The following is a 144179-nucleotide window of genomic DNA, read 5'->3' on the forward strand; positions in this document are numbered from 1 at the left end:
TGGCATGCAGATGCAGTCAATTCTAATATGTGAATTGGAGAGAAAAAATTCATCCAGGGGAATCAAGACAAAAGAACCAAAACCATAAATTGTGCAGGGAAAGAATTATTGTGAAAGAACAAAAAGACAGTAAGAAAAGAGTTAAAGTGAATGAGAAACAGGAGGAAACATACAAGAAAGGCAGCTTTCATGGTTGTGAGCTTCTCAATGACTGCTTTGAGCATTTATGTGAAAGTCTGCTCTTTGGATGGTCCATACAAGTTGGGTACCTTATCCGATACACTATACTTCTTTAGCCTCTTTCTATAGCAGAGTAACTGTAACTGTCTAAACTAAATGATAAAAGTAATGTTAAAAGCAATGTAACAGAGATAACAATCAAGAGAAATTGATGAGATTTGGGGCTTTTTGCAAGTACTCTTTAGAATAACAATTCTGCTTGGCCCTTTCTCACAATCTATGAAAAACTCCAGAAAGCACAATGCTGAGATTTTGGAAGTGATCTAAAATAAGAACCTGTTAAATGCCATAAGAATAAAGCTGCAAAAGTTTTAGTCTTTATTCTTTGACAGATTTAATTCCTCAGTGGCAGTTACCCTATACTTCTTCTGCTTCTAAGCAGGTCCGCTAATTGCGATGATGTGAGAGTTTAACGCACTAATCATTGTCCACTATAAATGCTAATCTACTGACCTTAAGCAGCTTGAACTGGAGATATTTATAGTCTGGCCCTGCCTGAAGTCTTGGATGTTGAATGGAAAAGCAGTAAGTGCTTCCTTCAATTGTTCATTTCTGACTGTCAGCTTGGACACTTGGCATTCTGTCAACATCTGGGAGCAGCTAGACTATTTTGTCTTGCATGCACTACTGTTGATAGAGCATTTAAACTTACATTAGTAACAATGGTCTGATGACATTACTGTGCTGCATGACCTACGATCCAAGGTCAGTTTCCAATTTTAAAGCATTAAGACAGAGGCAAGTGCAGGGCAGTACCACTTTGAGCAGTTCTAGAGATGTTAATGGTCTCTGAAAGACCAAACAACAGATGGGAAGAAACATCTAAAGTATTTATCTTCAGAGCAGGCCTAAGGCAAGTAATTGTTCTTCTTCAGAAGACACTAGAGTGGTTTTCAACGCTTGGACTGGTTCACTGCAAAATCTTTTTTTTTTTTCTTTTTTTTTTTTTCTTTTATAAGATTTAATTTAAGAACCCAAAAGCAGTCTTAGAGGACACATATTCTTCCCTGCTACCATCTCCTTTACAGAAAGCTTGATTTTCTTGCTAGGCTTAAAATTCAGTTTTCAAACAAAAGTGTGCACAAAAATAGGGATTATTAAAATATTGTTTTCTTTTAATGTGGATATTTAAATTAAGAAGCACAGACCAAAAAGAAATAGAAGCAGAGTTCAGGGCAGGCTGTCAGAACTGTATTTTACTTAATGTGCTGAGCAAGCACCACACCCCTGAAAGTTTACTACTGTCTTTTAGAAGGTCCCTCAGGTATACAGAGTGAAGTTCTCCCTTTTATTATATCCAGGTTGGCATACTTGGAAAAAGAAGTCTTCTGCACAAAGTCGTTGGGGTTTCTAAATGTACCAAACCCCAGCCCCCTTTTATCAACCATATCCTTTGTTCTAGCAACCTACCTGTAAAGTACACTCAGTGTGAATGTCAACAAAATATTGTGGGTATTTCAATTACATACAACACACTCTTCCTGTTTACATATACAGCATTTATCTTTTGGCAGTCTCACTGAGAGTTCAGTAAAGCACACCTACATTTGTTTAACGGGGAGAGCAGAAGCATCCCTTGTTAACTAGACCTCTTTTGCCTTTTATGAATTCACCTGCTCTCCAAAACCATCGTCATCATCTTGCAATCCTTCTTCCTCACTCACACATAATATTTCCTTTAGAAAGTGAAACACTTTACATCAAAAATGTTATTAAAAGAAGTTAAAAATGTATTATAAATTTGGAAGCAAGAATCTCTAACCATGCCTTTTCCCCATTGCTTGAAAGAAACAATTTATGGGTTTGTACTCAATACGACATATCTCTGTACTCTTTGCCTATGATGCAACGTTCACTACTGATCAAAACTTGTGTTTTATATATATAGCACCAAGTTACACTGAGATTCTTCTAAACTGCCAAAACAATACCTCAAAATCAATAAGAACTATGCCATTATAAATATTCAATTTCTTAGAATAAAGTTATTGATTTCTTATCTCAAGAACTTTTCATCCAGATATGATGCAAGCAGCCTTCAGTTCAAGATTTACCTCTTTAAAGTTGCTATGGAAATGCAGATCATATGCTACATATACTTAATAGGAAACGTAGGTCACTTAAAAGTTGGAGTGTTTTTTTGAATCAAACAAATGAGCTTTTCAACAAGTAGCTGCAGTCTTTAAATGCTAAATTAGATTGAAGAATATCTGAAATTACTATGAACTAAAGTATTGATTACAAAGAAAAGGAACTTTCAAATTACAAGGATTCCCCAAATATAAAATAGGGAACATCAATTAAAATGCTTCTGTCTCTAATTATTTGTCCAATTAGCTCTTCAGTCTCTCCTTCATCCCTCTAACATTACAGAGTTTTAGGCTTATTTTTGTAATGTGTTAAATCATCTGTTCATAGCAATTTGCAGTATCTCTCTAGGGAAGGAATTGCATTCTGTGGGTAAGCTGTGAAACCATGTCTGAATTCTCTGTCTTCAGAGCCTGTCATTGTCTCATACATGAATGTTAACAATCGTTTCAAACATAAAAACTTCAGTTAGCAGTACATGGAAGCATCTCTGTTTACATCTGTATCATTGCGAAAATATGTGTCTTCTGCATACCTTTTGTACTTCTAATACAATAAACAAATATACTTGCCCGCCTCCACTCAGACTGTCTTCTCCTCTGTCCCCAGCAATATTATTGCCAGGTTTTGCTTTGTAAAAAGTTTACATCTAAGCTGGTTATCTAGTTATCTTTTAAAGTCCATTCACAAAATAGGCATATCTGGAAGACAATTCATGTCATCTGAAAATAGACATAAATCAGGTAGCTTCTGCTCTAAAAGTGTCTCTCTTTGATAATTAAAAAGAGAGCTGCAGTGATAGCTTAGATGTACCCTCACCAAGTTTGGGAATAGCATCAACCTGAGTGGTGTGGCTGATACTCTCGAGCAATGGGGTGCTATCCAGAGGGACCCTGACAGGCTTGAGAGGTGGGCCTGTTCAACATGGCACAAGGTCCTTCACCTCCATCAGGGCCATCCCAAACATGAACACAGGCTGGATAACGAATGGATTGAGAACTGCCCTGTGGAGAAGGACTTGGGAGTGTTAATGGATGCAAAACTGGAGACAGCAATGTGCTCTTACATATTGGAGTATTGTGTTCATTTAGCTCTGGGGTCCCCAGCATAAGAAAGACATGGACCTGCTCAAGCGGGTCCAGAGTATGCCACAAAGGTCATCAGAGGGATGGTACACTTGCCATACAAGGACTCGCTGAGAGAGATGAGGGTGTTCAGCCTGGAGAAGGGAAGGCTCCAGAAAGGCCTTATAGTGGCCTTCTAGTACCTAATGAGGGCCTATACAAAATATGTGAATGGACTTTTAACAAGGACAGTGACAGAACGAGGAGTAGTGCTTTTAAACTGAAAGAGGATACGTTTAGATTGATGTTAGGAAGAAATTCTTTACTGTGATGATGATGAGACACATCTTATGAGTTTGCTAAATACTGTGTCTTTGGACTGTATAATCCACTACTGAATGGTAAAAAAAAACTCTTTTTTTTTTTTTTTACCAATATTTCTTTCATGTAAGAAGTGGTGTTTCAAACATTACACAGATGGCTACACAATTATAGAGAAATGTGATTATAGGGTGGAAAAAAAACCACACAGTTCTCAATTCATAGGTGACTGTTTGTGAATCACTGAAATAATTGGATACTAAAACTCTGGCATAGGCAGATTCATAAGTAGTAGCTGATTCCTGCATTCTCTTGAAAAGCATCACTATTACCCCCTAGAGCAAGGATGATTGTTGTGGACGTATGTTCTGAAGGTAGGACAGGAAACAACTCTAACTGTTGGCTGTAATCCAGACAAAAAGGAATGAAATCAATTAGCCAGTGCTTCAAAGAGACCATGTATCACAAAAATCCCAGAGATGACGTTGTAAAACATAAGCTAGGCAATAGTCATGACGTCTTCAGGCTTTTCAGCAAACAATGGTGCTCAAGATTTATTCTTCTCTCTTTGCCTTTCTGATCCCACTTCTTGTGGGACATTTACATTTATTCTCATGGAGTACTGAGACACTTGCATTGTTGACATTCTCGCTCTTCTAGAGCTCATAAAGTCTACATACTGGAGCCTTTCTAAAGGAAAACATTGTGCCCTGGTAAGATTCTGCTACCTGCTTTCTTTGTTTCCACAGCATAAGAACAGAACTATTTCGTGTAGTTAGTGGAGTTGGAGGACTGACTTGTAATCCATTTTGGTTTTATAGAAGCAGCAACATTTATTCATTTTTCTCTTTTTCTCTGTAGTTTAAGCCTTGAAAATAGTTCAAACTGTGACTCCTAATCAGTTATATAAGCCAACTTTATTCATACTATGACTTCACTGTAACCACTGAAAATGCATTGGTAATGAATCCTTGACTTTCCACACAAACTGTTGTAACTCAAGTCAGAGCATACAAGTGGGACAAAAATACTGCAATTCTGAAAGCCCCTCTTGTGCAGTGAAAAGATGAAATATTAGTCATCTTGATATCTGAGAGAAGTGTACTGATTACTTAACTAACAGAGAGCAATCTATAAAGTGAGAGCTGCGAGGGTGATGCCAGGCTCTGGTTTGAACACATTCCTTGTTTCAGCTTCTCTTGTCGGGTTATTTGTGCAGGTTTGCTCACTAAGAAGGGAGTAACACAGAACTGAGAACTCTGGGGCATCCTAGGCTTATATTAAAACAGGTGTTTTTATAGTACCAAAGTGAAGGAGTGCAAGAGCATTGATTTAATCAGGGCATGATCTATGCTGCGTAGCAAAGACCTCTTTATTTCCATTTGGGACATCCAGGCTAGAGAATTCAAGACATATGTGTTTTTGATTGACGTCTCTGGGTCAGTATTTAGTTGGGTTCTGTTACATGGAACATTCCACTCTCAGATGACAAATACTGCAAAATTTTTGCTGGACCTGGTAATTCTTACCTAACCAGCGTAACCTCCTTTCCTCCCTTGAAGGCAGGGAAAACCATCTGAATGCTTCATTCACAGTACTACATATCCAAAGCAGCAGGTCACAACCAAGGTATTCGAGGATCATCTTATTTCACCCAAAGCTTTTGAATACATTAATCGCTCTTTCAATAATTACGTTTCCTTGTCAAGCCTATTGGATTCAGATAAAAGTCTTAGAAACACTCCTTCTTAAATTACCATCAAATCATAGAATGGTAGGGGTTGGAAGGGACCTTTAGAGATCATCCAGTCTGACCTCCCTGCAGAAGGAGGTTCACCTAGATCAGGTCACATAGGAATGTGTCCAGGTGGGTCTTGAAGACCTCCAAGGAAGGAGACTCCACAACCCTTCTGGGCAGCCTGTGCCACTGCTCCCTCACCCTCACAGTGAAATAGTTTTTTCTTATATTTAAATGGAACTTTTTGTGTTCCAGCTTCATCCCATTACCCCTTGTCCTGTTGCTAGATACCATCAAAAAAAAGGGATGGCCCAACCTCCTGATATCCACCATTTAGGTATTTGTAAATGTTAATAAGATCTCCTCTCAGTCTCCTCTTCTACAGACTAAACAGCTCCAGTTCCCGCAGCCTTTCCTCGTATGAAAGATGTTCCAGTCTCTTGATCATCTTGGTGGCTCTGCGCTGGACTCTTTCCAGAAGTTCTCTGTCCCTCTTCAGCTGAGGAGCCCAGAACTGGACACAGGACTCCAGATGAGGCCTCACCAGGGCAGAGTAGAGAGGGAGAAGAATCTTCCTTGACCTGCTGGCCACACTCTTCTTGATGTATCCCAGGATGCCATTGGCCTTCTTGGCCACGAGGGCACATTGCTGGCTCATGGTTAGTTTATTATCAATCAGGACTCCCAGGTCTCTCTCTGCAGAGCTGCTCTTCAGCAGTTCGACCCCCAGCCTGTACTGGTGCATGTGGCTGTTCCCTCCCAGATACAGGACTCTGCACTTGTACTTGTTGAACCTCATGAGGTTCCTCTCTGCCCAACTCTCAAGCCAGTTGAGATCCCGCTGAATGGCAGCACAATCTTCTGAGGAATCAGCCAGTCCTTCCAGTTTGGTGTCATCAGTGAACTTGCTGAGGGTACACTCTGTCCCCTCATCCAGGTTGTTGATGAAGATGTTGAACAAGACTGGCCCCAGAACCAATCCCTGTGGAACTCCACTGGCCACAGGCCTCCAACTCGACTCTGTGCCACTGATCACCACCCTCTGGGCTCTGTCATTCAGCCAGTTGTCGATCCACCTCACTGCCCATTCATCCAAGCCACACTGCCTGAGCTTTCTGATCAGGATGTTATGGGAGACAATGTCCAAAGCCTTGATGAAGTCAAGGAAGATGACATCCACTGCTCTCCCCTCATCTAGCCAGCTGGTTTTGCACTCATATAAGGATATCAGGTTGTTCAAACAGGGTTTCCCCTTGGTGAAGCCACGTTGACTCCCCCTGATAACCATCTTTTCTTTCATATGTTCAGTGATAACATTCAGGATGAGTTGTTCCATCACCTTTCCAGGGATGGAGGTGAGGCTGACCAGCCTGTAGTTTCCTGGGTCGTCCTTCCTGCCCTTTTTGAAGACTGGCATGACATTGGCCTTTCTCCAGTCCTCGGGCACCTTGTGTGTCCTCCATAATTGTCATAAATGATGGAGAGAGGCTTAGCAATCACATCAGCCAGCTCGCTCAGCACTCTAGGATGCATCCCATCAGGACTCATTGACTTATGAGCCTTAAGCTTGGCCAACAAGTCTTTAACCTCTTCCTCTTCCACCCAGGGCAAGTCCTCCGCTGTCCTGGCCATCCTGTTATCCTTGCTGGACTGGGCTTCCCGAGGGCCAGCCTTGGCTGTAAAGACTGAAGCAAAGAAGGCATTCAGTACTTCAGCCTTCTCTGCATCCTCAGACAGTAGGGCACCCTCTGTGTTCAGCAGTGGGCCCACATTACCTCTGGCCATCCTGCTGCTGATGTAGTTGAAAAATGCCTTATTACTGTCTTTAATTTCCCTGGCTAAATTTAATTCTAGAAGGGCTCTAGCCTTCCTAGTTGCACCCCTGCATGCCCTGGCAATGTTCCTATACTCTTCCCAAGAAGCCAGCCCCTGTTTCCACCTCTCATAGATGGCTACTTTCTGCCTGAGTTGTCCCAGCAGATCCTTGCTCAGCCATGGAGGCCTCCTACCTTCTTTTCCTCCTTTCTTGCGCATTGGGTCACATTGATCCTGGGCTTGGAGGAAGTGGTGCTTGAAGATTGACCAGCTCTCTTTGGCACTTCTGTCTTCTAGAATCATATCCCATGAGATCCATCCAAGTATGTCTGTGAAGAGGCCAAAGTCGTCTCGCCTGAAATCCAGGGTCACGGTCCTGCTTTGTGTTCTCCCCCTTTCACACAGAATCTTGAACTCTACCATCTCATGGTCACTGCAGCCGAGGTTGCCTCCAACCTTCACATCCCCAACCAGGCCCTCTCTATTCATCAGTACCAGGTCGAGCAGCTCCTCGTTGGTTCCTTGATCACCTGTGACATGAAGTTGTTGCCAACAATCTGTAGGAACCTCCTGGACTGCGTGTGCTTGGCTGTGTGGCTGTCCCAGCAAATATCAGGGTGGTTGAAGTCCCCCATGAGGACCAGGGACTGTGATCGTGAGGCAGCTCTCAGCTGTTGGTAGAAGGCCTCATCCACATCCTCCTCCTGATCAGGTGGCCTGTAGCAAACTCCTACAACAATATCACCTGCCTTGCCCTGGCCATTAATTTTTACCCATAAGCACTCTACCCACTCCTCATCCCCACCCAGGCACAGTTCAGTACACATTAATTGCTCCCTCACATAGAGAGCAACTCCACCTCCACGCCTTGTCAGTCTGTCTGTCCTGAACAATACATAACCCTCCATGGCTGTGCTCCAGTCATGGCAGCTGTCCCACCACATCTCTGTGACCGCAATGAGGTCGTAGCCCCGCATCCACACCCACATCTCCAGTTCCTCCTGCTTATTCCCCAGGCTGCGTGCATTGGTGTAGAGGCAGCGCAGGGGCTTACTCAAACACACAGGTTTCCCTGGGCGGGTGTAGGAGATTCCTTCCCAGTTTGGCTCTTTCTCAGGGTGTTCAGCCTTCTGTATCTCAGCCCAGTGTGCAGATGAAGGGCACTTATCATTGCATTCCCTGTCCTGCCCTGTTTCCCAGCTAAAGGGGACAGCTTGTTCTATTTTGCTTCTCCTCCCACCTCCTAAGTCACTTAGTTTAAAGATCTCTTTAATAAATTTGCTAGTCTACTCCCAAATAATCCAGTGCCCTTATGGGAGAGATGAATCCCATCCCATCCTATCAAGCTGTAGTCCCCAAGGAAGGATCCATTGTCAAAGAACTCAAAGCATTCCCGTTGGCACCAACATCTCAGCCAGGAGTTCACTTGGCTGATTTTTCCATTGCAGATTCCCCTTTTATCTCTAGTGAACAGGATAGAGGAGAAAATAATCAGAGCCCCTCTACCTTTTACCTGCTCTCTCAAGGTTTTAAAAACCATCTGGATCCTGGAGATGTCATGCCTTGTGACATCAGTCATACCAACATGGAGCACAAGTAAGGGGTAGTAGCCTGCAATTAGAATAAACTACTGTTAATTTTCAGGCTTCTGGAGCCATATACTTACATTAACGTCTTAACATCATTCTTCCACTAACAACCACTGGGAAGAGGTCATAACATCTGTGAACTTCATTACTAATCTATGTCAAGGGTGCAAATAATTCTTCTCAGGACACCAAACAGATACAGAGAGGATAGCCTCTGAACCTGTGCACAACAATACAAACAATTGGACACAATATGATTTCAATGCTGTCTGATTATAGTTATTATTGGTCATTCAAGAGTACAGAAGGAACAATCAGTGCCCAAAATGTCACATATATTTGTGATAATACTGTGAAACACAGATAGGTGGGTAAGAAATTGTGCACTTTTTTTTCTAACAGAGGTTTAGAGCTAATGGCACATCACTGGAAAAGGATTTAATTGCTTCAGCTATTTCTGCAGAGCTAGAAGAGCTGTTTGTTCTTTAAAACTCATTAATATAATTTGCTATGAAACTGGTTGCCTTGTGCTGACTGCACTGATAATTTGAATCTCTGAAGATATTTTTACCTTAATAATATCTCTAATAAAGAGTACAATGGAGGTTCCCCAGTTCCATTAAGTATTTCTGTTAATTGTCACCCATCCCATCTGTCTGGAATGTTCTGTCCTCTGTTAAGCAACCCTGCTCCATAAAAGAAGAGAAATTTGAAAGGTGAGCAGACAATCTGGAAAAACTAGATAGTCACTGATTCTGAAGGCTTATAGTCTTAAGAGCCAAAGAAGTTTCTTTAAACGGTTTACACAAGTTTGCATTAGCTGCACGTACATGAAAAGGAAACAAAGATAACAGCTAAAAGTTTCTAAAGGTTATAATACTTAAAAGAATCTGCAGTGAATTAAAAATAGAAGCAAATATTAGTCACTCAGGTAGAAATGGAACTATAGCACAGAAATAAAAAACTGAGTAAGAATTTTGCAACATATATATCTATTAGTCCATCCAAGCAATTGTAATGAATTCTCACTATGCACAATCTCTATCTGAGCAGACCATAATTTATGTTTATGTAATGTAAGCAAAATCAAATGGATTCAAATATCAGTATGCATACATCACATTAAGTTATCTGAAATAAGACTGTGCTTGCTGTAGTGCTTAATTTATGACAGTCTTGCTGATACAGTACTCCGAGGGACAGCTCACCAACAGAGATCATAAGGCACCCTCATTAATTTTGTGAAGAACAGATGATGCTTTCCTCTTGGCTGTGCTTTGCCTCCTGGGAGCTGGCGATGTGGCCATGCTAACACTTGCACAGCTTAGTAGCTGATAGTCTGTTGCAAACATGCAAGAGACAGAATATGAGCAATTAAGCCTCGCTCTTCTGTTGATTACAGTTTTGAATAAAAAATCCAAGCTAGCTGTATACCTAAGGCATGTTTCTTATCCTGCTACGCATGCAGAAAGAGATGTGTGTATGTGTGTGCCTCATGCCACACAAGAAACAGGAAGGTATTGAAAATCCAGTCTTGGCACTTCTGGCCTACTATGACATCAATATCCGGACTGTATATAAGTAGAGCAGTTGCATAAGAAGCTCCAGCATCTGTGAAACTGTGCTAGGTTATTCTGTGCAGCTTGCTGCCCTAGCTAAAAAAGTAGATCTTTTGCTAGATCTACTGGCCAAAGGCCTGCATCTTGTCCACAGGCATTTTTCTGATAGTCCTTAGTTGTAAAATGGCTTCTGCTGCAAAACATAAATAAAAATTAATCGTCAAAGAATGAAGCTCGCTGAAAGTTAATTTTGTCTATCTTAAAGATCTGTTTATTATCCAGACTAGCCAGCGTCCAGTGAATGTGGCTTTAACTACTGGCAAAGCTGAAATTTAAGGAGATTTGGAGCTTGAAAAGAACCGATCTGTGCTATCTTTTTCTAACCCATGGAGCAATTCACAGAAACTTACTAGCTTACAGCTGCTAGTAAACCATGATTACACAATTCATGATTGCCTTGTCCTGCACTTTTCAAATATGGAATGAAAATGGACAAGGCAAGAAATATATGCAAAACAGGAGGATTAAGAACAGACTTCACTCAACATGAAAGGGAACTATGTAAGTATCTTGGTAACAGATAGGCTAGTGCTTAGCAATAATCTTATTAAAAATATGCTGTCAGAAACAACTCTCATTAGGAAGAACAAATTTCAAAAGGTGCTTGTTAGCAAGGCACTATGGAAATAACACAGACCTCTTTTTCCTGTTGAGAGTGGTGACAAAAAACCTGCAGTGCTTTAATAAACACCTGTTGAGTACCAGAGTACTGGTACGGTGTCCAATTAAGCTTTGTGTTCTTCTATAAAGGTCTTTGTAGTATACCTCACCTGTCAATCATCTATCAAGAAAGAAAACTGAAATTGTAAACTTATGAAACTGGAGATGGACGATTTGGAACGGTAAATTTATCAGGATTGAACTTGGATAATCTATGTTTTGCTTAAAACAAAAATTCAGCTATTTAATTTGTAAGCAACTGTGTTTGGAAGAACACCACCACCTAACTGCCAGGAATAGTCCTGCATTATTTTATTGGTTTGTGTGAAGTAAAATGACATGGCTTCAGTAACTCAAAAAAGAAGATGAGGGTTTTTGACATTTTTGTGTCCCAGTTCTTTCCTGGTTAGATGCTTCCATCTTCTGTTGCGTGGAACTTAATGCCTATGTCTTGTGTACCTTCTTACCTTCAAGAGCTGCCAAGATTTTTCCTAGTCAATGGAGGAATTAATTTGGTAATGAGATAACATAATGACAGATTTTTTGTTTGTTTGTTTCCTTTATGTCTCACACTTACATGGCGATGCTGTTTCACCTTTTTTAAAATTAAGCAATGGTTTAATGTTCATGTGATTATTTAGCATCTACTGATGTCCGCTCCTTGAATTCACCCATCTTTGCCAGATGACCTGAAGCACAGGAGCTCAGATTACATTTAAAATGAGGACTCTGACACCTATGTTTATGGCTTAATTTCTGCCTGAACCACACAGCTCCTGAGTAATTGTGGATGACTGCCTACATCTTCTGCAAAATTTTGAATCTCCATTTGTCAAGTTGGCTTATATATTTGTCTTACACAAGCGTTGTGAGGATAATAACAAAATTTCACATAAAATCATTGACAGAGCATCATAAGTAATTTTATAAACATCCAAATTCTTCCCGTGTGAAATCTGGGTGAACACTAAGTACATTTTTGTATGTTTATGTTACATACTTAAAGAAACTTGTTTTCATAATGCCTTATGATTTCTTTTTTGTTTGATTATATTAACCCTTGGTTTTTCAATGTGCTTTTATTACCTACGTGCTGAACAGAGGGATTTACTTCCACTGCACATTCTGCAAGGACCTAGAATATGCAGCCCCATCCCCTGGAATTAGGTGTTTGTTTCTTTTAATTCTCTGACTCAAGTTCCTCTTCCTAATATTTTTATTGTATTTTTAGCACTTCATTTCACTTTAGTAGGCAAGGGATCAGGGGATTTTATTATGCCTTGCATGCCTTTGTGTGGTTGAAACATTGGCCAAGTGAGTTCTATGAAAAATACTTCTAAAAAGTAGGTTGTATAAAAAAACCCATATGGATCAAATTCTTTGGGATCTACTGCAATGAGTTTTTGCACTTATTTCACAAAATGACTTTCAGAAGGAGAAGACCTTTACCACTTTGCCTAGTAGCAACAAAGAGATTCTAAAAGAGAAATTTAACTTTCTGTTGTGGTTTAACCTCAGACAGTAACTAAGCATTCCACAGCTGCTTGCTCACTATTCTCCCTCCTTTGGGATGGGTAGCAGAATTGAGAAGAAAACAAAGTAAAACTCGTGGGTTACGATAAGAACAGTTTAATCAGTAAAAGGAACCAAAATATAGTAGTAGTAATAAAAATAATCACAGTAGTAGTAATGAAAATGAATATAACAAAAAGAGAGAGTAACAACACCCAAAACAGACGAGTTCTGCCCAGCACAGCTGCTCATCCTCCCCTGACTGATGCAAGAGCAGTAAACCACTCCTCCCTGCCAATTGCCCATGGTTTATATACTGGGCATGACATTCCATGGTATGGAATAGCCCTTTGGCTAGCTTGGGTCAGTTGTCCTGGCCATGCTCCCTCCCAGCTTCTCCTGCACTTGGTTAATGGCAAAATCTAAGAAAGTGAAAAATCCTTAACTCCAGACAAGCACTACTGAGCAATAAAACATTGGTGTGTTATTAATATTATTTTCATGCTAAATCCAAAACACAGCTGTGTACCAGCTACCAGGGAGAAAATTAACTCTGTCACCACTGAAACCAGAACACTGGCTCAGAATTTGGAGACAAGATTTACAGAACAAACTCAGGAGACAATGGTGCTGTAGTTCCTTCTGACTAAATTCTCCAGTATGAGTCGGTGAATGCTACTGCAGGTTCAGTTCTTACTGGCTTTAGATCTCAGTTTTGTGCAGCACAGTAAGTCATCTTATTAAAAGAGTTATGACAGCATGGAGGCTATGTTGTGTCATGGCACTGCTGGAAGAAATTTCTATCTCTGGCTCTGGATTTCTACCTCTGTCTCTGGATTTCTACCTTGATCTCTGTTGCAAAGACCCCAGCAGACATGGTATCCTAAGAGGCTGAAGTCTGGAGCTCTGCTATGCATCTTCATCTCCTGACAATGGAAAGCAGACAAACCCCTTTTCTTTACAGATGATCTAGTGCTGTTGCTCCTTTACTCTCTGTCTGTAAAATGGATTTAAGTTCCTCAGAGGAAAATATGAGGCAGAACTTGAGAGTTAATCTACAGATGGCCAGATAATGGGATTGAAACATCACTGTGGAAGAATGAAGATTTTGAGAGCAAATGGGCACTTTTAGTTTGTCTGTACCCAGATAAAGTAGCAAGAACATATGACTGAAATCAGGGTGTGAAGTGATTGGGAATAATGCTAAGACTGCGTGTTAAAGAAAACAGTAATTGCAGCCAACATGAAATGTTGCAAAAAATTAATGGAAAACTTGTTCTGCTGTGAGGCTTAACACAGTAGTGAGCTTCAAATTGCCACAATATCCTTTATAAGGAATTTATTTAGTATCTAGATAGCCATAAAAGGGTTTTACACCATGTTTTGCTGAGTAGTACAGTTTATCTGATTTAAATTTTCAAAAAGTGTGTGAAATTTTGTATATTCTGATGAAGAAAGCTGAGTTATGGTTTTCACAAGTCTTCTGTCCCGATAACTCTAACAATGCTTAACTAGTCAGAAGTTCTGAAAAACAAGCATCTTGAATCAGCAACTTAGCATATAAACTGTATCAAATTAGTTCTTCATTTGAAGATCAAGTAAGAGATTTTTATTTTTTGCCCTGTTTCCTTCTTCGTCTGCTTAAAAAAAAAAAAAAAAAAGAAGAGATCATGACTGGGAAACAGAGAGAATAAAGAAGAATCTTGGTCTTCTAAATTCTTTGCAATGATGTTTTCAGATAGGTAAATAAAAGCCTTTCTTGGGATGATCTTTACCACACTATCAGTGTTTACAAGGTCACAATAAAGCTCTTTGGTGCTGAAAAATGCAATTCTTTCAGTGACAGATGTGTTATTTCCTATGTATTATTCCACATTGCACTTGTACAACAGATTTAAGTTAGGAAATATTTTTGCCCTTAAATCATCAGATAATGCAAACAAACATTGTGAGAAGCTGCATGCTGTTCTCAATTTGCAGAATCAACTATGGGTTATGTAAGAATTTCAGCAATTCACAAAGTCATAAAAGTGTGCACAAAAGATAGGATTAGGGTCATACCTACAAAAAGAAGTGCTTAGCCTACTACATTAATTCACATTACAATGGGATTTGGAGTTGAAATGTATGTATAGACACACTTAATAGACACACAGACCTCATAAATACATACAAATACTTCTAAATGAGATGTGATACATTATAGGCAAACTGTTGGGGCCTGGGCTATAATGAATGTTATGGAGTCAGTCAGAAACGAAGAAAGTCTGCAGTTTGTCTTTGAATTGCCTTCTACAGCAAAAAAGGACAGAAAGGAATGCCTATGTGATAGCAAGTTTGAGTAAGGGGAAAACCGAAACAGCAGATTGTAACAGAAACAAGGTCAAAGCAAGAAGACAGGACAGGACATTAAAGTAAGCATTGTTAGAAGACTGAATAGAGCATTCAATTTAGCATTATATGATTGATTGTACTTGACTAATAAATTGTAACTAACAATAATATAAAGTTAACTAAAAGTAAGGTAAGCATAACCATAGTGTGAGAGAAAACTAACTGAAGGCCAAACAGATGGGGTGATATTTTAGACACAATAAGGCTGATGTTTTAAGCACAATAAGGATGGTGTTTTTACACAATGAGGTTGGTGTTTAAGTTGTTACAAAAATGAAACTTTGAGGCCTTATGCATAGCGCATGATGCTTAGTATTAACTTTTTGCCATGAATTGTAGCACGTACACAGCATTTGGAAAAGGTATATAAGTGATGATTACGTGACAATAAATTCGAGCTGATGCACATCATATTGGTGTCTGGTCACTCCTGTTTTGCGCAACAAAGAAGAGGAAGAACCCCTGCTCAAAGAAAAAGGAACCCTGAAGGCAAACATAATTTGTTATTGTTCACTACAGTTTATTAAAAACAGAAGTCGTCTCACCAGAGCTGACTTCAAAGCATTATTCAAATAGATTGCTTTGGAGTTAGATTGCCCCAGGAGAAGAAATCACAAACAACATGATTTACTGAAGAGCACAGGCTAAATTAAGTTGTCTTCGGCTGACAAGTGTCACCATCTAACTTAAAGTAATTTTATGTCCATTGATGCTGGCACACATAAGTTGTGTGCTGGCACACATAAGTTGTATACTGGCACATGTAAGAGAATACCATCCACTCCTAGGGATACAGATATTTTAGTAAAGAAAGAAAAGAGAGTGTGTGAGAACAAGAAAGAGTGTTAGTTTCAGTTGTGAGAATTCAAATACACAGAGGTGGTGATATAAAGCAAGTCAGAGCATCAAACTACTATTTAGGCTCATTCATAGGCAGACAGCATACTAGTAATTTTCAAACAACTTGCAGTGGGAGCTATAGGGGCACAATACCCTTGAAAATGAGGTCTTGTATCTCCAGCTTGTCACCCAGAAAGTGAATTTGGTGGATGTCTCTATGCTCACATTGTCTCTTACTCATTCTTCGGTTCCTATAAAATTTATGTAAAATTTGTAGCTGACAGGGATGTGTTCTTTCAAAACAGCCAGCAAATGCCAGATCCTGAATTGTAAACATTCAATTCCAGTTATTCAGTGACACAGAAATAAATTCTTCATTTTATGTAAATATTTAAAATCATCATAGTTTTCACAAATCTACTTTCTATCTCTCCCTGTTTTTGCAGATCATAGACCCTTTACCCAAGTACTAGGTACAACGGGAATTTTCTCTCAAAAGGACAATGGCTAGCCCATGAAACTCCCACTCCTTGCCTTGAATCTCCATATGGTCTAATCTTTTCACTAAAGTTGATGAAGTGCTACTGAAAATCGATTCAGAAGAGACTCTGACATTCCAGTCCATATCAGAAAGCAGGTGTTCCTGTATTACGGTGCTGGGCGCATGGGGGATTGCTCCTCCTAACACACGTACCCTGAGAGACAAAAGAACATCCCTTGTATACACTTCAGAAAATAAACTCCCCGCCTATTACTGCTTATCTCTTCCATATGAAACACAAGTTGATGTTTAGCATGCTTTGGGTGCAGAGTGGAGGAACAGTGTCATACATGTTTTGTATGTTCTCCTTTTAGCTCATTATCATACTAAGGGTGTTGGGTGTTAATCGTATTTTTAACATCTCAGTTAATGAAGGAAAGGTCTCACTCTGGACACTGTGGTGTTGCTGAAACCATCTTGAAATTGTTTATCTGCTCTGGTCCACGATTTATAGCCAAAATCTGACTGTCTTTCTGCTGTAAGGCTCCCTCCCTCAGCTACTTCTTGAGCTGATCTTGCTGTCTCCCATCCGAGAGTGTCTGCAATGAAAGATAAGCAGCACTGGTCCTTCTGACACTTTAAAACCTTGTCTTGCAATTTTCTCACCATTTATTACTCAACTTAAAAGTCCAAATCATGCTTGTAAATGAGATCTATAGAGGTCTTAAATCTTTGAAGTCTGGTATGATATAAGCAAAGAAGAATAAAATTTACACTTTCTCTATCTTGGTAACAGAAGTGTGTCTTGTGGACTTGGAACTAGGCCAGAAAGCTTCCTAATGTGCCCAGGACATGGCTGTTACAATCTGCGGGGAGCAGAGAGATTGCCATTCTCTTGGTTTGCCATTCTTCATGATCTTCATGATGAACAACTCTGGTAATGCTTTCAAAAGCACCAATGTGACTTGCGTTCAGGATCCCTTCCCTCCTTGCAAAGTGTTTCCAAGAACTGCATTTAATCAGTAAAGCTCAGTGACGTGGAGGCACTCCTATACCTCTGATACTCAGGTATGTGGTGTAGTTGCCTCCCCTGTATCTCAGAGCTGAGATGACTCGTGGGCCTGAAGAGCATGGCAGTGCAGCTTGGCTAGGTGAGCCAAGCCTGTGTGATACATCTGGGCCAGTCCACACAGTCTAGAAACAGCTTTAGGCTCTTATGAAAACATTGTCATCCTGACTAACTAGCTTGTGTTTGGTGTGATGGAAGTACAAAGCAAACATAGTAAGCCTGCTTTGAACCAGCTGGTAAATGCTTTGTGGCAGTCAGCATCTTGGTTGTGCTAATTTGTGGCACACATATGCAGCAACTCGTCCAGCCTACAGAGAAAGATCATTATGTTTGTCTCACATTGCTCACGTTGTTTAGCCTTTTGCTGGCAGTGCCTCGTAACTGTTAACTGCTGCGCTGCTAGCATTCAACAACATTCGAGTGGTACATGACTTTTGACTGGGTTCTAGGGTTTTATCTCAAAGATGGCAGACACACCAGCAGGTTAGGACAAGCAAGCTTTAGATTTGATTTTCTACATGCCACTGACATCGTGATGAAAAAAGTAAAAAACATTTGTCCATGGGTCCGAACTGGCCAGGGTCTACTATTTGCACTCCAAAGCAAACAATGCCTGAAAACGTCGACATAGCTACCATCATTTCTTCAGGGATCTGGACCAGGCTGATCCTCCCTCTGCTATGCTTTCGCCCCTTTTGCTCATTACCTCCCCGCCAATTTCCCCCCTGCAGCCTCCTTTCTGCGGATGATGTCCTGCGGTGACAGGCAAACCCCTCCTTGACGGGGATGCCGCTGCGGCGAGGCCGCGGAACGCCGCGCCTGTGGCCCAGGCTGGCGCGAGGGGCGCGGGAGCGGCCACCTGGGGCCGCCCGCACGGGGCGGGAGAGGCGCCCGGTGGTGGCGAGACGCCGGCGGAGCGGCCGGCAGGAACAGCTGCTAGGCCTGAGGGACAAGCAGGCGCACAGGACGCAGACTCCCCGCGCCGGCGGCGGCGCTGCGGCTCCGTCTGCGGCGGCTGTCGGGTGCCCGCCGGGCCGGCCGCACCTGGAGCGGGCGGGGGTGGGGGCGGGGGCGACGGACGGCCCCGCTCGGTCGCTGGAAGGCGGTGCGTCCCGCCCTGACGTCACGGCGCGCTCGCACCGCTGCTGTTGTCTGACAGCCTCCGCGGGCGCGCGGGTGCGGGAAGCGCCAGGGGGCAGGCGGCGGGACCGTCGGCTGGACTCCACTCGGCTCGGCTCGGCTCCGCTCGGCTCGGCTCCGTTCGGCTCGGCTCCGCCCGGCCGCGCCGCCCTCGCCATGTCGGTGGCCGGGCTCAAGAAGCAGTTCCATAAAGCGACCCAGGTACACGCCTGACCCCAGCGCGGCCAAGGCTGTGCTTGGGGCACACGCGCAGATGCGTGGCGCCCGCTGCGGGATAGAGTCCTGGGCTCGGCCGCGTAGTGCTGGGCTGTGTCCGGCGGCGCACGGTCGCATGTGCACGGGCGTGTTCTGTGCACGAGTGTGCGCGGCCGTGCGAGGTGAACGGCTTTGCACGGGTATCGTGCGCGGGCGCGCGCCATGTGTCAGTGCGCACGGGAGTGCGTGAGTATGCGCGGGTGTCCGTGGCTCACGGGCGTGCGTGGTACTCGAGTGGTCCCCAGGTCTGCATGGACGCGCAAGAGTGTGCGTGGTGGTGGCGAATGTGCGCGGCTGTGAGTGGGTCCGCACAGGTGTCCGCGGCTTTCCACGGGCGCGCGGGGCCGGCGGTTGCTGTCCGGCCGCCCCCCCCCCCTCCCCCGTCGCTGCGACAAGCTGGCCAGGGCTCCGGGGTGCGGGAGCGGGGGCTTCTGGTCAGGGGAGGGGGGCCGCTGGGACAAATACCCGCGGTGGGCTTCGGATCTTCTTAACCGAGCTCTGTGCATCATTTTTTCGTGGGTGTTTCCTTTCCCTGACTTTGTAAATCCACAATAAACGTGAGCTTCTGTTTGTTTGTCTGTTTGTTTTCTGGCTCCAGAGTACATTAGAGTCCTGAGATTTGGTCTTGTTGCCTTAGGCATGGTGTGATACCACAAGGAAGTCAGGGGGGATGTTTCACGATTCTTTGAGTTGTTTCATAACACAAAATCTCTGTTGTAGTCTGTGAAGGCACAATCTCTGAATCAGGTGGGAATAAATCTAAAATGGTTTCATAGAAGTCAGAGGATTTAGAGATTTCAGATCAAGACCAGTGTGTTGTGCCTTTTGTTTTAAACTAAACACAAAATCCCACGTTATTTTCTACTGATTGTTATTGGAGGTACCTTCAGGTAAATCTTGGTCACTGTAAGTAGTCTGTAGATGCAGGCATGCAAGATACAGCAGCCCTGAAGCTTTTCAGCACCTGTGTTTTTACCTTTCTCATCCATCTTATCTTTTTCTTCTCATCTCCTGTTGCGCTGTGGGGAAGTGCAAAGAAATGTGAAAGAATGATCGCTAATACAAGCATTAATGCAAATCGTGGGTTTTGTTGCCTTGCAGTTACACCAATGCCTGTAATGAGTGAATGCAGTGGAATAAGTCAAATCCCACTTTGGCCTGTGCAGGCATCAAATGACATTGTGTCTCACCTTTCATACCACATTGTGCTGCATTACTGGTAAAATAAGCTTCACACAGAACCTGCCGTACTCACGACAGCTGCAGTAAGGAGCAGTTCAGGGTGCCTGCGCCCATCCTGCAGTACCCAGCTGCTGCAGCTACTTTTGTTGTTTCTCCTCCTGCCTACAGTGCTATCAGAAACCCAGGAAATACCATCACTGCACAAAGTTGTGATACAGAGAACAAGAATCACAGTGTCTATCATGTACATTTAAGAAGCAGGCAAGCTGAATTTCGCTTCTTAATGATACAAATCTCAGTTCTCCATTGCTGTAAGCTAGTGAGTATGCCTTTGCAGCAGCAGAGGTAAACATCCTTTTGAAGGGAGTATTGGTGTGAAAGTTCTGTATGTGCTGTTTCTGTCCTTCAAATGCCGCTTCCATACTGATTGTTGGCACTGTTGCCTTTGAGAGGAATGGAAGAGTTTTAGCTGCCTGGAACCAAAAGACTACATTTCCTATGTGAGGTTTAGTAGCCTCACATCAGGTGACCTAAGGAATTTTGGATCTAGCCTTGACTTTCATAGGTTGTTTATTTGGAGGCCATGAAAACACATCAGTATATGAGGATGACTCACAAGTATGTCTGCTGTCTTGTTTTTAGTGTGCGTGAGAAATCCAGAATTTACTGGTGCTGACCTTACGCTAGGGAATAATCCTTTTAACTAAGGGTTAATCTTCAGCTGAAATCTGGGCTGGCATTGCTGGAATGAATGAAGCTTCCCAGATAGGACCAAACTTTTGAAAATTTCAAAAATTCTGAATTATTCCTTTGACTCTTTTTCACATGAGAGCTTGGGTATGATGTGCTGTCATAAGAGAGTCCTAAATCATAGCAGGAACAGTTTTAAGTTATTTCTCAGATTGCTATGTTCTTTAACCCTGCTTAGAATTCTGAAGTCTCTGGTTTCATTTCTTTCTGTCTTTAATGCTATAATTGCTGTTATAACAGTAGTTGATGATTATGAGCATACAGTGTTATGAATACAAAATACGGTTCCCGTTGAAAGTATAAAGATTTGTGGCACAATTTCAATGTTATGCCAAAGGTTTTGTTCAGAACAAGTCTGCTTTCCACAGCACAAAATTATGTGACTTCTATGTCCGGATTGTTTTGTGTAGCATAAGAATTTTGTTTCCATTCATCATTTTTTTTTGATGTGTAAAATATCAGTCACTTGCCTGAAATACCGACATTCTGGGTTTTTTTTGTTTTTTTTTTTACTGTAAGATGGACAGAAATACTTAGTGCTTTTCAAACTCCATGCAGCAACTGCAACAGCAGTGTGCCATTGAAAAGTAGGAGGAAACTTTGCTCTTTCAGGAGAGCATGGAGTGTTCATCTTTATGCCTTTCAGAGAACCAGTTTTAGTACTGTGCACCATCATAGAGTTTAGAAGTATTCCTGAGTTTGCCAAAGGAGGGTGATCTGTAAATTGTGACATTTGCGCAGAATTGCACAGTGTTAGATTGACAAGTTGGTGCAGATTGGGTTACCCACAGAGCATCTAAGAAAGAGAAGTAACCCCATTTGAATGTTAACTGTGCCACTACAAATCTGTCAGATACCCTGCAGTATTTTTGCAGAAACGGGCAACTAAGTGCTGTGCCACCAAATGGTCCCTTTTTTATTTAGGCCTGCAAACTCCTCTGTTATTAGTGCTATGTCAGTGTGACTGAGAGACTATGGCTTCCTGCTGTTTTATGTATGGTTTTAAACCCAGTGGAATTATTTTGGGTGATACAGATTTGACAGTCTGGGGCATTTGAACAAAGTTGTTTTAAAATAGCATGAGCTTTTGTTTCCACATGGCTGCATTCATTGCATAATATGGCTCTTGTGAGGCACAGTCAAAACTAAGCTTTCAGAAAGTAATAATTTCATAGAAAAAGAAACAAACAAAAATACTGGGAATGGCCACATCTGAAGTTCCCCTGGAAACCGCTGAATAAATGTGACTGACATTTAAATATCAATCCAAATGTAGTAGTTCAAACCAAAGACCTGTAATACGATTCATTTTGTGCAACTGTATTCTGCTTTTCTGATACAACGGGATTTAATTTGTCTTAAAACCAAGACAGAAATGACCAGTTCATATAGTTTTATGGAAAAACAGGTTTATTACTGAAAGAAACAGTTGAAGAAACCACTTGCACTCATAGTTCTCAGTAGCTTCTTACATACCCTGGCTTTTAGGTGGACAGTACCATGCTTCCCTCTTTAACGAGGCAGTTGGTGATGTGCACAGGAAGAGGATGATCCTAGTGTTTAATAAAAATCAAATGAGATTCCTACTTGCTATACTATTACCCACATAGCACAAAATCCTGTGGGCATCATAGGGATTCAGCAGTGATTCAAAACTGTATGCATATGTTCGTTCATATTGTAGTTTAACCCTAGCTAGCAGCTAAGCACCATGCAGCCACTCACTGACTCCTCCCATGGGATCAGAAAAGTAAGCATAACTCATGGGGTGACATGAGAATAGTTTACTAACAAAAATGAAATAAGATATAATAATAAAATATATAATAATGGTAATGGAAAAGAATCTTAACAGAAAAAAGGAATTAGAACATAGGGGGGGAAAAAAAAGCCCAAATTGAAGACTCATGTGATGCCCAATGCAGTGGCTTACCACCCTCTCAGAAGCCCTAGCAGTGATCTGCCCCAGCCTGCCAACTACCCCAAGTTTGTATACTGGGCATGATATCCTGTGGAATATGGAATAGCCCTTTGGCTAGTTCAGGTCAGATGTCCTGTTCTTTCCAACTTCTTGTGCACTCCCAGCTTCCTCGCTGTTAGGGCAGGCTGAGAAGCAGAAAGAGCCATGGTGCTGTGTAAGCACTGCTGAGCTCAACATCCTGTTTTCAGCACAAATCCAAAACATAGCCCTGTAGCAATAACTGGGAAAAAAACTAACTGTATCCCAGCTGAAAGTAGGACAGGTCATTTGTGAAAAAGAGAGCACATTATGATTGAGGCAGAATTTTAAAAAGTAGATAATTTGTTTTGAAAGTGTGCTGACGAGTTTATTCTTACTAGCATGGATCCAGCAAACCTTCTGAGTGTTTGCATCTCCATAAACTTGTGAGCAGTTCCACTGAAATCAGTGGGAATATGGGCCTGATGGAAAGTAATCACCTTGTCCAATGATTTTTATATTGCTTTTCCTCCAATTGAATGTTTTTTAAATTCATTAGTCAGGAGTGTGTAAAATATATTTCACTGGAGTGGGTGAAGCAGTCCTCCTTTATAAACAACAAGTTTTCTAAACTCTCAAACTGCAACTAGAAAATTGTTACCATTCCTTTTATACTGATAATGTGGGCAGTGATGTGTTGATACCAATATTTTCCTAGATGCCCATCAAACCCCATATTAATAGTATGTTCCTGACTGTCCCACTGTGTTGAGAGGGACCTGTGTGTGTTTGGCACCTGGGCTTTTCCAGTGAAAGCACCTCACCTGTCTTTTCCATCCGCCTGTGATTGAAACTGGACTCAAACTGCGTCTGCCTATCACCTTCCATGTCTCTTAGTCTTAGTTGCCAAGTGACAGTCAGTTCCCATGTATGTAAAGGTATGCTTTTGAGCTGTTTTGGGAGGCTGGACGATGCTGTATTTTTCCTGGTATGGCTGCTGTGCTGTCTATTCCTTATGTTAGACTGAAAGAGCTCCCCCATCCTGTGGTGTGGAAACTTACGAGCAAGTGGAGGAAAGAGCCATTTGCAAGATGGTCTGACTCTGAGGATAGTGCCCAAACTGGCTGTTAGAAGCCTCTTTTCAGAAGCCATGTCCCACTGGCAGGTTTCTCTCAGTGCAGAATGGTAATTTCTAACATAAAGGAAAGGGAGAAATTTTTGACCTGAGAATAAAGACTATTTTTAGAAAAAGTATTTATTTAGCCATGAAGGGGTTTATTTCCACGACAGGTAGGGAAATTCCTTCTGTTTGTGCACTCTAGCTTGATTGCCAGATACAGTATTCACATCTGGCATTATTCCCATGTGTCCTTTTATTGATATTACATAATTGAAAGGAGGAAAAATTGACCTTAATCTAAATTGCCCTTTAGTTGAATACTGTTAACTCTTCTAAATTGTTGATGGCTTAAACAGTCAGCTTCAGTTTCTAATGCTATTTCTAAGTCTAATTAAAAGAACTGATGCTTTGTGTACAACAAAAATAATGGTTTGTTTTTTGGGGAGAATTTCTAAAGCATCTGTCACTGTGGTATCTTTTCACACAGTATATGCAGTTTCCATTTGTAGGTATGTATGTACGTATATATAAACCTGAGCAGTAATTGGCGCACATCTGCAATTTTTTCTCCCAGTGTTGGCAAAGAACAGGGAATCATAGAATTGTTGTTGGAAATGACTCTTAAGATCATCTAGTCTAGCCACTAACCTAACACTGCCAAGCCCACCACTAAATCATGTCCCTGAGTACTTAATCTATGCATCTTTTAAATATATCCAGGGATGGTGACTCTACCACCTCCCTGGGCAGCTGTTCCAGTATTTAACAACCCTCTCAGTAAAAAAGTTCCTCATATCTAACCTAAACCTCCTGTGGTGCAACTTGAACCCATTTCTGTCTTCACTTGTTTCTTAGGAGAAGAGTTTCGTGTAGTAGAGAGTGATAAGGTCTCCCCTCAGCCTCCTTTTCCCCAGAATAAACAGCCCCTTTTCCCTCAGTTGCTCCTCATAAGACTTGTTCTCAGCTTACTTCACCAGCTTCACGTACATGCTGAGTACAGGGACATTATCACTTCCCTGGTCCTGCTGGTCACAATATTTCTGATACAAACGAGGATACCATTGGACTTCTTGGCTACCTGGGCGCACTGATGACTCATAGTCATCTGGCTGTTGATCAGCACCCCAGGGTCCTTTTCTGCTGGGCAACTTTCCAGCCACACATCCTCAAGCCTGTAGCACTGCATGAGGTTGTTGTAGCCAAAGGGCAGGACCTGGCACTTGGCCTTGTTAAACCTCATACAGCTGGTCTCAGGCAATTGATCCAGCCTGTCCAGGTCTCTCTGAAGACTCCTCCTGGCTTCAAGCAGATCTACGTACCCACCCAGCTTGGTGTCATCATCAATTTTGCTGAGGGTGCACTCAATCCCCTCATCCAGGTCAATGTTAAACAGAACAGATGTTAAACAGAAGAGTCCCCAGCATGGACCCCCGGGGAACACCACTGGTTTGCTGTGAACTGGATTTAACTTCATTCTCCACCACTCTCTGGGTGGAGAGACAGCCAGCCATCCAGTTTTCCACACAACAAAAAGTGCATTTTTCCAAGCCACGGCCAGCCAATTTATCCAGGAAGATGCTGTGGGAGACTGTGTTGAAGGCTTCACTAAAGTCCAGGTAAATAACATCCACGGCTTTCCCTCATCCACTGAGACACCTTGTCACAGATGGAGATCAGGTCAGTCAAAGAGGACTTGCCTTTCATAAACACGTGTTAACTGGGCCTGAACCTTTGATTGTCCTGTATGTGCCTCACAGTGGCACTCAGAGTGATCTGCTCTGTAACCTTCTCCAGCACTGAGGTCAGGCTGACAGGCCTGTAGCTCCCAGGATCCTCCTTCTGACCCTTCTCGTAGATGAGTTGCTCTTAAACTTGGAGAAGAGGAGACTCAGGGGTGATCTCATTTATGTTTACAAATACATAAAGGATGAAGCCAGGCTCTTCTCAGTGATGTCCAGTGATAGGACAAAGGGCAGTGGATATAAGCTAGAACATAAGAGATTGCAAAGAAACATTAAGGAAAAAACTTCTCACTGTGAGGGTGTCAGAGCACTGGAACAGGCTGCCCAGATGGGTTGTGGAGTCTCCTTCTGTGAAGACATTCAAAACCCACTTAGATGAGTTCCTGTGTGACCTACCTTAGATGATCCTGCTCTGGCAGGGGGATTGGGCTTGGTGATCTTTCGAGGTCCCTCCCAACGCTTAAGATTCTGTGATTTATCACCCTCCAGGCCACAGGGACCTCCCCAGTGAGCCAGGACTGTTGGTAGATGGAGAGTGGCTCAGTGAGCACTTCTGCCATCTCCCTCAGCACCCTTAGGTGGATCCCATCTGGTCCCATGGACTTGTATGTGTCAAGATGGAGCAGCAGATCACACATAATTTCCTCTCTGAATAAGAGGACTTCATTCTTTTACCTGTCCTTGTCTTCTGACTTAGGGGGTCAGGTGCCCAGAGAACAGCTGATTTTACCATTGAAGACTGAGGGAAAGAATGTATTATGTACCTTAGCTTTTTTCTTATCCTTTGTCACTAAGCTTCCTGCTGCATCCATTAAAGAACGGAGGTTCTTCTTAGCCCCTCTTTTACTGCTGATGTATGTATAGAAATGTTTTTGTATTGTCTTTTATATCAGTGACAAGTTAAAATTCTAGTTGGGCTTTAGCCCTTCTAATTTTCTCCCTACATAACCTCACAACATCCTTGTAGTCTTCAAGAGTTGCCTGTCATTTCTTCCAGAGGTCACAAGCTCTCTTTTTTTCTCCTAAGCTCCAACATAAGATCCCTTTTCAGATAGAATGGTCTTCTGCCCCTCTGGCTCATCTTCTTTCACACGGGCACATCTTGATCCTGTGCCTTTAAGATTTACTTCTTGAGGAATGTGCAGCCTTCTTGGACTCTTTTGCCCTTCAAGACTGCCTCCCAAGGGACTTGTGAAACAATTTCCTGAAAAGGTTAAAGTCTTCCCTCTGAAAGTCTAATGTAGCAGTGCTGCTGACTTGTCACCTTGCCTCTCTGAGAAGCAAGTATTGAAACACTTTTTGATTTCTGTGCCCAAGACAGCCTCCAGCCATTACATCTCCCACAAGTCCTTTGGTTACAAACACTAGATCTGTCAAGGTACTGTTCCTAACTGGATCCCTGATCAGCGGCATGTGAACGTTGTCTTTCACATACGCCAGGACTCTCTGCTCTATTGTTTTTCCAGCAGACATCTGGTAAGTTGAAGTCCCTGATGAGAGCGAGGGCCAGCTATCTTGAGACTATTCCCAGCTGCCTAAAGAATACCTCATCTACCTCATCTTCCTGGCTGAGCAGTCTATTGCAGACTACTACTGTGACATTCCCCTTGTTGTAATTATCCATAGACACTTGACTCTGTCCTCACCATCATTGACCTCTAAATGGTAGAGACATCCCCTAATATACGTGGCTGCCCCTCCATGTCTCCTCCCTTGCCTATCCCTTCTGCAGAGTCTGCAGCCATCCACTGCAGCACTCCGGTCGTGTGACCCATCCCACTGTGTTTACATAATAGTGACAATGTCACACTTCCCTTGGTGCACAATGGCTGCCAGCTCCTCCTGTTTGTTGTCCCTGCTGCATGCATTGGTGTAGATACACTTCAGGTGGGCTACTGGTCTTGACATATTTTTGGGGGAAGAAGTCCTCACCACTACATGACCATTTTCAGGGGTTTCTGTGGCTTCCAACACATTAACCTTTGCCTCTCTGTTGCTGCAAGGGCTTCCATGTCCTGTCTCTGCTGAGACATAAGACCAAAGGATGTCAGTAGCAAACCATCTCTCAGACATTGGTGTACTGGCCAGGCTTAAATCTGTCAAGCCTGGTTTTGCTCATTTTCCCTTTTAAATTAGTTTAAAGCTGTCCCAAGGTGTCTTGCAAACTATTGTGCCAGCATTCTGGCACAAGATATTTTTTGACACTGTGCTCAAAAGACAGCTTGCATCAGATTTCTGGTTTATATCTTGACGCTTTTCTTTTCTGAAAGTATAACACAGCAAGGAAGAACTGCCTGCTCTTGGTCATTCATGCAGAACAGCATCTTTAAAATTTAAATGTACCCTTGTGGCTAGCATACTTTCATAAAAGTACTGAAGCGGCATGAACAGATTTAACTGAAGCAGATTTTGCAGACGTTACTGTGTAGTGGACTCTGTAGTTTTATGCTATCAAATGCAAACTTAAGGGATGCCTTACAAAGGATATCTTATGGAGGCTAGAGGGTCGAGGAGCTTGAACACTGACTGTCATGACCTAGTGTCAGTTAAGTCTTTACTTTCAAAAGCTAAAGAAGAGGGAAGGAGTTGAAAATCTGCTTTGCAGACTACAAGGAGCTGTTGACATTCTGTCAGTACATCTGAAGAGAAATTTTGAATGGACAGCATTTAGTGATGGGCACCCTGATGAAATAGCTCTGTGATTCTCTTCCAGAGAAAGTCTGTGGTACCCTCAGGGTTAACAGTCTTTACTTGTGAAACTAAAAGTCTTGTTTTGTGCTGCTTTCTGGCAACTTCTGTGACTCTAGTCCTTATTCTCACTTGGTGGTCCCTGATGGAAAATGATGGTGTTGATCCGCTCTTAAATACATGTACGTATGAAGATGAAAGGAAACTGAGCTAGAACATGGCATTATTGTGATGATCTTTGCCACTGCAGAATTATGTAGCCTTCATTGCTTTTCTAATTCTGCACTTAATCTTGGAGACAAATAGTAGCTTTTTTTAAAACCTGAGGTTATAGCACAGGTCACAGGAATCTGTCCTCTCTGACCTACAAACAGTAGGAATTAAAATAACCTTTTTTTTTTTTTTTCTCCTGAAGTGGAGAAGAAAGATGGAAAACTTTTTACTGTGCTAATGTTTTTTTCACAAACTTTTCCCTTATGGAGGATTTATAGACCTGCATGGGAGGAAACAAAAACAAGAAGTGGCCATTTATATTTCAGTTTATTTCCATTTGTCTGGGGACGGAAACCACTATGGCAGACCTGGACAGAAAGATTCAGGGATGTGTAGTTGTAATTGAGTTAATACTGATGATGGCCCCTGCGAGGCCATATTTATATATCTAAGTAGTGTTTTAAAATATTTCCTGATGGGTAGACTGAAATTGGGCTGAAGGAATTGTTCCAGCATCATGTGGGTCACACTAAGGGGCAGCAGTTTGCTCTCACCTTCTTTTGCAATCTCCATTCCTGCACCAAAGAAGGGATGTTATTTGATCCCAGCAAAGGTCCTGCTGAGGCAGCAGCAGTGTTACCTTGCCAGTGGCAGCTTTTAAAGGTGGCTTGGTGTGATGCCAGAGGATCTCCTGAAAGAACAAGAAATTCAGCTGCTGGTTCAGCTAACAGGCTTGTCACCAGGGAAGGGCTGGTGAAGTGAATCTATGTCTGTTTCAAAATAGATAGGTGCCACTAGCTGGGTGCATTGTCAGCAAAACAACAGTTATCATATTGATGTAATTTCCATTGAGCTATGTTTTTGGTAATATGTTCCTTGGATTTATTGTCACTCTGTCAAATGGGAAGACTATGCTGAGTCCTTTGTAAGCAAAAGTTCTAAAATAGCAAATATGTGGCTTTGCCCCCTCTTCCCGTACTCTAATGGCAGAAAGCACATTACTCTGAAAATGTTTACACCCTCCTTATCTTTTTGTGGACTTCAGAAATGTTGATTTTTTTTTTGTTTTGATAATTTGTGTTATTTATCAGTTTCTTTTTCTTACCTAAATTCCAGTTCTTAGTGGCTTCAAAAGTCTTTAAATATGAAAACAATTTATCTGAACATTTTGAAATAGGGATTGTTTTTACTTTTTTGTTAAATTCAGTTAATTTTGTGCAATAACACTGAGAACATGATTTATTTTAAATTTTAAAGTATCCTTGGGGACTGGACATCACTACTATTCCACTTCTGTGGTAAGGACTGCCACCACAATAAAATAAGGTGATAACAAAAGATGTTCCAAAACAGATGACGGTTGAGTTGTTTTTACTTCTCTTTTTTTTTTTTTCTTTCTGTAGAAAGAAAATTCTCTTGAAAGTTACTCTTGATTTCATCTTTTATGACTTTCAGTAGACTACCAGGGCTTGCTCTTTTAAGCAACACTAGCCAAATAGATATTTTTCCTGATTTCTTTTCCAGTCTGTACAGTTACCAGCCTTCAAAGTATATGCCAAAGCTTCCTTTTCTGGCAAAATCTATCTAGATACAGCAAACCAGTTAATAATTCATATGATATAAATGTCAAAAATAGTGTTTGTCTTTCCAGATGAGTCACTCAGAGATTGTCTGTCTTGGAAAGTTGCAGCATCATAATGTAAGGACTGAAGTGCTGCAATTTTACGAGTCCCCAATGGATGGATTTTTTTCTGCCAGTAGAAGAACCGTTTTTCAACTTGTCCTGTCTTAGGTATAGACAGGTATAATGTGAGTTTCTGGAGGAGAGGAAGATTTAGTTGCTCAAAGCAGAGGCAAGCTTAGATAAATAATGTAGATGTTTAACTGTTTTAATTAAGAAAATGACATTTTCTTGTATTGATTCTGTCTGGTTTGTTTCACCTGTGGAAACTGCTACAAAAAAAGAGCATGTGACAGCAGAAGTTAAGCTTTGTGTGGTAGGAATGGGATTCTCTTACTAAAGTAAGAGCCACAAATATCTGGTATCAAAAAGATCCATAACTTCTTGGAATTTTTTTTGCAGTACTGTAGCTGGAAATATATTTTTAAGTCAGGGTGATTTGGGACCCATTATTCTCACAGGCACACATTGCTTCTCAAAGGTCTGAGATGGCGTGTTTCAGAATGGCAGCATTTTGATGTCCAAAAAAACAGTAACACTTGAAATAGACTGTAGAGCTTTTGATGTTCTCTGGAGAATATTTTGACTTTTATTTAACTTTAAAGATGGGTGGTAGTATGGTACCCATAGAGGCAGTAGAAATGGCAGGTGTTAGCAAATGCAGCCAGCACTTCCTATTTCCTGTTTCATTAGCTTGCTGTTTTCAAGACCCTCAGTTCCTGATCGGGACAGCATGATACAGTGTATTGTTCCAGACTAGTGGAAAAGACGAGCAGTGTCCCCAGAACAGAGGTTAAAGAGTTCAGCGTGGATTTAATGATGTCTGTCAGTATAGGTGGAATCAAATACCACTAAGGAGGCAAAAAGCCAACATTGTTTCTAAGATGACAACTCCATCTGTTGCAAATTTCCTGTCTCCTGAAGAGGAAGAATAAGGAAAAGGAAATACTCCTCCACTGCTCTGATTTGAGGATAGTCTTTTAATGCAAACTAGTGGACAGTCACTAGAAAATAAGTTCGCCCTGGCTCAGGTGTTTGTTCTTTCCTGGAGAGAGTTTGTTGTCCTGAGCAGGCTGTCACAGTCTTTATGGAAAGTTGCACGTGGGAAGTTTCACCAGCTCTGACTGCCAAAGGTTCTGCTAGGTTTTGATCAGCCTGCTCAACTGTCTGCTTCAAATTAATCTTGTTCAGACAGTTTGGTGAAGTTCAAACTGTTCTGGGGAGAAGCTGAGCTTTGTGTTTGCATGTTCCTGTGTCTCTGTGCAATGCCGTGATGTCCGCACTGAGGACTGAAGTGCCGTGAGTCACTGAAAATACTTGGCTAGGTTGCAAAGGCACAATGCATTAACAGATGTACTAGCTATACAGATGTATGGCTTTTTTTGTTATTAAAGACGATTTTCCTAGGTCATCTTGCTTCTCCATATCCCCAGTGTAGTAGGAAGACTGTTACTTTAATTTGAGAAAGAATTGGTTCAGACTCATAAATTGAGAATTTCAGTACATCTTTATAGAGAAGAAGCTATCCTTCTCCTCTGTGCTGCTTAGTGTAAGTGACTAAAGTATATATCCTCCTTCTCCATATCACTCTTCATCTCTGGACATATGTGTCTTTGTGGTGTAGAAAACTTCAGCTCCAAGAGCTGGGAATTCAACTGCTGTTTTTCTTGGTGCATGTCCTGAGTGTACTGGCCAAGAAAGCAGTCAAGCATGCATGTGTTGGATTTCTGACTGGGGCCTACTGGTACCACTACAGAATCCATTTTAATAATAAAATCAATTTCTGAGATGAAATTGGAATGTGGATGGACTTAAATTTGAAAATATCTGCCAAACTATAGTGATGTCCAAGAGCCAGCCTTACTCTTATTGCTGTTGCTGTAATTTTGGCTCTGGTAGGGTAATTGCCAATTTACTCCTCTCCTCTTGAGAACAAGACCACTTCCCAAATCAAACATAAAAAACAGCTATATGGGATTTCTAGCAGCTTTAATAAAAAGCAGGCTGTCTTCCTAAGCAGACTTGTAAGGTTCTCTAGAGACATGCAGACATGATGCTGTTCTGTCTTGTTTACTTGCGTTCAGTAAAGGACTTTTTCTTCCTCTTCTTGCACAGCATATTGGAACAAGAGAGATTTGAAAATTTAATGAAGCTGCAATAAACCAAACCATTGTAGTTCCATATTTTTCTCTTTTGTCTTTGTGGATTAACTACACTTGTGTCCAGAGAAACTTCTTGATCTATAAGAACTTAAACAGATTCATTGCCATAGACTTTTTTTCCCTCCCCAATTTCCTCCTGATATTCCCTTAAATCTTCGTAAAATATTATTACTGAGAATTGTATTTTCTTTAAATGCTATGGTTTTTTTCTTGCAATAAAGTTTTGAAGGCAAATTAAGCAGCTGGTGGAGAAGCCATGTCAAATGAGCTTTTTGTTAAAAATGAAGAGCAGATCAGGAGTTTGAGTAACAAACCTGTGGGTGACCGAGCCAGAGGCAGAACCTGATTGAATCTCTGGGCTTTTGAGAGCATATGAAGGGGCAGATAGCAGATAGCAGTGAGCCATCAAGTGGGGACAGTGGGATCATGTGTTGACTTACATGCTGTGTTTTAGGCATTTTATTATCACTATACTGAGGACTTAATAGAAGAGCATGTGAAGAATATTGTGACTCTTAATCTTTTTTTTGTCCTCTGGAGAGCATGCAAGTAGTTATGGTATAGGAGAGCACAGCATGGCTATATTGTCATGAGAAGTCAGCAATCGGTTGCATTGTTCATTTTCTGGCTTAAAGGCTCCAGTTTTGCTTTTGGGAGAGACTGGATTTGTGGCTATAGATTTAAGACGTGCAATGTTTAAACTTAATGGTGTGAATAAGAATGGATGAGTTCATGCTACCTTGCTGCCTCTTAGTATTCTCAGGTGAGAGCTGAGACTGCTTTGAAGTGTTGTTGCCCCATTTTTGCTTGCATGGGCTTACCTTGGAGCTTATCTTCAGTACAATGAAGAGTGAACTAAATAGCCATTTCTCACTGCCCTATGCCAAGCTATGGAGAAGCCTTGAGGGAAAGACAGAAACTCAATCACTGTGCTATCCTAGATAAACCTGCTTCCCTGACAAAAAAGTCCAGGGATGAGTGGGATGGGAAAAAAAATACCAGAGCATAGTTAGAGCAACTGACACAACCCTGTACCAACAAAGAAAACTGCAGTGCTCTTTCCTGCAGACATTTATCTTCCCACATCTCTGCTGCAAATTGATCAGGAGGGAGTAAAAAGCAACTTTTGCATCTTTTCTGTGGCACCCTTTGACATCAAAACCCAGTAGGGTTTCTGGGCCTAGTTTGCTCTGCACCGTCTCGGTGTCACCAAGGAACTGGAACTGTGACTTTGATTGTGACTCCTTGGCTCTGCTGAAATTCTGTGTTTGATTTGGAAGCTGGAAAGATTGGAGGTTTTTCCAGTTCCCTATTCCTAAAGAGAAACGGTGCCATCATTAACAACAACTCTTAAGTTATAAGACAGTATAGCATGGCTCTGAATTTTAAACATCGTATTTAAACATAATATTTAAAAGGCACAAAATAGTTCACAAAACCAGAAAGGGTTCTTGTAGTATCAAAAGGTCTTGCAAGCAATGCATAACCAAGACTTTCAAGAATTTTCTCAGAATTGTGTCTCCTGCTGAGACTTGTTGCAAATGAACAATGGAGATAGCCTGATTGTTGATAGAAGACATTAAGTAACATGTGCTGTGTCCCTTTACTCAGTATCAAGAAAACATTCTACAGATTAAATTCTGCTAATTTGGGGGTTTTAGCTTATTCATTTTATTTCAGTTTTTCAGAGATGATTTTTAACTTTTTTTTTAAAATCAAGTGCTTTGGCAGATATGGTCCCAAACATTAAGAAAACAGTACATAATCAAGTTGTTTTGAAAATTAATAATGCTGTATCTTTTTTCTTTTTTTCTGAATTCTGAAATTTTAATTTTTAAAAGTGTAAAAGCTGATGTTTTCTTATAACCATGTGATTATGAGACTTAAGAGATTTAAGGGGAAAATGGCACATAGCAGATGACAGATGACAGCCATTGCAAAGACCTGACAATGATTTCTCAGAGCCTTTTTGCAATTTACCTCCTTTGAGAGCTGTTCCAGTTTCAAATGTGTGCCAGATCTTTGATGGCTGCACAGTTGTGCCCATCCTTGCTTTCTTTCAGATTGAGATGGTGCAGCAGTGTGACCTGAACTTCCAAGGCTGTAGCTGTTGGAAAGTCATAGAGTGCAAAAGGCATGGGTCTGTAGAGCAAAAGAATCAACACAAAGGATGCAGTGTTGCCCAGGGGAGGTTTATGATTTATAGTTTGATTCTGGACTAACTCTGGTCTGAGCCTGTGGACTGAATGCTTGCTAGTGGTTGAACCACATCAAGTGAGCACTTGGAGGGAAATTTCTGCCTCAGTTTCATTAAAGAAGAATTCAGTTCACATGCTACAATGTTGCTCTCCAATCTAAATCTTAGTCAATTAAGTGAGGATGACCAGGAGAGAGACATTAAAAAAAATTATCTCCTGATCTGCATTGAAACGATAATGCACTTGGAATCTGGAAAAATGTACTTCATAGTTGCGCAGCACTTATCTTTTCAACTTATTTGCACTACTTAAAATACTTTCACAAGCCACATGCTTATGAAAACCACAGGAAATAATCCTAATCTAGGATAGTTTTTCTATGCCATGTGAATATTTGAAGTTTTATTTTCACATAGCTTTGAAAAGCTCTCCATTTAGCTGATGGGCTGACTTTTAATTTTAGTAAATTGCTTGGCTACTGCTAACTTCCTTTGCAGGCAGAGGGTGCAGGTAGATGAAAGAAGAAAAGTAACATCAATGGAAAAAGAAAACATCTAGATTTATAGATGGAGAGGGCTGTATTGTAAGAAACACTGTAATAGTGAACAGATGTGTCAGAGCAGGTTTCTTTACCTTGAACACATTTTAGAGAACTAGGTTGTACCCTCTGAGATGCAGACCTACATGGGCACTGTTACGGAACCATGAAATAATAACAGACCATTGTCTCCTGAAGAGTGCCGTATGATCTCTGTCACTCTGGGTAACACTACTGTCTTGCCATGGAGGAGTATCATCTTCAGCAGATCTGAGGTACTAGGTGCCACACTACAGCACTGATTGTTCACATCTCTAGGTTTGGATCATGCAAACCCAGGAGACTGGTGAGGAACTACTTTTGATTCTGTGAGCTCTCATATTGCCATGGCTGACTTAAGAAATAAACAATCCTTAAACACTTCTTTTCTGTGCACCCAAATAAAAACAGAGCAATAGATATTCGTAGTACCTGAGGGATCCTCACTGTCAGTGCAAGCTTTGTTGTGAATTCCTCTCCCTGTTTTGGATCGCGTTTTGTCTCACAAATATGCCAAAGCTATGACATTTAAAAACTATTGAGGAAACTCTGTGAATTCTTGATCTTTTGATATGCCAAGAAGGATGACTATCATAAATGTGGCCCTGAGGGCAAATGTCTGTTTATGCTGGTTTTTATTGCTGTTACATATCAGTTTCTTGCTGATGGGAGCCATTGCTTTCCTGCAAACAAAGCCCAGTGTATAGACTGGAATAAAAACTTCCACTTCTACGGGCGAGTATAGGAAGTCCCTGGACTCTGCATCCCTCTGAAGATTCAAGAGTGTGATGTCTGCTGGCCTCTAGAGACATAATCTCTCCAGACATTTCCAGTTGGTGCATTTGTCAGAGCTGCATGGCATGAATTTTTACTAGCTTTCCATCCTTTGTTTGCGCTGCAGCTAATTTGTTGTGTGTGGTAAGAGAAAGATGAAGATATCCTGTATGTTGATGTTCATTTTAAGTGCTTATATTTAATTTTGTTGAAGAATGGAAGATTTAGATGAAAAGAGTTTATTTGGAGGGTTAAATTTTGTGCACTGAGAGTAAGATGATCATAATTAATTATCTTTTTAGAATTCGGACTATCTGGCTACAATTTCCCAAAGTCATCACCAAAGCTTTACAAATTGTAGTAAACACTCATCATGAATGATACTTTACTCCATCAAGGAATTTATAGTTTTGTTAAAGTGATGAGATGAGTATATGATGAGAACCATTCTCTCTTTAAACAGATCGGTGTACTTCTTGTTTAATCTGAGGTTTTAATGAACACATGAAGGTTAAAGGCTTTTTCACAAGGACACTTTCTGAATTTGCTATTTTGGTGTGGACTTTCTTAACTTGCTAGACATATATGAGGAGCAGACTTGACCTTGGGACGTACAAATGGGACATGGGAAGTTTGAAAGCAGAGAAGAAGAGCAGTTTAGCATTTCTTCTATTATATCTGTGCAAAAGCTACCTGTCAACTAGCATGCAAAAGTGTGTTCTCAGTGAAAGATTGGAAGATGCTTTGGAGCAGTTCCAGGTGTGTCTGTCAGTTTTGGGTCTTGGAGGCAGCTGTGGTAGTCAGGCTGATGTTTACATGATTTGCTACAGTGAAAGGAGGAAGCAGTTCTTCGATATGTAACCCTCCTTCTTTGATATATATCTTGCTCTGTGCTATCAGGAGAATTGTGACCACTCACGGAAATTAAGTTGTGGGAAGACTCTGTGACATTTCTTTTCTATCTCTGTCAGTCATAGAAGTTCAAGTACAGAAGTGTCATGGCTAGTACGTGAGCGAAACAATACCAATCAATGCCATTTTGACCATTATACCTACCCACAACCCGATCTTTGAAATGTAGTTATGGATTTAGAAAAGGTCTGAAAGACCATTGGATACAGAGCAGTTTGAACAAGCTTAATGTGATGTGTTTTACCATGCAGTTTTTGTGAGTATGTTGGATTTTGTTTGTGAATTCTGTTACCAATTTGAAGAAAGAAAGATGTTTTTTAATGTCATAACTTATTCTAATGCATGCAAGATCTAGATGTTACCCTAGAAAATAATTTTGAGAACAAAAGGAAAAGCTGAATTCAGGAGAATAATTGTTACTTTGTCTTCTTTTTTAACGTACTCTCAACATTCAACCTTTCAAAAGTTAAAAGACAAACATTTTTCTAAACCAAATACATTTTTTACACTGCCCCAAAAAGATTAAAAAGAAACACTTCTACTGCCAGTTCCCTAAACAGTGTTAGAGCCATGTTATTGTTCTTAACCTGTTGCCTTTCATACCTGTGCTCCTTAGAGACAGATCTATGAAGTTTTAATTTTGTGGGTTTTTTAGTTTCATTGAGATATGAGAACAGAATGGTATGGTTATGCCAATAAGTACATCGGTAGTTAATATTTTCCATGGATCAGTTAGATATCTTGTGTTTGGTTTAGACTGGATTTGTTATTCATGATACTGACTTCCAGAGTTCAGCATGTGCGGAAGCCTGAACATACTGATGAGTGGGGTGAGGAAAATATTAAGAATGCTCTAATTCTTTTCTGTATGTGATGGGAAGTTTGTGTTCCTGTAATAACATTGTAGTCTATAGGATTAACTGCAGCAAATACACAATTTTACTAAGTATCTCATTATATGTCTCTCTGTTTCTGTAATGTTGTTGTGATCTCTGCAGTCTTGTTTAGTAAGGTACCTGTGGATGTCAAAATTTTCAAGGCCATATTGATCTTTCAAGTTTTCAGAAAGCCCTTTTTGTTGCAGACTGCATTTGTGTAAAGTGGATAGACATTTTTGTTTCTTTAAATCTTTTATAAGTCCATTGTCAGCCCTATGGCATTCTAGACTATCAGGGTACAGAAAGGGTGCTTATCCGTATTTATGCAAATGGTCTTCATGAGAGCTCTGTCCCTTCTGTTTACTTAGGTTTTCTGAGACTATTCAGATTTTCTGTACATAAGAATTGATGGCATCACTAAGCAGCATCACAAAGTGATCTTGGTTCTTTAATATGGCTATCATTTGCAAAGAATTGTCCAAACAGCAGACCTCAACTTGAGTAACCTGTGTTGTATTTTTTAAATGCATTGTTCAAGGAAGCTGCACACAACAGAGGTTCAGGAGGACGTGTGTCTAGGTAACAATACAGATATTGCTTTGCCCTCAGACTGTTACAGCTCATGATGCAGATAACTAAAACAATAGGGCTATCTCAGCAGCTATCTCAGTATATCCTTCATATATACCCCATCCTCTGCTGATGTACTTGCTGCTGTGAGGACAAAAGCAGATGAAACCAGAGTGTGACAGACACTTCCTTTATATACCTTGCCAGACACTTCCTTTAAACACCTTCTCAGACACTTCCTTTATGCAACACTAAATTAGAATGCACAGCTTTACAGTTCGATTGCTTGACTGACATCATGAGAAGAAACTGTGCCACTGAGACTAACCCAGCCTTGCCTATTTTCAGATACCGGGAGAGCTTGCTGCTTTTAGTGTGGTGGTGTATGTACGATTACTGTTCCTCTGTTCTGGTCGTAGTCTGTTCTCAGGAACTATGAAGCACTTTGGAGCCATATAAATGCATTACTTGCTTTGTTACGCTACAAATGTATTTGTTTTTATAGCACTTCTTCTGCCCACATAACCCTCATCTTCCCTGCTAATTTCAGCTCTGCATGATCTGTGGAAATGCCTGTGAGTCACTTTCTGCTTCTCTGCATTTGGAAGTGAATTTAAAATTCTTGAATCCAATTAGAGTCTCCCTGTAGACATACAAGCCTTTTTCATTTCATGTTCCTCTGCTTTCCTTGTCCTTGTGGAACTAGCAGTGAAATTACTGCAGTACATCTCCTATTCACAGATCCGTGTATGATAACATTTCAAGCACTCCCATCCATGAGGATGTGCACATTATATTCATACAAAGGACATATGTACTTTATGTATGTGTGTCTCATGTCAGCATAGGAAATACTTAGAAATATATATCTGATCTCTTGCAGCCTACACTACCTTTTTTGGCAGACTTTAGAATGAAATGGTAGGTCAGAGAGTGACAAGCTTCTGACCTTCTGCTAGCATCTGACCAGTGCAAAATACCTAAAAATGGTCCGTCCATTGTATAAATGTCCACTGTACACACAAAACAGCAAAATGTGGGTACTAGCAGCAAAGAGAATAGCAAACTTTTTTTGAGCAGTCTTAAGCAGAACATTATTTGGGTACAAATTAAGGGATGAAAGTGGCTTCTGAATATTTGATGTTGCATATCCAAGTTGAAAATTATGGTAGTGTAATGAGACAAGCAGTACTGTTTTGATATATAGCATGGTCAGCTGTGAACATTTAAAAATCGTGAGGTTTTGCATTATGATACTGAGAGGCTGTATTTAAAGCATGAGGTTAAAAAAAACCACAATGAACTTGTGGACTAGTTTTGTACTGTTCCTGATTTGAAGCTTTGGGTGTTCATGTTTCCAAACCTTCCAACAATGCAGGAGCCAAATGGTTGCTTTGAAAGTCCGTGAAATAGAAATTTTCAAGTAATCATTTGCCTCCAAATCTGGAGCTTTTAGGAAAATACTGAATAAAAATGCAAGGTTTCAATGTAATTAAAACTCAAATTTCAAACTCAATAACATGAAATCCCTTATACAGTAAGTATAGTATGTATAGCCTTTTCTTTTCATTGTTGGTGTCAAGATAATGCCCTTCCCAACAAAGAACCTCAGCCTCTTGTCTAAGGTGAATGTGTGAGGCCTTTCACCACCTTGGTTGCTCTTCTGTGCGCATACACTTAACAGATTGAGATCCTTCTTATATTGAGGGGCCCAAAACTGCAGACAGTACTCAAGATGGGACCACCCCCATGCAATGTAGAGTGGAATGGACACCTCGCTAGACCATCCAGTGATGCTGTACTTGGTGCACCTCAAGACACGATTGGCTTTTTTGGCTGCTAGGGCACCCTACAGACTCATATTCAACTTACCATCAACCCAGACCTCCACCTCTGTACATCTCTTTCTGCAAGGCTACTCTCCAGCCTCTCATTCCCTCATCTATATGTATAACCATCTCGGGTGTAGAATCTGTTACTTACTCTTGTTAAAGTTTGTATGGTTGGTGATTGCTCAGCTCTCTAGACTACCCAGATCTCTCTGTAAGAGAGAGAGTGCTCCTCCTAATTCAGTATAATTGGCAAACTTACCTAATGTACGTTTGATTCCTGCATCCAGATCATTTATAAAAAGATAAAAGAGCTCTGGCCCTGAAATTGAGCCCTGGGGAAACCCAGTGGTGACTGGCTGCCAGCCTGATGTGACCCCTATTTACTATAACTCTCTGGGCCCAAGCTGGGTGTTCACCCAGCAATTAACAGATTTCTCTACCTGTGTGCTGGACATTTTATCCAAAATGATACCGTGGATGATGGATGCTTTGCTTAAGTACTAACCTCCTCTCCATTGCACAATATGATTTTAGCTATTTATGCTAAATACAGCAGAGTATGACACTTCTTTAGAAAGAAGGAACTGGCAAAAAATTATTCTTGAGTCCCCAATAAAGAATTTAATCTCTTCCAGTTCTACTTTGAGAATGTTTTCCTTTATATAAAATTGCAGAGATGACTCACCTGCACTGAGTGATATCTTGATCCCAGTGGAATAGTTTTATAAGAACAGCAAGATGGCAACTCAGTTCTTCTGCAGTGAGTAGATATATTCAGTTTCAGATAAATTTCACACAATGAGCTCTGCTTGTCAAAGAATCTGCCTATAGGATGTCATTCTGTGGCAAGGGGAAGGGAAGGCTATAGCTAAATGAGAATCACTGTACCAATTTGGAAGTATTGGTATATGACTCTGGCAAATACCTGTATTAACAGTCCTTTTGTGGTTAAAGCCCCTGCAAAGCCCATACGTGTAAGCCAAACTTGGGAATAAAAAATTGCTTTGCTGCTTTTGTGCAAGTGACTTCTTTTGGCAGAGGTCTGGAGGTCAATTGTGAAGTCACTTCCCAGACAACACTTAGATGGTTGTGTCAGGGCAAGTATGTAGTGTAGATCTGTGTGAAGTGATGGATGTGAAGAAAGAAGGACAGGAGGATGGTCATGGAGTGGCACTCATAGTGGTCGAAGAGTCTGAAGCAAACATGAGTTCTAACTAGCTTGGGATATATACCTGACTGCAGATGACTTCTTAGGGGTATGGTGTCTATGGACATCTTGGAGATCAACCCAGATCTCCAGGTACACAGAGGATGCCTGATCTTCAAGCAGTACACAAATGACAAAAATGTTGTACTTCCTGAAACATTCAATTATACTTTCAAATTTTTCATCTGGGCTCAAGCTTTATATTTAAGGTTAGGAAGATAGATTTTCATACTTTGAAGTAAACAGAAGTTTTTATTTATACATAACGTAGCAAACATTTTTTAATAGGTAGTTTCTGTAGTTTAATTCATTCCAACTACAGAACATGTATGGAAATTTTCAAGTCCTTAAAATGCTAATATTTCTTACTACTTTATTGTAATATAGAAATTATTTTCTGTGGGTTTTTTTGGAAAGAAAATAGATTATTTTTCTACTTAAAGTTCTGCATAGTGATGTTCTTTGAATGTGAAATCTTAAATAAGTGCTGCTTCTTGAGCTGCTTCTGATGTGCAGAAGAATATTGAAAACACACTTTAGAAGTTTGGTGAGGGCGTAAAATAATATATCCAATGATGATGCCAGCTATTGTGGTGGCATTGGGAACAGCTGCCTGTGAATCTGAGGTAAGAGGTAGATCAAACTGAGAGGATTATGGCATCTTCTTTCACTGGTAAGCTATAATGGAACAATAGTTAAAGCCCAGTTCGGCTTGTGATATGTTTAAAGCACAAATGTGTGCTTGTGAGTAAGTATTCTCTGTAAGACTAAATTAAATAGAAGTAGGTACATGTGGCTTCGTATCATGCAAGATAATCCTGTCTTACTGATTTTCCTACCTGATCCTCACTGTTAAGTTCCAAATCCAGTGTTTCTTCTTTCTGCCAGTGAGGCCACTAGCTGATTTGTCATGAGGTTCTTGCTGATAAGTAATCGCATAATACAGGAATAATGATTCTGAACAAAAATGTTCAAAAATATTAAAAAACTACACATTTTCACAAATTTTTCTCAGGTATTGGTGGACTGCAACAGTTATCTTTGGGATGTAGAGGATGTAGACTAAAAGTCCTTATAGGCATTTGATTGGGACACCAAAGTTTCAGTTTGTGTTTGCAAGCATTTTTTAAGCCAGGATTTTATTGATTGTCTCCTTTTCTTTCTTAAGAAGCTTCAAGTTCTTACAGTATAAGAGATTATCTAGAAGTGAAAGGCTCTGAAAGCAAAAAAGGCATCCGGTGACAGGGCAAACTACAGCCTAGCTGTGAACAAGTAAGGTATAGCATTGTAAGAAGGAAACTTGGTGAGAAATTCTGTCCCTTCTTTCATAATAGCACAGAGGACCATGTCCTCTGGGCCTTTCCCTGAAGCCCTGTTACTGTCTCAATCATGTCAGTTTCCATTGCTAAGGGTTGTGATAGTGGAATAACTGTTGGGGAAAAAAAGGAGAAGACTTTGGTGGTATATCATTCTGGAAAACACCATGTTCAGGAGATAAAAACAGGTTGAAGGTGAACACAACTGTGAGAATTAGTGGGTTAGATTAGTAGATGCAGCCTTACTGGCATTTTAAATGAAATAAGACTCTTGTCCTTCTTCTCAGGATGTCCTGTAGAAGCTCTCTAGTTGTATAGAGACAGTAACTGGGGATTCAGTTTACTAAAAAAGGGATATTGAGTAAGTATTTTTAAATTAAAAATGCCCTTTTCATAGAAACAGATTAAAAAAACCCTCTTCAAAATTTAAGTTTCCATTGTAAGCTGTCTAAAAGGGAGAAACGCAAACACTCAAACCACAAATGCAGGGGTTAAAAAAACCCACATTTTTAAGATTGATCTGAGGAAAAAGGCTGATGTCCTTCCAGATGGGAATGCAGTCTTTATAGGAAGTTCTGACATACCACAATAATTCACTTCATGATCACACAAGCAACTTGAGGAGGCAGTGGTAAACAATTAGTTAAGAAATGAGTCATGTGTGGTAATACTTTTGACTATATGGTCCAAATTACGCCAACAACAATTGGTCTTTCAGCCTTGTTTTGTGCGATAAGAGCGTCTTTGTGACGTGATACTGGCTAAAGTTCTGACATCTCAGGCTCTGACACATTCAGTGATGCACATTATCAAAATATCTCCGCACAGCTAAATCGTGGTAGCTGTTGTATTGCATGATTTTAGTCTGCAGCAAGCACAAATTCAACTTCTGTAAATATTTTTAAACTGCTCTTGAGCACTAACCTCTGCAGAATGCATCCTTGTCAAACGGATTGATCATCGTTCAAGGCCTTTAAGCATACCATCTTCTATCTGCTTTTCTTTTCCCCCAGACTATGTGGAGGCCTATGAAGGGAATCTGAAAAAAAAAGTGTATCTGTATGGAAGAGTGAAGATAGTTGTGTTTTATAGGAATAGTGTATCTCATTGAGACCAAAAGGGAAATGATTTGCAGAGTATTTTGGAAGTTCAATAGCATCAATAAAATAAAAACTTTGTAATTTAACTGTATGTAGGAAAGTCCATTTGACTTTTTGGTCATGTTCAAAATACCCAAATCTCAGTGCTCATGCTTGAGGTTTAGGTACTTACTGTGCCAAATAGGTGGATTGTCAGTCAGCTAAGGGTTAAATGAGTTCTGATTTGTGCAGTCCACAGGTAGGAAAAGGAAGGAAGTTTACCCCATTTCTCAAGGGAGTTTCCAAATGAGACACTAAAAATAATGATGCTGATTTGTTTGGTTTGTGGATGAGACTACGTAAACCTATTTATTTTTAAGCCTTGGCAGTTTGGGAATCACAGAACAAGATGCTCAGCTGAAAAGCCAAAACTGACCTGAAATTTGCATCAGAATGTTAATGGTGCCTGTCTGTGGGACGTCACAAGGTCACACTTCTTCTAGGCTTCCTCAAAACAGTGCTGGTTTGAAAACTGTTTTCCGCTGTTCATTCCTTTGCACACACTTGTGCAGAGATTAGTGACATTGGAACAGTGATGCCTGTTTTGGCTGGGAACACTTTAAGTCTATGGTTCCCAGCATAGACTGTGCCATCTATGTGTTGGTGTTCCAAAGCATGTTACTGTCCAGTGACCTCTCCTTAAAAGGAAGCTGCACTTATTTTCAGCTCTTGCTTTTCTTTTACTCCTGCCTAAGAAAAAAGCTCTCTGTGGAGAAGCACGACTGTAGTCGACTTCTGCCTTTCTTCTAGTAGTACACTATTTAGTTTATGTCTTTTTTACATTCAGGTATATTTTAAATGTCCACTAGAAGAGGATGACTGAAGGAAATCTTGTATTTCTGTCTTCCATCTTTTATTTGAACTTTTCTGATACTAAGCTTGAAGGGGTGTTGAAAAAAATACTAATTTGCAGGAGCTAACAACACATGCTGAGTGAAGAAAAGAAATTAAGACTTTTTGAGAAGTCCATTTTGTCATATTCATATTACAATAAGCTGGTGGAAGATAAATCTCATACCGTTGATGTACCTGGTTTGTTTGTGTATAAAGACACAAGCATACAGAAAAACAGAGCAATCGCAGAATTATCAACATTGCTTTCCGCTAAAACCATATAATAATACCATTGTTGAAATAAGCTGGTCATGGCAATAGTATATAATAGTGTTATTCTCATTTAAGACTAATAGTGGTGAAGTCCAATGAAGTGTAGTAGGAACTTGAAGTCCTTCTGTCAATGAGGTGTTTACTGTTGGGTTCTTGAATCCTTTTATGGTACCTTTGGTAGAGCTCATTTTCACTTTTTAATGGAATTTTAGAAATTTCTCTTAAACAGGTACAACAAAAGAAGAATAAAACAAGAACTTAGCTAATTTGTACCGTTAAACTGGTGGAAAGTAGTCACCATTTCCAGCAGCAGTTAAAAAGGTGCCTACTGGATTAACAAAATTATCTCTATTTGGAATGATGACAAGCACTTGTTTCAGTGGAGAAATCCAGAGCTTCAGCCAAATACTTGGGGGTTTAATTTTTATTAAATTTTACTTTTGCAGGCTGAAAAGGGAAGAAAAATGGAAACCAAATTTGCCTAATTGTTTATCCTCATTTTTTTCTTGTCTGGAAGGCAACCACGGGGAGATGTGGAAACTGGGAATAGCATTGTCAAAATCAGACCAAAAGCCTGGTGGAGTTCTGCTAACAGGAGTAAGGATTAGCTATTAGCATCACCTCTCACTTGGAAGGAGGTGAAATTCTGATGTAACAGAAAAGGGAAAAATTTGTTCTGAGTGCTTGTGTTATATACCATCCCTCTTCACTTGTTTACTAGTAACAGACTGCTGCCAGTAGCTCAACAGTAACTGAGTTCAGAACAGCCTGTTTTGTGCTTTGCCACTTTGTGGCAGCTGACTTACAGGTGCACTGGAAGCAGTGATGCTTTGGACACCTAACCTGTGATTTCTACTGGGACATTTAAGGTAAGTTGAGTAATCTTAGTCATAAGAGTGCCCTTGTCATTCTAGGTCCTGATAAATCTCATTGGCAGAGATAAGTTGTCATTTAGGCTTATAAAAAATTCATAACAAGGAGTCTTACACTGCTGAAGTGAATTTTAGACTGCTGATGGGTTGAAGTGGTAGAAGACAGTATTGAGAATTTTGCATTTGTGGAAGTCCCGTACTCATACATACTGTGCAAGGTTCCAAATGTGTTTTTCAGATGGACTCTTGTAAGGTATGGTGTCTAAGGGCAAATCAGAGTCCAAGTCTGGACTGCAATTATGAAAGACTTTGAACTCACAGTCTGTAAAGTCTTTGTTCAAGATGTTAGCAGTAGGTCTGCTGTCATTACAATATATTCTTAGAACAAAGTAATCATGGATCATCAGTTGCTATCTTACTTGTCACCAAAGCCAGGAAATGGAAAAGACTGTCACTGTCTTGTAGGCTTGGATCCTTTCTGTAATTAAAGTAGGGAGGAAGGTTACGGTTGTCTTTAGTGATGAGGACATCAATCTTAGACTGAGTGTGAGATGCTTAGAGATGAAGTGATTTTTATTTAATTAACCAACTTCCTCAGGCACCTAATGCCATGGTTTGTCTATATTGTAACTTGAGAGCCCGGTTGCACAGACACAGTGTGCGAACCTGAATCTCCAACTAGTAGCCAGGAAATGGCTTAGGGAAAAGGTTCTTTAACTTGCATTTCATTACATTAAAAAATATGTCCTGATATTCTGTGAATTTTGTGTGCTGACTAGAGGAGTAGCTAGCACTTTCAGTAGTGATAGAAATTGAGACTGCCTGAGGGGAACAGTGACAGTGTCAGTGTAAGTGTATTGTTCAATATTATTTTCCATTTAAAACTCACACTCTTGCAAAGGAATAAAAAGTTAATAACTTTGCTGTTTGGACATGGCAATTTTAGGATACAGAAAACACAGCTACAGTTTCGTATGCTTGCCTCTCTTTGCACCACTGACTATAAGTGAATGCACTTTACATGCAAGACGACATTTTGAAATTAAAAGTTCACTTTTTCAGTGTAAAGTAATCAATTTTTATGTGCATATGGATAGAGAAAGACTTGTTACAGTCTCAGCCTGAGACCTTGGCTCTGGCTCCTGCTTAAATGGTGATTGCTATTGTGGCTGATTGTTGAGTGCTAAATGAGGAACATCCGTGACTAAAACTGCAGGATGGTCTAGGTTAATCTCGGATCTGGAGGCTCCCTGGTTGGGGCTATGGCTAGTTTTACATGCTGCAAAGATAGAGGGTAGGAATGGGCCATCATTAGTGGATCAGACCTGAATCATTCAATCCATCACTTCTTTTCTTGGGTAGTTGGCTCAAACAGGGATAAAACTCAGGATAATGACAGCAGAAAAAAATCTCTGTTGTGTTTCTAAGAGACACGAGTAATTCAATTCCTCATGGGCTGTACTTAGAACATGATTTTCCTGTTGAAAGTTTGTCACTTTCCTCATCTCCAGATAGCCAAATGTGGTTTTGAGACTGTGTCAGTAGCACTAATTAACATATTCTCACCTGCTGGGACTGAGATCAACTATGCTGAACTCTTTTAAACTTGTTCTTCAAAGAACCACATTGTTTATTAGCATCAAACTGTTTTTAGGATAGAGAGCAGCATGTCAGCACATGAGTTTCAGCAGCTGTTAAGACAATGTTAAAGAAATCATCTTTGATACTTGCGACACCTATGCCTATATGCAGCTTACCTGTCTTACTGTGTGTTGCAGTCTGAACACCTTGTTTGCCTGTGTTGTTGTTCCAGTACCTGTTTTAACGTGTTGCAGCCATGGACAGAGGGCTGATTGTTTGGGGCAGTGCTACAGCCCCCATAGAGAATGCTGCCCTGTGGGAGCTGTTGGGGTCAGGCCCAGAGCCCCAGATGTGCATTGGGGCACTGCTTAGTGACTACAGTGCAGCATCGAATCTGGCCCCCGCTTAACACATTTCAGTCACCATCAATTATAAGCACTGAGAGATAAGAGACAAGGGAGCTGCTCTTTAGTCAATGTCTGGCCTTTTCCAGTTGATTTAAGGGTATTACAGTGCTTACGTAACACCAGTATCACCATGTCTCAGGAGGCACAGGCAGCAGATCCTGTGCCAGAGTTCACCAGATCAGAGAAATTATGGCTTGTGAGGCCTTGTCAGACAGTCCTGCCCCCTACCATCCTGGGCTGATTTATTGCCAGCTCATGAAGTGTTAGAAGCTACTTTTATTCTCCCAGTTTGGCTAATAGGAGAGTAGGATCACATTTAGTACTGGGGCATGATAAGCTGTAAATGGCTTATCCATAGGTTGCATAACATCCCACGCATGCAGACTGGGGGCTCACTTGAGCTTAAACTGGTTGTGCTGGACTTGTGCTGTGGCACTCTTGTCACAGCCTGTATTTATCTATTGATTTCAAAATGGCCTTTCCATTTCATATGACCTTTTTTAAAGGATGCCAAGGACAACTCTTAAGAAGCCAAAGCGTCTAGAATTTTTTTGGTTTTATATGATTGTTTAGGTACAGTGCTGCATGTATGAAAAGTGAATAGGTGATATTGTGAAGTAGTCATTGTCAATGTTTGCCATGTCAGAACTTTCACATAGCTTGTTGAGATCCGGATTTTGCCTGAAATGTCTCCAAATCTGTTTGCCTAAATAGAAAATATTGGTAATTTCTCTGACAATTTAAAAATATTTAAGATATTAGATATTATTATTTAAGATATTTAAATATTTGTTACCAAAAGCTGATGTGATACTCCAGTAGTAATGGCTCTCAAATTCTTGGATGTCTGACAGGTTGTTTAATAATTGCTCTTAAAATTTAACTCTGAAAGGATTTGTAAGTTATTTTCTTTGCATTTTATGAGCACTGCTGTTTGACGTTTTAAAAGTCCTTTTAGTAGTAGTGCACTAAGATAAGGTAGTGCTGCAGGTATTTGTGTACTTTGTGTCCCTTCTGCAGTTCATGTATTTTATTTCCTTTATTAAGCATTGATTTTTCAGGCAACTTCAGTATTTCTTTAAAGTGTTCAAAGGCTGCTTACAAGACTTTTGCTCTTAATTAAAACAATGAGAGCAACAGAAATTGACTGATCCTTAGTGGGGGATATTGTTACACTGATTGGATGATGTTTAAAGATATTTTTCCTGCAAGAGCCTCATCTGTAGAAACTTTCAATATATTTATTTCTCTATATATTTCTCTCTCTAATTTAGTATATACCTCCTTATGATCATAAATCTACTGACGAAATACTGTGTTTCTGAAGTATGCTCCTCTTACTGCAGCATTTTATGACATAAGACTAGTGTATTGACAATACAGTGCAAGGAACTGTGTTTGAGCTTGTCAGCCTTGACAATGTCATTTTAAATCTGTGGGCTTTTGCCATTCCCTTGAGTCATTCATCCTGATTCCCAATCAACTAGAAAATGGTTCTTCAGAGACAATTTGTGAAAGATCATAGAATCTGTGAATATACTCCTGTAATACAACTGGTTAACCAGTAGTCAGTAAGTTACCTGTGTACAGCAAAAGTTACTTTCTTCCAGGAGAAAGTCATAAGCAAGGATAGAGCTGTGGCACTCCTGTAACTACTTATAGATGGTGAATGGTGTTGAGAAAGCTTTCAGATCTTGTAATAATTCTTTTCATCATATTTTGACATGATTTTTTTATGGCTGTAATACTGATGTGCGTTAGGAAAGCACAATATTTAAATGGGTGTGGATTACTTGTCTTTGATAGCTTACCTGTGAACTGTCACTGATGTGAATTGAACTTCTTATTTATGTCATGAGTAGACGTGCTTCTGTGTGAAAGACTTCCCTCTGTGTTGAAGAGCTTTGGTTATTCAGGTGCTGTTACATCTATTGTGTTTCCAGGGAAATATGACCTGATCTAGGTGGACCTGCTTCAGCAGGGGGTTGGACTAGATGATCTGTAAAGATTCCTTCTGACTCCTACCATTCTATGATTCTATGAAATGCCACTAGAACTTAAACCAGGAAAAATAAGGTTTTAGGGTAAAAAGTCATTATCATATCATAATTTTAACGATTCTCAGATTCAGACCCAGAAACCAGTTAATACTGGAAAGATTCAATTTCTGAATATACGGAAACTTTGCAAGTCACAATTGCTCTGAAGTGATATTCTAACCTGTCTTGAATGGACTTATGGCACTCTGATTCTTAAGACAGGGACTTATTAATTGATGCTTTGAATGCAAGTCATCAACGAGAAAGTACAGAGTTACATGGTTTATAGATGATATTTCAAAATAACTATCACTACTGCATGAAGAAATAAAAGATAGGTGTATGTAGTAAAGATATGAAAACTCTTTAAGAAGCAGCTCAAGTTGTTACAGAAAGTTCTGTCCATATAGAAAAAAGTGCCATCATTTTGGCTTTGAAGGAAATTCTACAAGGCATGATTCGGGTTTCAGTCAAAAATATATTAAGGTACAGGTACCCCATTTCTCTATGGAACTGGTGCTTTAGCTGTGGAATAGTTTACTCAGTCACTCCAAAATTGGCTAAAATTTTATGCATGAAAGTGAATCAAAATGCAATAAAAAAGTTGGATACTCTTGCAACAGTATTGGTCATTTTTGTCTCTGCCTTGTCAAGAGTTTCAGAGGAGTTACATGTGACAGGATGAGCCCTACACCCTAAAATACATCCTTGGTAAATTGAAACATCCAATGAAGTTATGTGTAAGGCACATGAGAGATGCTGGGAGTCAAATGTGAGTAACTGATGAACAGAGTTCACTGAAAGCTGTATTTGTTTCAACAGAATCAGGAATCACATTTACTGTAAGCAGATGGAAAACCAAAACCAAAACTACATCATTAACATCAGAAATTGGAAAGTGATTATTTTGTACTAAAATCTAGATAGAAATTTTTATTTCAAGCCTATATAGAGTCATATCATACCCTTCAAATAAAATTTCTCCCAAATGTCCTAAGGAAAATATGGTAGAGATCTTTTAGTGCGTTTGTGCAAGTCAATGTATAACCAATACAGATTTCAGACTAGAAAGAAGAAAGAAATTGAAATTGAGACAGATGGAAAATTAAAGTACATAAAGACAGAGGTGTTACACTCAACCACAGGTAACCCGGATATTTCCTACTGTAATTAATTTATGAGCTAAATATGGAAAAAGTACACTATTATCTATAACAATAGTCCTTTTCCAGAGTCTTTTGTCCCCTTGCAAAGATTTCAGGCAGAAAACGGCAAATCAGTTACTGAGTTGAATATAGGAGATGTATGCAAAATGTTACCAAAAGAGCTGAAAATGTCAAATTCCTGTGCTTTTAGTTTCTCTAATTTATACTAATCTGGAGTCTTAGGAATGGTAGTTACTTTTGAGACAGATTTGTCATTGTTCAGAAATTTTCTTTTTTTCCCCTGCAAAATAGTAGCCTTTTAGAAATATTTTCTTAATGTCCTAAATAGAAGAAAGCTGGACATAGAAACTGGGTTCAGTAATAGCAGCAGTGGTAGCTTTCACCAGCCTAACAGTGGTTATCTTTTTGAGTGAATGAGTAATCCGCAACCTAAATTGAACCCAGCTGTCTTAGCTTGTTATTCAACTGACGCAGCTTCTGGAATAAGCGTGTGTTCAGAAGAAGCTTCCTGGGGATTATCTGTGCCAGTGAATAGGAAATTGTCAAACTCCAATGTGTGCCTAATGGCACTGGAAAAATTCATTTGCAGTCTGATGATCTGGGCCACATACATGAAGTTGAATCAACTGCCTCCTAATTTGGACATGTTATGATTATGTCACTAGTCTTAAGACCATTTCTTTACATGTCATCTTAATAGGTTTTTTATCTTTTTTTTAAATAGGAAATAAGTAAAGCAGATGAAATTTGACAGAAGTATTAGTCATTATTTCTCAACCTTTAGCAAAGTACATGCAAAGCTCTGCTTGAAAAATTGATGCTTAATTCTAAATAAAAGGAAGGATAAATTTTGAAATCTGTGTGGCTAGCTAAATCTCTGCAAAGCTGACATCTTAAAGATGCCATTAGCTCTCTGGCCTTCTGTGTAAACTTGTATGAAAATGGAAGCATACCAGTAATATACAGTCCAAAGGATTTATGTGATTTATTTTTAAATTAAAGCATGTATTTTGGGAAACACAGGGAAGTACATGTCTTTGGAATATTTTTCTATGCTTTTTAGACTCAAAAAGGTATAAACGCTATTTTCAGTCTTCCATTTGGAAGTCTGAGAGACCTACAGTATGTATACTCAAAATATTTCTCCACCTAGCAAAAGAGGTCTGTGCAATCTATTTCCTTTTCACTGGCTTTTGTAGTCTTCCTAAGGTCTTGCATGTTAATTTCCTGAAAGAATTTCTCCCAGTGGTCTATCTCCTTTCTAGATTTCTCAATGAGGCTTCATTTTAAAATTACATTTTATAACATTTTATGAATCTTATGTCAGTCCCTTGTCAGTTAGTGATAAAGTCTTACTCTTCCATTCTCATGTTTAATTTCCATCTTGTGTATGAATCAGGACCCTAAGATGATGTTTCCCTGTATAATTTTATTGGATTCTGAGTCGATTTTCATCTTAGTTAAAACTATAACTGAAGCAGAATTTAGATGACCAATAGAGTCTTGATATTTCACACTAACACAGTCCTCTGTTTTCTACTGTGATAGTAGTTGGCATTCTTGACTTGTTAAGAGTACATAATGATCACAGAGCTTGGTATGTGTCTCTTATTCAGGCACAAACAACTGCACCCAAGAAAGACTTGATGAATTTATTATTTTTTCAACATTTAGACAGGAATTGCAGTTTTGGGGGTTTTGGTGGTGTTCACTGGAAATTAATTCACAGACCACGGAAAACTCCTCTTCACTGGAGCTGTTTCATGGGAGTAAACAAGCAGAGTTAAAATGTTTTCAATAACAGTCCATATTTTCTTTATTTTTCATAACAATAAAACTTTCAGGTAAACTTCAGTTCAATGAGAATTGTCATCTCTTCAAGTAAAATATTAGCTTCTTTTATTAATTTTTAACACATCTGATTAGGAACATTTTCCTCTTCTTAAGAGGTGTATTTCAGATGTATTTTTCCCTTTATGGGCTGAGCTGTCAAAATGGAGTACAGATGTGTGAAAAGGGGTATAGTCTGGTCTGCTATGAGTTATTTTGATTATAAATCCTTCCAGAGATGGGTTGATTGTAGGAGGTTCTTGGATTGTAATTCTGAAAGACACCGTAGTACCTTCTCTGAATCATGTTTTTTTTACCTAGCAAAGGGTGGAATGTGAGTAAAAGTAATGTGTTTTAATTATATTTTATTTGATGTCACTAGGATAATTTTAAGATGATCATCAGACATTAAAACTCAGTTCATTCAGATGTCTACTTGTTCTGTTGAATGCAAAGGAGACAAAAATGATACCTTGCAAGTTAATCTGAATGTTACTTCTTAATGTAGTCCCTTGAGTTAAAGTACCAATGCAATGTTTGAATTTCTGGTTGTAGAGTAAATCTTGAGGCCTTTAATCAGTCTTTATCCAAGAAACAAATCCATTGGCTTCTTCGAGACCTTGCCTGACTAGCAACTGAGCAAACCCATGAACATAGATTTCATTTGAGAGTGCGTAGGTCTGAGTTTAAATCAGCTGGTGAAATGATGGAGACACCACCTTTGTGACATAATATTTTACCTATATTTTCTTTTTCGTGCTACTGATTTGTTTCTGAACATAAGTAGACAAGCAAGTAATGTTTCTGTCAGCTGTGCTTTCCTTCAGTGTAATAGCTGCTAAAATATGTCATGTAGATATCTTTTAGTGGCTGCTTTCCTATTATTTCTGCGCTCATCTGCACACAATTAAGCCTTTTTTTGATGAACAGGGACAGAGACTAAAAAAGAGACTCACTAGGCCATTGTTTTCCATGGTGGTTTTAGTTTTACGAGTAGCAGTCACAAAGGCAGTATGTATCAGTGTCTCCATGCTTAGGTCAGCTGTGTTCCGGTACTTGAAAATGTGTTTGATTGTTGGAGCTTGGGTGTTCTGAAGGAATGTAGTCTTGGGTATAGGATTATTTAATGTGTGTGCCAGAAGCTACCTGTCTCTCTTGATTTTTATAGACATAGATAACAAAGAAACCCATATGATGAGAAAAAACAGCATTTTAATAATCAGAATCTATTATGGCATGCTGCTGACTTATGTCCAAGCGCAAACCAATTAATCTGACTCTACCCTGAGTTTTCCCACTTGAAAAATTAGTGGGATATCAAAAAACCATAGGCACAAGACAAGCTAATCAAATTCCTCATTATATAATGCAATGTGGTGGTACTGTGAAACCACCAAAATATATGCAGTAAAGGCTATCTGTTAAGTAAGTAAGTTTAATTGTTTGCCTGTGAAGCCATGAACGCCCATGCTGAGCTTCCTCGTAGCTCCTGTGAACTATAAAGGAACCTTTTTGGTTTTTTATACAGAATTTTAAAGTTTAGTGATTTTTTTCAAGAGTCTATAAAGGCATGCCCTTTTCTACAGGCTTTTTGTTCAAACGTGATTCATAGTTGAAAAGCAAGGCAGAAGTACACATTTTTATTGCAGTGGTGTGACATTCACAGATACATAGCATCATAGTGTCATATTCTGATAGCCGTTTCTAGGTTTCTCTAATTTCTGGACATACTGCCATCTAAGGACTTGGCCAAATGTTTATTTTGAATTAAGGGCACAGGAGAACAAGTTTAAAACATTACAGTTACTCCAGAACAGATCTCTGTGCTCTAGAATAAGAAACATTCTGCCGTTGCTACTCTATTAGTTGGTATTAATTGGTATTAAAGTGGCTTACCATATTTTAAAGTGACACCAGAGGATCCATCATTCGTTATATAATGATTAATGGGTTTTTCTGTGGACTAAAACAAAGTGCATTTTTGAGACACTTGAAGTTTTACCAAGCAAAATAAAAAAGAGATATTGGTGAAAATTAGACGGAGTTTATTGCTTAGCTAATTGAAATATTTCAACAAAGGCAAAGTTAACTTAGTAAAATGCTGGAACCCACAGTAAATCACTGTCTCACTACAAACTATCAAATTTTCTTGTTAGCTGCTAAATTAAGCAGACCACAGCAGGTAGCTGAGGTGCATATAGGTCTGCAGTCATGTGTTCTTAATAAGTCATTGTGATTATGCTTACTTTTGTGTTACCTAAAATAAGTATCTCATCTCTTACCTAAAATATCATTGCTATATATGACATTCGTCTGCCTATTATACCATTTCTTCAATCTGAATTTCTTGCTAGAAGATACGTTATTGTGGCCTCTTAGCAGTGGATCTTCTTTAATTGTTATAATTGTCATTTCAGGAGGTAAATGCTTCTAACCCTTCCTCAGATAGTAAAAGTTGTGCTTCTGAACTACTTACAGGAGCACAACATATGCTTAAGCATCAAGTCTGAATAAAAACATAGGATTTCTTAGAAGTACAATAGTTACACAGTGCTTTATAATGTAAATCCAACGTGACATGAAATAGTAGGTACACTGGCAGAGCATGAGGTTCTGATATTAAGGACTAAGAGCATAGAAAAGTGAGTCTTAATCAGTAGGCTGATTTCCCCTCTGATTTTTCCTGATCTGTTTGGATGCAGTTTGCATGGGTCTTGGACAACTGTCATCACTGCTTTTGGGTGAAATCAAGCGACTTTTGCTCTTCCAAACAGAAGTCAGCCACTGCTTTCTGTCAGTTGACTTTAAGTACTACTGCAGACTAGTCTTATTTTCTTTGACTGAAGAGCATTGTGTGCAGGTATTGATGGCAATCCGAATCATTAATGAAACAGCAGTCTGGTTTTTTTCATTTGGGGCACACCAGGGAAAATAGATTATTGACTAGATTACTCCTGCATAGGTTTACTGTTCGCATAGTCTAAGGGAGGATCTTGAAATTCTCTGTACAAAATTACTTCTTCACTAAGTTTTGAAAGGGTGCTATATTTCAATATTAGGAGATGCTTAATGCGCAATTGTCTAGTTTTACTTCAGAAGGTAGATGAATTGCCTGTTACGGTTTGTTTCTTTGACATCCTAAATACAATGGTTATTTACTTGACAATGACAAGCTTCAAACTTGAGAAATAAAAATCAGGTAGGTTCTTTTCTCCAGTACAAATGGTAATATTTTGCAGGCTGTGTGTCTTTACAGCTGTACCTGAATGCAATTTAGCTGAAATATGCCCCTGAAATTCCAGACCTGAAATCCTGAAAAATCCTATTCAGCATACCCCTCGTCCAGAACAGTTTGCTTACATTTGGGAAGAACTGGGGTTAAAAAACTTGATGTTCATCTGTTTGAAATAGTCAATGCTTCATGCCTTCCATGCAGAGATTTGATCTCATATTCACTTTGGGATGGTCGTCTCTTTGTAGTAACACTTCCTGTACTGAGCCCTATACCACTCATTCAGAAAATGAGAGAATTTATCTTGAGGCTTCCAAAATTCGACATCTGCATCTCGTATTTTTCTTAGCAGTTTATCAGTTGCCAAAATGGGGGTGTTACACTTTATTCCTGAAGCAGATCTAACAAATGAACGAGTGATCTTTTGAGTGAATGGGAATATAGCTGAGAGATGTGATGCTCGCGTACCTGTTTTGACTGTATCAGATTTGGAAGATTTCTGTCCAGGGACTGAGGGGAGGGCAAGGAGTCAACATTTATAACATCTCTTGCTTAAATTATTTTACCTCCCTATCATTTTCATCATACCAAATTGTAATTTAATGCTAACCAAGACTCTCCAGAGAATTTTAAATGTTGGCATTGTAATGAAGACCTAGCAGATGCTGTAGAATTGTACAGTTACTGAAAGTGTATTTCATTACTGCCTTCTCTTAACCATTCTCTGAGGGCTTGAAAAGCTGCTAATGGGTCAGAACCCGAGCTGTGGATGGAAAGTGAAAGACAGAAAGAAGAACAAGACTGAAAATTGAGCTCGGTCTAGTGCTTGTATGTGAGCTCGCTTTGGTGCCTGGAGCTTTAAGTAGGCTTCAGATGAGTAGTTTGGTGCATTTTCCTTTTCAGCAAAATGTCACGAGCAATTCATTCCATGGGACACCAGGGTTTGCTGGCATTTGTAAGCACAAAGCAAGTTTTAACAGTAAGTACAGTAAGAAAATGAGGAAATAAAAAGGAAGTCTAATATTTTGTGTTCCTCACAAGGTATTTAAATGCCTACTGTGCTCTGAGCCAGCTGGTTACAATTAACCTTGCACATTTAGAGCAATCAATTCAAACAGGTTTTGGGGACATCTGCTGCAGTATACAAGGAGAGGAGTGGGACTAGGAGGGATATCACTTACAGAATATGCATCAGTGTGTCCAGAAACTGACCAAAAAGGTACACTGTCTGTCAAGTACAGTCAAACAAGAAGTTTATGTATCTCTTCCTATGCTCTTTATCATGCTGTGTCGTGGTTTAGGCCCATCAGGGAACAAAGGCCACGATTAGCCTCGAGTACCGAAGAGGCTGAGGATTGCTCGAGGGCAGGGAGGGCTTAATTGCCGCTTAAGGTTCAGGACAAAACAGACCAGGCTACTCGGTTTTGGGGAAGAAAACAGAAAATAATTTAATGCAAAATCAACCAAAACATAACCAAAATGAAACAACACAGAGTAATACATCGATGAAGAGTCCAACCAGCCTTTTTAAGAACACCTTCTTGCCACACCTCCCCTCTTCCCGGGCTCAGAGCCCTGATCCCGGTGTTTTTACCTTGCCCCCCCCTGAACGGTTCGGGGGGGCAGGCAGTGGGGGGTTCAGTCAGTCGGTTTCCGAGAGCTTCTGCCGTTTGTCCCTCCTCAGGACGGGTGAACTCCACACCAGTCCTCCCTGCAAGTCCGTGGGGTAACTCACAAGCATGGCAGACTTGCACGGGCTGCTCCGATGCCCACTTATTCCAAAGGCTGCAGCTCGTCTCTGCCTCTCGTGTGGGGCTGCTCTGCGGCGTGCAGGCTCTCCAACACGGCCTGGGCCATGGCCGTCTCCCCACACAGTCCCTCGCCCGTCCGGGCTCACCCACACGGAGCTGTTGGTGGCTCTCAGTCTTGCCACGAATCTCCATAGGTTTCAGGGGCACAGCTTGTATTCTCGCCACGGCTTGCAGAGGGGTCTCCGGTCTACTGCTTCTCGTTCCTTCCTCCTCTCTGGCTGAAGGGTCCGCGTGGTGGCCTCCATCTTGTATCACTCTTCACCTCCCGACCCGCATTTCAAATTCCCGTCCCCTAAATAGTGATCGCAGAGGCGCCAGATTGGCCCAGCCGGGCCGGAGGTGGGTCTGAACCTAGGAGCCGGGGGAGGGTCTTCACTGCAACCCGCTCCCCCTGTTACCAAGCCAAAAGCTGCTCCTGGCTAAACCAGGACATGCTGGGGTAGCTAGGCCCTAGAAAGCAGAACTCAACAGTTGTTTGGCATTTTCTGAGAAGAGCACAGGTAACATAGCATCTGTTGAGTCTAACTTCACCCATGTTTGTTTTACATTAAGAAGTTGCTTGTGGTTTCCACTGCTTCCATGAGTGTTTGAGGATTCAAAATTCTAGAAATCATTTTTGTAAGAGCCACTTTTAAAGAGGGGGGAAGCATATAGAGAAAATAGCCTCATAGGAGACTGGAAGATGTAGCTGAACAAATTCACTTCTATAAAAGCGATAGCACTTTTCACTTGAAGTGCCTCCCATGGCAGCGTCTCTGCTTTTCAGAGATGAGGAAACTGAGGTAGTGGGGTAGGCAATATACTTGGGTCAAATTGTAAGACAGCTCTCCTGTGCAAGTATCATTTTTATGGGATATGCATTCTATATTAGTAAAATCAAAGGATGTTTTGTTAATGCTTTCAGTGGGAGAACTGAACATGTAGAGCTTCTTCAGGACTTTGGACACAGCTTTACTCAGATCTATCTACACACAAATAGAAAAAATCATCCCTAGTAAACACTGCTTGCTTGTCAAATGTATAACATTGCTACCGATGTGCAGGCAGAGAAGAACCTTCTTACACAGGTCTTGCTTCTACAGATTCATCTGTTGAGGTAAAAAGCAGAAGTCAGTATCATATAGATAGCACATTGCTTTTATTCTCCTGGACTTGTGAAGCCCTTAACAGAAAAAAAGATGTTGCTACTAGTGTTTTAGCCTTCAGTTTTAAGAGATTATATGTTGAGAGAGGGAAGTATTGTTACCAATTCCTGTTTTTGTTAAGTTTAGCTTTTCCATTTTGGTACTGCTGTCATGATCACATAGGCACCTGCACATTTATGGCCATTTCAGTTAAGCTGCATAGACCTAACAGCAGACAGGATCACTCCAACAGAAGTTTTATTTTAAAACTGTTGTGGACATGGTAAAATCTGTTTCTGGAGGCATGGGACAGATACATAAGGATAAAAGCGGAGGTGTGATTATCTCATAACTACTTACATCTGTATTAGTAAAAATCCCTGGTAAACTATCCAAATGCATTTGCCGTCTTCCAGATAAACAGACACTGCATTAAGTGAACAGCTTGTGCTAAGAATGTCAATCTCCTAATTAAACTCTACATTAGTTTTCACATTTATTTCATTTAATCACTTAGTGAATATAATCAGTATAAGTATCCTGCAAGAAGGAAATGTACTTTGTGAAACTCCAAATACATGGTAGTCCCAGAACAGTGAATGGCCATTGACATACAGATTGCTCCCTGTCTGGTTTAAAAAAAGAAAATCTGCAAGCACTTGACCTTATGCTTCTTTATTCAGGTATTATACTTAACAAAGGGAAACAATAAATCATGTTCTACTCTGATGATCCTTCAAAATACATATAGCTTAAGAAGCAGGACCTTATCTTAAAAGTTCCTAAAAAAACCCATTCAACCAGAGACAGAAAGACTCTTGTTTTTCCTTTGATGATCATCAGTGTCAGTGAACTTGAAATTAACTAATAGCTGGCACTGAGGACTCAGTAAGAAATCAGTCTCTTGGAAACTGGACATGAGTAATGTTCACCCTGTAAGAGATTGCTTTGTGCCTGTTGAACAGGACAGTGATGAACCATGTTAATAGTACTTAGCTTTATGATAGAGTCACAATGCTTTTTAATTAAAGACTGTGTATAGATTTATTCAGATGACTGAACAGTATCAGCACTTGCCAGCAGAAACTAAGTTATTGTTAAAGAGACTGTCTGTCAAGTAATTTTAACCCATGGAATATTACAAGAGAGTGTGGTGTGTAGCTAATGTTATGCACACAAAGAGCTTTGGAAAGTAATTATTTCAGACCTGTCTTTAGGCGAAAGATTTCATCTGTTTCATTTCAAGGAAAATGTAAAATAGAATCATAGAATAGTAGGGGTTGGAATGGGCCTTTAGAGATCATCTAGTCCAACCTCCCTGCATAAGCAGGTCAACCTAGATCAGGTCACATAGGAACAAGACCTCCAAGGAAGGAGATTCCACAACCTCCTTGGGCAACCGGTACCAGGGCTCCCTCACCCTCACAGTGAAATAGTTTTTCCTTATCTTTAAATTGAACGTTTTGTGTTCCAGCTTCATCTGATGACCCCTTGTCCTGTTGCTAGATACCATCGAAAAAAATGATGCTTCAGCCTCCTGACATCCACCATTTAGATATTTGTAAATGTTAATAAGATCCTCCCTCAGTCTCCTCTTTTCTAGACTAAACAGCCGCAGATCCCACAGCCTTTCCTTGTATGAAAGATGTTCCACTCCCCTCATCATCTTGGTGGCCCTGCGCTGAACTCTCTTCAGAAGTTCCCTGTCCCTCTTGAGCTGGGGAGCCCAGAACTGGACACAGCACTCCAGATGAGGCCTCACCAGGGCAGAGGGGGAGAAGAACCTCCCTTGACTCGATACATCCCAGGATGCCATTGGCCTTCTTGGCCACAAGGGCACATTGCTGGCTCATGTTCAACCAGGACTTCCAGGTCTCTCTTGCAGAGCTGCTCTGCAGCAGGTTAACCTCCAGCCTGTACTGGTTATTCCTTCGCAGATGCAGGACTCTGCACTTGCCCGTGTTGAATCTCCTGAGGTTCCTCTCTGCCCAACTCTCAAGCCGGTCAAGATCCCACTGAGTGGCAGCACAGCCTTCTGGGAAATCAGCCAGTCCTCCCAGTTTGGTGTCTTCTGAAAAATGTTGAGGGCTAGTAAGTGGTGATTTTTCACCTCCTGCTTTCATGCTGTGTGTCATTAGAAGTGCTCGTTTTTCCTCTGGTATGCCATGTTTTGATAGTGTTATTCTAGAAATTAAAGAAAATTTCAACATTTATGTAGGAAATTTTGAAAGTGTGTTTCTGCCACATTCTTCAAAAGCAAGTGAACAAGTATGGAACGAGCATCTGCTATTGTACTTCATGCACAGCTTGGTTTGCTTGTATTGTATGATTAAGAACTGCATTATTAATCTGCTGATTTTTTTGATGATTGTAAAAGAGAAGAGTGCACTAGTATGTTTACTATTTTGTAAGTAAATACATTTGAAATTCCAGCACTGGCTTCCGTTACTCCTGTCTGCTATAGTGCATGGCAAATTTCCATACGGGGCTACTAAGGAAGAAAAAGAAGTAAGTGACTTAATATTTGGTCATTAACCCTTCAGGGAGGAGATAATGACCTCAGATATCCTTTTCTCAAAGCTGAATGAGACATCCTGGAGAGTTAAACGATGCAGTGTAAGTAGAAGGTTCCTCTGCAGCTGCCAGGTGCAATGCTCTGGACCTGCAGGCTGCAGGTGGCTTACATGAATAGACAGAAAACATTGTAATATGGATTTCGAATAGCTGACTATGTGAAAACTCATCTGAACAGAGGTTAGTGTCCTTGAAGCTGACTCTGAATTTTACTGCTAAGGACAGCAGTTTAACTGAGCTGCAAGTTGCTAGACCTTGGCAAGCAGTCTCCCTTCTCCTGGCAACAAGTACCAGCTGCTGCCTTGCTTTGGTTTAGAATGTAATTTTAATATGGGAAGAAATCATGAATGTCTCTGAGACAGTTTACCCAAGTTGTATTCTTTGGCATTTCTAATAGAAAATACTGTAGTAGTGTATATGAAAATTCATGTTTCATGGACTAAGTGCAGACCTGCCCACAGCTCTACAGCAGTAATGATAGATATGAGCTAACTGCTTTTTTTGAACTCATTAGTTAGTTCAGGAAAGAAAAGCTAATTTATTCGTGGTGTCTCCAGGACTTTCACAGCTAATTAAAACTCATCATGTCTGTTATGTGACACCCTGTGTCTGAGTTAGCTCTCGAGTCCCAGCGATATGGGTTTGGCTTTGGGTGTTTTGTTCATCTTTATACTGGTAGCATCCTGATACTCCAGATTTCCCTATGTTGATGTCTTCTTACCAGCTTTTAAAAGCAACTAAGATTTTAATGCTGCATTAGGACATTTAAAAGATAAGACCAAGTACCTCATATAGCAGCTTACAGTAGCACTAGGTCAGACAGTCTAGTAGGGTTTTGTAATGTGAATACTCACGCTAGAACCAGGTGAAGCTACATAATCATGTTGTGAGTGCCAAGGGTAGCTGCAGTAAAGGCAGATTCAAAGACGAGGTGTCCGTGTTCCCATCTCAGTCCATTCACTTTGTCTGCTTTCCTCTTCCTACTGTAATCTTTAAGTCACTTTCTGTGCTATATAATCTTACAGGGCAATGTTTAAATTCACTTTTATTCCCCTTCACTGGTATTTCAGTGAGTGTTTTGCACTAGTGTGAGAAACTGATGCAGATCTTAAAAATATGTCAAGCACTTACTCTAATGGACTAAATTTTTGCATAGGCATTTCATTAAAAACATGCAATATTCTTTTTTTATTAAGCAGTATTTCAGTAACATGGTACACACAACTATGTAAGTCTTTGTGGTGTGAGCTTCTCTATTTGCAAGGAGCATATAGATTCAAAGCATTTTTCCACTTGCTACCATATTGGGTAGATGATGAATGTATTTCCAGTAAACCAGCCTCCCCACTTCCTCAGCCCTTACCCCAAAATTTACATGGGCATTAATTCTGTTAAGAACCGGTTTGACTTAGCCATTAACTGTCTCTTTTTAATACTGTTCTTCATTTTATATCAATAAGAACAAGAATCCTTAAAGAATTACTGAGAGGCCAAAGATTACCTAGACAATATTAGACTTTCAACATGGAGAGTAACAGCAGAATCTTGTTTAGCTATTTTAAGTATTTTAGAAAGTAATTTATTTACATTACAATCACAACAGTGTATCTTTTCTTCTAAAAGAATGTACTTTTGGATACCTATAGAGGAGAAAAGTCCTAAATAGGACAGTCTGTATAGATGTAGATGCCTTCAGAAGTAAACCAGTCTCTTCCATTCTTGTTCAGGTTAAGGTTTTCAGTGGTAAGGTTTTGACCTTCTGTTGGTTTCATTTTTGCCTGTTAAGGAGTGATTTTTTTTTTTGTTTGGGAGGTTAGTGGGTGTTACCTGGCGAGAGTGTCATTAAAATTGTGCAGAACATTGAAGGTAAAAATCAGCTTTGCTTAGTACCTTTTGCATCCATCGAAAGTCAGAAGTAGCAGTTGGGATATTCATTTTTCTGCTAGTATCAGGACTATTTACAAGGTCAGCTTTTATTAAAATTAATCATTCTGAAGCTGGGTGGGTGCTAAACATTTTGCCCTTTTGACATCCTCTGTAACTGCATCATCCTGATCAGAAATTAAAAACCTGTTAACTTTACCATTCATTGAGATGTAAGATGCTAAAAGTCTTAAACTACTGACAAAATAGAGCCTTACTGTTCCTGTATTTAACATTTCTCTGATTCTGTGCTTTGGAACATTGTCTCCTATGTCTAAAATCACACATTGAGAAAGGAAAATAGCATCAAGGCTTTCCAGCTTAAAAAGCAACTGATACAAATGTTTTTAAAGAGCACACTGTATCATCAGATTAATGCTTCTGTATTCAGAGGTGCAGCTGACCTTTCAGTCTTTTGAGGTTAGGCAGGTCTGGTAAACTTTCCTTTGAAGTCTAACAAGTAGTCTTACTTGCCTGAGAAAGCCTCTGATGGTAGCTGGCTCTGACACCAGGTAAAACACATTTGGGGGGAAATGCAGCTACCACATTTTACAAAATCCTGACCTCAGGTGATATGTTTTCACCTTAAAATGTTAGTCTTCTTTTTTGAGTCTTATGTTTTGTGTGCTGCTGTTCAGTATGTTCCTAACAAAGGTAATGGTCTTATTGCAGATGTGTAGTAGCCACCATAATTGTAATATTTTTCTAAGTCTTCTACTGTTCCTCCAACAATTACAAATTATTAGTGTAATCTTTGCTGCAAATTGTATTTAATTTTTTTTAAGATTATTTGAAAACTTTTCATAGAACTTCTATATTTCTGGAACACGTTCTTAAGCACAGCTCATTTTGGTTTGGCTTAAATAATTTTAACTAAGTTCACTTAAAATCTCATTACGTGTTATAAATAGTGCAACTGCTTATGGCAGACAGACTCTTCTTAGAGCTAGATAATCTGTTTGATCTTTGCAAAGCTTGTGGAGACAGGGAAGAAGAGAAGATCTTGAGCTTTCCTTTCAAACTCAAAGAAAACCCACACAAACTCACAGAGATGCTTCTGCGCAGCTCGTACTCATTCTACAGGCCACATCTTCAGCATGCAGGGAGAGAGGTAGTTTTAGCTTCAGCAAGTAACATGGAAATGCAACATAATCAGTAATCATCTTAACCAAAAAATTGGTTTAGATTCTCTCCAGCTGCCAGATTTAAACTGATGTGGAAATGGTATAGCTTAATTGATATCACTGGAGGTATATTCTCACTGACTTCAGCTGAGAATTGAACTCTCAGATTTAAAAATCTTTTCTCACTGACTGTGAATGTCCTATCAGTGTCATTAAGAGGAAGAAATGTGAATTGACCAAAGAGCTGAAGGTACATTAGGGTCAAGTCGTATAGCAGAGTAATGTACCTCATTGCTGGAGTGAGTAGTAAGCTTTTCTGTACATCATTAAAAATAAAGACTTCGAAATTGGCAGTTTAGTAGGGAGAAATCCTTATGAATCATTTTGCCTAAGTAGACCTGTATCCCTTTGCCCAAAATAGAAGCAAATACTATTCTTTGAAATGAAGGCGGCATAGATAAAATCAAATAATCTTACTGGGTTTTTTTACTTTTATCCTTTAGATTTATTACAGTCACAGTTTTGTGTCTCTTAATTAAGCAAGACTGACAAATTCATAGAGGTGTCTTCCCATGACATAAAAAACCCGTAAGCTGAATGTGCTGCACATGTAACGAATTGTTTCTACATCCAGATCATCCAGTAGCAACATTTAAGTATGATAATTTTTCAAATGTTTTGCATTTCGTTAAAAAATGGCTTTAGCCTGTGTTCCATCATGCTTTAAATAATGTTGTCTTTAAAGACATGGAAGAGTGGTTGTGCTAGACACATGGGAAAGCAATCCAAGTAAGTTTTTGGTTTTTTCTTTTATGTAGTGTGATTTTAAATTGTTATAGAAAAAAAAGGTCATTTTTTTAATATGTTTGTGAAGCACCCTGCATAAACATCTCTTTTTTGTCTCTTCTGTTTTATCATAATACTATTTTTAAACCCAAAGTATTAGTCATAAAATGTGAGGACTTTTGAAGTACCAGTAGCCATGACAACCTTCGCTCTTGGGGGTGCAGTACAAGGTCTTTTATTGTGTGACTGGACAGCATATACTGCAAGTGATTGGACAGAATATTACTGTAAAAATAATTATGACTCCAATAAAGACTACTTTTTCCAGGTTATGCAACAATTTAGCAGCAAACTGCAGTTTGGGAAATAAGTTGTAAGTTCTATACTTGTTCCATCAAACAGTAGATAGACTGCTGTGCAAGCAATGACTGTTACAAGGGGCATGCTTTGTGGATTTGTTTCTTTTGTGTTTTCTTCTCACAGCTTGCTTCCTTTTCTTCCCTTCCTTTTTCTTCTTTTTCTAGTTTTCTTTTTTTTTGTTTGTTCCTCTGTTTTCTGCTCTTGATTATACTTAGGGCACGCTTTATGGATGAAATCAAGTGGGCAATTCTGGGTATATTGACTTACGGAGAGGAGTCGCCTGAGGTGTCATTCCTGTTGCTGGGCTCTTGAAGTTGAGACTAATTGAGAATAACATGAAGTCAGCAACTGATACATTTGCTGCAGTTACAGCTGCTGATGTAATTAATACTGCTTTAAAATATATAGTGCTGCGTAAAGTTGGTATGAAAGATGCGAGTTTTTCAGGTGAATGGCTACAGTGGTAGGTCTTGGAGTTGAAGTCATACAGTAGCTTCTGTGTTTTTAATTTTATCTGGGAGTCAAAGGAAGATCTTGTATCCATCACTGTTAATCCTTCTACTGCACCTGTGAATTTGAAACAGAACGAGTAAAAAAAAAAGCAAAAAAATCTCTTATCTTAAACTTACTTGGGAGATGCACATGTTTTTTAACCCCATTTGAATTGAGATTATCTTTAGCTGCTTAATTCTCACTACAGTCAGTTGGAGCAATTCAGATGTCTTGAGATACACACTTTTCATTGCTTTGGTATTTAGATATGACGTGTTTCGTGAAGGGACCTGGGGAAATGTGGGGTTCACCAAGGATGTATTTAGATGAGTGGTGTTCTCTTGAGCACCTTTGGCAGTCAGCAGTGGAGCTGGAGATGGCTGAGTACAACTCTGAAGAACCTGTCTCTATTGTAGTGGGAAAAAATGTCTTTAAGCAGAGGCTAAGCTTTTGACCTAACTCCTGAGGTGTTTCTGATCATGTATTAATGTCAGTCTGTAAATACTAGGTTAAAAGAATATCAGGAACTGTAATTAGCAACCACAAAAAAGTTAAGGTTTTCCACAGTCTCATGGAGTTGTTATCAAAATAAACTAAAGTGTGGTTTTGTAGCACACAGTTTAGGTATTAATAAATATGGTAATGAAAAATGTAACCTTCATGTGGGGTATGGTTTTGTGGTAAGTCCCTACATTGCACACCACAGCTCAAACAAAATAAATACCAGGTGCTGCAACTAGCACAAAAACAGTATGAGTTTATACATCATAATGCATATACTCATACAAATTAAATTTACATAGTAATTTTAATTGTATTTCTAAACTTCCTCTATTTTTTAATGTCTCTATAAGTCTGTCATTATCTTGAAAACAATTTTATGCTTGCAGTTCAGTTTATCTCTTTTTATATCTGTAACTTGCAAAGCTATGTAGACAGTATTTTAGATTGTATGGTTCTGTAAATGATTAGAAAAAGTTATACATAGAATTAATTGTGATTATATTTTAATTAGCTTATAATGATTAATTTTTTTTCATATAGATCAATCAAAGAATCAATATCTTCAGTTTAAGACAATTGCTTATTGTCTTTCTGAAGCTGAATTTTTACTTTCCAGTTTAGCAATAATAACAAAGCTAATTTGAATTTTTCATAGAGTCATTTGGGCATGAAGTAAGAAAAAAATTATCCAAGCAACAGCACTTCAATAATTTTACAGCTTTTTAAGTCTACTTGCTCAATGCATGAGCCATTTTCTCTGGGCAAGAAGGAGCATCTTACATAAATTACTTGTTTTGCATGCTCTTGTAATGTCTACATTTCTGGCAGACAAGGGAGTTTTTCCTCAATACAAAGCTAACAACAGTTGACCATTAGTAGGCTTGTGTCTGTATCCTTAGAGGTGTGCACACAAAGCTGTACTGACAGCAGTGTAAAGTACAGTGGACTGCCAGATCCATCTGTGTGCCATCTCTGTATGTCAACACAGGCTTTCAAGTGGCAGGAGGAGATTCGTGTAAAAACCATCCTTCATTTTCTAAGTATCTGATGGCATCTGCTTCTGAGGAGAAATCCATGGGGGAACCAGCTCTTCTTTGTGTTGCGTTAGGAAGGACTGTGTTGGAGACTCTCTTCCCTGAGTCCATGCATGGTGACCCTGTCTCCTGCGAGGGAAGATGGTGAGGCTCTTGCCTTTATTCTCAGAAACAAGCTTGGACGGCAGGGGACAGGGTGGCAGTGCGCCATTAGTGAAGTTGTTTGTGCTTGTTTTGTAACTTGGGAAGAATTAACGTTTATTTTAACTCTTATCTGAAATATTTTTTTTTCACTTCTGGCTCATTGAATGCTTATAACAAAACCACACCATGATTTTAAACCACAAATGCTATGTTAATGATCAAGTAATGACATCTATTTAACAATTGCTACACTTTTTTCATGGAAAGAGTGATAACGTTGAAGTGGTTTATAAAGATATACAGTGCAGCACACAAGAAACCCATGTAAATCATGTTTACCTGTTCTGACACATTCAGACAAAATTGCCTGTGAAAATGATTTCTTTTTAATTGTGATTTACTTAAAAATCAGTGGAAAATAATTGATAAAATCAGGGCAGCTGAAACTGAATATGGACTTTTGCTTGTCTCTGCCTGTTTTTCTTGTAGTTTTGAAGATAGGCAGCATTCATCCATGGATTGTATTTGCCTTCAGACTGCCAATGCCTTCCTACCCTCTTTGTAACTGAAGTGTAGTACTGCACTGCATAGGAGATTCCTCACAGACTCAGGCATGGGATATGAATTTTCAGCCTTAGTTAGGCAGATTCATTTTCTACCCAGCTGTAGAGGAAGAGCTCACATAGCTTACCGGCCTCTGAGTGTCACTTCAGATAAACCGTTTTCTTGCAACATGTGTAACTCCTGTGAGTGATGCAAAGTTGTAAGTGGGATCTGTGACCTCCAGCACTGATAACCTCACAGTACAACAATTTATTCTTAAAACTAATTCAGAACTTCAGCAAAAGAGAGCACAGCTGACCTGCTGAGCCCAGTAAGGAACTGATGAGCTGTATTCCATATCACGGAGGCCACTCAGAGCCTTGCAAATAATGAGTTGCAATAGTGAAGCTGAGAATTGGCAGACTGTTAAATCACTGTCTCAAGACTTTCCTGCCAAATAGGCAACTCACCTTGAAAGCACTCTGGAATTGATTGAAGTGTTTTGCTCAGTGCTATGTTAGAGAGGCTATGAAGAACAAATACTTCTTCCAAAAAACAAAGCAGAATTGAAATTCTCTTCAGGGCTGAGAATCCAATGTCACCATTATCTAAATGAGAAAGTTTTTGAAAGGTGGAAACAAGGACTGATAGTTTCCTGAAGCAAAATTCTGTTTGATATAAAGAGGATTTGAATTTACACTGTAAAGGAACAAAAGAATACTTGCCTGTCTTGGCTTTTGTGTCATCAGCTGTCACAATGGTTCTCTATAGGCAGAGGACTTTGTGCATTTTTTTCTCTTTTGTAGGTAGCCATAGGATCAAATTTGATTTTTGTTTTTACTTTCCTGATTTGAGAAAGCACAGTGGTTCCAATTCTTACACTGCTGCAGAAGCAATGTGAAATAATACCAACTGTGTACAGGGGAAAAAATGGAAGATTGCTCCTGATGCTTACATATTTGCAGAAATTGCAAATTGCAATTGATGTAACCTAGGATAACATGAGATCAATGAATATGTTTTTACTAGATTTGTTAAAGTCATTCAAGTGACCTGTCTGAAGGTGACTCAGTGCTGGTAGTTCAGTTAGCAGAGTTTCATCTTTGTCACCAAGATGAATTGTGTAGGTGGAGCTAAAAGTAATGTTGCTCTTACTCTGCTGCAAAGCATTCTGATATCCTGCTTATCTGTACCCAGAGAAATGATAAAACAGAACTCACCACATATAGGGAATTAATTAGTCATCTAACTTCTGAGAGTGTTGCTATGAAAACAGAGTGAGATAGCAGCTTATAAACAAGCTTCTACTGTTACCAGTCTGGATGTTACCTGGACTGTTGTAGGGATTTGTCCCTCTCTCAAAAAGCAATCTCTTTGACAGTTTATCTGAATCTTCAACTGAAAAAGAACAGTGTTATTTCTAATGGACGTGAAACCAAACACATTTTCCTGTGGTCGATTAAACGGGATGCTGAATTAGGTGCTGAAGGGAGAGTGTACTGTACACACATCAACTCTTTGAAAGGTTAACCCCAGGAGAATTATTTTCATGCATAAAATCTGAAGATACTCTATAATTGTCTGCCACAGAACAACATTTAAACATCTACTGCTGGTTTTAATTTTTGTTTCATTGCTATTCTCTGAAAAGTCTTTTACAGCCCTTACAAAGTTCTAAATAAAACCTTTCAAGTCAGTAGTGTTAGATGTTAGCAGCATGATTAATTACAATAGATCAGTGGCTTGTCCAACAGGAAAAAAGACACCATCTGTAATGAGGAGGGAGCTGTGTTCTGGTTAGGAAACACAGCTCAAAGATTCACTGTGCCATGACTCTACCACAGTTCATATAACTGATGTAAGTGAAGCTATACTGAGGCAGAGATGTATCTTAACAGTTTTTCAAATGAAGGATTAGCTTGGCTCAGGTACAAATACAGCACCTTGCAAAATGAAGCTGGAGCATGGGTCATCCCGAAGAGTCTTCAGACAAATATAGTAACTTTTAACATGTGTCTAAGAGCTGCAGTAGACAACAGCATAGTATGTTTTTTGTCTTTACAATAAGCAATGTAGAGCTTCACATAAAGGGGATATTCTCTAAGAAAATACGATCTATATCATCTTGAATAACAAAGAATAGTTAAGAGAACCTCTGTTAATCTCTGTTGTTGATGATTGCCGGCTAAATTGACAATAACAATCACAGACTGTACATTCCAGTTCAGTGATTTGAAGTTTAACCAACACAGTTATTTTATGGAACTGTCTGTAGCATGGTTTCCTGCTAATGCTGCTCCCAATAAAGAGTGGGGGAAAGTGTGTAAGAAGAAGAGAAAGCACTCTGCTGGAAAACTTTTTTTTTTTTTTTAATAATGAAGAATATATATTGTGAATATACATTGAAAATGTTTTTCATCTCAAAGCATAAATAGGGATCCTGAATAAAGGATTATATACCTGTTTTACAAAGGAGAACAATACTAGTCCCTTTTCTCTGACAAATAGGTGAAATAGTGTGCCAAAAGCAGTGTAGCACTGGTGGCTGGCTGAGACTTGACGTATATATTCAAGTTTTTCACTGTCACTTTACATTAGCTTTCCTGATTTTCTACTATGTGCGTGTTCTATACGTAAAGCAATGAACTATAGCTGATTACAATATATGCTTGCTGCCTCCTAGACATAACATTTAATATGTATGTTTACATGCCGATTTATTCTTCCTTTTCTGTGAAAGTGTCCTCTCTTTTGTGCTCTGGTTTGGTAGAAAGTGTTTTCTTGTGTGTTTGTAAAACTCTATATTTGATGCAAGTCATGTGTAAATACAATCAAACTATGCAGTCAATCAACATGAGGCTTTCTTTCAGTGCATCTTTTCTTTCTATCTTGTCAGAATAGAAATTGCATATTGTATGTGCAGGAGCTTCAGTGTTTCTGATCTCTGTTTCTTTAATGTCACTCCTACTGTACACAGATTGTTTATAAGAGGTGTAGTTAGGGAAATATTTCAGTAGCTGGGATCACTGTCAGATAGTTCATCTGGCTTTTTTAAGGAAGAGAGACATGAGATAGTGGGAGAGAAGTGTCTGCAATACAGAAAAGCTGGAATTGTAAGAAGGGAAATGTGAGCATGTGTCATGGCTGGGAAGAGCACTGAGTAACCTGCAGACAGTAGAAAAGCTGCAAGGACAACTCGGGGTCAAAAAAATACGTTCAACAGTGGTTGGACTGTGGATTACCATAGGTGACTACCATAGGCTAGTGGTACAGTATAGCCAGATAAGGGCTACCTAAAGCTGAACAAGGCCAAATGTCAAATACTCTTACAGTACCTGCTGGCTTACATATTTCATGGACACCTTTTAAAATACTCTGTGAGTCTTAGTTGGAGTAAGAAGAGGTAAGGCAGCACTTATTTTGACAGGAGCAAAGTTTTCACACAAAAAACATGTTAGCATCCATCTTGTATCGAAGCAGGGACTATTCCAAGATGCTTTGAAAGTTACCTACAGAGACTAAGCCTTTTGTTCTTTCTTCCTCCTTGCATCCTATTATTTTTGTTTGTGGCATTGTACAATGTCTGTTGTGACTCATGGCTTACCTGACATGTTCCAAGGTCTTCCAAGACAAACCAGATGTGGCTGACCTGACAGTAAACTGGATAAGCTGCTAATAAGCACTACTTGTGTGGCAATTGATAGGAAGATTATTTTTATAAGACTGAGTTATGATACCTCAGAGCATATCCCTCTAATCCAAACACTGGAGAGAAAGCCATGTCAGGCAGGTGTCTGGTAGCACTCCTGAGACTTATCTGCTTTTTAGCTGCTATTGAGAGTGTTTGAAGAAAACAGAATTAAGTTGTAATGTGGTCACTGTTTTTAAACCTTTCTACTGCTATACTGATATTTCTTTTCTGAGAGAGATTGTTACAAAGCCTAAAATTGTGCAATTGTACTTAAAAGGTGAAGCAAATTTTGAATAAAGATACTTTTTACTTCTGAGCTGTTACAATAAACCTCTATCTGTGCTGATTTCTATGCAGTAGTCATTATTAAAGACATTGTGCAAATCTCTATATGATGAATGCTGTTTCCTCTCTGTGCAATCTGAATTTAGGTCTAATACAGGAGTGGGATTTTTTTGTATGTGAAATAGGTGACAGATTATTTGCATGACCTAGTGACCATTTATTTGCATGAATTCACCATTTCTTCAAATAATTAATGCTCTTCTAAGAAACACAACAAAATAGTTCACTCTTAGCTGATTTGAGGGACCTGTGTTATCTCCCAGTCTTTTCAACAAGCATCACTTTTGGAGAATAGAACTTTTACGGGAAGTTTAGATTAGACATTGGGGAGAACTTTCTCACCAAGAGGATCATTAAGCATTGGAATGGGCTGCCCAGGGAGGTGATGGAGTCACCATCCCTAGAGATATTCAAAAGACACTTAGATGAGGTGCTGAGGGACATAGTTTAGTGATGGACTTGGCAGTGTTACATTAAAAGTTGGATTTGTTGATCTTAAAGATATTTTCCAACCAAAATGATTCCATGAAAAATGTGGTTGTTTTTTTTCCTTTAAACCTGTATAATTTTGGATACTGGCACTCTCTTTTCAATTCTTTTTTGATGCATACTCACAGTTTATCAGTCAGTATGAAATGATATGCTATGCTTCTGAAACTTTATGTTAACCTATGATGTTTGGTGTTTGTTAGCCTTGAAGTCAGCAGATTTCTTTTTCTGTATGTATTTTGAGATGATGCTTCCATGACTCTGCACCACAGTTGTGACCTACTGATGCCCTGCTGTCTTAAAAGCTTTTCTTCTCTAAATATTTAATTTGCGCCAAGCTAATTTAGGAAACCTATGCCACTGGCATTGCTACTGAAATTGGCCTAATGCGGAAGTGAGATTAACAAGCCTGAAGAATGGAGATTTGGATTTGTATGCGTTATGTGCATGCAACAGCTGCTCATCTGGCAGAAAATACTTTACATTTAAATCAATGAGACCTGCCAGTTGTGTTGTAGCAGAAAACAATAAAAAATTAGTTTAGCAGTGACTCACACAGGAAAAATATTATCCATCTCTTTAGCAATAATTTTTAAAATTAAAAAATATTAGTAAAAGTATGCAGTCTAAAGTTGTATTTATGTATTTGCATGCTTTCATTTTACATGCAGATATAAACCAACAGAAAGTCCTGAGTAATTGCTATGGCAATATGTAGTAATTCTGTCTCATACTGTATAAAACATTCAGTGGTTTAGTATGCTGCATTTCCGTGTGTAGTGTTGAACTAGATTCTGTTGGGAGTGTAAAGTTTAATGACAAATTTGTGTTATGTTTTCTACAACCATCAGCATGCTTTTCATCAAAAGAGTAACAATCTGTGCTTACAGCTTTTAACACAGATAACCACAAACTGCTGTGGCCTTCACAGGTTACAAGTGAGTTGCATTGGTCAAATTTTTGTTTCTGTAGGGGAAAGACTTGATCTGTGCCCTTAATGAGAATTGATTTTGGAGTGCAAATACATTGCATACATCAAATTTCTAACTTAAATTTTACAGTGTTTGCATATTCTGCAAGAATATGATGTAGGCCTTTGCTTGCTTTTTTTTTTTTTTTTTGGACAGAAAATAACTATCTAGCCACAACATTTTCTAAACGTATATACTGTTCTTGCAGTAATTTTGCACTAATGTTCAGTTTAACTTCAGATCTTTCTCATTTGCTTTCTCTACCAAAAGATCATTAAACTTCCTAAGTTTTCTTCTGGTTCTGATGCATCTTATTTCACAGTATCTATTTTATGCATAGTAGTGTTTCCACTGTTTAGCCAGTGAAACGTTTCTTAGTTTACAGCAGTTTTAGTAGTACTAAGAACAATGTTGTTGTCCATAAACACAACTAAAGGCAGAGAAAAGGAGAGAATGTGGTCATTATGGTTTGGATGAATATGCTCTTCACTGAGTAAAAAACCTACCTGTCTGGCCAGGCCCAGATATGGTGAATGGAGTTCAGTCCAGCTAGCAACCAGGTGCTGTTCTCCCAGGCTCAATGTAGTGGCCAGTTCTGTTTAACATCTTTATCAGTGGTCTGGATGAGGGAATCAAGTGCATCCTCAGTGAGTTTGCAGAGGATACCTGGTTGGGCAGGAGCGTTGAACTGCTGGGGTAAGAAGGCTTTTCAGAGAGACCTGGATGTGCTGGATCAAAGGGCCAAGGCGAATTCTGTGAGGTTTAATAAGGCTCAATCGTACACTTGGTTCACAACACAGCCCTGAGGCAGAATGGCTGGAAAGCTACCCAGAGGAAAAGGACCTAGGAGTGTTGATTGACAGCTGCCTGAACGTGAACCAGCACTGTGCCCAAGGGTCCAAGAATGACAATGGCATCCTGGCCTGTATCAAAAGTAGAGTGGCCAGCAGGACCAGGGAAGTGATTGTCTGCCCGTACTTGGCACTGATGAGGCCACACCTCAACTACTGTGTTCAGTTTAGATCCCCTCACCACAAGAAGGACACTGAAGTGCTGGAGTGTGTCCAGAGACGGGCAACGAAGCTGATAAAGGGTCTGGAGAACAAGTCTTAGGAGGAGTGGCTGAGGGAGCTGTGAATGTTTAGTCTGGAGATTAGTCTGAGGACAGATGTTATGACTCACTACAGCTACCTGAAGAAAGTCTGTAGTAGGCTAGGTGTCCCAAGGGATAGGATGAGTGTAAATGGCCTCAAGTTGCACCATGGAAGGTTTGGGCAGGATATTTGGGAAAATTTCGTCACTGAAGGGGTTGTCAGGCATTGGAACCAGCTGCCCCAGGGAAGTAGTTGAGTCAGCATCCCTGGAAGTATTGAAAAGACGTGTAGATGTGGCACTTAGGGTCATGGTTTAGTAGTGGACATAGCAGTGTTAGGTTAACAGTGGGACCTGATCATCTTAAAGGTCTTTTCCAACTGGAATTATTCTGTTATGTCTATGTGCCAGGTGCCCACCAAAGCCATTCTATCACTCTGCCTCCTAAACTGCACCAGAGAGAAAGAAATACAACAGAGGCTCATGAGTCAAGTTAAGGGCAGGGAGATCACTCTGCAGTTACTGTCACAGGCAAAGCAGACTCAGCTTGGGGAGAATGTTTTGTTTTATTAATAGTCAATCAAAACAGAGTAGAGAAAGGAGAAATAAAAACTGAACCTTAAAACACCTCCTCCCATCCCTACTGCCTTCCCCAGCTTCTACCTTCTCCCACAGCAACAAACTCACAGCAACACAGGGGTATGGGGAATGGGGGTTATGGTCACACAAGGACTTTGCTGCTGCTTCTCAGGGAGAGGACTTTCGACACTTTCCCTGGTAATTAAGTTAAGAAATGCTAAATAATTAGGTTCATAGATCATGAAAAATTTTCTTTGATACTTTTTCTGTGTAAGCAAAGTGGTTTTCTTTTGTGCATTTAGTTACTGTAGCTCTTTCTGGTACCTTTTGAAGTAGGAGTCACCCAATGAAACCTAACTAGTGCCAGACCTGGTGTTTTTAGATCTACAGAGTCTGCCTTTGTAATGTTGTCTTCTGTGCTTCCTACTTTACTTTGTAACCAGCATGTATTAACAGCTGACTTAGTTCTCAGCTCTATATGGTGATACAAAAGAGATTAGGCAACCAACTTGTCACCAGCTTCCAAAGCAAGGTATCTTCCATAGTGTTTACTGGAAACATACCATACATAGACACTCTTTTAAAACGCAAATGCGTCATATGAGGATGACTGTGGTTATCTTGCCCTGTACAGGTTCTCAAGACTGCAGAAAATTTCCTAACTTGCATGAGGCTGAAATCAGTTCTGAGATATCGGAGAATTTTGTGGAAAAAGCTGAAAGCAGCCTGCTGAAATATGGACTGTTTCTGTTCAAGCACATTTCTTCTGTGAACTGGATAATCTTAGTCTGCCTTTGAGCCTCCTCTGCTTTGTACAAGTTCCTTCTTCTCACCTTCCCTCACCTCCAAATGTTAATTTGATCAAGTGTATCTTTTCTGCTGAATGCCCAAGAGATATCAGAGACACACATTATAGTCTCTTTTGTAAAAGAGACTCTGGGAGTGAGCTTACAGAGTCACTTGTAATGTCCAGTTTTGAACAGAGTTTCTACCCTGGCAAAGAAAAAGCATCTCTCTGGTCATAGTGAGAATGCTAGAGTCCTCTAGAAAAAACCTGAAACAAGTCTTTTTGGCCAATTGGCACTACCTGTTAAACCATTTGAAAAATTCATTTTCTGGTTATAATTCACATGCCTAAACTGTATAAATCTTTCTTCAGTTATTAAAGATGTTGATCTAATGAGTTCTTAACTGTCTTCACAGAGGGCATCTGAAAGATGAGAAGCTATTAGATAGAATTGATTCCAGGGAACAGTAAGATGTTGTTTTGCTGTATCATTTGAGCTGCTTAAATAGAGCTCAGATCAGTCATCTCCTTGATTGTCTTTCACAAGATGCCCGGTGTCATAATAGCTAGAGTTTTATTGCTTTTGTCTGCAGTTTGCAGGAGGCTGTAAATCTCACGTGTAATGAGGAATGTGAGAGGGTTTTAGTTTTCAGACATATTCTTGGGCAGTTTGATGCTGGAAAAGTTTTTCTGCATTTTGCCTGTCAAAATGAAGGAGTATCTCTCCTCAGCATTAGTATCTAGGAAGTTTCAAGCCTATAGTCCTGATAGATTGAACTAGCATGATGATGTATAGTCTGCATAAAAGTAGTCTTGGCTTTACCGAGGCAGACTTACCTGCTCAAATACTCAAAAGAAAGAGTAGTTGAGGAGAATGCAGATACTGCTCTTCACACAAAGAAACAGTTACACAGAAACATTAGCAGCCTCCTTTCAAGAAATTACTAACTCTGTCAGCTTGTAAGGTTAGTACATGTAGTCTCAGTCCTGCACTTTTAGGGGTTAAATTTCTCTGAATTTTAAATGAGAATTTTTCGTGTGTTGGGACAGCAAGATCAGAGCTTTTAATTGCTTTGTGTTGGCTTATTTTTCCAGTTTCAAATTGTATGATGTTGTTTATTATTGATAAGGTATTTTAAACTATTGTGGTTTTGGTGGGGTTTTTTTAACATTCCCACAGTATAATAGAAGGAAACACTCGTTTGCAATTCTGACTGTTCATTTTGCTCTGACAGTTGCTTAGACAGAAGCAACTTCATATGTTAAAGTGAACCAGAAAAAAAAATTACTTCATAATAGAACATTGTACAGTGGAAAGAAATTAGAAACTTATCAGTTACTTGAAAGATAAATACAGTGTTTGTTATAAGAGCAAATTACATCCTTCTTTGCATTTAGCACAGTAATTCTTCAGTTTCCACAGTAATTTAAAGTGGCATTATCCCTCAGAGCAGCTGTACTTTGGTACGATAAGCTTGAGAATGAAATAGAAATGATGCAGCGACAAAGGCATCCCTTTGTTTTCATCCCCACACTTTCTGCTAAATAAAATAGGTTGTCGGTCATGAGAGTGGAATGCACTGCCAGATTATTAGTTGCACTGATGCTGAAACTGTAAAAATACAAGGTCTATGTGGCTTGTGGTGCAACCAATGCATGAACAGATTCTAGTGTGGTGGTATGTGGTGGTCAGAAATGAAAGCATGTAATTGAGTGGCCACCAGATCATGAGAGCTTGTAATGATTTTTCTGACAGCTCTACCACTAGACGCTGCCTCGTGTTCAAGGTGAAGAGCCATAGTAGCTGTTCTTCCCATAGAAAGAAGACTTTCGCCACTGCATTTCTGGCGTTCATGGGTCTCCCCTCATGTATTATCTTCTTTCAGAAGCATAGTGGCAGTACCAGCTGTCTTATTAAACATTTTTGTGCTGCCGGAAGGTGATGTTCTCCAGGCTCCTGTTTCTCCACCACTACTAAGATCATTGCTTGCTTTCCCAAGTGTCTCTTCAAGATCTTAACACAAACAGGGTTCAGTGAATCACAGCCCACCTTGTCATGCCCCACATATTGGTAATGGAGCATCTAAGGCTTGAAAAGTTAAGAAGCTGATAATAAGTCTTGAAAACACCACTGGAATATATACCTATACAGTTTTTTTTGAATCTGCCCTGATTTGTCAGCTCATGCATACTAAACGTATTTTCATAGTGTTGCTTGTGTGTGGTACTTTTTTCGCTTTTGAAAAGTGCTGCTAAATTAACGTGTCAAGAGTCTTCTCTTTTTGTAGCTCTTGTTCAGCATTTGTTTATGCTAAAATTGTCATTGGGTGACTGGCATAGGAAATTATAGGATCGTAATCTGAAGGCTGAACACGACTGATTTGTAGATCCCATCATAGCTCATGCATACTTTAAGGAGAAGGTATAGAAATGGTTTATTTTGGATGCTATCATTTCACGCAGTAGCTAAGAAACTGGGACACAGAGAAAATGTTATTTACTGGTTCATGCATATTCACAACATGGCGTATTTATTGTCCTCCAGTTTACACAACTTGTGAGTGACATATTCAACATAAATGAAGGCTGAAAAACAAGATATTGCAAAAGTATGATGTCTTTGTCTCCTTCCTCCATAGCTTCAGTTCTAGGTAGTTTTCATCCACTAAAATCCTTGGGTTTATATTGACGTTAGTTAATGGTGAAAGAGAAATACACTATTGCACACCTATGTTTATATATTATATATAAATTTATTTTTTAATTTAAAAAAAAACCCAAAAACTTCACCTGTACTCATATTGTAGTGCCTGTATTAGGATGTGACTACATGATGAAAGTGCTGCAAATTTCACACCACATTATTGTCCGTATAAAAGCTAAAGGCACAAGTAGTTCTTTATTCTTAAGGGGAAAGAACAGATATTCTCTTTTTTTGGATGCTGTAATGCCATTGTAGAATCATAGAAAGGTTGGATTGGGACACACCTTTAGAGATCATCTATTCCAACCGCCCTGCAGAAGCAGATCAGGTTGCATAGGAACATGTCCAGGAGGGTCTTGAAGACCTCCAAGGAAGGAGACTCCACACCTTCCCTGGGCAGCCTGTTCCACTGCTCTGTCACACTCAGAGTAAAATAGTATTCTCTTATATTTAAATGGAACTTTTTGTATTTGAGCTTCATCCCATTACCCTTGTCCTGTTGCTAGCTACAACAGAAAAAAGAGATGCCTCAACCTCCTGACACCCACCTTTTAGATATTTGTAAATGTTAATAAGATCCCCCTCAGTCTTCTCTTTTGTAGACTAAACAGCCCTAGTTAATATCTGTCCTATAGAACTGAGTATTCACCTAATGATTCACCTAGGAAATCAGTGGCATACAGCCATGGTGCTCGCTAGCATTGGAGTCTGACCTTCCTCATTTGCATTTAATTTAGAAGATCAAATGCCTTCATTTACATATTTAGGATGTTCATATTTAAGTGCCGCTATATTTTCACTAATTCCTTCTTAATCACGTTCTTTGTGCAACACTAGGTATAATTCAGCATACTGCCATGCTACCGATTCTTAAAATTCCAGCAAACATCTTCAAGTCTAAGTTCTCTTTACCATATCTTCTCTAACAAAAAAGAAGTGTTAAACTCGTTGAGTTCTACCTTTGTGGACTGTATGGGGAGACCAGGTGTACATAGGTCACCTGGCTTTGCATAGTGAAAACCTCATCTGAGCAGGGCTGGGAGGAGCATTGTTCCAGTTGACAGCAGCATACTACCAACATTTGATGGCCTGCTGGAGCCAGAGCCAAAAAGGAGCTGTTTTTGAAAAAGACTCCCTAGAGAAAGCAAAGCTTTTATGTATTCTTGTTAATCAATTAAAATGGTGCTACACCACAGTTGTTATATGCTGATTATGTTATTATTTCATAATAATGAAATGCAAAACTATTGTAAGCTTGACGTTTCTTCAAAACTTTCTTTCAAAATGTCTAACATTGCTGTTCCCTTCAGGGATAATATTTCTGAAATCTGGTTACTACAATGTTATCAACTTGTTACTTTTTAGTTAACGTAAAAAGACTCAAGAATGTATGAGGTATGAAGAATTATGATAAGCATCAGTGGCTTGTGACAAGAACTTTGACATTTGTGAGACTAACTTCGAAAAGTGAGGTTACTGATAAGCAGAAACATGGAGTCATAGAGTGATATGGGCTTGGAAGAGACCTTAAAGAACAGCTATTTCCAAACCCCATGCTATGGGCAGAGACACCTTCCACTAGACCAGGTTGCTCAAAGCTCCATCCAACTTGGCCTTGAACACTGCCAGGGTTGTGGCATCCACAGTCTCTCTGGGCATCATAATCCAGTGCATCACTACCCTCAAAGAATTTCATTCTTAAATCTAATCCAAGTCTTCCATTTTTCAGTTTAAAGCCATTACTCCTTGTCCTGTCACTACATGTCATTGTAAGAAGTTCCTCTTCAGCTTTCTTGTGAGCTTCATTTTAGGTACTGGATAGTTGCTATGAGGTCTCCCTAGAGCCTTCTGTTCTCCAAGGTAAAAACCCCCAGCTCTCTCAGACTGTCTTCATAGGAGAGGCGCTTCAGTTTTCAGTTCATTTTTGTGTCCCTCCTCTGGACTCCTCCAACGCGTCCATGACCTTCTTATTTTGGAGGGCTCAGAGCAGAACACAGTACTGCAGGTGAGGTGTCATGACAGCAGTGCAGAAGGGTAGAATCACCTCTCTTGATCTGCTGGCTGTGCAGACCACTGGTGACTGGTCACTAGCTAGATTTAACTCCGTTCCCAGAGTGTGTTCATCCAAGCCATTAGGAGATGGTGTCAAAAACTTTACTAAAATCCAGGTAAACAACATCCACTGCCTTTCTGTCATTCACTGAGCCAGTCAAATGTTTAAACCCCTGTTATTTCTGCTGCCTTGTTTGATCCTGTGTTAATCATTCAATAATGTGATTTTTTTCTGCTGTCTGTGGTAAAAGCTCAGCTCTGGAAACTACCTTGTATTTCCTGAGAAGCACGTTTTATAATCGTTCTGCTAAGAACATTTGTACTTTGCAAACATTCTAACTCCAAGACATAGTGGAAACTGGGATCCTAGTTAATTAATGCACCTTTCTACTGATACCATGTAAGGAAGAATGTGTATGTGCTGAAATCTTGTCACAGATGATTAAATGACGTGGCATAGGTCATGCTCAGTCAGTGACATATCTCACTGGAAAAAGGCTGTAAAGCCAGTGATATAACAGAGATGAACCCACATAGAGGCAGAAGTAGTGTCTGAAGCTCACCATTGGGTACAGTATCAATTATAGTGCAGGGTTTCTTTCTTTTCCTGCCTTTCTAGAAGTCTGTGAGGATAAATGAGTTAGGTTTGCCTTTTTTTTAACTGTGTAAATGTGAAGCTCTATCATGAGGAAGTAACAGTGAAAAAAATCTGTGCTCCTCAGAGTCTCAATAGCCTTCAGGTGTAACTGTAATGGATGCCAGGAGCTTCTGCCTGTCATTGATTGTGTTGTGCAGGCTAGTCTGTGATCTTCTCTAGGATCAGAAGGTGCATTAAGACAACTTCAGACAAGCAAAACAAATTCATATATTTCAGGCTAACTACCTCTGTGTGTAATTTCTGCCATTGGAACTGAATTCAAACACGGTATTTTAAAGCAAGAAACAACAGTGTAAAAGATTTAGGATATTTCAATAATTACTTTTTACACTGCTAAGCAGCTCCTGAGGCACTGAGTTAAGCAGTGACATATTAGTAATATTTCTATCTCTGAGTTTCCTTTGCAATCAACTACAGGTCTGAAAGCTCTGAAAGAATATGCAATTTATTATGCTCACCTCTTCAAGATAAAACTGCTTGGGCATAATGAACATGTTAGTGGCATGGTTGTCTGCACAATGGACAGTAACTCTAAACACACAGGTAGTTAGTTACACTAAGTAGGCTCATTAACTGATTACATCAAGGGACTACTTTTATGTGTTTTTGTCTATAGTTGTGATGTTTGAATTTAGACATTTGAAAATCCCACTCAGACTGCATTTTTTGTTATTTTTTGCTTTTATATCACCACAGAATAACTTGTAGGAAATTTAATGTTGAATATGAATGTCCTAGTAAGTTTAATTAGCAAATTGACATGAAGGATCAAGCATGATTTAATATCCCATGCAGACTGCAAGATATTTACATCCTAAAATTCAGCACAGATTTTAGTAATTGCCAGTATGGGAAATATAGATAAGAGGGAGGGAAGAAAAAGTGTTATTTTCTCCTGTAGTGTAAGGAGAATGTCTTTAAAAACATTTCCCACCAAGTTATTTCAAATGGAAGAGAAATCATGTGCATTTAAAAGCCTTATTTTACTTGTCCCTTAGTTCTTATCCTGTAAAGTATGGGGATACTGTTTGATGGAATACAGTACTTCTGGGATAGATCCTGGAACAAAACAGATCAGCACCTGACACAAAAATAGATCAGCACCTGGCAACATGATATAATTTTTAAGAAGACAGATGAATGAAGAGAAGATGGGTTTTTTACTGACAGGGGCAGTGTAGAGAATCTGTTAGAGTTACTTGTGTCATAAAATGGAAGCTGGTTCATGTATGTTACATCATTCAAAGATCGTATCTCCGTATACTCTGCTTCCTTGATCTTTTCACATCCTCTCTCTCTGTCCTGACAGGTAGTGAGTCCTCTTCCAGGTGACACATAGTAATCTTCACGTGTTTTACAGGAACTCTATAAAGTCCCTGTGCATGTGGCAAGGACTGTATAGTGTGCCTAAGTCAGCTATGTACCACAGAGGTTAAATCCAGAGAAAATAGGTGAAGTGAGATGGCTGCGGATGTGCAGGCGGTCAGGGTCCATGGGAGTGGGCCACAAGGGCTGCCTTACCTAGTATGCCAAAGACAGATGTGATCTGTGTAGATGTGAGCATGTCTATACTAATGTGCTACATGAATCAGGTGAGATTTTAGTACCAAGTAGTATATTACAGAGTCACAGAATCTGTTGGAAGGGACTTTGAAAGATCATTTAGTCCAATCCCTTGCCAGAGCAGGACCACCTAGAGTAGGTCACACAGGAACTCGTCCTGGTGGGTTTTGAATGTCTCCAGAGGAGACTCAACAACCCATCTGGGCAGCCGGTTCCAGTGCTCCCTCACCCTCACAGTGAAGAAATTGTTCCTTATATTTCTTTGGAACCTCTTATGTTCCAGCCTATACCCATTGCCCCTTGTCCTATCATTGGTCATAATCAAGAAGAGCTTGGATTTATCCTCCTGACACCCACCCTTTACATATTTGTAAACATTAGTGAGATAAACCCTCAAGTCTCCTCTTTTCCAGGCTCAAGAGCCCCAGCTCCCTCAGCCTTTCATCATAAGGGAGATGCTCCACTCCCTTCAGCATCTTTGCGGCTCTGCACTGAGCTCTCTTCAGCAAAGATGTGTTTGTAAAATTCGGGGGCTGTTAACAAACCTGCACAGCATGAACCACACACATGAACACTTCATAAGATTTTTAGGAAAAGTTAATGTCACATATTAGCTTTATGAAACCAAACTTTTTCATTGCAATAGTTTATTCTCCTATGATGTAAGAACTACAAGGGATAGAATTGGGTAAAAACCAGCAACACAGTTTGCCCTTTAAGAGGAATATTTCTGTTTTCTGTAAAACTTCAGTTATGTACATAATTTGATCCACAATGACTGAGATTTTCAGCTGCTGTAAAAGACTGAAAGACTGTAAGAGATGGTAAATACCTTGAGATAGTCAAAGGTGGAAATATTCACAATTTCTGAGCTGGCCACAGGTCCTTTTACCAAACATAACATTCTTTTTTTTCTTATATTTTCATCTAGATTAATTCAAATCAATAATCAGGCGTCATTTGCAAAAAAAAAAAAAAAAAAAAACCAAAAAAACAAAAAAAAACCAAACCACAAAACCCAAAAAGCCTATTTCTTTGTTATCTCTCAAAAATCACCATATCTTTCAAGGTAACAGAAGCACTGCTTAAGTAAAAACCTAGCAAAAGGTTTTCATTTCCCTTTGCCACAGGAGCCTTGTTAAACAGAGCATCAATATGTCAAATACCAACTAGAACCATGGACACTTATTGTTACTGCATCTAAAGCAGAGTTTGTATGTTGATCCATGTTGTATTACGATCAGTCGTGACAGTGATCATGAGCCAGTTAGTGAGAACATTGCAATAGTATGATTTGTTTCCAGGGGCCTTTTGTGATAATTTTTCTTATTTCTTTGGTATCACTTAGAATTTCCAAGTAAGTATCCAAGAGCAGTGGGCTCCGAGTTTGCTTCGTGCACAGATATGTTTGTGTGACTGCAAGGACTTAGGGATGATGCTGTAGCGTTAAGGACAGGGCATAGTCTTGGGTGTCTTGTTTGTAAATGCAGGTTTTGGCTTTTTACATTTTAAAATGTCTGTTGTTACTGGAAACTGATACACACAGTGGTGAATGGAGGAGAAGGATCATCTTCAAATTTAAATATTAATCCCCTAGGGCAGTGGCAATGCATCCATTTTGATAGGAAGGGACCCCTCCTCACTGCTGGGGACTAACAGAATCCCCTTGCTGACCTTGCTGCATCTGCAGAATGGAAGCTGACTCTGCTCCTGGCCATTGCAGCATGCTCGTACACAGCACAGGGTCAGCCTGTGTGTAATTTTTTTTCTTACAGCTGGGTATGTTTCATGCAGTCCTAGCTCATCATATCCCTTTTTTTGTTTGTTTGTTTGCACACATCTCAGAAGCACAAAAAGGCACACCACCATCACAAGCAATCAAAGATGACACCTCAGAAATACCCAGAGCTTATCTGAGCATTACTGGTGTAGTGTAGTGCTTTTCTGTCCTTGATAAGAGGGCACCAGGCTTTGGCACATATTGGTCTTAGTGTGAGACACTGGAATGATTTTAAGGAATAGACATTCAGCTTAATTTCTGTGACACTTATGTAAAAGGGTTAAAGCTTAAAGCAGATCTCAGCAATTTCTAAATATACAGCTATCAAATTGAAAATGGCCAATGGCTTTGTGTTGCTCTGTGTGTAGTTAATAAATTATGAGTGTTACCAACAGCATGGGAAAATATGTAAATAGCTTTGATTGGCAGTTTGTTGTGTTGTGCAGAGTGCAGCCTTTTAGTCACTGTGGCAATAGGAACAGCAGAAATAAAATGTACCAGCAAGAGCTTATAGACAGACTTTCCCTCACTCACAAACTGTTTGGCAGATAACAATTTATTCACTGTCAGATTCCAGCAAATGCACTTTCAAATATAGAAGGGATGAGTTCACAATAGTATAGTTTGTACAGCTGTTAAATTGATGAATCATATTTAAACTGTGTTCTGTTCTTGTGGCCTCTAGCAGCTTCTGAATGTTCCCAGCATTCTCACATTTACAGATGTTAAAGACTAAGCTGACTTTCACCCAGCAGAAGGCATGTAGACTAGTGTACATTGTGTACAGTTACAAAAATATGCCACAAATGAGACTTAATTGCTGTAAATGTCTCATACTGTTTTTCTGTGCCCTTTTTTTTTGTTGTTCAGTGTGAGTATGTTGTATGTATTTCAGAGAGAAAGAAGATACAACACCCCGAAGCTTTAATATTCTGTAAAAATAGTAGTTGATTTGCCTAACAAAACCATGTGTTGCAGGGTCTGTTTTAGCAGTCAATGGTAGATCACTATGTCAGTGCTTACATAATGCAGATCAGATACTTGAACTCCATGTTTTGTGGACATCCTAGCAAGATGTAGACTGTGCAACAGCACTTTTGACAAGCTATGCCTGCTAGTTTTTCAAAGTTGACGTTTATTGCATGATAAATTAGCTGGATCAGTACCCAAGACTAAACATTTTTCTTCACTAGGAGTGAATGTGTACTTTGCCTCCCAGCTGGCAGCTTAAACCACTGCTGCAGGAAACAGTTTTGTGCTGAAATGGCATAGGTGAGCTCAAGCAGTCTGGTGGTTTAAGAAACCATGGGACAGTTTAAGCCAATTGTTACCTGTACCAAGGGTCTACTATGAAGGTTTGCGTGTGCCCAGTGAAGCCATAAGAAGGAAGAAGTCAAAGTTTCTGCTGAACTTAGAAGCTGTTGTGACAGAGCAAGCACAAGTTAATGTATACAGTTGAGGTGAGGTGGATCATGATCCATAAACATGGTGTTCCTGGGCTCCAGATTGGGATGCTGTCTGGATGGATACATGTTCTCTGTTCTCTTTCTTTCTTTTTTTCCACTCTATATACTGTCATAAACGTCTGTATACTGTTTTAAGATCCACAACTCGCCTACCTGAAAGTGAAGCAATAAAATCTAAAGCTGCAATTCTGTCAACCCAGAAGTATCTTCCCCTTAAAGCTTCATAAAAATTGTTTGGTAGACATGAGAAATGTATGAAAGTTTGAATTAATATGTAATTTACTGGTTTACATCCTCCTTCTAAAATACAAAAACATGTTTTATTTATGGTAACAGAGTGCGATAGGTCAGGAACTGATATCTGATAGTGTTCCAGATGAGAAAGCTTGCTGTCTAGGCAAGAAATCTGAGAACTTAGTGTTCTTGTGTTAGTTTTGTTCCTCTGTCTGGATTTCTATACCACCACGCAGGTGAGTAAGCCACTTACATTGAAGAAACACTCAGGCACCTACCAAAGTTTGGGCACTCTGGGAAATACAGAATAGATGTCAATTTTCTCTTTGATACTATAGTGTAGGGCAGGGCTCCCACTACTGCTGTGTTGACTACTCATAGGGATTGTGTGTCTGATGCATTTGCATAGGATGCTTTTACTCCCTTTGCACCGGAGTAAAAAACTTGTGAGCATTTTATTGCCCACAGGTCCATTAAAGTGACTAGGTCGTGGTACTGTTATCATCAGAAGCAGAAATACCATGTGAGAGTTAGGTAACATATGGGAATAGATTCTCTGCTCCTTTTTTGTTCTGGGAAAAAAAAAAAAAAAAAAGAAAAAAGCAGAGATTGGCACATTTTCTAGCTAATACAAACACATTTCTAATGCCAGTTTCTTCTCCATTTCTCACACCGGTGGCCTGCTAGAGACAGAGGGCATTGGAAAAGCACACAGTGTTCCGACTGTCCTCAGCTCTCTCACAGCTTTTGAGCTTTTGCCAGCTTCTCTTTGCCAGCTCCTGAGGCCACTCTAAACTGCAAAGGTGCAGGGCTTGTGACCAGCTTTCTGGCTGAATTTAAACTTTGCAGAGAACCGGCCTCCAAAAGTGTGTGTTTGGTAGACATGTGAAACTTTAGTAATAAGTTTAAATGCGTGAAAGGCATTATCTCGATTATTGCAGATGCTCTGCAGTGTCTCAGCTATCAGCACACCTGTCACTGGAATGCATCATATTGAGTTCAATTTTTGTCAGCCCTACGGTAGTACTTACCTCATCTGTCCTGGGGAATGCCTCTATGCAGAGACTTTCCATACAGAGATACAATGCAGAGAAACACAACACCAGCACTTTCTCAGCACTTCTTTTCCTGCTCTCACTGCATTTTGCTTACCAGTGGACAGCCTCCAGTGTAATGCAGTGACACTGCAGCAGAGGCTCTGTGGTAACTCCAGTCAGTGCAGAAACTTGCGGCACACTTTCACATTGTGTGCTAGTGCTGAATGTGAATGATTCACCTGGTGATGCTGGGGTTGCAGGAATTCTGCAGTGTGGTCCTTTCTAGTAGTGAGAAAGCAAAATGCTACATTAGATTGGTCAAAGAAGTGATTGATAGACACTCAATTCCCTTGTTTTTCACAGGTGTAGCTACAAAAAAAGTGAATTAGGGATAGATTCTAAATGAGAGTAAGAATACAGGATAGGTTCATGATGCATATTTCTTAGACTGAGACAATGCTAGAGGTTGGGATCCTGATTTCTTTTTGTCCTTGGGGAGAATAGTTCCAGTGAGCTGTTTTGCTTTTGCTCCAGACTATTGCTGGCATTACTGGAGAACCTGTCCCACAAAGAGTGTCCTTCATGAGCTGACAAGCTTTGGCAACAGCTTGTCTTTAACATTGCCAGTTCCTGTGTCTTATGTATGTCACATCTGTAGCCAAATTCCTGGCTTTCTGACCAGCTTTCAGACTGTTAGTGAAGCTCTTAACAGAGCTATGCGTCTCACTACTAGAAACTGTGATGACTAGCAATACCAAGCTGTTTGTAAGAGAGAAAGGCAAAGCCTTTTAGAGTCCAGTCATTGTCTTCCCTTTTCCTCTCAAGTTTCCAAAATTCAGTTTGCTTTGTAATCTTTGAATAGTGCACTTTATTGTGGACATTCTGCATCCGACAGCAAAATCAAGGGAACTTTTAAGGGAAAATAAACCTACCTAGCCTGTGACTGATGTGGTGTTGTGGTGAAGTGGGCCAGCGAACAAAGATTTCTCACAGAAAGAAAGTGATATCAATGCTCTCAGGGGAAGGAATATATTATTTCCTGGTTAGCTGTATCTGCTGAGTGACAGCTGAGACCGGGAAAAGATAATCTCAGGCTTGTCCCTTAATTACATCACAAACATTTCTGCTGATGGCAAGCAGCAGCAGAAGCAAATCAATGCTCACGATTTTTTCATGTGGTAGACAAAAATGTTTCTTCATTTTACCAAGGAGAAAGAAAAGCTTCAATGACATAATCAAAGTCTCAGTACAAACAGGAGATAAACAGTGATGTTCTCTGGAGATTCTTGGATCTCTCATTTTTTTTCCATTTTGCCTTTCTCACTGTCTTCGTGACTCCTTATAGCTTCTGTTGTAGAGGTGGAGTCACTGTCAGAACTCCTCAGTTCTGAAAGGGTAGTATCTACTGCTGGTGAGCGCCTGCTGGCATCGTAGACTGCCCATGTAGCCATCCCAGCCTGGCTTGTTCCACGTGCCATGTCCTATTAACAGTCCCTTTTTTTGCACAAGGTATTTGCAATTTAAAAGGAAAACAGAATAAAATTCTGAAACATTGAAATGCAAGGTAGAATACAATAAGCTTTCCTGTCTTGTGAAATCCTTTTGTTTAATGGAAGTGCTGGCTTTTTTCAGTTCCTCTAAAAATGAGTGAAATGTAAGTCTAAGGCTAATCATACAACTCTGATTTCTGGTGGGATTTATCACACATGATGAGTTTTGTGAAGATTTCTAATGATATTGGATAATTTGGCTTGTAAATCAGGACTTCTCTCATCCAGATGGCAGTTCCAGAAGTGCTTGAACAAGATCACTTTACATCAGTTGAAATCAGATGTTAGTTTCCTTTCCCGCATAGGGTACGGTGCTGTGAACCACTTAATGATTGTGAAGATAACCTGGAAAAGATCTTTCTTTTCTTCTGTATTTTGATGTCAGTTGGAGAAGTCTAAAATACAGGCAATTTCCATATGCTTTTGAGGTGGGATTTTCTTTTAGTCACTATTCTAATTTATCTGAAATCAGCAGAAAGTTTCTCTTGCTTACTGTTATTGCTGAGAGTGTGATTTGGCATGTATTTTCTGCGATAGTAAATTCTAATTCCATAAACGCCACACTGTGCAGGATCAAACAGACAGAAAAATTAGCCTGCAAGTGGCAGAGTTTTGTATTCATCTAATGTGTGAAGTGACGTGCTAGAATTAAAAAAAAAAAATCTTCATTGGAGATTGTTCTTCTTATAAAAATACTTTGTCAAATTTTTCTCCTTTTGAAAAGCCTACAGTGTTGGAAAACCTTTGCCATGTGTGTCATAGAACCATAGAATTGTTATGATTGCAAAAGACCTTTAAGATCATCAAGTCCAACCACTAACCTCACAGTGCCAAGCTCATCACTAAACTAAACTATGTCCCTCAGCACCTCATCTCTGCATTATTTTTTAATATGTCCAGGGATGGTGACTCCACCACCTTCCTGGGCAGCCTGCTCCGATGCTTACTAACCCTCTTGGTGAAAACATTCTTCCTAATGTCTAGCTTAAACCTCCCCTGATGCAACTTGAGCCCATTTCCTCACATCCTGTCATTCATTACAGGAGAGAAGAGATCATCTCCCATCTAACTACAACTTCCCTTCAAGTAGTTGCAGAGAGTGATTGTATCCTTTCTCAACCTCCTCTTCTGTAGGCTAAACATCTTCCACTCCTCATAAGACTTGTTCTCAAGACCCTTCACAAGCTTTGTTACCCACCTCTGGACACACCCCAACACCTCTATGGCCTTCTTGTAGTGAGGGGCCTCACCAGTGCTGAGTACAAGGGGACAATCACCTCCTTAGTCTTGTTGGTCACACTGTTTCTGATACAGGCCAGGATACCAATGGCCTTCTTGGCCACCTGGGCACACTGCTGGCTTATGTTCATCTGGCTGTCAGTTAACATCCTCAGGTCTTTTTCTGCAAGACAGCTCTCAAGCCACTCTGCCTGTAGTGCTGCTTGGGGTTGTTGTGGCTCAAGTGCAGAACCCGACACTTGGCCTTGTTGAATCTCATGTGATTGGCCTCAGCTCATTGATCTAGCCTATCCAGGTCTCTCTGAAGACCCTGTACTCAAACAGATCTACACACCCACCCAGCCTTGTGTCAAGGATTTACTGAGGATGCACTCAATCCCCTCATTCAGGTAATTGATAAACAGAACAAGCACCAGCACCAAGTCCTGGGGAACAGCAATGGGGACTGGCCACCAACTGGATTTAACTCCATTCACTTGCTGGGCCTAGCCATCCAGACAGTTTTTTACCCATTGCAGAGTAGGTCCATCCAAGCCACGGGGCTTCCTCCCTTTAAAATGACAGACTTCTCAGTAAAATGTGTATTTCTCACTACTTTCTTTATCAAATTGGCTATGTCTTTGTTCTGCTTGCAAAGCTAACAAAGTATCACAACATTTTATATTTATAGCTGTTTGAAAACCTTTAACAAACCTGGAGATACTTCTGTCACTGAACTTGCAGAACATGAACCCTTACAATGACAGGCAAAAGTGAAAAAGGCATAGGTGAGGAACCTGAGGAACAGATACTAAGCGTTCAGGAATGAGAAATAAACAAGGTGACTTGCATTTAACAATCAGGGAGCATCCTTCTTCTCCGTTATGAGTGTACAAGATCTATTCACTGCTGTTTCTGATGGCTTTCATATTAATTCAGTTTTTGTTCCTACAACCCCATTGCCATTGTTGTATGGCAATTTGATAGGACAAACAACTTTCCTTCTAGGCATAGAGAAGTTATGCCATGGAATCAGAGCTATATGGTAATAAGAACCATTGTGGAAGGATAATCTACTAAATACGCAAGTAGAAAAACCAGCCTAGGATGATGGTAATGGTAAAAGACAGTGTCCTGGTTTCAGCTGGGATGGAGTTAATTTTCTTCCTAGTAGTTGCCACAGAGCTGTGTTTTGGGTTTACACAGAGGAGAGTGTTGATAAGACAGGGATGTTTTGGTTATTTCTGAGCACCTGCGGGGAGATGCACAAGAAGTTGTGAAAGAGCATGGCCAGGACAGCAGACCTGAATTAGGCAAAGGGCTATTCCATACTGTACAACATCATACCCAGTATATATACAGAGGGCAGTTGATGGGGATGAGTGGATCACTGCTCAGGCATCACATGGGGTTTTTGGTGGTTTTGTTTTCCTTTGAGATTTTTTTTCCTCTGTTATATTTATTTTAGTTACTGCTGTTACCATTATTTTATTATATTATTATGATTTTTAAAAAATGCTATTTTCATTTCAGTTGCTTAACTGTTCTCATCTCAATTCAGGAGCTTTACTTTGTTTTCCCCCTATTTTCTTTCCCATCTCAATGGGGAGATGAGGGCAGTGAGCTCATAGATTCATGGTGCTCAATGACTGTCTGGAGTTAAACCACTGCTACTATAAAGAAGTAGATAATTTTGCTGTAAGTTTTTGCTGATAATTTTTGAGTAAAAATGTTGCTCTGCTCCATATTTAGAGCTATGAGTGCATACTATAAAGAAAGTGTTACTTTTTTCACTCTTAGCGTGATGAGACTACTTTGCAAACAAGGCGTTCAATTTGCATCATAGGCAAAGGCAGCATATTTTAGTGGTAATCTAGTCAAAAGTGGCTTTCTACACTTGTGCAGTAGCAAGGCTGCCTCCTATACATGCTGCCGAACTAGTATTTCATTAAATTAATAGAATGGCAGACTCCAGTGACTACTGCTGTAGCTTAATGCTGGTCTTGCTGCATTTTCAGTTTTGAGTAGTGGCATATCATATTGTGCAAGGCTTTCGTCACTATATTCTATAAAAGGCAACTGGAATTTTCAGCATCTTCGTAGTAACTGCAGAAGCATTCTTTTGTTCTGTGCGGCAGGCTGCATCATGACACAGCAATAAAAAAAAATGCACAATTATATGAAAAATGGAACAAATGCCTCTTTAATTAAGTCCTAGTAGGTTTTGTTGTTTCTCATGAAAAACATCTACCAAACCAGACTGTTGTTATGGCTTATATTCCAGATCCTGGCAGCATTTACCAAAACCTTGTTTTTTTTAATGTAATCTGCCAGGCAAAAAAACCTCCAAGTTTATTTTTTCCCCATTAATTTGTGTCACTTTTGTTGTCCTTACTGAAACCCTTCTGACCAAGAGATGTAAAGTTAGTGTTTTGCCTGAGTGGAAATGAGATATTTATAAAATTGGAAATTGCTCTAAGGCACATAGCACTTGTTTTCAGTCATATAAAATTTGGAGATCCCAACGGTAAGATATGCCCTTTTGTCCTGGTTTAGGCCCATCAGGGAACAAAGACCACGATTAGCCTCGAGTACCTGGAGTGGCTGAGAATTGCTCAAGGGCAGGGAGAGCTTAATTGCCGCTTAAGGTTCAGGACAAAACAGACCAGGCCACTCGGTTTGGGGAAGGAAACAGAAAAAAACCCCAATTTAATGCAACATCAACTGAAACATACTCCCAAAAACACAAAACATAACCAAAATGAAACAACACAGAGTAATACATCGATGAAGAGTCCAACCAGCCTTTTTAAGAACACCTTCTTGCCACACCTCCCCTCTTCCCGGGCTCAGAGCCCTGATCCCGGGGTTTTTACCCTGTCCCCTCCTGAACGGTTAGGGGGGCAGGCAGTGGGGGTTTCAGTTAGTCTGTTCCCAATAGCTTCTGCCGTTTGTCCCTCCTCAGGACAGGTGAACTCCACACCAGTCCTCCCTGCGAGTCCGTGAGGTAACACACACACGGCAGCCCTGCACGGGCTGCTCCGACGCGCACTTATTCCAAAGGCTGCAGCTCCTCTCTGCCTCTCGTGTGGGGCTGCTCTGCGGCGTGCAGGCTCTCCAGCACGGCCTGGGCCATGGCCGTCTCCCCACACAGTCCCTCGCCCGTCCGGGCTCACTCACATGGAGCTGCTGGTAACTCTCGGTCCTGCCATGGATCTCCATAGGTTGCAGGGGCACAGCTTGCATTCTCGCCACGGCTTGCAGAAGGGTCTCTGGTCTATTGCGTCTCCTTCCTTCCTCCTCTGGCTGAAGGGTCTGCGTGGTCGCCTCCATCTTGTATCACTCTTACACCTCCTGACTCACATTTCAAATTCCCATCCCCTAAATAGTGATGGCAGAGGTGCCGGGCCGGAGGTGGGTGTGAACCGGGGGGGGGGGAGGCCGCAAACTCTTTACCGGGTCTTCACTGCAACCCGCTCCCCCTGTTACTAAGCCAAAAGCTGCTCCCTGCTAAACCAGAACACCTTTTTAGGTGTAGAAAAAGTCTGTGTATTTTTGATGTACAAAAGTATTTTCATCCAGAAAATGTATGTCAAAACATGTTATTTTTCATTAAAATGTATTGATATATTGCTGGTATTTTTTTGTAAGGGCTTCATGGAGGCAAGATGGAATAGATAATCATTAGAAAGAGAGGGCACAGTCATAACTAAGTAATGCTGGTTGTGATGTCAGATCTTGACTGTACCATATGACTGGACTAGGAAATGTTATATTACTGTTTTCAAAGACAATTCAAGGTTCTAGTCTTCATTTTGTTGTAAAACAAGAACCAAAATGTTGAAATATCAACTCAAATAATATGGCAAAGGAGATTTTTCTTTTCTGGCTAGCTGTAGCTATTAGCTGGCAATGTTTCTGACAGCTTCTGAAACTAGCATGAGAGCAGATCCTCAGGTTATGTAAGCTGGCATAGCTACGTGACCCATGGTAATCAAATTTGACAATATTAGAAAAGGGTGGAGCAGTAGCCTTAATAAAACACTTTAACAGTTGATTTGGGGGATGGACATAAATGGACTGAAGGCTAAATTTAGTCAATACAGTGATGACATAGATGTGGGCTCTGTTGCAACTGCTTAAGATGACTTCATAGAATCATAGAATGGTAGGGTTGGAAGGGACCTTTAGAGATCATCCAGTCCAACTCTCTTGCAGAAGCAGATCAGCATAGATCAGGTCACATAGGAACATGTCCAGGTGGGTCTTGAAGACCTCCAGGGCAGGAGACACCCTCCCTGGGCAGTCTGTGTCAGGGCTCCCTCACTCTCACAGTAAAATAGTTTTTTCTTATCTTCAAATGGAACTTTTTGTGTTCCAGCTTCATCCCATTACCCCTTGTACAGTTGCTAGCTAAAATGGAAAAAAGGGATGTCCCAACCTCCTGACATCCACCATTTAGATATTTATATTTAATAAGATCTTCCCTCAGTCTCCTCCAGACTAAACAGCTCCAGTTCAGCAGCCTTTCCTTGTATGAAAGATGTTCCAGTCCCCTGATCATCTTGGTGGCCCTGCGCTGGACTCTCTCCAGAAGTTCCCTTCCCCTCTTCAGCTGAGGAGCTCAGAACTGGACACAGTACTCCAGATGAGGCCTCACCAGGGCAGAGGAGAGGGGGGAGCAGAACCTGCCTCGACCTGCTGGCCACACTCTTCTTGGTGCATCCCAGGATGCCATTGGCCTTCTTACCCATGAGGGCACATTGCTGGCTCATGGTTAGCTTATTATCAACCAGGACTCCCAGGTGACTCTCTGCAGAGCTACTCTCCATCAGATTAATCCCCAGCCTGTACTGGTGCATGGGGTTGTTCCTTCCCAGATGCAGGACTCTGCACTTGTCCTTGTTGAACCTCATGAGGTTCCTCTCTGCCCAACTTTCCAGCTGGTAGAGATCCTGCCGAATGGCAGCACAGCCTTCTAGGGAATCAGACAGTACTCCTGTCATCAGCAAGCTTGTTGCGGGTACATTCTGTCCCCTCATCCAGGTCATTGATGAAGATATTGAACAAGACTGGCCCCAGAATCGTTCCCTGTGGAATGCCACTGGACTCCCAGGACTCCAACTCGACTCTGTGCCATTGATCACCACCCTCTGGGTTCTGTCATTCAGCCAGCTGTAGCTCCACCTCATGGTCCACTCATCCAAGCCACACTGCCTGAGCTTTCTGATGAGGATGTTATGGGAGACAGTGTCAGAAGCCTTGCTGAAGTCAAGGTAGATGGCATTCACTGCTCTCTCCTCATCTAGCCAGCCGATTATGCCCTCCTAGAAGCTATCAGGTTGCTCAAACAGGATTTCCCCTTGGTGAATCCATGTTGACTCCCCCGATGACCATCTTTTCCTTCATATATTTAGTGATGACGTTAATGCTGAATTGTTCCATCACCTTTCCAGGGATGGAGGTGAGGCTGAACAGCCTGTAGTTCCCTGTGTCATCCTTCCTGCCCTTTTTGAAGACTGGCATGACATTGGCCTTTCTCCAGTCCTCAGGCACCTTGTCTGTCCTCCATGACTGTTCAAAAATGATGGAGAAAGGCTTAGCAATCACATCAGTCAGTTCCCTCAGCACTCTAGGATGCATCCCATTAGGTTTGATTAACTTATGAGTGTTAAATTTGGTCAAGAAGTCTTTTACCTACACCTCTTCCACCCAGGGCAAGTTCTCTGCTGTCCTGACTATCCTACTATCCTTGCCGGACTGGGCTTCCCGAGGGCCGGCCTAGGCCGTAAAGACTGAAGCAAAGGAGATATTTAGTACTTCGGCTTTTCTGCATCCTCAGTCACCAGGGCACCTTCTGTGTTTAGTAGCGGGCCCACATTCCCCCTCAACTTCCTTTTCCTGCTGATGTACTTGAAAAATGCCTTATTGCTGTCCTTAATTTCCCTGGCTAAATTTAGTTCTAGAAGGGCTCTAGCCTTCCTAGTTGCACCCCTGCATGCCCTGGCAATGCTCCTATACACTTCCCAAGAAGCCAGCCCCTGTTTCCACCTCTCCTAGATGGCTGCTTTCTGCCTGAGTTGTCCCAGTAGATCCTTGCTCATCCGTGGAGGCCTCCTACCTTCTTTTCCTCCTTTCTTGCGCATTGGGACACACTGATCCTGGGCTTGGAGGAAGTGGTGCTTGAAGATTGATCAGCTCTCAGGCCCACTGCCCCCAGCTGACCACATTAGGTTATGCCGTTGCAAAGGGGGCTTAATCTTCTCTCTGAGTAGATTTTCCCCTTCTGCTCTATTGGAAAGCACATTTGAGGATTTAATTTCTTTAATTTTATTTTCCTAGTTTGAAGCTTTAATTTGACTTCTCATCTCTGACTGCTGAGTGGCTGTGGCCTTCAAGCAAAAAAACCCAATTTTTAAGTTTTCAAATAGGATTTTGATTCAGATGCTCTTTTTCTGTGATTTTTTCAGTGCTGTTCCAAAACAGATTTTTGTCTGGATAATGAAGGTGAAAATACTTCCTTGAGGACCTATAATGCAACTACGCTGAAAGAAGAGTCACTCAGCTCTAACAGTTCAGGTCTCTCTTGACTCACCTTTGTTTGTCTGTAATGGTACTTGACCCAGTGCTTTACAAATTCAGTTTCTTCTTGGTACATACCTTTGTTGTGAGGCTAATGTTGCCAAAGTGACCCAAAATGGAGTGCATGTTTAGAAGAAAGGAATTACTTGCCTTTTTGACTTTGCAGTGACCGCTCCAGCAGACTACAGAGCTGCACTATTAAGAGTATCATACCATCCTTAGTAAGAGTAATGATGATAATGAAAGGCAAGAGTAATTCCTATGGTTGGTAGATGTGAGATGGGATCTATGGGGATGATAAGCCATCCATGTCTTTGCATATCCTCATAAACTTTGACAATATCTGAGAATGATGAAAGGTAAAGCTACAGTTTAAAATGGATGGAACTTTAATTATCTTTGGGTACTTTATATCTTAGAGTTGAACTTCAGTTGTTCAAAATCTGGCTGGAAATTTAAGTACTAGCATATTTGCATATTGTCATTTTCAGGGACCTGAAATCTTTGTAGTAGAAAGCTCCTGTGCAGATTTTGCCTGTCGTCTGCTAATAGGAGGTTCATTTGCAGAAGATTCATTCGTGGATTGGTGAAGAAACTTTCCAGTCTTTTATGCTTCCTTTGTTAACATGTTGAATTGGAAAATAAACAGCATGTTTTAGAACACTGAGTCTGTCCCTTGTCCACTGCAGAATTATTCCTGACATCACTGAGTGAGGTTTTGTGGAACTGCACTAATCTCTGTTCAGTAACAGAGACCATAAAAACTCATCTGCATTCAAATTAGTGACAAGTGAGTGTCTGCATGAATGTGCATATCAGTTCTGCATAGGAAAGAAGGGATAAGTAAAGTTCTTTGTTTTTTTTCAGGATAATTCATAGTATTGATGTCTAATTAATACACCATTCTAGATTGTAATTTGCAAGGTGCTGACAGAAAACAAACAGAACTAATAGCCATTTCATATTGCACAGATAATTACAGCCTGTATTAGTAAGTGCTTGGCCATGTTGCTCTTGCAGCTTTGTGGTGAGCTGGAGTGAATTTTAAATTAATCAAATGTCTAGATTTTGTTAATGGCATGTGAGTGATTGATTATGGGTCTCCCTCTTTATACTAAAAGAAATCTATAGAAGAGTTAAAACAGTGATTGAAACCAAGAGGGAAAAAAGTGCGGTTTTAATTTTGTTTTTCCTTGTTTATTGCAGATGAAAGTTCACTAAAATGAGTGTTTACACTTAGTTAAAATGGACTAAATATGATTCAGAGGCACCCAAGAAAGTTTGTAAAAGTAAATGGTATTCAGTACAAAGAGCTAAAAATGGATAGAAAAGAAAAAGACATATGTCTGAAGAATTTCTTATGACAAATACCAGCCCAGTGAAATACCAATACATTCATCGGATCATACACACCTGATTGTTGTGGAATTACACCACTAAAACACTTTGTGATTGACAGTGCAATTGCTAAAAGCAATCTTGAATGGTGCTGCATAGCAGTTACCCTTCAAGTCTGCCACTGTCACTTTTACTGACAGTAAAGGGAAACTCAGTTCAACATGTTCCACTGAGTCAGAGAAGCGGAATGGTTGGTAGCACAAAAATGTTTTTTTCAATTAGTTTTAAAACGTCATCTTTTATAAAAGAATGAAGTACTTGCTAAAGACATAACACCAAATTCATTCCTTACAAGATGGCTGTCAAATGGGTATTCTATATATAACTCGTGAACCTCAAGTTCTTGCATAGTGTGAATTTAAAGGTTTCTTGTATCTTTTTTAATGATAAACTTGATTTTTAATGGTGAAAGTGTGGTTTGTGTCTTCAGTCAGTATGTTTCTGAGACTTCTCAGAAGTGGGTGCATGTTGTCTCCTGAGTGGCCAGAGTCGGGCCTTGGGAGCTTCTTGCTTTTTGCTTAGGCATGATTGTTACCCTTGATGTTGCATTAATACACAAACCATTGGATAAAGCACCTGAGGCCATTTTTGAGTTCTGATGAGAAATTTTGTAGCACCTTGATTCCTTCCCCACATTATTCATCCAATCACTTTCTTTTTCATCAGCACACACAATTGTGGATATTTCTGTCTGATAAATGGAAATCTGTCTTTGTTGGTTAATTTCTTAATAAGTTCCAAGATACAGACATTCATTAAACAGAGAAAAAGAGGTGTGATCTTGCAAAGCACCAGCAGAAAATTTGGCCTCTCAGACTTAAGCAGTAACATATTTTCTGATTGTTTAAATTGAGTTAAAGTGTGTTCAGAATAAGTTTTTCAGAAAGAATAATATGTCTGACTGTTCTATCAACAGAAGATAAACCCCCAATGTTTCCACAGGAAAGCTCAGTGGCTAGATTTTTCTGTTGTTACTGAATCTGTTTGTTGTTCTTTTTTTAACTGCAGAAAGTGAGTGAAAAAGTAGGTGGTGCAGAAGGAACCAAACTTGATGATGACTTCAAGGAAATGGAAAGGGTAAGTCTAAATACAGATATGTATATTCATTATTACCATTAATTTTTCTGTATTTCATTTAGCGGTTGAGACTGATGACAGCTATGAGTTAACTTCAGTTGAACCATTGTAGAGGACCTCTGAACACAGAGAGTATGTCCACAAGATGGTCATTTCAATGGCAAAGGATATCTATAGTTCTCATATCCTTGAGCCTCAGTTAAGAGGAGCCAGAGCTCTCTGCTGAATGGATTTGACAATGGCAGTGGGATATTCATTCACAGGTTGAAAAGTCCTGTTAGGCAGCCTCCACTGGTAAAGTGCCTTGGGTCAATGGCACTTAGGTGGTACATGGCTAATCCCTCAACAGACTACTTGCTGAGGCTGGCAGTGGTAGTACTGAATGATGGAAGGGGGAAAAACACAAGCCACAGTTATTTGTGGCCACAATAATATTTCACTTGAAAGGATCAGTAGGGGCAAGGTTTTTTCTGGCTTTGACTATCAAATCTTGTACACAGGCTACTGCTAGGTGGTATGTAGGGTACATATCTGATATGTAACTCTGATCAAACAGAAGCTAGTGACCTGTACTTCTGTATAGTGAGAAAAAGGCTTGGATGGAAAATAAAGGAGAGGAGCATAGCTTTTGTACTACTTGCAGTAAAATCACTGCAGAGATGGTTTCTCCCTAGCTGCCTATCTTCACTTTGAATGTGCCACAAGTATAGGCACTGTTGTCAAAACTGGAAGATGCTAACAAAAATTCAGAAAACTGATGCACAGTTTGGAGTAGAAAATAGGACATTGCAGAAACCAGGGATGAATCCCACATCATGCTCGTGGGTGGCATGGGTTGGCAACCCAGGAGATAAGAGCACTGAAATTTGAGAAGAGAATGGAGTAATTTCATCAGTTTCTTCTGTAGTCCCTGCCTGGCCACATGTTCCTTGCCAACTTTTCTGCAAGCAGTGAACATACATTCCCTGCCTGCTTATCCCTGACCTTCTGTTCCCTTGCCCTCACTCTCCTCTGCAGCCTTCTAGCCATTTCTGGGCTCTGTACCAAGCAGTTCACCCAGGGCTGGCAGACCTCTTCTGCTTCTTTTTGTGAAGCACAGAGCAAGACCTGGCAGATGGCAGTGGCAACAGGAAACGGGGAAAGACGTCAGTCAGAGTGTGCTGAAACCATCCTATCGCAGGTGTTCTTTTTTAAAATAGGAAGTTGCCATTACGCTAAAAGAGATCACTCTGTGGGACACAGGCTGCCCTGTGGTGAAATGCAATGTGTGTTCATAAATGCAGAGTACAGGACAGGTTGTGGGGATCCTCAAATCTCCCAAAACAGCACTTTTTTCTTTGGGACCGGATTCTAGGAGGGACAGTAGCTACGTACTTTGCTTATATGCAGCTTAAGAAGCTCATGTGGAGTGTTTAAGAAAGCAAGAATTCCTGTTACGGTAATGCTATTAAATCCTAAGTATTTTAAGCTCCTAAATACAAAATAATTCTTCATGGAGTCAGGCAAGGGAAATAAAGGGTCAATGTGTCCATGCTGATAGGTTTCTTGAAACTGGAAATGGAGTGATACCTGGTCATCCTTACCCCAACTTTACTAGACGTCACTCTGAAAGGGGTAGACAACCTGTTTTGTCATTGGCAATTGATTTTGATTGACATATGCTTTCCACTCATTTTACCAGTTACTAGGGAATCAAAGATAGCTAACTCTTCAAATGGTTTTCAGTGACTATTCTATCAAAAAGTTTTCCCTATTTGTGGATGCTTTCCAGGGTGATGTAAAGTATCAGCATTGTACAAGTAGTCTCAAATTCCTAACATGTCCCGAGGCACTCTGTACTAATGGTCTCACTTCAGCATGGGTCTGCTGTGAGCTCAGATGGTACATTCATGCTTTCAACAAAAAGAAGAAAGTAAAATGTCTTTATTTTGTCTAACACTTTTCTTTCATGCTTCTTTTTGTTAACTCTCTGTCTTTTAGAAAGTGGATGTTACCAGCAGGGCAGTTATGGAAATTATGGCAAAGACAATAGAGTATCTTCAGCCTAATCCAGGTAATGTAACTTCACAGTCTCACAGTATTTGGAGCAATTTTATTGAAAATACTCTTTCTCAACAATATTCAAGTCTGACAGATCTCATCCTTACTGGTGCAGTTAAGATTAACAGAAAATTAGGGAAGTTGCTGTGAAGTAACAGAGAGAGAGGAGTTCAACCTTCTGTATCAGGCTTTCAGGGGGAATGGAAACTGGCTTTGGAAAGCTTGTTTTCCTTTTGTGTGTTCTCACTTTCGGTAAGGAGGCAGCATATGCCTAGAAGCAGGTGTAATTATTGGCAGGCATCTGAATGTCAGCAGTGTGAGCATGTGGGGCTCTCTGGGAGCTGGAGGTGGCTGTGGACTCCCCAGAGGTGGCAAGTCAGGCCCTGGCAGCCAGGGCCCATCCCCACTGCTAGGGGAACCAGGGCAGCCACAACCTGAGGCAACGGGCAACTCCATGGGTGGGCTCGGGCTAGGCAAGCAGCCCATGGGTGCGGTGGCACAGCAGGGGTGTCTGCATGAGACAACTCTTTCTTCTGTCATCCTGGTCATTCAACTTATGTGAGGGAAAGGGACCAGGCAGTCCTTGCAGGCCATGGGAAGAGAGATGAATTTTTGAAGCAACCTCATGCGGTGCAGAGGAAGAGATGTAATAACACCTTTTACCCGATTATTTCTTATTTCTCATTATTCTGCTTATTCATCATTAGAATTTCTACAAAGGGAAGGACGCAAAAGAGCTGTTGATGATGAACTGGAGAAAAGGGCAGACAGATATAATCAGAGATGACTAAATGTAATCTTCCAAGTAGAAAGAAAATATTTGGATTCCACGGGGAGATGAGAGCAAGGTTTTATGATTGAGCTGATGGAGAACTGCACACTCCGCTCTTGCCAAAGGATCCTCACAAGAAGGGATGATCTGCAGCTCTTATAATCAACTAAACTATTACATTCTAGAGCTTAAAAGTACCATAGTGATCTAGGAACATATGGGTTTTGATACTAGCATAAATTACAGAATCACAGAATGGTAGGGTTTGGGAGGGACCTCAGAGATCATCTAGTCCAACCCCACTGCTCAAGCAAGTTCACCTAGATCAGATCACACAGGAACACATCAAGGCGGGTTTTGAAAACATCCAGAGGAGATTCCACACCCTTCCTGAACAGCCTGTTCCACTGATGGAGTCAATGCTTGTGCACAATAAGCATGAAGGTAAAATGAAGCCTTTCATCTACCATAAGAATCTTAGAGTATTCATGGAAGTACAGACCAAAATCACTCATTCACTATGAGGAATTTGTTTCCTAATATCTGGAAGCAAATTTGAGCTAGTGTGAAATATTTTAACTCCACGTTGCTAGGATAAAGGACTGTTGCTAGTATAGCTCAATTTGTATTAATTCTATGTTCTAAACATATTTTAATTACATATAATTATATGTAATGTATTATTTAATTGTATATAATTAATTCTGCGGTCTAACATGTTTTTATGTTGGACCACAGAAGAAAGAAGGATAATTTGATGATTCTGCGAGTGGACTCGGAAAAAAGGGGGAGATAATATTTACAGGTTCAAGAACTGCTAGAGAGAAAATAATGATAATTAGAACTATTTCTATGTCAACAAATGAAATACTGATTATGACTTGAGACCACAGCTTCATTGCTCATCATCAACAAGCATTGTGCAGGGAAGCCGATAGGACTGACAAACATTACGGAGCTAGAGATAAAATTCTTAACTACTGTCAAGCTGCTGTTGTGCAACATAGAATAGACTTTGGCTGTTTAGTGCTTCTCGCTGCCTTCTTGACACATCCAAGTGATTACAATTGCTGTGAATCGTGGAAGAGGCTCAACAGCAACAGCAGAGAGAAGAATTTCTGGAAGTAGCTGATGGTGTGATTTCAGACACTTTAGGCTGATGTAAGTGTGGTATTGCAGGAAAGGAAGTTTCCATGCTCTATCTACACACACCTACATCTGCTTGTGGCATGTGCAAGTAAGACCAGAAAATTAAAATGGTAATAGGCAGGAGGAAAGTTTACTTTCTTGCATATCAAATGAGATCGTGGTATTCATTCTGCAGCTGGGCAATGGTGGCAGATGAAGTAAGAGGAAAGGAAGACTTTCCACCTATTACCTGATAGGTAATTTTATGCCAATTACAAAAGGGCTGTCTATACGGAGAAGAATTACATGGAAAATTACTTATTTTCTCAATAAAATTTTAAAAGTCTTCTTTAAAATTCTCCCTGTAACCTAGAGCACCAAAAATGCTGATTTTCAGTTTGCTTTACGATTTTCATAAAAGTTAGAAATATTACATTGGGAAGAGGAGAGTAAAGTAATGCAAAAAATTCTTTAACAGCGATTTTTAAAAGACGATTTGATTTAAAATATTACTTGGATTTTGAAGGGAGAAGAGGGTTTGGGACATAGCACAGGTTCCTCAATATGTATTATGTGCCCTGAAAACATCAGTATACTTAGATAACTGCACTGTGGTGCTAGAGATCAATTGGCTTCATGGTGTTTTGAAGGATCAATAAATGAAGTATGCAGTACTGTCTTCACTAAACAGCTAATTAATGTTGGAAGGAAGAAGGAAAGGGAAAAGGAAAAAAGAAAGTAAATGGGAAAGGGAAGGGGAAGGAAGGGATTAAAGACAAAGATGAATTTATGAAAGGAGATGCTGGCATAAGATTAGTGCAAATGAGAAAGATAGATAGCTTTTCGGACTTCCCAATTCTGAGAAAAAACCCAGGGATTTTTGAAGGGCAGCTGAAAGTAACTACTTTGAATGTGATAAAGGCTCAGAGACTTCCCACGGAGATGTACGTGACATAATTTAAAGAAAAAAGAGATGCAGGATGAACAAGATTGAAAGTACAAGGAATGAGTGATTGATCTGACTGCTGAAGTTTGTTTGAACTCTTTTTGCAACATTCTCATGATGTGCTCAGTTCACACCTCATGTTAAGGTGAATCAGTAGTGACATTGTGAAAGTCAATGTACAGGAGAGGGTATGCAACTGGGAAAACAATCAAGCATTCAGGTCACTTCTCTATGGTGTTTTGTACATCTGTACCTGTCCTCACTCGAGAAGAGAGCAAGTGACACAAGCACAATAAAGCAATAGAAAAGAAAGGGCTCAGGATGGGGTTTTGAGATTGACTGAGCATAAACCTACATCCACTCCCACGGAAGTTAACGGAGTCAAAGAAGAAAAAATGGAAAGAGACCCCTTGTAGATGTAAGATTTTCTACTAAATCAGGATTCTAGTGTAATTGTTATTCAATTATTAGATGAATCACTGAAGCATGAGTTTTTCATGCTTACCTTCCTTCTCTCTATGATTTATTTCTTACTCATCCCTTATTGTCCTTTCAGCTCTATCATTCTTTCCTGTAACTGTTGACTTCTGCTCTTACCTGCCTCTCCAGAATACAGCCACTTCAATTTTTTTTCATATTCCCTGTTAGATTTTTTTTGTTTTATTTCTGAAAATAACTCCCATTTGATCCTGTTTTTATTCAGCTTGCTGCTTCCATTCCTTACTGGTTTTGTTTGTGCCTTAGTTTCTTTTGTGCTTCTGTATTTTCCATTGCCACTATCATTTCAATGCCATTTTTAAAGGACAAGCACTTCATTAAAATGCGGTTTCTTATATTGAACAGTCAGCCAGTCTGTTGACTGTGGTTTTGTAGTGGGTAGAAACAGAAGGCAGCAAGAAACTCAAATGCTGAAAGGCATGATCTTGTGCCATTCAAGGGTAGTGAGAAAGCTTACAAAACTGTAATTAGTGTATGTTAAAGATTTTATCTTTTCATAGCCACTGCTCAAGCAAAATAAGTACTATGATACTTGCCCAATTTTCCTGTATCTGTTTCTGTGTCTATATCTGTGCATACATTTGTATGCCACAAAGGGAAACATTCAACGACGGGAACCATGTCTTAATATGCACTTTCAACAATAAATTAAGAGCAAAACACTTGTTGACTCCAGTCTGCTAATGTTTTGGTTTGTTGCAGGAACCTGTGCCAGGTTGAATTCTGACCAGTGAAATCAGCACATAACAGTGTGAGCTACTAATGTTTTGTAAACAGAAATACTAACTCATAAGAGCAAATAACAAAGTTAAGCCTTTGCAAGGAGGAAGATAAAGCCATTCACAGCTGACCTTCCATCACACACACAATGGTGCAGGTAGAAACACTCACTGAGTCAGTTTTACTGGCAACAGGATTCAGCTGGCAAAATTTGAGGCCAAGGGCCATTAGTTAATACACTCTCTGCAGGTCATTCATATTCTGTAGTTGCAGAAATTCACTAAAGCACATAGTCATACAAATTAGTTCTTTTATGTTTTCTGTCTTTGTTTCAATCTGTTATGATAATGGTGGGCTTTCTTTTGATCTGCAGTTGTGAGTGTGAAATAAAATACAAGCTAAAGTACAATTGAAAACCATATTGAAGTCAGTTTTCCCACATTCCCAGAAAACCCAAAAAGTGTTTCTAAAGTTATTGGACATCATATTTGGGGACATAGGTTTTATTTAATATTCTACAACAGAAAAACTTTGAAACATTTTAAAAATGTGGGGCACCACAGCTTAATCTTGAGTGTACCTAGTCTGGATTTTTCCTTGAGAGGAAGTCTGGCTCAGTCTGCTGTCCATCTGGTACCCAAGGATTTTAAGATTAAGAATGTGAGGATATCTTTAAGGTTTTTCTATCTGAGTTGCAGCACATGTCAAACATGCTATCTTGGGAGTGTTCCTGAACTTTATTCTGTCAAAGTAATTTCAAGGGAACCTTTGACTTAATGATCAGGACAGAGCCTCTATGGCATACCAGCAGAAGAAAAAAGTCAGTGACCAACTTTCCTGTAAAATAGACCTTTCCTCTAAAAATAATTGATGAAAAACAAGACTAAATCCTAAATGTAGATGATGTCCTTCAAATACGTTGTAGGTACCTCTGTTAAATTTAAAGAATGTTTTCCTCTCTGTGTATTCAAGCTATTGCATTTTTATAACCTCTGTCACTTTCCTGCTTCAGCTTCCAGAGCTAAACTCAGCATGATCAACACCATGTCAAAAATTCGAGGACAGGAAAAGGGACCAGGTTACCCTCAAGCTGAAGCCTTGCTAGCAGATGCAATGCTGAAATTTGGCCGAGAGCTTGGAGAAGAATGTAACTTTGGTAACTTTATTACTTCCTTTTCCTTTATAATGCAATAGAAGTGGTAGTAAAACTTAATGTAACTTTCATTGCTGAAGTATTGCACTCTTATAAATGAAGAACCTCTGCAAGAAGCATCCGAGTTCTGAGTCATCAGACTTCTCCTTTAGGATCTCTCTACGCTTGTTGAATATCTTTTGTGGATTTGGACCAGAGATTTTTTTGTGTGTGGGAGTCAAATTGTTTCCATTTTAGGCTCTCTGTTAGTTGATGTTACCAGGGATGTGTTGAATGTACAGGTTCAGAAATCTTATTGTCTATATATGGAGAAATAAATAAAAAACAAATGTTATTGTCTTTGTTATGGCAAAGAATAGATTTTTAATAGACTTTGACCTTTTTTTTCCTGACCAAATTCTACATTTTAAAGCACTTGGTGAATACTCCAGCCTTGTCTGTCAACGGCTCTTTCCTCCAAGTCCAAACTGAGTTTACAGCTGCCTGAGTCAGAAATGTTAAACTGAGACTTACCATTGTGTTCAATAGTTCAACTAGTTAAAAGGGATGGCAGTCATGATGGGATCCTTTGCTTTTCTGTCCTATTTGTCTGGAATTCTCTGTGGCCATTTTTATATGGCAACACAGAAGACCTTCAAATAGGACTGTGAAAATTCTGCTGCTTATCTGAATCTTCAAAAACTATTGTTCCTGGCATAGTGAAATACGCAATGGAAAAAGATGATTTCTTGTTCATTTTGTGTAATTTACTAATTATCTTGGCAGATGAAGGTTGATTTGCGCCCCAGACCACTTAATTGGTTTTCTGATTTGCTAAATTTTGAACAAATTTTTAAAGGGAAAATGAACTAGCAGAATTTCATTTGTGCAAATTACTGTATATTCCCTGATGATTTTACTATCATGCAACAGAACAGACAGGACAATTATTTTCACGTTCTTAACTAATGGCAGCTACTATGGCTCTTCATCTGAATCTGGCAGGCTCTCTAGATTTGCTAGCATCCCCTGCTTCAGAGAGAAAGCTTCTCTTGATTTCTCACATTTTTAGTTTTTCAGCCCCTTCATGTTCTTTGAAAGTGGATATTTTTCTGCCAACCTGCACCTCAAACCAAGAGGGTATTTTTGAGCTTCTTACTTTTGTTTTATGTAGAGGAGGTAAATCAAAGTGGTAAAATTTGTGGCCCTTAAGTTAATATCAGAAGGCATCTAATTCTTACTCAATTTTATGAACTTGAGTAAGTGTATGAAATTGGTAGTGTCATCAAAAAAACCTTTAATAAAAAAACAAACCTGAAATTGTTAAGAATTTTTGCATTTGATAGTTACCAGTCTCCCTGATCAAAGAGGGAGACCTGACCTTACATTAGAGTTATTTTGTATGCAGTCTAGTATCTGGTGATGACAACACTGGACCAAGTACAGATAATTATTTTCTAGCATGTTCTTTTTCACTAAGTGAGGAATGAACAGACAACAAGGGGTATAGAGGATATATGAGGAGGCTATCTTGATGCAGCATGCTTCCTCAATTTTCCCCTGTGTTACAAGGCCATTCTGGGGACTGCAGAAGTGTAAAATCCGTGATGTGCTTTCACACAGTGCATTGTACTGTTTCTCTCCTAAACTTGAGACTTGAAATGTTAACTGAAATTTCAATTACTTGGTTTCATTCTACACTGATGTGGAACTGTTGTTTTGAGATAAACGGTCATCTTTTCATTCAGGACCAGCACTTGCAGATGTTGGAGAAGCTATGAAGGAGCTTTCTGAGGTCAAGGACTCTTTAGACATGGAAGTGAAACAAAACTTCATTGACCCACTCCAAAATCTCCATGACAAAGATCTGAGAGAAATACAGGTATTGACCTCAATGTGTCATTTTAATAATGCTCAATGTGCAGACTATGTGTATGTTGAAAATTTACATTAGTTATATAGTTTTAAGTGGGCTTTTAGATGCACAAATGATCTGATTTTAGTCTCTTTTTACTTGAGTTTTCGGTTGTTTGTCTTGTTGATGGTTTAGAATGGGAAAGATCGAAATTCTAATGTGTTTGATGGTAGAATTGTCAAGCTTGTGCAGACATTAAAACAGGACTCTAATCCTACCATTTGAAAGCTCATTTCACTAAGTAGATAAACAGATGTTTACATTCAGTTTTCTACTGTGTGACATGTGAGGGCATTTTGATAGTTGCTTCTAGACTGGCTCTACTCTTTGTCTACATGAAGACTGTGTATGAAGCATTCCCAGGAAACACTGTTGGCTTGCATGAGATACATAATTAGTGATCCAAGAACCAGACAGCATTTACAGAGAAAAATCTGTTTGCAGACATGCTTCTGCAGACATAACCTAATTTTTTAATTGTGAAGGTAAAAGTGCCTCTCTGTTCAGCAAATGCTTATCTGTATAAATAGTCATTCTTCTGAGCTCAGTAAGGTTTTCATATTGTAAAATATATGTAGAAGAAAGATGTCTTAGGCAATTTGATATAATTTACAAAGTTGAGAAGGTGATAACTACCATAATGGATGACAAATTAGTTAAACATCTAATACAATTATGCTCATGCATTTACTTTTCACCAGCTTGATATGACACCTGCTAAACAGATTGAATAACTGTTAAGTCAGTTAACAAACTAGAAAATCTTTAATAAAAGAAGACATTAAGGTCCTTTGTTGGTTTGATGAAATGATAACAATGTTTTCCATGTTGCTTCATTTTTGAGAACTGTGACACAGGCAAAAAAGTACTAAATTGTACTTTTAAGAGAGTTTCCTTGTAAACATCTAGGGAAAAACCATAGTGTACAGGTAATTCTGCATCAATAGTTTAAAAGCTAGAAAGTCATGTATCCATTATACAGGTGGCAGTTGCAGTTATCCATTTGGTGTGGTCAACTTCCAGTGTTGAACATCTTTAACATTCAGATAGCAGCGTACCGTCGCTCTTAAATGATATGTGAAACCACGTAGTTCGTTTTTCTATATTTCTCCCCACTGGGAAGGGGTTGCTATACAGAAAACTACATGCTTGCAAAGGTAAACTGCCTGATTTCAGTGGAGTATAAGGAGAGTTTGTGCTTGTGTTTACATTTTTGTTTTTTTAGCATCATCTAAAGAAAATGGAAGGTCGACGCTTGGACTTTGATTACAAAAAGAAAAGACAGGGCAAGCTCCCTGATGAAGAACTTCGCCAAGCTCTGGAGAAATTCGATGAATCAAAAGAAATTGCTGAGTCAAGCATGTTCAACCTTCTAGAGATGGACGTGAGATATCCATTGTTAATCTTTGAGCTGAACCTCAGAGAGATATTGTTTCAGCAGTGAAGGCAGTTTATAACAGTCTTAAAACTGGAGAGCTTTATTAAATCCCTGACATTGCAGATTCCTGTCACTGTACAATGGGAAAGCACTTGCCTCCTTGTTGGACACAGTGAGAGGATCAGAAGCTGTAGTGATGTATAGCATGCACATGTAGGACTAATTTTGTAGGTAACTGAACTACAGAAAATAAATCCTCTGTAGTCTCATTGTGTATCCTAACAATGTAGTGTTATAAAACCAAAATGTCTTCTTTCTTAGGATTTGAGAATGTAAATTAATTATGGAAATGTAAGTCATGACTTTTACTTAGCTGTGGTTTTGGGGGTTTGAGACAAGTCTTTTGCTCAAGTATGTGGACTGCTGAAAGGGTTAGTAAAGATCAGAGATGACAACTTCACAACAAACCCATGCTCTCTGCTGTAACAGATGCAATAGTGAATAGGAATGCCAAAGTTAATAAGGCTGCTCAAATCTGACTCTGCAGCATATTTTTTGCTTACAGACTGTTTTAGGATTGCTCAACTGTTAGGTTTTCTATTTATAATTAATGTAGAAACTGTAAAATCAAGCAAGAATAATAATTTATCTCTTTTGGAGGAAACACTTCAGTTGAATTCTGTCTTGCAGAATATGTGTTCAAAGGAAACTCAGTTTAAATATTTCTATTGAAGGAAATTATTGGATTTATATAGAGTTTAAATATTCCCCTAATTTAATTCTTCATTTTGTTACCAGATGGCTGTAGAAGAGCCATAACAAACCTGAAAGTACTTGCACATTAGAAATTAAATATAACTGAGCTGAAATGAAAGAGGTATAACAAGATCGTGGTTCTAATCCTTGTCGTAACATTCAACTCTGTGTGGCCAGATAGTGCTGGCCTGCACCACACCATTGCAGCATGGTGCATTATGGAAACTCCTGGTAATTGCATTGCCCACAAGAGTTTTGGTGGGTTCTTTCCCTCACGAAGCAGAATTCTGTCTTCTTCCCTGCAAATATCCCGTGTCCAAGAGTACATAGTGTCTTCCTATTTCAGTCTGCTTAACAGGCTAGAGCACAAGAGAAGCATGGCCACAGTTCACATGGTTTTGTGTCCCTCAAAGTCAGAAGGAGAAAATGTATAATTCTCTCATCACAGCCTCATTTTTGCTTTCATAGAGTTTGCTGAAGGAGGTAGGCCTGCAGGCTACAGTTCATGCAAATCAGCCGTGGGGATGATCTGTAGAAAAGAGCTGCAGTTGCCATTCTGGATCAGGTCATAACCAGACATGGTAATGAATAAAGACTAATACATGATATCCGCAAACTACAAAGACGAATCAAGTTTTTAAGAGAGATAACTAAAACTGCCTTTGTGGTGTCAGTGTCACTGTTGTCTTTACGTGCTACTGCTGAGCTGTTAATACTCACCTAAGGTCTGATGTTTGCATGTTGATGTACAGATTGAACAAGTGAGCCAGCTTTCTGCTCTTGTACAAGCCCAGCTGGAGTACCACAAGCAGGCCACACAGATCCTACAGCGAGTTACTTCAAAGCTGGAAGATAGGTAATACACTTCTGGTCAGTTTGTTGGAATTGGTTTTTTATTTTACAAAAATAGAAAACCTCTGAGTAGAACGCAACGCTGTTACCTTTTGCAGCTTAGTAATTCTGTGTTTATGAAAACAAAGGTTATTTCACTAGGCAATTGCAAGTTGAGATTTGTATGTTTTGAAGATGGATATACTTCTGACTATGACTGAATGAGGACTCAGTTCAGGAAAGCTTCTCAGCTCAGTAAATCTGTTAAATGTGATTTAACCAAAAGCAAATGTTTGTAAATAGTGAGTCAGTGAGACTTGGAACTTTGGATTACTTGGCATTCCTGCATGTATTCACAAAGTAGTCTCTAAGAGGTGTTAATGATTGCTGTCTTCTTACTTTCTCATCTCTCTGAGGAACTTCCTGAGACAGGTAGTAGGACCCTCATCTGTTGCCACCTCATTAAATACTGTTTTGCAGCTTCATTATCAGATACAAGGCTTAACTGAGTTTACTTCCTCCATCCCCCTTTCTGCATCTGCAAATGCTGTCTCAGAATTGATGCAATATATTTTCAATAGAGTTTTAGAATTTTTAATTTAGATTTTTTTTTTTCATCAACATAAAACAGATTGTACCCCCTTGAAATAAGGCAAATAGCATTTGTAAGCTTCTCACACACACTGCCTTCTTTGAGGAAACATAACATACTGGGACGTTTCTTTAGTCTGTGTGGTTCTGGAAGACTCTTCCTAAAACCTGGACAGAATTCCCAGGGGCAGATAATGTTCACATACCTTGCAAAGGCAGTTTTTTAGTTATGTGTGATTCTTTGCTGTTTTCTGATGACGTTAGTGTAGATCCAGTTTCTTTTACTACTGAATCTGTTGATATTTATTTTCTAAGAGCACACAGTCTGCAAGCCTCATCCACTTCTAAGTCTTACATTTTCTTTGCAACTTCTAAGTCTTAAATTTTCTTTGCAATTAGGAGTAGCACGAGTTTTGGTAGGTAGACTATCCAGCAGGCTGTTTCTGTGTACAGTTTGTGGTATTGTCTAAATGGCTTACAGAATGATTTTCAGCCTTTCTAAATGAATATCACAGTTCACTTACCTTACAGAAGCATTAAAAAATCCTCAGGAGTAGGTGGGATTGTTCTCTCGTTCGTAAGTTACACCAGAAAGTGAACATGCCTCTCTCTGCAACAGATTTCTCTTTCTTCATCAATTCAGACAACTCTTTGCCCTTTTGAAATTTCCTTGCTTTAAGTTGCAGTTCTGAATGATTTTATGTTTTCCGGAGTGTTGCATCAGACTGCAGTTATAGATCAGATTAAGTAAATATTTTGCGTAAACTTACCATGGATCTGTAACTGTAAAGAGTTTGCTGCCTACATGATCCTTTGTCCACACCACTGGACAAAAATAAGAGCTCTGTGATATGATTATGCCAGGGATTAAGCAGACATATAGAGCTCTTACTGTTTGAACTACTTATCTTTTCTTGATGGAGATAGAATACATGCCTCAGGGTTTGGGGAGTTGTTTTTTATAATCATGTGGACCAGAAAATAAATAATGTTTTACTTTTAAGCTGAGAAAATTTGTTACTATTTACTGTCAGTGATACCTACAACACATACTACCCACTTTCTCGATACTTTTAAAGATGTGAATGGAACTTGCTTGTGCTGTCCTTTAGCATGGACAATGTCTTCTAACTGCCAAGACTGTCCAGTTTAAAATATTGCCCAAAGAATTTTTTAGAAAAATTGAGTTAGACTGCAAAAACCAGGAAAAATTGAAAAACGCTTTCCAGTCTTCTCCTCTTTCTGGGCCCTTTAGACTTCAAAACTTTCTTTAGGAGCTGCATGTGCAAGAATTTTCATTTTTCTTCCACACAGTAACAGAAGGCAAAAACTGCCGTAAAATACCATGATTCCAGGAGCTGTAACTTTAGAAACTTGGCAAACATTGTGATACTTGCAAAATTGATAAAATATGAAAGGTCAGCAAAGGCTTTTCCTGTTAAACTCTCTCTTTCATCAAGAAAAAGGAGGCTGCAGTCTTCAAGACAGAGTACCATGACAGAGCAGCTGGGAAGTGGGAATGGTTTCCTTGGAGATGCTTCTTTTCTTAAGAAACATGGCTTGTGTTGAGCTTTTGGGTAATTTTTAGTAAGTCACTGTAACTATTGCCTTCTAGTTCATAATCTGTAAAAATTGACATTTGTTTCAAGGAAGTATCAAGTGTAACACAACTTGCTTAAGTATTCTCTGAAGGTCCCTTCAGACCCCTACCATTCTGTGATCCTCTGATTTCTTCAGAACTTCAGTGTTTTGAAGAAGTAACTTCTATTAATGAGCGAGACACAGCAAAGCCTTTTTATTTATTTTTACGAGTTTGTTAATTCTTGGTTTTAGTATGCTTTTGTTTTTCTTTGTGAAGAAGAAAAGCAGTCTCTGTGGATTGATGAATACTGATAATATTTTGGATGGTGAGGAACCCTTGTTACCGGGACCAAAACTGGTTAAGTTAGAACTAGATCTTTTCAACAGATAAATGAAAACGTCATACCAAGAGCAAGTCGGGGGCAGATCATGAGAAAGTTAGAAAAAACAACTTGTGTTTTTAATAAGGAAGTCTTGGCTCGAGTATTCTTCCAAGTGCAGTATGAGAAACATATGTTGCAATTGTTCTGATTCTGTCATCATCCCTTCTCTGGATTTTACCCTGAAATTTGAAAATGTAGCCTTTCCTAGAAATTCTAGAATTCTGAATTAGAAGAGTAAGTTGAAATAAATGATGCATGTTATTTTTATTTTGAGAGTCAGGAAAACTAGAGTTGTGTGCCTTTGTGAAACAAGTATTCCAAATTACAAATGAGTTGAGCCTGCAAATGAAGTCAGTACATTCCCACAGTGTCTCCTCACAAAATGACAAGAGTTGGCATCGACCAACTGAATAGTTAAGGCTTGCCAGGGATGGAAGCAAAAATCATGCTAAAAATGTGGGCAGATATATTTGTTCAGCCCTTCTATAAGCATTACTAATCACGTAACAGTTTTTTTTCCATTAGAACTTCTTTGTTGTTGTTAGTCAAAAGGAAGCCAGACAAAATGCTAGGTTCCTAGAGGGAAAGAAAAATTAAACTCAGGACATACTCATAACAGATGTTTTTAGGTGATTTAAGTTAATGTAAACCAGAAATTACTCCAAATGCTAAGTTATTTAGTCTGGGTGATTGGTGGATGGGAACTTCAGCCATGGAAATAACGATATTTGGTGCATCTCATCTGCTAACAAGAAGCTAACTCTTGACATTTAACTTTATGTTTTGACAGAATAAAAGAGGCATCATCTCAGCCCAGGAGAGAATACCAGCCCAAACCCCGTATGAGCCTGGATTTCACAACTGGTGACAATACTCAGCATAATGGAGGAATTTCCCATGCCACAACACCCAAACCATCAGGTAGTGGCAATAGCACTGTGAGAAGGAAAACCAGCTCACTGAACTTTTGCTACAGTGCAGAAGTTCTGTGCTTTCTACTGCAGATGGTTCTTCTGTTGTGAGGAAAAGTGGGAATGAGGATAGTATAGGAGAGAGTTCTTTGAACTGTTGGTTCTTTGTATGGTGTTCACATCCTGTGACAGGAGAACTGGGATGGATCACCCACTACTTCAAATGTGTGCCTGGGTCAAAAATTTCCTTAGTGCTAGAGTTCAAAGACACACTACTGTACTAAATCCACCTTGAAATTCAGATCTTTACGAAATGGAAAAATTTAGAAAACTGAAGCAACATTTGGAGGTTTTGATAACCTTATCCCACTTTTTAAAAATCACTAAACATTCAAATAAAGCCGTCTGAGTTATTTTCTTTGTCAAACTGGTAGCGGCGCAAGCAAGATTAAGCATTTACATTGGTGTGCGTAGTTATTACCTTAAGTAAATGTTTATTATGTATCAGCACATACTAAGAAAGCTATATTGTTTCTCACAATAATGGTCTGTTATCCCATGCTGTGGTGAGGGCTGTCTTCTGTCAAGACTCTGACCTCAATTATTGCAGTTTACTTCAGTGGCTATTGCTAGCACACTCCACCTTGCAAGACTGGATTTTTTACAGAAGATTTGTAGTCAGATTTTCCTTCCTTCCCATCACATCCTGATGTGAATGTTTGCCATTATCCCAGATATAGGCAGCAACAGAATCTCTGTTTTGTACATGCAGCTGGAAAATGTCTTGCATAATTTTGCAAACTCTACATAATCTCCTCAATATGCCAGAGAGAGGGGGATACAATGGAGATTCCTTGTGCATGAGCCTGTATTGGGTCATGGTACAGCTCTCCTTGTGCCATAAGTAATTTTCTTCTTCACTTCTTTTTTTGTGGTGTCGTGGACACTTGTCTGTTCTAAGGCAGCGCAAACTAATGTTCCTGTGCCTCTTCAGCATTTCTGATTTCTGCTTCAGAGAGCAGGACTTAGCATTTTGTTCAATAAGGGTTTTTTTTTTTCTTCTAAAGTCTTTATCAGTTTCAGAGAAATGCCTTCTTTGAAAATTCTTTAATGTGTGTTTGGGTTGGCTCATTCAGAGCTCCCATGTTCTATGGTCATTAGAGTCTATGGGCACAGTCTTCTAAACTTCAGCTGGTAGCAACAAGGACGCCAAACGTTGTAAGGCTTGTTGATGGCAACAGAGTAGTCTTCATGAAAAATAAAGTAAAATAAACTGTAAATGATGCATGAAGGATTGAAAGAAGGTTTCATTACAGAATTTAATAAATTCAATCTGGTATTGAAAAACTTAGTGTATTGAGATCTATAGAAATGGAATCTTTTTACCTAAAACCAGCTCAAACATCAGCCTTCTAGCAATAGTGCGTGAATGAAATGAATATACAAAAAAAGTCTGAATCTGAAACTTACTCATCCTGAAGCCAGTATACATGAAAAAGGTGAAATATCAGTTCTTAGAAGTGCCAATATGGTGAAGTGGCAATATCCATTAATTCTGGCCACTAGAAGTGCATGTACTTTTACTGTGGAAAGTCAGGCAGGGATATAAGATTCCTTATGCTTTAGTGCTGCTAAATCCTAAATATTTTGACCAGTAACGATTTCTCTTTTGGTAGGCTTGAAGGTATAGAGACTTCAGAGGAAGCCTGAGGATTATGGGGGATGGGAAGAATGCTTGTTAATTTCACATAACATACAAAGATCTAACTAATGACTTAGAATAATATCTACTAGCTACCCTAAGGAATTTATGGTCAGGTGTCAAACTAGCATGTTAGAAAGCTTTCAGTTTCAAACTTGTTCTGCATTTATCCTGGTGGCTGTGCAATCAAATGTTTTGTGGGAATGGGGAGAAAATGTCTTTAGAAACCTCATATTAAAATTCAGAGTATTTACAGTATAGCTCTATGAGTGAAGTTTCAGAATAAAGGACAAAGACACAATTATGTCTTGGCTGTTGCTTTAAGGTACCTCTTAACACTACTTGCCTGAGGTAAATAGAATATCTCTGTGCCAGTAAAGCTGGAAATACAGTAGGGCTTTTTCTTCATATTTTATGTTTTGTAAACAAATAAAACTGAGATTCCAAGCCATGCTTTTAGGTGTGGGCTTGACTGTAACTTGATTCTTTTAGAGTTCTCACACGTTTACTAGCAGTTGTATGTGAAAACTGAAGGCTGCCAAAATGTGAAAGCTGTCTTCTAATGAAGTTTAACAGTCCAAATTTAGATGGTGTCAAAGAAGTTTCATTAGCCCAGAAACAGCCACATCTGTAGTAGTTACAGTGGTAAAAAAAGTGAGTGTTGAGATTTTGAAGCACATTGTTTCTTTGTGTTTTTCCCCACAGGTGTTCACATGGATCAGCCATGCTGCCGCGCTCTGTATGACTTCGAACCAGAAAATGAAGGGGAGCTGGGATTTAAAGAGGGTGATATCATTACCCTCACTAACCAGATTGATGAAAACTGGTATGAAGGGATGCTTCATGGCCAGTCAGGTTTCTTTCCCATCAATTACGTTGATATTCTAGTTCCATTACCCAATTAGGATGGCTGACTCACCACCTCCGACCCAGATAGTTGTATCAGTACCACTGCTTTCGAAATGCTGCTTCTTACACCTTACAAGTGCAAACTGCAGTGGCTAGAGTCATCGATTCCCACTGAGCATCTTTGGTTTACGTGTTGTCATACTACGTGGTGGTGATGCGTGGTATCTTCTGAACCAACATAGCATGGGTTAGTTTATTGGCCATGCTGGCCTGGTGATAGCCAGGGCCATTACTGAGGTAAAGCTGGGAAGATGATGGCAAGCACAGCGGGTGACTCAGAGTGAAGCAGCAGGAACTGAAGGTGGTTTTGGGAAGATAATGCCTATCACCACTGTATTGCTTTTCAGTCTTAGTTCTTGATAAAAAGAGGGAAAAGTTCTTGGCATTCTGTCTTTCCCTTTCTAATGATAGTTCAGTTCACACAGGTCTAACATTGACTAACCAAGATTGTATCTTCTAACCAAACTGGCTTGCTGTTCTCACAGAAACAGTGTAAATGTAGACCCTCTGATTTCTCAGAAAGCAAACCACTGTACCGTGTGTCTTGCTGCTCTCTGCTCATTTTTATATTCTTAATTATTGTTAAGAGGCCTATTTCCATCCAGAGGTAAACTGTAAACCATTACATGGGGATTCCTGTAGTAAAAACCTTGGACCACAAACCACCTGAATTTGCCCTTCAGGAACTTTGTGCATGCTCACCAAAATGCCAGTAAGAGGGCAAAATGGGGAATAAAACTGGCATTTGTTAACTGTTTCTTGTCAGGTCTTGGCACAAAGTCATGCTGCTTAAGCACCAGATATCCTTTGTAAAGTCTTCACTGAGGAATACAATAACCAACCAAACACGACCCTCCCTCCGTTTGCTTTAGTCTACCATGTGTACTTCAAATATCATTTGTGCATATTCTACCTTCATTGAGGACTAAATAAAATTTGTTATCTTTTTGGGTTGAGAAATTAAAGACATGTGGCTGTATGTGCAAAAACATTTCCCATGTGTTTAGTTGGTTATCTTGTGTTCCTCCTTCCTGCATTTTGTGTGGTCAGTGCTGTGCCTAGCTTCTTGGCATTCTTTTGGTAACAGTTACAAAAGTTCTGTTAGTTTAGTTATCCAGAGTTCTATTTATCTAAATTGTACAGACCCTTTCAGAGGTTTAATGTGCTGCTTTGAATGTGCCACTTCAGTACTGAATGATGTGAAATGAAGACAATTCCCTACTGCTTAATGTGTAAACTATATCATGGAAAGTATTGATATTTCAAATAAATGCTAAGAGAATAACTAGATTAAGGCTGTGGATTATTACCTGATGCTTTCAGATCTGCTGTGCTAACTTCAGCTAACAAAAACTTTATTTCAGAAAGCTTATTCCTCATTCCCTGCAGATACTGAAATGTGGAAAATACTATTTTTGTCATTATCATATTACTTCTCACACATATGATGGCCCTGATAAACAGGATAAACTGAGCACTGAGCACCTTAAATTAATGTCATGATGACCAGCATACAACCTGGTGTTCACAAACTTCCCAAATAAAACCTAAAGGACATGATAACTTATAATTTCGTTTTTCTTTCATATGACAGAGCACTTCATTTTTATTTCTTTGTTTTACACATACTGTGGTGGGGTAGCCTTGCCAAAGAGCCGAATACTCACCCAGATAGTCTCTCAAAATTTCTCCTCAGTGGGAGAATAAGAAAGCTTGTGGGTTTTGATAAAGACAGGGAGGTACCTTGCCAGGTCACTGTCATAACCAAAACAGACTTGTCTTGGTTAAAACTGCTTTATTACCAATTAAAATAGATTTGTCAAGTGAGAAATAAGAAAGAAACGTTCAAATAGCACGATTCCTGCCCCATTTCTGGCAGGGGAATGTTTAATGGAAGTTTTATGACTAGTCCATAACAGTTCCTCTTTGCTGCCCCTTCCTCCTCATGGTTTTCCTCTGTCCCAGCAATGGTTCCCTGCACAGACCACAGTGTGAGCATCTGCTGGTGTGTAGTCTTCACCCTTCTTTGACCTTGGTGCTCTCTCGCAATTTTATTTTTTTTCCCCTCCTCTCTCTGCATAATGTGTTTTGCCCTAGAGTATGTTTTTTTCTCTGAGGTGACACCATCTTGCCTGAGGGGCTCAGTCATGCCCTGCAGTGGGCCCGTTGGAGCTGCTTGTGTCCAGCACAAGGCAGCTCCAGCCTCTCACAGCAGCTGCCCTGCAGCTCCCCACTGCCAGCGCCTTGTCACATAACCCCACGGGCCTAGCTGAGGGTTGTCACAGAGGATGTTGACAGCGACTCTAACAGAGTAGAACAAGACAGAATCTGACAGAGATGGAGGCTCGTTCAAGGCTCAGTTCAAGGTCAAATTGGGCAGGGCTCTGAGCAACCTGATCCAGCTGAAGATATCACTGCTTATTGCAGGGGACTTGGACTAGATGACCTTTAAATGACCTTTCCAACCCAAACGGTATTAAAAAAGCAACAAAAAATATGTATACAACTCTGATTACTTTTATTGCAATCCTAGGACTGGCTTCCAAGTTTCTGTCAGTGATTGGAAGTAATCTCTTTCAAACCTAATGGCCCTGAAACTTTTAACATGTGCATTAATGGTGACATACTTATGTTAAGAACTGTGTTGCAGTTCGTGGACTATGTTAGTTATCGAGGCCTAGCAGTCACAGGTAGTGCTGCTGGATCTGAGAGACACATTTGTGGCCCTGCCACACCTGTATTTTGTCATATTATTATTTTGTAGTGTTTGTTGAGGGCATGCAAACCTAGGGCAACTACCTCAGAGAGAATTTCACATGATGTAGAGCAGAAGGATAATTTCTGTACAGTACTATCCCACCCTGCTAAGGAGGCCTGTTTTTTAAGATGTATGGAAACGTGTCTGTCAACAAATGGAAGGAATGCACAGAAGAGTAAAAAATTCTGTTGTGCACCATCACTTGATGATATGGGCCCAGCCTTGATGAGTTACACAGTTCTTGTCAGTTCCATATTGCTCTGTTCTCTGTTCCATACAGGTAATCCCTGAAGAATGCTTTACGCCTAAGGTGGTAGGCTCAAAATGTGATTTGGTCAAGACAAAGATGACAGGGCTGACAAAAGTTTGTATCTAAACTTCAGTGCTAGCATGAAAGGTGTGGTCGAGGGACTGAAGAAAGCAGCAGGCTGTTTGCTTTTACATCTCATGTAGTTTAAAAAGTTTTGCCTACAGAACCCTGGGACTGTGTTCCCTTTTAGAAGCACCTAAGACATGTTAACAGAGACAACGTCCTTTTTTTCACTGACAGTATGTATGTCATCCTACTTCCTAAGATACATGTGTTAGAAACATTTTAAAAATTTGACATGGATTCCTAGTTACCAAACTTGGCTATAAAACTGCTGCTCTTCACAGAAGGCATTAGGAAGTCTTCCAGTGCTGAGCTATCAGCTGCCAAGTACAGCTGTATGATTTGGGTTTGATGATGAGTTTTTTCTCTGTTGAACTGTAAGGTTTCATGAAGCTTTTAACTTCGTAGACTTTCTCATTTATTGTAAAGTGAAACTTTGTGAAAAATATAGTAAAGAAAATCCCACCAGTTCTCTTTCCTCCAGAAAGAAAGAAGATAGTAAACACATGCAGAGTTTTGTATTGCAGTTTTGACTTAGTGGTTATACTTGTACTGCTTTTCCTACAAAAGATACACAGACAAGACTTGAAAACTGTGATGAGGACTTCTTTCCTTGTTTCACATTTTTTGTTATTTTGCATCTTTTTGACTACCATTATGCTGAGCAATAACTCTGTGCCAGGATGTATTCTAGGCTTGCCACATCTGCAGGCTGAGGAAACTGACCAGACTACTCATTATTTTTAAGCTCTTATCACTCTGTGTCGTGGTTTAGGCCCATCAGGGAACAAAAGACCACGATTAGCCTCAAGTACCGAAGAGGCTGAGAATTGCTCGAGGGCAGGGAGGGCTTAATTGCCGCTTAAGGTTCAGGACAAAGCAGACCAGGCCACTCGGTTTGGGGAAGAAAAAAAACCAGAAAATAATTTAATGCAACATCAACTAAAACATACCCACAAAAACCCAAAACATAACCAAAACGAAACAACACAGAGGAATACGTCAATGAAGAGTCCAACCAGCCTTTTTAAGAACACCTTCCCGCCACACCTCCCCTCTTCCCGGGCTCAGAGCCCTGATCCCGGGGTTTTTACCTTGCCCCCCCCTGAACGGTTCGGGGGGGCAGGCAGTGGAGGTCTCAGTCAGTCTGCTCCCAATAGCTTCTGCCGTCTGTCCCTCCTCAGGACGTGCCAACTCCACACCAGTCCTCCCTGCAAGTCCGTGGGGTAGCTCACACACGTGGCAGCCCTGCACGGGCTGCTCCGACGTGCACCCAGTCCAAAGGCTGCAGCTCCTCTCTGCTTCTCGTGTGGGGCTGCTCTGCGGCGTGCAGGCTCTCCAACACGGCCTGGGCCATGGCCGTCTCCCCACACAGTCCCTCGCCCGTCCGGGCTCACTCACATGGAGCTGCTGGTGGCTCTCAGTCCTGCCACGGATCTCCACAGGTTTCAGGGACACAGCTTGCATTCTCGCCACGGCCTGCAGAAGGGTCTCCGCTCCACTGCTCCTCCTTCCTTCCTCCTCTGGCTGAAGGGTCCGCGTGGTCGCCTCCATCTTGTATCCCTCTTACACCTCCTGACTCGCATTTCAAATTCCCGTCCCCTAAATAGTGATCGCAGAGGCGCCAGATTGGCCCAGCCAGGCCGGAGGTGGGTGTGAACCCAGGAGCCGGGGGAGGGTCCGCAAACTCTTTACCGGGTCTTCACTGCAACCCGCTCCCCCTGTTACTAAGCCAAAAGCTGCTCCTTGCTAAACCAGAACATTCCACCCCTCGCCTCTGCGAATCACTTATTCAAGAAAACATAAGGGAATCTGAACCACCTTCACAAATCAACATATAGTAACTAAGATCAAACAGAACCAAACACTTCCCCGTGAAAATAAATGATATACACATAACACAATAAATACACATAAATAAAAATCCACCCCTAGACACAAGGTAGCCTCACCCAGACGTCTGTTTTGTCCTTTACCACTCCCAATTCACCATCCTTATCACAAATTCCAATCTCCAGCAGCTCAAGGCCCCACGTTGGGCGCCAAAAATGTCGTGGTTTAGGCCCATCAGGGAACAAAAGACCACGATTAGCCTCAAGTACCGAAGAGGCTGAGAATTGCTCGAGGGCAGGGAGGGCTTAATTGCCGCTTAAGGTTCAGGACAAAGCAGACCAGGCCACTCGGTTTGGGGAAGAAAAAAAACCAGAAAATAATTTAATGCAACATCAACTAAAACATACCCACAAAAACCCAAAACATAACCAAAACGAAACAACACAGAGGAATACGTCAATGAAGAGTCCAACCAGCCTTTTTAAGAACACCTTCCCGCCACACCTCCCCTCTTCCCGGGCTCAGAGCCCTGATCCCGGGGTTTTTACCTTGCCCCCCCCTGAACGGTTCGGGGGGGCAGGCAGTGGAGGTCTCAGTCAGTCTGCTCCCAATAGCTTCTGCCGTCTGTCCCTCCTCAGGACGTGCCAACTCCACACCAGTCCTCCCTGCAAGTCCGTGGGGTAGCTCACACACGTGGCAGCCCTGCACGGGCTGCTCCGACGTGCACCCAGTCCAAAGGCTGCAGCTCCTCTCTGCTTCTCGTGTGGGGCTGCTCTGCGGCGTGCAGGCTCTCCAACACGGCCTGGGCCATGGCCGTCTCCCCACACAGTCCCTCGCCCGTCCGGGCTCACTCACATGGAGCTGCTGGTGGCTCTCAGTCCTGCCACGGATCTCCACAGGTTTCAGGGACACAGCTTGCATTCTCGCCACGGCCTGCAGAAGGGTCTCCGCTCCACTGCTCCTCCTTCCTTCCTCCTCTGGCTGAAGGGTCCGCGTGGTCGCCTCCATCTTGTATCCCTCTTACACCTCCTGACTCGCATTTCAAATTCCCGTCCCCTAAATAGTGATCGCAGAGGCGCCAGATTGGCCCAGCCAGGCCGGAGGTGGGTGTGAACCCAGGAGCCGGGGGAGGGTCCGCAAACTCTTTACCGGGTCTTCACTGCAACCCGCTCCCCCTGTTACTAAGCCAAAAGCTGCTCCTTGCTAAACCAGAACACTCTGGTAGCTCAAACTTAGACTTGGAATTTCCAGAAGGCTTTGCTTTCTTTCCTTACTATTTGGCCTAAAATGTTAGTGATCTATTATTTCTGTGCACTGTAAAGTACATATACATTCTAAGCTGTTTACCTTTAATATCTTTATATTTAAGGTATTAAGATACCATTAGTATCTCCATGGAGATTAAGTACAGGGAAGCAGGTCAAAGAAGCAATGGCTTCTGCCATGCCTTCCTGGAGCCGCTGGCTTTGGAAAGCCCCATCTAGGACTCAGACAAAACATTTCACTTTCAGATGCTGCTAGGAGAGACAAGGAATAAGCTGTAGTCCCTGTAGCAGCCTTCTCCTGGCCCACAACTCATTTGGTGGGGTAGTGGCAGGCAGCCTCATGCTGCTTGTGCTCACTTGCATAGCAATCAGGAGTTGTGCCTTTTTATTCTCTCTTCACCTTTTATGAAGCCTGTAATTGAAAAGCAGCACTAACAAATCAGGAAAAGAAAAGGGGGCCTGAGCTTCTGTGTCTCTGCTCATCTACGAACTAGGAGGCTTCAGGAGGGTTTGGCCAGCTCTGATAAGATCTACTTTCCTGGTACCTTTAGAAACACATAGCCACTTCTTTGGGTCACTGCCTGAAACTGGAGGATTCAGTGATTTACCCAGCCATCATCAGTGGTGCTCAGCTATGGGACTTTAACAGTCACTGACCTGTGGCTTGTCCTTTGCTCAGAACATCCACATAGACGATGGAGTGCTGAAGTAGCCACCAGCTGTAGTTGACATCACCAAGAGAGTTATATTACTAGCTTTTCTAACGATCCCCATAGTCACTGTCTCCTGCTATGCAGAGTGGAAAAAGGTTTGCTGAGGACATGGAGACCTAGTGCAAAGATAGGGTGCTTCTCTTTGTTGAAGTTTATGAAGCTCCCATCTGCCCATTTCTGCAGCCCATCCATGTCCCTCTGGATGTCAGCACAATTTTCTATGTCATCCACTCCTCCCTGTTTTACATCATCTACAAAGTTATCTTCCAGACCATCAATGACAGATTCACAGTATCAGAGAAAAGCTTGGATTGGAAGCCACTGTTGAAGATCATCTGGTTCCAACCCCACAGCTCACTGTTGGCAAAGTTGTCTTTATCAGGTGGCTCAAAGCCCTGTCCAACCTGAGATTAAACACTACTAGTGATGAGACTTCCACAACTTCTCTATGTTCTAGTGCCTCACAACCCTATCATAAAACAATTTTTCTTATGTCTAATCTGTATCTACTCTCTTTCAGTTTAAAGCATTTGACCCATGACCTGTCACTGCAAGCCCCAGTAGAGTTTCTCTCCATCTTTATTATAAGCCCTCTTTATGTACTGAAAAGTTGCAATATGATCTCTCTGGAGCCTTCTTTTCTCCAAGCAGAGCAACCCCAACTATTTCAGTCTATCTTCACAGGAAGGGTGCTCCAGCCCTGTTACTACTTTTGTGGCTCTCTTCTGGATGCAGTTTAGTGAAGATGATGAACAAGATTGGACCTATGATTGATTGCTGGTGTACACCATTCACAGCTGGCCTTCAGCTGGTCATTGTGCTGCTGAACATAGCCATCTGGGACCAGTCTTCCAGCCAGTTTTTAATCTACCTCACTGTCCTCTGATCTGACTCTATTAGGTCATTAAACCATGAAGAATGTTATACCACAGGACTTTTAAAATAAGAAATTGTCTGTATTTCCGTATCTCTCAGCTTTATATAGAACTGACCATAGTCTCCTAAAGTGTTGTATTCTAAAATAATGGGTAGATTCTTAAATAATGAACACTTTTCAGTCTGGCATCTTTTTTCTTGTTAGATGGTGAAACAAATTTCAAAGAACCAAGGAAAAGTTTTGATTTGGAGACATCTGTGGAGTCTAGTTCAACCTGTTGCTCAGAGAACATATTGTTAGATCGTCAGGACCATGTCCAGTAAAAATTCTGAACACACACAAGCTGGATGTGCAGATTTGCCAAACTTTTTATTTTTGGCAGAGAGACAGAACATCCTTAGTTTCCAGTGAAAACAGTGAAGTCACAGCACTGTGATAGTTATCTGGTATGTACTGTGCATCAGAATATTTGGATATACATAGGCCTTCAGTGCTTGCTGTACTGGCTGCTTCCAAGGTTTCTACATTATTTGCAGCAGGAAGTTGGCTGGTTATGACTGTGTCCCACTTATGGCCATATGATTGACAGTATGAAGTACTTGAGTGGTACTGAGGCACAGTATTGGAGGTCACACTTTGAATACTGTGTTCAGTTCTGAGCTCCTCACTATAAGAAGGACATTGAGGTGCCGGAGTGTGTCCAGAGATGGACAATGAAGCTAGGGAAGGGTCTAGAGAACAAGTCTTATCAGGAGTGACTGAGGAAACTTGGGCTGTTCAGTCTGCAGAAGAGGAGGCTCAGAGGAGACATGATCACTTTCTGCAACTTCGTGGAAGGAGATTGTAGCAAGGTGTGTGTTGATCTCTTTTCTCCAGTAATAAATGACAGGACATGAGGAAATGAGCTCAAGTTTTGTCCAGGAAGGTTTAGATTGGATATTAGGAAGAACTTGTTTCACTGAAAGGGCTATTTCACTGAAAGGGTTGTTAAATACTGGAACAGGCTGCCCAGGGAGGTGGTGGAGTCACCATCCCTGGAGATATTTAAAAGCTTAGGCACATGATTTAGTGTTAGTCTTTGTAGTGTTAGGGTAGTGATTTGACTTGATGATCTTAAAGGTCTTTACCAAAATAAATGATTCTATAAAAATGGTGCAAGTGACAGCACTCAGCTTGCATAATTACACTGAGTTAATTGCATAAGGAGAATTCCACAAATACCTTGTCCAGGTTTGAAAGATGAAACATACATTCCAAGTGCCTATATCTAAGGTTTGATTTCTCCAAGTGCCTATTGAGCTGCCACTTAATCCAGTGGTCATTACAGATTTTGTTTGCAAAATTCAAGTGTCTACATTTCTTACCCAGAAGCACTGAAACCTTGACAAAACCCTTCTGTGACCCTTGCAACAGATATTCCTCTGCCAATCGTGCAAGCATTACTCAGTGAAGTATGCAGTCGTATTTTCTTAATTTATGTCAAGATCCTCTGGGTGATTTGACCTTTAAAACCTGTCAGGAAAAAAACTGTAGCTGAGCATTCCAACTCTAATATTTTATGTATCCACTGTGGTCTGTGGGATTCCACAGGGATCGGTTCTGAGGCCAGTCTTGTTCAATATCTTCATCAACGACCTGGATGAGGGGACAGAGTGTACCCTCAGCAAGTTCACTGATGACACCAAACTGGGAGCACTGGCTGATTCCCCAGAAGGCTGTGCTGCCATTCAGCGGGATCTCGACCGGCTTGAGAGTTGGGCAGAGAGGAACCTCCTGAGGTTCAACAAGGACAAGTGTGGAGTCCTGTATCTGGGAAGGAACAACCCCATGTACCAGTGCAGGCTGGGGATTAATCTGCTGGAGAGTAGCTCTGCAGAGAGACAACTAGGAGTCCTGGTTGATAATAAACTAACCATGAGCCAGCAATGTGCCCTCGTGGCCAAGAAGGCCAATGGCATCCTGGGGTGCATCAAGAAGAGTGTGGCCAGCAGGTCGAGGGAGGTTCTTCTCCCCCTCTACTCTGCCCTGGTGAGGCCTCATCTGGAGTCCTGTGTCCAGTTCTGGGCTTCTCAGCTCAAGAGGGACAGGGAACTTCTGGAGAGAGTCCAGCACAGGGCCACCAAGATGATCAGGGAACTGGAACATCTTTCATACGAGGAAAGGCTGCGGGAACTGGGTCTGTTTAGTGTGGAGAAGAGGAGACTGAAGGGGGATCTCATTAATATTTATAAATATATAAAGGGTGAATGTCAGGAAGTTGGAGCACCCCTTTTTTTAATGTTATGTAGCAACAGGACAAGGGGTAATGGGATGAAGCTGGAGCACAAAAAGTTCCATTTAAACATAAGAAAAAGCTATTTCACTTTGCGGGTGACGGAGCCCTGGCACAGGCTGCCCAGAGGGGTTGTGGAGTCTCCTTCCTTGGAGGTCTTCAAGACCCACCTGGACATCTTCCTGTGTGACCTGGTCTAGCTGAACCTGCTTCTGCAGGGGATTTGGACTAGATTATCTCTAGAAGTCCCTTTCAACCCCTACCATTCTGTGATTCTATGATTCTGTGATATCCCCATTTATCTGAAACTTCCAGAGATCACGAAAATGGGAAGAAAACCCAGAACCTCCTCTAGTAATGTGAAAAGTATCATATATCTGAAGTTTCATCCCATGAATGAACATGGGATCCCATGATGAACAAGGCAGCTTTGGAATAGGCAGAAAAGAATCTGCTAGTAGGAAGCCTGAGAGCCAGAGCTATCCTCTCTTACTACTGACTTTTCAGGTGGTGCTAAAAAATCAATACTTACCAAAGCATGAGGGAATAGCAGAGCAAGAAAAAGAAGAAGTAATTTTATTTATTTTCTCTTACTCTTCTAGCAATGGGACTTGTGTTCTTGGAATTTCTCTGATTTTAGCCTCTATGTGAAACATGATGAGAGCTGTTTCCAAAACAAATACTGACACAAGGGGAAAAATTGAGTCAGAAATGGAAAATCTTGCAAGCATATTTATTTGGTCTGAGACGGGGAGGTGGCCTCTGACAGTCTTTTTGCAGTAGGACAGAGTAACTTGTTACCAGCTCACAGATACCATAATGCAAACTTGAACTGTCAGGAAAAGATGTCATATGATGACAGAGATCAGCACACGTCAGTGTTGATGTCCAAATCAAAGGAAACTGCAGATGTATCAGCTGCATCAAATTTACAGCAATCTTCTGATCCAATGTTGTACCCAGTCCTGGTGTGATGAGTGGTGTAGAAGAAACATAATGCTAAGGCACCTCATCAGCTCCTGAAACTCCTATAACCAGATGCTTTAAAACCTGTTTTTCAAAGAGCAGAATGAATCACAGATATAAAGTAAATAGAAGGCAGCTGGACTGTTTATGCCATGATTTAAACATTTATCAAGAGGATTAGAAGCCTGGTGTGCCACACAAAAATAACCGAGACTCACGGTGTCCACAAAGGAGCAGCAGTTGCTGTGCTCGGCTGTGTGTAAAGCCAAGATAGCTGCTTAAAATGAGGAAGCTTCCAGAGGCATGCAACACTGTAGATGATTTCACCGTGTCCTCAACATTCGTTATCCCAGAAACTGCTCCTTGCTTTCACTTTGGAGCGTCATGAAGTTACAACTGGTTTAGATCTGGAAGTCTAGCAGAGTCTCATGAGATTCTCAGAGTCACTAACGTTACATCATACCTGTTTTCTCATCTATTTGGATGTGACATAGCATAGATTTTATTTCTAGTCATGGCAGAAAATTGTTGCCAGAATCTGGGCAGTGAATTTAGATTTGATTCTCAACTATAGGGATTATAATAATTCCATAGCTTCACAGAGCTGTTGAGAATATATATTAATGTGCATAAAGCTCTCAAACTTTACAACGTAGACCTAAGGAAAAATCTTTTCAGTTTGCTCCTTACAGCTATGAAATTAATCCAGTCAAATAAAAATTTCTGCTTTTACCAAGGCCAAAGGTTTTACTTTTGCTAGTTTAAGAATATTTACCAAACATTAATACTCTAACCTTAAGAATTAAGCTGAAGGTATCTTACATGAAATACTGAGATGATATTTGGCAACTAGAGGTATCAGTGCCCTGTAATTTCATAGATAGATGTCTGGAGGTCAAAACTTCATTACGCTGTGAAGTTAAAGTGTAGATGTGTTCCTCCGCACCCTCATGTCAGGGGACCTATCAAGTAATAGCACAATCAGTGATTCTTTTTTAATTATTCTTCTCAACCTGAAAAGGTAATAAATAATCCCTTTATCTTACCTAGTGTTTATTTCTTTATATCTAAAAGAATTTAATGAAATTCCAACTGTCCCTATAATGTTCCTTGCAATATTACAGTATGGAGAGGTATGGTGAAACAAGTCTACTGATCTGGCTTGCAGCACTATATCCACACTTCTAGAGATTACCAGGAGGTGAAACTGGAAGAACAGATAGATGTTAAAATGTTCCTCTTGCGTGGGACTTTTGCCATAGGTTAATAGTCACCTGCTGCCACCTCTGAGCAAAAATTTCCAGTTTGCACTAGATTCATACTTGATGTCTGAGGTGATTGAGCTCCATCTTGATAGCAAGCAACTATCAATCTTGTTTCTAAACTTAACACTGGCCAGCACCCCACTTTTGTCATAGGTCCTGTGGGGAACTAGAGCAGGGAAGGCCTGTGCAACAGCAGAAAGTTTACAGTACCCTCTGGATTTGTAGGCTTTGATGAGCCTTCATACTCTGGAAAGCATTTCTTCAGTTGATGATGCATATTATTGCAGCCTTGTGGCTGTAATATGAATGTGGTTTCCTCTACCATACAGTCAGCAGCCACTAGAGAAGACAGTCAATTGCTTCAAGCTGTATACAGCATATGCTGCCACCACCTTTTCAAGTCGTGGGAGGGATCCAAATCTGTTTTTAAGTCCAGCATGTTTCAAATTAAGTGCAGCTGGCAATTTTCTCTTAGATTTTGGACCATGTTTCCTGGGGCTTACCAATATTTGATTTTTATTACTGTGTGGTGTTAATAGTGCGAGCCGGTAGAGGGCACCCTGGCATTTTAGTTTCACAAACTGAACAGTTACATTTTCTTCCTGAAATTTAAAGTTTTAAAGGACATCGTTAACAAATTTAGAAATTCTTACAGATAATGGCCCGTGAGCAAAGCTAATTGTGAAAACCTACGTTTTCAGTATCACCTGAACCTGAACCTAAAAATACAAACAACCCAATAGCCCAAGCTGTGGAAATTGCTAAAGCACACCCCACCTACTGTCATTGTTTGTATCTTCATAGTGTAGACATCGATTTTTTTTCATGCCGGTCATCAGAATAGTTGATAAAGCACACCTAACAGTTGAAAAGCACAGCAAAACAGTTGAATAGCACCCATGTACTCACATCACCCATCTGTCCTGAATTAAGTTATTTTCAGCTGTCTCCCTAACTACAGATCCTTCCAGTAAAGAGCTTTATCATTTCAATCCATTGCATGCACTCACATGCTTATGTGTATGTGTAGCTTTTTGTCCCTTTTCCCCCATGTAACAATAGAATTGCAGATGTTCACCTTCAGAAAACATAAAATAAAAAATCAGAATAACTTCTGAAATTGTTCGTTCAAGCACAAACTATTAATCATGAAATACATTTGTCAGGGTTTAGTTATACTTACTTTGACACAGGCTGTCTCAGGAATACATTAGAATATGAATCTTTTGATGGTTCATAGCACATTTCATCTGAAGTTCTCAAAATGTTTTGTGTATATTAATTGAGGTTGCTTCTCATAGCAAAATCATTTTATTATACCCAGTTTAAATATAGGCCTTTAAGGTGTAAGTGATTAAGACCCATTCTTTCCAAAGTGTGTCTTGAAGTAGTTATTTCAGTACCTGGTTGCTCTTCACTATAAGATTAGGATAATTTCAAGTGTGTTTTATTTTGTTTCTCTAAAAGCTATTATGAGTAAGGGGAGATGTGGGAACAAATAATGTCTAAACTCAATTAATCTGTAACTTGATTGTAGGAGAAAAGCATGAGAATGAAGTTCAAACAGTGTTTTCAGGAGTCAAGATTTCTCCTAAAGAGTTCTCCTGAGACGTTCTGAAATTTATTCATATTGGCAAGCAGCTAAGCTGAAAGTGTCTGTTAAAAGTGCTGAAACAAATACTCTCCATGTGAAGTCTTAAAAGTATCCTCAAGCGATTTTGTAGCAATATCAACCTCCTGTACATGTGTAAAGGGACATAGTGTGTAGGGCAAGAGGGTAATAAACTGACACATTATGGGCTTGGAACTGACAAAGCAGAGAGGACTCATGATGTCAAAGATGCAGGAGCAATTATAGCACATCATTGCCATGTGCTCCCTTCCTGTCAACACCAAAAAACTGGGCTGATGTCATCAGCAATGCCAGTGCTTTGTAAAACATGGCTTTGCCCATTGGCACACAGATACCTTTTCCTGAGACTTTCACCATCTCTAGCTATTATTTTGACCCTTTAGAATGAGTTCAAAAGAGAAGTCTGATGAAAAAATAGGAACTAGTTCTTTTTTATTGTGTCATTGGAATAGAAAATTAAGTAACGAACGGAAGTATATGGATAGAGCTCTAATGGATACTGGGAACAGAGCTCCACGGATACAGACTTTTGCTTCTACCTATACACCATCGCTGTGGGAAAGACAGTGCTGCAGGCAGGACAGTGTCAGCACATTCCTTCCAAGTATCTTGAATGTGCAAAGTACCAATGTTTTGTTGAGGAGCCCTGGCAAATCCCTTCTAGCAACTGATCTTTGTTGTCTTTATTTCTGAGTCTTTTCAAAGCATCATTAGTGACAGCATTTGTTCCAGTAGTACTTTGTTCCTAAATACACAAGGGAATTCCTTACAGTTAAACCCACTGATATTACCAAACGCGGGGTTTTGCACCAACTCCACAGTTGCAATTTCAAAATGTCTGTATACTTTGTGTTGCGATAGATTCCAAAATTTATGGACAGTAAAGTCACCAAAATATCTATGTTGTGATGGTTGAAAGCAAATCCTGTTCATGGGATGCTTGAACTGTCATTTCCTTCAAAATATTAAGTCTGATATTTTTGTCTCTAAAATGTTTTTTTACTTGCTGCAAAAGTTTTACAACCTGATGGTAAGTAAGTAACTAAGCATATCTATCTATGGCTGACAGGCAAGCAAACAAGTAAGAACTGAGTGGCATGAGCCATGGTATGGGCTATGGATCAACAGCTGGGTCAGCATCTGAAATTGCTGGAAAGATCTAGTGTAATATTATTGTGTACCGATTTGAGACAGCATCTGACTATAAGTTCCCCCCCCCCCCAGCCACACAGTTTGGGAAAGCTAGTACATGAATATCTGGCACCATTTAGAAGCAGGGAAGCTGAGATACAACTGTTAAAACCTTTCTTGACAAGTCCTCAGGTGGAGCCCACCGTGGAGTTGGCTACAGAGGGTGTCGGTTTCTCTGAAGACTCAACATTCTGGCATAGGAACAGTGGAGAAATCATGCACATAACTATCTTTGTTAACTTTTGATGTGTTTGTCTGTGCACATGCATATGTTTACAAGCAGATATGTGGGCATAATCCTTTACCTGACACAGACAATTCCACTTTCCTGGTCCACTTAATAATTCTGCTTGTCATTGGAGATTTTTTTTTCTTTAAGTTCTTGCAATTGACTCAATAGGGAGAGTGAAAAGGTTTTAATGTTCTGCTCTTTGTTTTTAAGTGATACACTTTGAAATCAAATGACTGCTATTTTTTCTCTGTTATACACTTCATATGCCATGTTGTACCCAGGTTTTAGTAGGAAAGGACAGGCAAAACAAAAAAAAAAAAAGAAAAAAGTGTGGGAATATTGCTAGTTTTGAAAAGTATTTTAAACTGTTGTACTCTTCAGGGTTTCTACCTTGAGTTGATATTTTAAGAAAAATGCCATTGGAAATTATTTGTCATTAAAAAGTTATTTTAAAAAATCTAAAAAAAAATCTAAAAAATAAAAATCTATAGCACTTAGTATAGAAAGAGGAAAAAATTCTCCATGTTGTTTTTTTAACACTGTACTTGGCATGGTGCAAGTTCTACAGTAATTTTGCACATCAGTCCTTAGCAGCTGTATACATAATCCTCCATAATACCCAGTATCTCTTAATCTTGGCCTAAATAGGCTTTCTGTGTATTTTCTACAATAGTATATTATTCAGACTTGCTTTTAAAAACATCCAGTAGTAAGATCTGCAATGACAAACTAGGCAGTAGGGACAGTGTTCAGATGCTGATACCCAAGTGCACTTATAGAAAACAAAAGTAACAGGTGAAGTACTTGCGTTAACCACATTTAGAAGCATATAACCTTGTGCAGTTGCTGTCCTTGGGGTTAGCACTCCTGCAAGCTGGGAGAAAAGGGAGAAATGAAAAAGGAATGTTGAAGGATAGGAGTCTGCTGAATAACTCTGATGATGGAAGAGGTTAAGTAGAAACTCCTGGCTACCAAGCAGGATGCCATCCAAGGTCTCTACTCGGCTTGACACAAAGAAAATACAAGAAGCAAAAAAGTGTTGACAGAATACTCCTCTCTCAGGAGCGTAAGAGGAAAAGCATGGGAGTACTTTCTTCTCTTCTCATTAGATTTGAAGACATTTTCTTCTGTGAGCATCTTAGTTGTTTTTATTATTTTCAGTTAAGAGCAAGAAAGGTAAACCTTCCCACAAAATACATTTCCAAAGTGTTAATTTACCAGTCAAAATGTTTTGTGTAAGCTTCTGTGCAACTGTGCTTAACATAGTTTCTGACTTATTGAAAATGACTAATGGATGTATGACTACATTGATAAGATATCACAGGTGGGTTTATGTCATAAAACTTCACCTTTTAAAAAGAATGGCTACATCTTTTGACCAGCTTCTCTTATGTTACAGCTGGGTAAATCCAGAAATCTCTCCTAATAATTCTGTGCAAGTGATCTGACATTTAGAGGAATTAATACTGACAACATATTCATTAAGAAGTGATCAAAATTCCATTTCTCATACCTGCTCAGGCTACCAGAAAGATCTGAATATGTGTGAGGTTTTTCTTCTCTCATCTTTTAATCTCTGTGCTCTTTCTTCACCTTTACAATGTTAGTGCATGAACAGAACTGAGGAGATTGCCCCATTCAAAACTGATTTTCTTTTCCAATGCAATTAGAGGCTGAAAATCAGAGATCATAAAATCAGTGTTAGTTGACAAAGTGGTACTGAGATACAGGCACAAAACCAAAGTTCACAAGCTTTTACGGGAGATGACATAGTGAGAAGCGGAATTGGTGTCAGTTGCAATATTCTCATTCAGCATCGGGAAGGAGGTTTCAAGATAAAGCATGGGCTATTTCTAATAGAAGATATATTGACTTTTTCACATATTTACTGTGAATATGCTACCTCTACAGCTGCTTGCAGCAATTCATAATAAATACTATGCTTCCATCTTAACAACAACGCCACTAACATTCTAAAATACGTGTATAGGGTAGTTAGATACAGTGGGCAATTTTTGTGGAACTAATGCCAGAATTCTACACACAGCTCTAATAACTTATAACGAATTTTAAAATGAAAATGTAGGAAAACCCTTGCTAATTGTTTCACAGCTGGTGAAACACCCTGTCAAGACCCAAACCTTGTTTAGCTTAATAAGAGAGGTAACTATTTTGGTAGAAAATTCTATTTATTAGTATAACTGTGATAAATTAGAGAACCTACTGCATCTCCTAAAGTTCATAAATTTGGTACAGAAAGGTTGTTGGGCAAAATATAAAGGAAAGAGAGACATCCACAATCTGTTAGTGAATGGGTCACTTCCAAAATGCAGAGCATAATAAGGCACAAATTATAGATGTAGTTACTAAGTGACAATGGAATGAAATTCTGTGGCTTGAATAACTTTGTCTATGTGTTTAAAAGCCCCTACTAGATTGAAAGACAAGAAGTTGACAGTGAAAAAATGAATGAAATTGGAGGGCAGAGGAAGAAATGAACATACCATCAAAGAAGATGAGGAAGATAACAGGAAGACGTAGGAATGTCACAGTAATGACTTCTCCTTGTTTAAATGGACAGTACTGACAGTTTATTACTGAGAAGTTTTCTTTGGAACATGTGAAGAATATTTGAAGGGATACATTTGTCAGGGAATTCCACTCTATTTTCTTAAATCTTAAAGAGATTTACCAAAAAAACAGACCAACAGTGTAGTCTCAGTTGAATGAGTTAATAGGATTGGAAAACCTCAATTTTTCTCTCGTATTCTGTCAAAAGCAGGTCTTTCATTATGGTATCTAGTCCTTCATTGCCATAAAATCCAGAAAAAACATAGCATGTGGAAAGAATGTACTACAGATCTTAGAAAAATATGTCAATATTTAATGTATTGCTGTAAATTGCAATCATTTAAAAGCAATGGGGTTTAAATGTGTATTTTCTCAGTATCATTTAGTATGACATAAATGCCTATGACCAGCAGTTTTCATGCAAGTGCTTCAAACAAGGGAAGAGCTTTGGAGAATGACTATGTTAATGTTGAAACTACATTTTCTTACATCTGTGGTTCAGAATAATTACACAACATTAGTGATCTGAGAGAATTTTGTTGCTAGTGAAACAAATACAAAGAAATGAAAAATAAAAGCTGCCTTTCACATAAGATAAACCAAATATTTCTATTTAGGAGCTGCTTTCATTTGGGAGTTTACAACCAATTCCTCCTCACTTATATTTGGCCTTTTCTAGTATTACTCAAAGCTGAAGAGTTACACTCGTGTATTTTTAAAAAAGACTGTAACACAAGAATGTTTCAAACACCGACAGCTGTGTAAATTGTTTCATTGGGCATCATAGAACCAAATTCTCCAGCATTTGACCTCCTGTACTGAAGATTTACCTGGCTTCATCCATTTTAGTTCAATGGTATATATATGTTTCTATATTACCTGAAGAGCAAGGCAATTTGTATTTGTGATAGATGATTATAAAGTTTTTAATTGATGCTTTAGCCCCAGCTACATCTGAATTTGGTGTAGCTACTGCATTTACGTATTTTAACTGCATGCTAGAATGGCATAGTGCAGTAGAAGTGTTAAGACATCTAAAATTTCCGCCTACCTGGCATACAAATTTGGAGGTTTTCTTTCTATTTTCTGTTATGGAAAACATTCCTAATGTTAAGTGTTATTAGCACACATTTGGATTTCTTCAATATTTTCATTTTACAAAAGAAGTTGCATTGTCCTAGGGTTTTTTTTTTTGGTGTAACTAGGGAATGAAACTAGTTCCTTGTAAAGTAAAAAATATAATAGTAACTGAGTAACCTTGGAAATATGTCAAACAACTTCTTCAGACAGCGTAAGTGGGTAAAGCATATCACATAAGGCTCATACAGGCTTTTAGCTACAGATACACAAGACAAGCTGATAGATGAGAAGAATAAATCTTTTAACAAATGATCTGCAGTCTCTTTTCACGCAAAACTAGGAAGGCTTTGTCTTAATTTCAGCTCTCCAATAACTTTGAGCAGTTGGCACCAGGCCAAGACAGAAAGAAACATATACTTGCAAGCAACTTTAATGCAATTAGAAAGAGTTGCATACCATCCCGTCAGACTGAGAAGAATTTTGGTGATGAAGAGTGAAATGCTATTTACATTTGAAAGTATTCAACAGATTGCTTCAATTTTTCATTAATTCTGACAAAACATGTATTATGGAGATTGTTTACTTGATCATTAATATATTGAACTCAGTGCTTCTCTTCCAAGAATCTCAAAAGTCACTGATAAAAAGGTAAATTCTAGTCATAAAGGTTAGAGGCAGACAGCAACTGATAGATTTGAGGAGAAAAATTGTGTCCAGAATGTTTTGTCTGATATAATGACTGCACCAAACTCTCTCTGCCATAGCCTACATTATACTATCTGGTATATCATTATTCAAACTTAATTATCTATTTCTTTGAAAGACTTTTAAGATTTCCTATGAATTCTATGCATCTTAAAATTGGGATAATTAGTCAACCACATGGATAGTAAACAGTGAAAATATAAACTTTACTATATTTTTATGCTTTAAGTTTCTTTTAAAATAAACTCTATGTCTTTACCTTAATGGTTCTAGCACAGATCATTGCTGCAAGTACCGAGCCTTGCCTTTCAATTATGATTTGTACTCAGATTCAATGTGATTCACTCTGTGCACCTGTGCAAATTGGATACTCTCTTTATACCTCAATAGCTCTGGCTAATTGAATACCATTAATACTACTCAATGTGGTAAATAACCCCTACTGCTTATATGATAGTTACATTAGCATTTATTGACATTGCTCTAAGCTCTAGTTTACTGTGCTGCAAATAAAATTATTTACAGTGTCTGCTACACCACAGAATCTGTTACACAAGTTTATTCATTTGGATTACAATCAGTGAAACTATACTATTGAAGGCAAATATAGATATATATATTTATACTGGCATCACCTAAACTGAAACCCTGTGTAGTGTTCCAAATGGTTCCATGGTCCTGTAGTGATCAGGTCACCACCATGTAAGAACTAGTACATTTCTGATTAACACACACTTTGGCAAACAGGAAATTATCTGGGTATGAATTCCTAGATGTAAAAACTTTTCATTAACTCCAGTTAGTAAGTTAGAAAAGTAGTCAGAAAAATATCTCAATGTGTCGTAATTATTTCAGACGTTACTATAGACTGCAGCAATGTTTAGGGTTCAATTTTTTTGAAAATTGGAAAGCATGTGTTACAGATATTTTGTTAGCAATCAACATTTTTTTACATCTTAATACATGGTTCAATGAATTTGTTCCATAACATAGCATTACAAGCAAAGGACAACTTGCAATTTATTCCTAGAAAACTCTTTCAGTTTGGCTATTTTAAATTTTCACTTTGGATGTATTTCACTCATCTAACAGCTGCACAGTTGCACTATTTTGCTGTGGGTCCCACAATTGCTCAGGTGAATACCCACAAGTCCATCAGACCATGTATGCCCAAATGTGGTAGGATTCCTCAGTCCTTGGACTCAAAGAACCTACGGTTGGAGTTCAACTTCAGAATTGACATGTCCATTTCTCTTTTGCAGGACACATTTTAACTCCAGGAAGTGCAGGAATTGAAAATTTACTGCAAAGTAATATGCTAGGATTCATTAGAAGTCATAGAATCAAAGAATCTTAAGCGTTGGAATGGATCTCAAAAGATCCTCCAATCCAATCCCCCTGCCAGAGCAGGACCACTCAGAGTAGGTCACACAGGAATACATCCAGGTGGGTCTTGAATGTCCCCAGAGAAGAAGACTCTACAACCCATCTGAGCAGCCTGTTCCAGCACTCCGTCACTCTCACAGTGAAGAAATTCTTCTTTGTATTTCTTTGGAACCTTTTGTGTTCCAGCTTGTACCTATTGCCCCTTGTCTTATTATTTGACATCACTGAGCAGAGCCTGGATCCATCCTCCTGACACTCACCCTTTACGTATTTGTAAACATAAATGAAGTCACTCCTCAGTCTCCTCCAAGCTAAAGAGCCCCAGCTCCCTCAGCCTTTCGTCAGAAGGGAGTTGCTCCACATCCTTCATCTCGGTGGCCCTTTGCTGAACTCTCTCCAGCCGCTCCCTGTCCTTCTTGAACTGAAGGGCCCAGAATTGGACACAATATTTCAAATATGGCCTCATGAGGGCAGAATAGAGGGGGAGGAGAACATCTCTCGACCTACTGCCCACAGGTCTTCTAACACACCCAGGTTGCCATTGGCCTTCTTGGCCACCAGAGCACATTGCTGGGTCATGACCATCCTGCTGCCCACCAAGACCCCCCAGGTCCCTTTCCCCTACACTGTTCATTCCCCAACCTGTACTGGTACATGGACTTCTTTCCCAGATGCAAGACTTTACACTTGCCCTTGTTGGAGGGACCCCGTATCAGAGCAGGGTGCTCCAGGCACACGTCAAAGGGTGACTGTGCACCTTCATCAACACGAGACATGAGGATCCAGGACACAATGGATTCTTTCAGGATCAGCCAGTTTACAGGATCTTTTTAGATCATGACAGGCATGAGCACCTATAAGAGGATAAAGACAGAACCCTGCCATGCATTGTCTCCATGCCATGTGAGCAATGAGAAAGGGGAGACACTGATGCAGAAGCCCTAGACAGGAGACAGGTCTTGGGAAGCCTCTCAGTAGATGGCCTTGCTATGACTCCTTCGCTGGGCACAATCCCGCCACTTAATCTACTGCTGACTGTCCCTGCCCTGTGCTTGCACCTGCACTGCTTCAGACACCCTCACTCAGTGTACTGGTGTATTAAATGTCCATGTCCAGGCGTTGGCAGCAAGCACACACCAGGCATGGCTGGTCCAGTCCATTCCACTGGGCCCACTGCAGAACACAGTTGAGCACATCCTGCACCTTTCTGGTGTAGGAGAAGAGGCAATGGATACAGACTGAAACATGGGAGGTTTCCAGTTCTTCTCTGTGAGGCTGACTGAGCACTGACACAAGTTGTCATGGGATGTTGTGGTAACCTCAATCCTGGAGATACTCAAAAGCCTGGCCATGCTCTTGAGCAACCAGTTCTAGGTGGCCCTGCTTGACCAGGTGTTCTCATCTGCTGAAATGGTGTGGTAAAGAGATTTTAATTAGTATACATGAAAATATCTTCATCATGAACTCTCTTGTATTCCTTCTAGGTCAGTAACAAATGTTTACCAATTCTGTAAGGTCCTTCTGTATCTAATGATCCTTTTCACAGCAGATAGAATAGGAATATGACAAAGCTTTTTATACTCTGGATGATGGCCAATTGCTAAAGCTATTCCTTGAGGTGACAAACATCTCAGACAAAGATCAAACTTGTCATTATTAACTCAGTAGGTTGAAAAAGCACTTGAGGACACCTAGCTCTGGAATGCACACTGGCTAGATAAAGACACCTTTTAGATTTTCACATACAGTTTGGGTAGAGTTTCACATATAGTTTGGGTACAGTTTGGATACAGTTTGAGGTTCAGAGGGAACTGGAAGTTGATTCTGGAATCTGACTTATCAAAACAGCACTTTGGTGGGAGAAGAGAGACCACAGGCTGATCTCCAAGCTCAACTCAGTCGAGCTCTGTTTTCACGTTAACTGAAATACCTGAATGACAGCTGATCTTGGATTTTCTCTTGGAATTGCATTTTCTTTTCATTATTTTATTGTTGCTAGGACAAATGCCTAACAACTGAGAGTGTTCCTGAGGTATTTGTTCCCCAGCATAGACTAGAAGATGTTAATTACTTCTTTTGACAGTGATGAGAGTGGCATAGCATAAGATTTACTAGTGCAAATGTATAATCATGGAATCAGACACTAGAAACAATGATATGATGTAAGTGGAAAAGCTCAGTAAGTGGAAATGCTTGAAAAAGTGTTTACAGTGTTCTGGTCAATTGGAACATGGTTCTGAGAGGCCAGTGTATCATAGCTGCAAAACCCCTCACAATTCTACCAACAGACATCTTTATAGAGTTAGGGAAGTACCAGTAATATTTTGTATCACAGAGTTGTCATCATGTATGTTGAAGAAAGATGCACTGAAATTGGAACAGAAGGGCTACTACGAAGACTTGCAAAATAAACTATCTAAGGAAGGTGAAATGCTTTTTAAGCCAATGGATAACAGGAGTATATATTCAAATGGTTACAGTAGTTATGGAGAAATTAACCATAACTATAAGAACACTAAAATACTAACTCGAATAGTACTACAATAATATTTTCAATCATCTAAGAAGAAGTCCTGTAATATTGATTGAAATAAGACACAAGGTCAATAAATTCACATCAATTTAGTATGAAGCCTGAAAACTTAGAAGCAGGGTTTTATTTTCAAAATAAGATAATTCCTAGAAGATCAGGAATAATGCTTTGGATATGTGAGTACATCGCACTCCAAAGGAATTTGCAAAGAGCTTGGATTGTTTGCAGTCTGTCTTTGCTGAATTAATATGTGCTTTGAGTTTTCTGCAGGTTGCTATGGAAGCTTATTTCCTTACCAAGGAAAGAAGACTATTTTCCTCCCTCCCACTTTCTCTCCCTCCCTTGCTCCCCTCAGTAAGTACTTAAAGGATCATCATTTAAAGGCATTGTCATTTTTTTAATCATAATTTTAGTCTGATATTTGGCTGATACTGATCAATTAATATTGCAACCTGATCTAGGTGAACCTGCTTCTGCAGGGGGGTTGCACTAGATTATCTCTAAATGTCCCTTCCAACCCCTACCATTCTATGATTCTATGATTCTAATATGTTCAGGATTTGACCAAATAATGGGTTCAGGTTAAATAAGTAATTTTCCTTTAGATCAAATTGGAAGAAAAATGTTAATTATTTTCTTTCTCTTCAGCAATGTAAGGTATGGTTCCCTGCTAAGGATCAGTTGGGAGGTTCATCAAAGTGAGTCCATACTAGGTCAAGAAGCTATGAGATTTATGAGACATTCTGCCCTTTCTTCCCATTTCCTATGTTTCTTTAGAGTTGTGAATTTTATTCATTTGGCTTTGACCTTTCTGTAGGCTATGGAGGAATGCTGTGGGTGCTTTGATGACACACACACTAGAAATCCTATGCACAATTATATAATCTGACCTTTTTTACAATGCCTTTTTTCATTCCAGAGACCCAATGGACTTGGCTCTGTTTCTGATCTTCTCCACTCTTATTTTCATAAAACAGAATTATTAGTATCCTACAGACTCACTGCAACCAGAGACTCCAGCGTTACACCTATCATTAAATCCTTAGTTGCCCACCTTAAATTTCCAGTAAGAGTGTTTATTAATTCTGAAAGTTACAATAGCTTTGTGACAGCAGTTTTTTAACTATAAGAAAGCACTATGTCTTATTATCAGTCCTGTGAGATTTGAATCTTTCATTTGACTTAAATTTATTCCCACTGTTTTCTTAAAGGTTTCTTGTGATTCATTTTAATAGTGTTTACTCCTGTAAATTAAATGGCTGCAGAAATGAGAGACATTCACTCTCATACCATCCTCGTCCTTCTTGTGCCTTCCAGGATGGAAAGCTAGGTAGGACTCTAGGGCAATTTAACAGCTAGTTATAGCATGGCGTCATGGTTTAACATGACAGCCTTCTCTGGTAAGGGGGAAGGGGCTGTAAAGATGGCTCCTGTAAGAAGTTGCTCAAAACTCTCCCCATCTCTGAGCCAGACCCACTTCTGGGGCTGAGCCAATTATGCACCTCCACCTCCTTCTTAAAAAAAGTTGGAAGAGGAGAGTTCTTCCTGTTCCTTCCTTCTTCTATCCCCTTCTTCTTTTCCAGTTGATGATGGTGCAAGGAGTGGGAAGAGAGAGAGAAGCAACCATGCAGACTCCAAGGTCAGTGAGGGAAGAGAAGAGGAGGTGTGTTGGAGCAGAGACTCCCCTGCATCCTGCAGAGAGGACTGGTGAAGCAGTGATTTGTTTACATTTTGCTAAAGACCCTGCATCAGGGGCACTGACTATGGCCAGAGGAGGTTGTGTCCCGTGTGAGGTACCCAATATTCACAGAAGCTGTAGCTGTGGGGAAGAACCCATGCCAAAGAAGTTCATTAAAAATATGCCCAGAAGAGGCAGTGTCCTCTGGGCCTGACCCTGTATCTGCAGAAGCTGTAACTGTAACCCACGACAGAGATATTCCTTAAGGATTGTGTCCTATGTGAGGGAGTCTGTGTCAGCAGAAGCTGTAGCTGCTGGGAGGAAACCACACAAGAGAAGTTTGTTAAGGACTGTACCACAGAATCATGGGATCACAGAATCTTAAGGACCTCGAAAGATTATCTAGTCCAACTTCCCTGCCAGAGAAGGCCACCCAGAGTAGATCACACAGGAATACATCCAGATGGGTCATGCTGCCCACCAAGACCCCCAGGTCCCTTTGCCCTACACTACTTTCTAACAGTTCATTCCCCAACCTGTGCTGGTACATGGGGTTCTTTTTTCCCAGATGCAAGACTTTACACTTGCCCTTGTTGGAGGGATCCCATATTGGATCAGGGGAAGAATAGGAGGAGCCATCCTCCTCTGAGAAGAGAGGAGCCTATCTGTGAGAGACTGACCACAACCCCAATTCCCTACCTCCCCTGATCTGTTGAGAGAGTAGGAAATAAAGACACTGGAAGCAGTGAGCTGGGCCTGGGAAGAAAGGAGCGATAGAGGAGGGAGATCTTAAAGCTCTGGTTTCAGTTTTCTCAATCATTCTGCTCTCTTTTTGCTTTTTGTTCTGTTCTGTTTCTTGTAGGTAGTAAATAAACTGTTCTTACTTTCATCTCTAAGTAGAGTACTGGAGTCTGTTTTACCCAGAACCATAACTGGCAGTGAGCCCTCCCTGCCCTTGCCTCAATCCACAACATCCTTGGTTATCTTTTTTTAATCCAATTTTACTGGGGCCTCCAGCATCTTT

At 40.0% G+C, this 144179-nt stretch overlaps 1 protein-coding gene across 1 annotated transcript; it reads left to right on the forward strand.

The window, feature by feature from the left end:
• The first annotated feature begins 18620 nt into the window (after positions 1-18620).
• On the forward strand, positions 18621-119355 carry SH3GL2 (SH3 domain containing GRB2 like 2, endophilin A1). Its single transcript, XM_062017380.1, has 9 exons — positions 18621-18771; positions 99563-99631; positions 101612-101684; positions 106748-106891; positions 108616-108749; positions 110008-110166; positions 111669-111772; positions 115093-115223; positions 117621-119355. The coding sequence occupies exons 1-9, from the start codon at positions 18727-18729 to the stop codon at positions 117818-117820; spliced, it is 1059 nt and encodes a 352-aa protein (XP_061873364.1). The 5' UTR covers positions 18621-18726; the 3' UTR covers positions 117821-119355.
• The last annotated feature ends 24824 nt before the right edge of the window (positions 119356-144179 follow it).

Source organism: Colius striatus, chromosome Z (assembly GCF_028858725.1).
Source record: "Colius striatus isolate bColStr4 chromosome Z, bColStr4.1.hap1, whole genome shotgun sequence".
Lineage (NCBI taxonomy): Eukaryota > Metazoa > Chordata > Aves > Coliiformes > Coliidae > Colius > Colius striatus.

Coding starts and splice junctions, on each gene's coding strand:
- SH3GL2 (XM_062017380.1), top strand. CDS start 18,727: ATGTCGGTGGCCGGGCTCAAGAAGCAGTTCCATAAAGCGACCCAG. Junction 108,750..110,007: donor AAGATCTGAGAGAAATACAG/GTATTGACCTCA, acceptor TTGTTTTTTTAG/CATCATCTAAAGAAAATGGA. Junction 111,773..115,092: donor ACTTCAAAGCTGGAAGATAG/GTAATACACTTC, acceptor ATGTTTTGACAG/AATAAAAGAGGCATCATCTC.